Raw genomic sequence first — 144179 nt, forward strand, 5'->3', positions numbered from 1 at the left:
AGTTTTGGGTCAGGACAGAATTGATTCCGGCCGTTAGATAAATCATACGGCTTAGAGTTAATCATAGGATGGGGTAACACAAACTATCAGATTCAGATCAAAAGGACAAGGGAGCGTGGGTGCACGCCGATGTGGTGCACCACCACATACAGGAATGGAGCGATATATATATAGGGGTTATGGACAGAATTCATTCATTCCTCTCATTGTTTTCTCTCTCTTCAATCCTTTCCTTCTCTCGGTTCTCTGTCTATTCTCTACAATCTTCATCTTCTCCCTCAAGAACATTCATCCCAACCTAGTTTCCGGTGACAGGTGAGAGGGTTTCCGGCGGCTGCTGGCCGGCTGATGCGGCGGCGCCACCGCGTCGGAACCCTAAATCAAATTTTTTTTTTTAGAATTTTCTTCTTCTAATCTCTTCTACTCCTTCTTCTTATTCTATTTCTATTATCAAAAGTTTCAAAGTCTTAATCAACAGTCTTAAATCTACGTTTTAAGTAAGAAGAAACTACCTTTTGATGAAACTGATGGATTGATTCGGCTTTGGATGAATCTGTGTTGTTCCTTTACTACGTTCACTTTGCTCGGTACAGTCTTGGATTCGCCTTTTTTGAATTCGTGATCTGATTCGCCTTTGCTGTGTGTGATCGGTTTGGATGTTGAACTTCTGGATGTCTCCGTCTCTGCAGGTCCTTTTTGCGTATCTCTCTGCAATTTTCTTTGTGTGTTTTTTTTGTTGTGTGCAGGTGTATTTATAGTGCAGGAATCCTGGGTTAAGGTTGGTTGGAGAAGTGCAGAAAGCCAGTAACTTGGGGAGGAAAGAAAGGAAACGCGTTTGCTGGATTGGGATGAAAGTATTCAATGCGTCCTTGATGTGCAACAGGCTGGGTGGATTGACAACGTTTTGGATCAGGACCATTTGGAATTTCTGGACTTGGACGGTTTTTTGGACTCAATACTTAAAAAATAAATAAAATAATAAAAATAATAAAAAATAAAAGATAAACCAAGGATAAACACATACATATATTTTTTGACTTTATCTTCTATTTAATAAGTAAATAAAAAAACGGATTTATCTAAAAAGGAAAATGACAAATGAATTTAAAGAAATAATGACTAAATTAAAAACTAAAACTAAAATTAATTAATTAATAAATAAAAAAAAAGAAATTAAAAGATGGAAATAAAGACGAAAAAAGAATAAAAATGATAGAGAGAAGAGGGCCCGACTCAGAACCAACATATGAGGTATTTTAAAATACCTCTCTGCCGAAATTTTCGCTGAAAATCAGAGATTGATCAGGATCGAAGGACACGTGTCGGTGTATGAACGTAGGATCCTTAGGTCAAAAATTGGGGTATGACAGATGCCCCTATTTAAGCTTCTTTGTCCGAAGATTTGAAGATGAAATCTTTGATTCGATCGGACTGAAGAGCCTTAAATACAAAGTACGCCAATTTTGGACCTAAGATGCTTTGAATGCTCGTGATGCAAGTATGAATGCAGGATGATAAAGATGACGTGACTGGAATGAGAAACAACAATGGGATACCCAAATTTGTTGAAAAATGGGATCCGACTCCGCTAGGGGGAATGTAGTTTCACTGGGGAAAATGACCGTCTACTATCGTATTGATTGAGAGCGGTAGCTTTAATGAAGACGAAACTTTTTAGTGACAACTCTTGACCAAACGCACTGGGGATGACACTGGAGGAAGTAAAATGTGATTTCAAATTGTTCATTGGTCGGGACTAACCGTTTGAAACATGACAAAATGTAAACTCAAGCGGTCCGTTGTTTAGTACTACAGCTTGGAACAAGATAAAAAGTAGACTTAAGCGGTCCGTTGTTTAGGACTGACAGCTTGGAACAAGATAAAAAGTAGACTCAAGCGGTCCGTTGTTTAGGACTGGCAGCTCGAAATAAGATAAAAGTAGACTCAAGCGGTCCGTTGTTTAGGACTGGCAGCTTGGAACAAGATAAAAAGTAGACTCAAGCGGTCCGTTGGTTAGGATTGGCAGCTCGAAATAAGATAAAAGGTAAAGTCAAGCGGTCTGTTGTTTAGGACTGGCAGCTCGAAACAAGATAAAAGGTAAACTCAAGCGGTCCGTTGTTTGGTACTGGCAGCTTGAAACAAGATAAAAATGTAAACTCAAGCGGTTCGTTGTTTAGGAATGACAACTTGAAACAAGACAAAAAGGAAACTCAAACGGTCCGTTGTTTAGGACTAACAGCTTGAAACATGATACAAGGTAAAGTCAAGCGGTCCGTTGTTTGGGACTGGCAGCTTGAAACAAGATAAAAGGTAAACTCAAGCGGTCCGTTGTTTAGGACTGGCAGCTTGGAACAAGACAAAAAGGAAACTCAAGCGGTCCGTTGTTTAGGACTGGCAGCTTGAAACAATTGAAGACTGAAACGAAAAGATACGACCAAACACTGGGTGACTGATGCAACCATGTATGAATTGATATTATGTATATGTTGTGTATGAATATGTGAAAGTATTAATGTATGTATGTATGAATGCATGAATGTAAGTCGTATGACGGTATGAATCGTATATGACAGATAACTCGATGAAACGAGACAAAATAGGTAAGATGGGAGATGGACTGACATCGCAGCACAAACACTCGACAAAATTCCTTGGAGATGATATTATTGTGAAAAAAATTGAGCCATTGACGGGGTGAAGCCTGGCTCAAGGTGGCAATTGATGCTTCCTTAGGATAGAGCCTATTGTTAACCAAAAGTCTGGAAGAAATCGCCATTTGTAAACCGACGCAGAAATCTCTTCCATTGACACACTTTAGTTGTCGTGCCCCTTTTTTTGAATTTTTTTTTTGAATCCCTAACTTTTGCATGGATTGCCCTTTCGGGTTTTCAATCCACCGGGAGTATATTCCTTTTTTATGCCCCTAATTTTTGCCTGGACCGCCCTTTCGGGTTTTCAATCCACCGGGACGCTCTCTATTGCCTAAGACGCCTTTTAAGGTTTTAGCGAGCTCAATTTTTTTTTTTGTGAAGGCTTCCCACAGTGTCTAGCCATGCTTGTTTAGTAGGATTTAACCACCCTTGAGGAGAATGTGGATGCGCACTTCTTTTACTCTTGAGCCCTACAATGCACTTATTCGTTTATGCTTTCTTTAAGAGATGTGAAAAAAGTTTTAAGAATTTTGCTTCAAAATATTATCATCAAGGAAATAGAAGAAATTTTGGAAAAACGAAATAAATGAGAATTCCAAGTAAAAGGGTGAAGGCTCAAATTTTATTGATTGAATGGTGGCCTTCCAATGGCGCGACTCCATAGATCTTTACAAAATTTTGAAAAATGGTAATTTAAAATGGAGAGGTACTTTGATCTTCATAACCCTATCCTCCCTAACAACTTTGAATTCTGCTGCTTTTGACGCTTCAGATTGGAGATTCTTTGATAGCAGGTATGTCCCAAGTGGGTGTGCCAGATCGGATGCAGTTACTTTGTCTTTCTTTTAATCCTTAACTTTTGCATAGACCGCCCTTTCGGGTTTTCAGCCTATCAGGATAATGATTTTCTGTTTATTGTCTCTAATTTTTGCCTGGACCGCCCTTTCGGGTTTTCAGTCCACCGAGACACTCATTTTTTCCTAAGCCGCCCTTTTCGGGTTTTCGACTTACCGAGCTGTTCTTATAATTTTTAGACAAAGTATTTCTTGACTGCATCCGTGTTTATAGTACGTGGAAGTTCTTCACCATCCATGGTTTGAAGAGTCATGACACCACCGGAGAAGGCTCTTTTGACAACATACGGACCTTCATAGTTAGGCGTCCACTTGCCCCTGGAGTCTGGTTGGAACGTAAAAATCTTTTTGAGCACGAGATCACCTTCTTTGAATTCACGGGGATGAACTTTCTTGTCAAAATCCTGCTTCATCCTCTTTTGATATAGTTGACCATGACATAGGGCAGTTATGCGCTTTTCCTCAATCAGACTCAATTGATCATATCTACTTTGAACCCATTCAGCTCCTGCCAACTCAGCTTCCATCAGAACCCTCATTGAAGGAATCTCAACTTCTACGGGGAGTACATCCTCCATACCATATACCAAAGAGAAAGGAGTTGCCCCTGTTGACGTGCGTACAGAAGTACGATATCCGTGTAATGCAAAGGGAAGCATCTCATGCCAATCTTTATAAGTCACCACCATCTTCTGGACGATCTTCTTTATGTTCTTATTTGCAGCTTCGACAGCACCATTCATCTGAGGTCTGTAAGGCGAAGAATTATGATGTTCAATCTTGAAATCGTCACATAACTCTTTCATCATCTTGTTGTTCAGATTCGTCCCATTGTCTGAAATGATCCGGTTAGGGACACCGTAGCGGCAGATAATATGATTCTTGATAAACTTGACCACTACTTGCTTAGTCACATTAGCATAGGATGCAGCTTCAACCCACTTGGTGAAATAGTCAATAGCCACTAGAATGAAGCGGTGCCCGTTTGACGCTTTTGGTTCAATCCTTCCAATCTTGTCAATGCCCCACATAGAGAAAGGCCACGAGGACGAAAGAACATTGAGCGCAGTTGGTGGCACATGAATCTTATTGGCATAGATATGACACTTATGACATTTTTTAGCGTGCTTGTAACAATCAGCTTCCATCGTCATCCAGTAATAACCCGCTCTCAATAACTTCTTAGCCATTGCATGCCCTCTTGAATGAGTTCCGAAGGAGCCTTCATGTATTTCATGCATTAATAAATCAGCTTCGTGCTTGTCCACACATCTGAGCAACACCATGTCAAAGTTTCTTTTATACAAAACGTCCCCGTTCAGGAAGAAATTGCCAGACAGTCTTCTTAGAGTCTTCTTTTCTTTATTGGAAGCTCCGAGTGGATACTCTTGACTTTAAAGGAAACACTTGATATCATGGAACCATGGTTTGTCATCAACAACTTCTTCAGTATCAAATACATGAGCAGGTCTCTCAAGACGTCTGATACGGATCAATGGCACTTCCTTCCAACGATTTACTTGGTACATTGAAGACAAGGTAGCTAGAGCATCTTCCATCTGGTTCTCATCACGAGGAATGTGATGTAACTCGACTTTGTTGAAGAAGGTCAGTAATTGTCTTGCATAGTCTTTGTAGGGAACCAAGCCGGGGTGACGAGTTTCCCATTCTCCTGCGATTTGATTGTTACGAGAGCTGAGTCACCATAAATGTCGAGGATCTTGATTCTCAGATCAATGGCTTCTTCGAGACCCATAATACATGCTTTGTACTCTGCCATGTTGTTTGTACAGTCAAATGTCAGCCTGGCAGTGAAGGGGATATGAGCACCCTTAGGAGTAATGATGATTGCCCCAATTCCACTACCGTACACATTAACAGCTCCATCGAATATGAGACCCCATCTTAATTCAGGATCTGGGCCTTCATCTTCAGATACATAATCTCTTCATCAGGAAAGTCGAACTTGATGGGTTGATAATCCTCAACTGGTTGGTGAGCCAAATGATCTGCAATGATACTCCCTTTGATTGCTTTCTGGGTACGGTACTCGATGTCATATTCAGATAGCAACATCTGCCACCAGGAGATCCTTCCTGTTACTGCGGCCTTCTCAAAGATGTACTTGATCGGATCCATTTTAGAAATCAACCAAGTATTATGATTAATCATATAGTAACGAAGGCATTTGGCAGCCCAAGCTAGAGCACAACAAGTCTTTTCAAGCATGGAATATCGACTCACAATCAGTAAACTTCTTGCTCAAGTAATAAATAGCATGCTCCTTTCTTCCAGTTTCATCTTGTTGCCCGAGCACACAACCCATAGAATCTTCTAACACAGTCAGGTACATGATCAGTGGTCTTCCTTCAACTGGAGGGATAAGAATTGGAGGTTCTAGCAAATACTCTTTGATGTTGTCAAAGGCTTTCTGGCACTCTTCTGTCCACACAATACCTTGCTCATTGTGGAGTAGCTTGAATATCGGCCCACATGTTGCAGTCATATGAGAAATAAAACGGGAGATGTAGTTCAGTCGTCCGAGAAACCCTCTTACTTGTTTTTCTGTTTGTGGAGCGGACATCTCTCTGATATCTCTGACCTTGTCGGGATCTACTTCAATACCTTTCTGGTTGACAATGAAGCCTAAAAGCTTTCCGGATCTGACACCAAAGGTGCACTTGTTAGGATTCAGACGGAGTTGGTACTTTCTCAGTTGTTGGAACATCTTCAGCAAATACTCGACATGCTCATCTTTAGTACCTGACTTGAAAATCATATCATCCACATAAACCTCGATCTCTTTGTGCATCATATCGTGGAAAAGAGTAGTCATACCTCTCTGATAAGTAGCGCCTGCATTTATTAACCCGAACGGCATTACTCTGTAACAGAAAGTGCCCCAAGGTGTAATGAAAGATGTCTTCTCTCTATCTTCGGGTGCCATCTTGATCTGATTGTAACCGGAGAAACCATCGATGAAGGAGAAAACTTTGGACTTTGTCGTGTTGTCAACTAATACATCAATGTGAGGCAGTGGAAAATCATCTTTGTGACTAGCTTTGTTCAAATCACGGTAATCAACACACATTCTGACTTTACCATCCTTCTTCGGGACAGGCACAATGTTGGCAAGCCACTGCGGGTATTCTGATGTGACAAGGAAACCTGCATCAATCTGTTTCTGTACTTCTTCTTTAATCTTGAGGGCCATATCAGGACGGGCTCTTCTCAACTTCTGCTTGACTGGCGGGCATTCAGGCTTTAGCGGCAAACGGTGCACCACAATATCCGTATCCAGACCCGACATATCGGTGTACGACCAAGCAAATATATCAACATATTCTTTGAGAAGTTCTATTACTCGCTTCTCGACACTTGCTTCAAGTGATGCCCCAATCTTGATCTCCTTCTTGTCTTCTTCAGTACCCAAGTTGATCACCTCTATTGCTTCCCCATAAGGCTGAATGGCCTTTCTCTCTCGTTCAAGTAGCCGAGAGATTTCGTCGGGAATCTCTTCATTCTCTTCTTCTTCCGCCTCATACACAGGGGATTCAAAGTTGGGAGAGATCATAGGGGTATGTTGTTCAAAGGGTTCATTGATGTTTAATCTGCACATATGATTGATGATTTTAGAAAATAAGTAAATGCAGATTTTTCGAAGGTGATTATATTTTTGGTTTTTTGTATTACCATTTTTCAGAAAAAAAACACAAAAGAAAAATAAAACAAAAGTCGGGAACAAAACCACATTTTTATTTGATTGATGATAATTCCTTGAAGCAAAGGGCCCTAGATAGATTCACTTTCGCTTGGGGCGGGGCGAAAGGATTTTTTTGAAAAAAAGCATAAAAACAAACAAATGCATTACTTGGACAAGTGAGCAACAAAAGGAACATCTACAGCAACCCAATTGTGGCTAGTCCCTCCGTGATTCACGAAGCTTTGTGGTATCCCCTCAGGATTGTCTTCAATGACAGCATTGGCTTCTGATAGGGCATTAATAAAGCTCGCACTGTGGAAAGTACCTTTTGTTGGCACGACGATGTTCCAGGGCAAATCAGCTGACGGGGAGAAACCCAGTCCTTCTCGATGCTTATTCTCTGGCAATTCTATCAACTTTCCCCAGCTTGTAGACCCTTCAGCTTGTATCACATTCTGAGCATCTTTTAGAGAGGAAATAGATGCCCCACTTTTCTTGGTATTCTCTTCTTCCACAGCAAGTCCTTGGAATGATGTCCCCTCAACACTGTCAGCCCCGATGAAAGAAAAAGACGATAAATGGCTCACTAACAAAGCTTCCTCGTCGTTCAGCATTACCAGCTTCCCATTCTGCGCAAATTTTAACTTCTGATGCAATGTAGAGGTTACTGCCCCAACTTCATGAATCCAAGGTCGGCCCAGTAGACAACTGTACGATGCCTGGATGTCCATCACTTGAAAGGTAATTTGGAAAACATGCGGCCCAATTGTAATAGGCAAATCCACCACCCCATGAACAGTCTTCCTTGAACCATCAAAAGCTTTCACCATTACATCACTTCGTCTCAAAGGTGTACCCTTGTAAGAAAGTTGATCATAAGTTGTTTTGGCCATTACATTTAAGGACGACCCAGTATCTACTAGCACATTTGACAAAGCATCGGTCTTGCAGTTCACAGATATATGGAGAGCCAGATTATGGTTTCTTACTTCTTTTGAGAGCTCTTCATCACTGAAACTCAGATTGTTGCATGTGGTGATATTCCCTACTATTCCTCCGAATTGATCAACAATTACATCATAGTCTACGAAAGCTTGTTCCAAGACCTTCATCAAAGCTTCCTTATGAGCATCAAAATTCACCAGTAAAGACATTATGGATATTTTCGACGGAGTCTGCATCAGTTGATCAACCACCTTGTACTTGCTCTTCCTTATTAGCTTGAGAATCTCATCAATATCAGAATTTGCGCTGGTCCCACCAGACTGACCCGCATCTTTGACTGTACTGGAATCTTTGGCCCGAGTCTCCTCAATTGTCGGAGTACTCGCTTTCTTCGGGAACACTATAGGAATAACACGCCCGTTTCTCAGCACTCTACTGTCTCCAGCAATATTTCCCACAGAAGGCAAAGGTGGTATTTGAACTTCACGATCACCTTCCATCATAGTGGCATTGTACTTGTAAGGAATGGCCTTCTCAGAAGCATAAGGTATCGGACCAGGTAAACAGATTACTAAAGGAGCAGCAGCTGACTTCCGACTGTCGTAGAATATCTCCAAAGGCCCCTCAGGAGTTATAACACATACATCATCACACTTTTTTCAACAATAAGTTCTCCTCGGTCTAAAAGTCCTTGGATATCATCCTTTACTTTCTGACAACCCCAGGGATTTAGAAAGCACACCTCGCAGACATCATGATCATGTTTGAAGAGGTTCACTTCGCATAACTTTGCATGTAATGGGACCAAAGGCGTCCGGATACACTGAACATCGAGGATAAGGTGAGTCTTTTGGCAACCTTCGACCATGTTGACAGCAGCAGCACCATGATTTGGGAATGGATTGGTTTGGACATTCGGTGCTGAGTCTGTGAAGGTTATCTTTTGGCTTAATTGCATGTTTGGTCCCTTATGTTTATTTTAGTTTTCAAGTTGGTCCGTTACGTTTTGAAAGTTTCAAGTTGGTGCCTTACGTTTTAAAAGTTTTCAAGTTGGTCCCTTACGTTTTGAAAGTTTCAAGTTGGTCCCTTATGTTTATTTTAGTTTTCAAGTTGGTCCCTTATGTTTATTTTAGTTTTCAAGTCGGTCCAAAACATAAGGGACCAACTTGAAAACTAAAATAAACACAAGGGACCAACTTGAAAACTAAAATAAACATAAGGGACCAACTTGAAAACTAAAATAAACATAAGGGACTAACTTGAAACTTTCAAAACGTAAGGGACCAACTTGAAAACTAAAATAAACGTATGGGACCAACTTGAAACTTTCAAAACATAAGGGACCAACTTGAAAACCAAAATAAACATAAGGGACCAAACATGCAATTAAGCCTTATCTTTTTGTCATTGATCAGCTTCTGGACTGCATTCTTCAAGGCATAATAGTTTTTCGTATCATGACCTGGGGACCCTTGATGAAAAGCACAAGTCTGGTCAGGTTTATACCATGCTGGCGGTTTCTCTGGCACTGGAAGATGTGCTCTAAGTTGAACCAAATTCTTTCTGAGCAATCCTGGGAGTAACTCTGCATACGTCACTAGAATTTGGTCAATTTGCTATCTGGTATTTTGTGGTCGAGGCTGTTGTTGATATGGTTATTGAGGGTATTGTTGGTATGGTCGTTGAGGATATTGTTGGTATGATGGTTGGGGATATTGTTGTGGAGGATATTGTGGGAATTGAGGTTGTTGTGGGAATTGAGGATGGTGAGGATGTTGTGGGAATTGAGGTTGTTGTGGATATTGTGGGAATTGAGGTTGGCCATTTGGTGGTTGGATGTTATTGGCAGCAGGTGTGATGGTAGCAACGTGTTGATAGGCTGAATAATTTTGTTGAGGCCTCCCATGAGCCACCATACTGACCTCTTGTTCTTTCTTTTTCGGGAGGTGGTTCCCAGATTTCTTGGTTCCACTTGCAGATGTTCCTTCTTTTACTAAACGTCCTTCTCGGACTCCTTCTTCCAACCATACACCTATAACAACCATCTCAGCAAAGTTCTTGGGCGTACTTCCGACCATATTCACGTAATAGAACTAATTGAGAGTTTTTAAGAAGAGCTTGGTCATCTCATTCTCTTCTATGCGCGGGCTGACTTGGGCAGCGGTATCTCTCCACCGCTGGGCATACTCTTTGAATATTTCTTTGTCTCCCTGAGTCATAGCCTGAAAATCACTTCGGTCTGGGGCCATATCCACATTGTAACTGTATCGTTCTACAAAAGCATCACACAGATCACGGAAAGTTTGAATCTTTGTTTTGTCCAGATTCATGTACCACTTTGAGGCAGGACTAGCCAAACTTTCTTGAAAGAAATAGATAAGGACCTTGTCGTCCTTGGCATATGCCGACATCCTTCTTACATACATTGTCAGATGCTCCTCAGGGCATGAGTTCCCTTTATACTTCTCGAAATCTGGGACCTTGAATTTCTGGGGAACTTGGACGTCCGGCACCAAACAGAGATCGTAAGCGGTTTTCCCAAACATTTTCTTTCCATGGAGGGCTCTCATATCTCGCTGAATTTCATCATATTTTTGTTGTAAGTCATTAACTCTATCATAGGTGATAGACCAAACCGCAAGTGCACGGTCTATCGAAGTAATAGTAGTAAGAGAGTATCGTTCCGCTAGGGAGTTATGAATTTAATTAGCTTTAAATAACGATTAGATGACAGTTTTGAAAATAAAGTTTGGATTTTTATGTATAAGAAAATAACAATAATGAAATAAAAGAGTCTTGGAATTATTGGTTCGTCATAATAACAAACCCTTCACTAGCCAAGACTTTAACTTTTAATTTCATGGTTTACACCTTAATTTCTAAAGACCGGTTTCCCTTTAGCCCCTCACCTTTCCGATAAAAGTTCGATGAGAGTTTACTCGTAGTAACCAAGCCTATTTCGCTGACTTGATTACTAGAAGAAGCTTATAAGGATTGAAACTACACATGTCTCAATAATTGCAAAGACTATTTCGCTGCCTTTGCAATTATTGTCTAGATTCACTTGTTCCAATATCAAAGCTCCGCTTTCGCATTATGAATTGATATTTGGGTTGATGGATTAACAATTATCAAACCCTCCACTTTCGCTTCTACAGTTTGATAATGGTTAATTCATGTTAAAACGGTGAATCTAAATTAGAAATTACGGTTACATGAAATTAGGGTTAAAGCTTGGTTCGATTAGGATTATGTCATTAGACTTATCCAACAATCCCAAGACAAGAAGAAGTCTACTCACTAACGTTCATTGTAGACATAGAGAAGAAGGAGAAGAAGAAGAATATAAAATAAAGTAAAAGTGAACTTTTATTCCAAGAACAAAAGATGATTGTTTATGATGGAGTGCTACTCTATTTATAGCTTACAATTGACTTAAAATCTAAGCAACTATAAGGGCTAATCAGTAAAACTACAACAGAGTAACTTGGGCCCGAAGAAAAAGCAGCAAAAGGGGCTCTGGAGGGTGGCACGGCCGTGCCACATGTTGGCACGGGCCGTGCCAAGCTTCTGACTTGTGGGAGACATATTTTTGTCTCCATATCTTTGTATTTTTGCACTGTATTTGCTCCAGTCCTCTTTCTTTTGCTCCAAGACACCTTCCACCATATATTCGTTTCTTAAATAAAATAAAATGCAATTTAAAGTAAAAGATTCAAAAAGGAAATAAATTTGCAAATAAAATAAAATCAAATCTAAATAAAACTAAACTAAATAATGCATTAAAATAGACTAAATTATGACTCATCAAACTCCCCCACACTTGAATCTTTGCTTGTCCTCAAGCAAAAGGCAATAGACATAGTAGCAATAAGAAAGATTAATTATGGCAATGCAATTGAAAACAACATGTCTCTTTGAAGGTTTTGTTTCAAGTACACTAATCACAATTTCAAACATTCCTCGTGAACCTATTCAACCCAACATCAAGTCTTAAGTGAGTGAGTGTGTGTGTGCAGTCCAACCTTTTTTCTTGCTCCTGTATAAGACAGATATTATGAGGAACGGGTTCTATCCTTAATGCTAAAGTAACCGAGAAAAGTCCTTTCTTTATTTCATATAAGAGTGATGGGAATTTAGTTAAAATTAAATTAAATTAACAATTTAAGCACAAAGGGGCTGCAGGTGTTTAGGGGCTATCTATCCTCATAGGAAGTCTTTTTGGATGTAATTGTCCTTTCCCCCTAGATTCAAAATCACCCTAAGCAGTGCTGCAAAATTTTTATCTCATCTCCGCGTAGGAAGTCTTTTTGGATGTAATTGTCCTTTCCTCCTAGCATTGATGGATTTATTTTCCTCATTTGAGGGATATAGAACTTAAGTTCAAATTAGGGAGTCACCACCACAATTAGGAATTTAGGGATTGTTCTTTCCCCAACATGTTGATGCCATTCTCCCGCCCCATTTTAATTTTAACAATTAAGAGAATATAATAAGGCACAATTGATTATTTTCCCACACAAACTTATACTACTTTTACTATAAAGACTTTTAAGGGTCTAAGTTAACACTAAAGATAGAACGTGCTCCTTAAAATACCTACTCATACATTTACTCAAAGATTGCAACCGGGTGCTTTTCTCATTGGAGAATTTTCACAATAAAACATGATGTGGGTATAACAAGAACACTAAAAACACAAGAAATCACTTTCATGTACAAGAAACAACCTTTTAAGAAGAGACAAAACAAAAAAATTTATGTCATGATTTTACATTAAAAACAAGCTACTTAATCATGCCTTTCGCTATAAAAACAAAACAAAAGAATAAAGTTCAAGGGAGTTTGGAACACTACAACTCTAGACACTTTATTTGGCCCCCCCACACTTAGGGGAAGAATTGTCCTCAATGATTCAAAGAAAAGGAAATTAAAAGAGAAGAAGAAGTAGAGGAAGAAGAAGAAGAAGAAGAAGGAGTAGAAGAAAGAGTAGGAGAAGGAGAAAAGAGAGAAGGGAAGACAGGAAGAGGAAAGCTCACAATTGTGCATTGAGGTCCATAAGGAGGACCTTAGAGGTGAAGGTGTTGCATCATCCGTCGGAGCATTTCATTATTTTCTTCATTGATGCGGTTGCCCCTTTGGACTTCATTTCTAAGTCCGGAGATTTCAACACCTTGCCTTTGTTGCTCGGTGCTCATCCTTTCAACTTCATTGTGTATTCATGCCCATCTTTGACCCTCATTTAGATTATCGGTGTCATGGCCATGGTGCTCCTCTTGGTGCAAGTTAGCACTTCCCCCCTCATGGTGTAAGTTAGCACCTTCTCCTTCATCATAATCTTGCTCACCAAGAACCTGCACATCATACAACAAATTTGCTTCCACCTCGGTGGTAGTCCGAGATGGGTTAGGAAGTAAAAACATGATTGGCACAATTAGCTTGAGTTTGTGATGGAGGGGTGGACGAGGTTTAATGAAATTCATAGCGATGAGGGTGTCTATGTTAACCCTATTGTTTCCCTCAATTTGTTTGATTCCTTCATCCTCACTCACTCTAAAACACCTAGCTATGTATCGGTTCTAGTGTTTCCTAGCTCGGTTCTACCCCAACTAGTGCAAGCCATTACCCTTTGAAGGTACCTAAGTATGGGGTTGTGAATGTTGCTAGCTTTATTGGCTCTAGTGACAAAGGAGCTAAGGCCGGTGATACGTTCCCAAAAGACAGCTGGTTGATAGTTAACCGGCTTAAGGCTAGGATCCCAAGAATCATGGATATACCCCTCGTTTGCAAAACCTAAGGCATCACAAAAGTGCTGAAGAGACATGTCATAATTAGTATTCATTAGCCTAAAGGAAACTTAATGGTTAAGGTTATCAAAATTCAACTTATCTTTGGTAAAAACAATTGAGCTCAAAAATTCATAAGTGAAATTCTCATAACCCCTCATAGGTTCTAACATATCAGTTCAACCTAGCCTTCCTATCAGCCTATAAACATAATCTCTAAGCTCTAGCATATTCAAAGTATGAGAATCAGGATATCTAGAAGGATGCAAGGGTTTAGAGATTAGAATTTTATACCTATCCCTTTGCTTGTTGTCTTTGAACTGGATTCCATGATTCTTGACTTGTGCTTGCCTCTTTGGAGGAGGTCCTCCGGAAGATCTTACTGGTTCCTTATCACTTCTTCTTGAAGCCATTGACCTTAGGTTGAATTTTGTGTGGATTGGTTGAAGGTTTAGGGTTTGGGAAGAATTTTGGTGAAGAAGATTGGTTTAGGGTTGGGGTTGATTTTTGAGTAAGGTTTATGAGTTTGGTGGTGGAGATTGGTGATGAATTTGTTGGTTTTTTGGGTTATGTTTATGAGAATAGGGTTTTGGTGAATTATGGGTTTGGGTGGATGAAAGTTGTTTTTGATTGGTGGTATGTGTTTGGAATGAAGTTTGTGATTGATTTGTGGAAAGAATTGAGTGGATTGGTTAAGTTTTGAGGGAGATATGAAGGTTTGAAGTTTTGATAGTTATGGAGGCTTTAGAGAGATGGTGGAAGGTAGAGAGAGGTTTGTGTTTGGGAATGAATGAAGAAGAAGAGAAAAATTGAGGTTATACCACACTAGAGGTCGGGCACGGCCGTGCCAACCTTGGCACGGGCCGTGCCAACATTCTGGACTTTGGCATGGTTTTTGGCTTCAAACTCTGGCACGGCCGTGCCAACCTTAGCACGGGCCTTGCCAACCTTCTGGTCACAGGGCTTCAAAATTTTTCAGTTTTTCCTGAATCACGCTCGGACAATTACCTACAAAACACTTAAAACAAAGAAAAATAAACAAAACAAAAGCAATTAAATGCGTGGGTTGCCTCCCACGAAGCGCTCATTTAAAGTCATTAGCTTGACGGTTAGAAAGTGGTTTAGCTATCCTATACCCAATCTCTCACTAAGGGATAATGGCAACAAACTAACGTTCTCTCCCAAATCACACATGACTTTCTCAAATGTTTTAGATCCTATGACACAAGGTATGGAAAATCTCTCTGGATCCTTAAGTTTAGGTGGCAATTTATTTGGAAGTATTTCAATAAAATTTCTAAACTGCTCATCTAACTTGGATTTAGCAAACTCTTGTGTTAAAGGAATTTTAGGCTCATGAGATGGTGAAACAAATGGCTTGTCATTCTCTCCTATAGCTTTCTCACTTTGAGGCTCATCACTTCCTATCTTTCCTTCATTGTTCTTAATTTTCACAACGGTGTCCTTTAATTGGTTACCATCCCTAAAAATAATAACACTTATATGGTCTTTGGGGTTGGTTTCGGTTTGCCCTAAAAGGACTTCGGAGGTTTGAGAGGGAGTAGCCACCTGTTGGGGCACTTGAGAAGTCTGAGTCTCTATCATCTTACTGTGAGTAACTATGGAGTCTACGTTCGATGTACGTTTGGCAAGAGAGTCTTTCAAAAATTCAGTTTGGTTTTTAAGCTCTTGGAGCAGCTCAGATTGATTTATAAGAAAATTTTCTAAAAAAAGTTCCAAGCTGAATTTTTGAGGGACTCTTTGGTTGTTTGCATAACTGGGTGGTGTTGTTTGTTGTCCAAAAAGATTTTGAGGGTTTTGAAAAAAAATTTGGTTGTTTTTAAACCCTTGATTATATTGAGCATAGTTTACTTGCTCAGGACTTCTAACAACACTACCTAGTTGGCAATCAATGCCAATATGGCCAAATACACCACAAACTTCACAAAGAGGTGATACAGGGGCAGGTGTGACAGCACTAGTATTTATTTTATCAAATTTTTGTGTGAGTGCGTCAACCTTAGCAGCTAGATGATCAAGGGAAGAATTTTCATACATACCCACCTCTTTTTTAGAGGGTGAAGGAGCAACATTAGTGGTGTCCCTTCCGTAGGTCCACTGATAGTGGTTTTGTGTCATGTCCTCGATCAAAGCATATGCTTCTGTGTATGTTTTGTTCATCAAAGCTCCACCTGCAGCTGCATCAACATAAATTTTTGTGGGATACAAAAGACCATTATAAAAAGAGTGAAAAATAAGCCAGTTCTCTAACCATGATGGGGACAAAGACTAAGCATTTCTTTGAAACGTTCCCACGCATCGTAAAGAGATTCTCCATCTTTTTGATTGAATTGTATGATTTGATTCCTTAATTGAACAGTTTTAGAATATGGAAAGAATCGAGCAAGAAAAGCTTGTTTTAATTGATTCCATGAAGTGATAGAACCAAATTCCAATGAATGAAACCAAGCACTAGCTTTACCCCCTAAGGAAAAAGGAAAGATGTGCAGCCTTACGGCCTCTTAGTTTGCATTCAAGGTTCCACTGAGTCTTAAAAAGGTTGGAATATGAAAATTCGGATCCTCAGTGGGTGATCCGAAAAATTGATTTTGCTGCACTAAGTGAATAAGTGCAGGTTCTATTTCAAAATTGTCCTCAACCATTGGGTACACAATAACATCGTATGACTCATTTGAAGATGGGATTGCATACTCTTTGAGAGTGCGTTCCTTAGCCATATCGTTATTATCTTCCCAAGAAGTTAAAGGCAAAAGAAGAAATAGAAAAGGAAAGAAATAAATAAAATAAAATAAAATAAAGAAAAAGATTTTTTTTTATATAAAATAAAATAGAATAAGGAAAAAGATTTTTTTTTCAGTCTAATCCTAAAAAAAATTAATCAAACTGCAATAACTCCCCGGCAACGGCGCAAAAAACTTGATAGACCAAACCACAAGTGCACGGTCTATCGAAGTAATAGTAGTAAGAGAGTATCGTTCCCCTAGGGAGTTATGAATTTAATTAGCTTTAAATAACGATTAGATGACAGTTTTAAAAATAAAGTTTGGATTTTTATGTATAAGAAAATAACAATAATGAAATAAAAGAGTCTTGGAATTATTGGTTCGTCATAATAACAAACCCTTCACTAGCCAAGACTTTAACTTTTAATTTCATGGTTTACACCTTAATTTATAAAGACCGGTTTCCCTTTAGCCCCTCACCTTTCCGATAAAAGTCCGGTGAGAGTTTACTCCTAGTAACCAAGCCTATTTCGCTGACTTGATTACTAGAAGAAGCTTATAAGGATTGAAACTACACATGTCTCAATAATTGCAAAGACTATTTCGCTGCCTTTGCAATTATTGTCTAGATTCACTTGTTCCAATATCAAAGCTCCGCTTTCGCATTATGAATTGATATTTGGGATGATGGATTAACAATTATCAAACCCTCCACTTTCGCTTCTACAGTTTGATAATGGTTAATTCATGTTAAAACGGTGAATCTAAATTAGAAATTACGGTTACATGAAATTAGGGTTAAAGCTTGGTTCGATTAGGATTATGTCATTAGACTTATCCAACAATCCCAAGACAAGAAGAAGTCTACTCACTAACGTTCATTGTAGACATAGAGAAGAAGGAGAAGAAGAAGAATATAAAATAAAGTAAAAGTGAACTTTTATTCCAAGAACAAAAGATGATTGTTTATGATGGAGTGCTACTCTATTTATAGCTTACAATTGACTTAAAATCTAAGCAACTATAAGGGATAATCAGTAAAACTACAACAGAGTAACTTGGGCCCGAAGAAAAAGCAGCAAAAGGGGCTCTGGAGGGTGGCACGGCCGTGCCACATGTTGGCACGGGCCGTGCCAAGCTTCTGACTTGTGGGAGACATATTTTTGTCTCCATATCTTTGTATTTTTGCACTGTATTTGCTCCAGTCCTCTTTCTTTTGCTCCAAGATACCTTCCACCATATATTCGTTTCTGAAATAAAATAAAATGCAATTTAAAGTAAAAGATTCAAAAAGGAAATAAATTTGCAAATAAAATAAAATCAAATCTAAATAAAAATAAACTAAATAATGCATTAAAATAGACTAAATTATGACTCATCAATAGGCTTCCATATCCCATGAATGGTAGATGGGTTCTTCATCTTGTGGAATGGTATGCATCACTGGTGCTGAATAGGTCATAGCGGCTGGAGGAGCTCTTACATGAGCTGCATTTTGAGGAGTCGGCATCGGAGCTTCGAAAATGATAGGGCAGAATACTTCACTGAGACAAACGGGCACACCCCAAGGACGACCTTCTGGCATAGAATTTGAAGCTTCACAAACAATGGGACGAAGTATTTCGCCAGCAGTAAAAGGCGAGAACCGAGGTGCGGAACGTTGCGGAGCAGAGTGTATTGGAGTATCGGCACATATTGACCATTCAGGGGCAGCAGAAGCGGCAGCAGAGGCGGATGTTTCGGCCTGTGTTCTGACAGGAGGAGGAGGCGATGGTGCTTCCGCCATTGTCTTCATTACTTCAGGCATTTCGTCCATCTTAGTCTGCATGGCTGTCATTTCTTCACGGAGCACTCGGTTTTCTTGTTCGAGATAACCCATCTTCTTCTTCACGTTTGCTCGAGTGTAGATAGTGCGGGTAGGCTTGTAGAGGATACATGGGGCCACCTTTTGAAACGAGTTGACCTTTTTCTGGAAAAGAAAATTTGTGTGAGACTCTAAATTTGAGACTATGAAATGCAAAATGATGCATGATGTTATGCAAAAATAGACACATTTTCATTTATCGAAGGACTTATAAAAAGCAAATTTGTAAACATTATAATGGAAAATTTCATTGAATAATTAAAGTACGAGATAATTCCCTTTTAACAAAACTGAGCCAAGGGATAGACTCCAAAGTACATCACAAAAAGCTAGGAAATAACATAAAGTGGTGAAACAACTAGGAAACTCTTGAACTCCTATAGTAGACTACTCTTCGAAATCTGGATGGGCGCCAGCGAACATGTCCATGTATTCCTTTTTCCTTTTAGAATCCCGCCTGAGTATATCATCTTTCTGACGGAGGAGATCATTCTTCTTAACAATTAGTTGGCCTAGCTTGAGGATCTCACAATCTTTTTGTTCTATCTGTCCATCATTTGTCTCCATCTGGGCCATAGCTACCTCGTACTTCCTCTTCCAATTGTTCCTTTCACGTGTCATCTCGGCCAACTGGTACTGGAATTCTTCCACATTGTCAGGGAGTATGGGCGGTAAGGGTGCCGGAGTAGTTGAAGATGGGACTCTGGATAAAGTGTAAGGCATCATGTATGTTGTAGCTCTATCAATAACCCATTCTGTGTAGGAACTATGGACAAAGCTTGATCTCCTTTCCATTTGGTCCCTCTTTTTTCTATGGATGGCATGCCAAGCTTGTATGAAATTTTCCCTCTCATTTGTGTAATCATCATGTTTGTAATAGAATACGCCGGACAAGTCGAGGTATAAAGGTTTGGTTTTGACCGGGTATCCGAGCTGTTGTTGGGCAAGGATAGGGTTGTAGCTAATTCCTCCCCGTATACCGATAAGAGGTACATTAGGGAAGTCACCACAGTGGATAATGATGGTTTTGGTATCACTGGCTGGGTTGTACCAAACTATGTCCGCGGGGGTAAGGGACATGATTCTTTGGGACCACGGGAGCTTTTCAGGGTTTTTGATGAAGGGCTGAGTTCGAGGTAGATGGGAGGTAAACCATTTGTAAAGTAAGGATGCACAACAAAGGATAACCCCACGACCGGCTAGATTACGATCATGGATGGAATGGTAAGTGTCTGCAAGTAATGTAGGGACAGGGTTTTTGGCGAGGAAGATTTTGATGGCGTTGATATCAACAAAATTGTCAATATTTGGGAAAAGTAGGAGCCCATATATGAGTAAGGCTAAGATGGAGTGAAAGGCTTTATTGTTGGGTAGTCCGACGAAAAGGGAGGCTTTTTGGAAAAGGAAATATGTAGGCAAGCATTGGAGTTAGAGTTTTCTTTTGATGGTAAGTTGAGCTTTCAATTGAGAGGCTTCAGGATTGGGTTCAAGGCCATGGAAGGGTACTTCATCGGACACAGGTAAGCCAACCAAGTCAGAATATTCTTCAAGAGTGGGAACCAATATGAAGTCAGGGAATAAGAAGCAATGATAGAGTGGGTTATAGAATTGGACCAAGGTATTGATGACCCCTTCTTCAACTTATGTTTGGAGGATGCTAAGTAGTCTTCCATGATGAGCTTGAAAGTCCTCCGGACTGGTTACTCTCGATCCTAGCTCCCTTAGCTTCAATAAATCGGGTTTCTTGAAAGTGTAATTCCTAGTGCTCCTTATTATAGGATTCATATCTACAACATTTACAAAAAGCTTGTTTTAAGTCCTTCGATGTTTGATGAGAAAAAAAATTCATGAATAAATGCATGCATGATTATGCTACACAAACGGTGAAAACATGGTGAGGTTTAAGGTCCATGATGATGGAGTCAAGGGTAACAACACCATTTGGTAAGGACTATGGTTTTATTTGCACTTGTAACAAGGGTTCTACCAAGTTCCCAGAGTTGTCAACCACTTCCGAACATTATCGGGTTGCGGAACTACTTCCGGTCCAACAACGTTCGTAAGAAAGTCTCGTCTGAGTGTAGTATCGCGTATCAACCAACTCAAGACTACTCTTGATTAGCCACCGCACTACGTCCTAAAAGGCCAAGATGGGTTAAAGGTAACTAAAGGTCCTCAACATTAACAGTCACTTGAAAATAGCAATGTCAATCACGACTACTCATGTCGACATAAATTACTTCCAAGAGACCTCCGTTGAGTGGGGTTATCACATGTGCCATATCCCGAAACTTACTCTCGATATGGGACTTTGATTATACCACCATCCTATCTTATGTTTCCCTCAAGTCCGAATGTAGGACTTATCTCACCACTCACGTTTAAGAAAGGAGAAAGAAGAAGGAAGAACAAATATATACACGAATTTCCATCTTTTATTTTTTGGTTTTATTTTTAAGCAAGTCGTAGCAAAAAAGTTAAATAAAGTCAAGTTAGGCTCAACCCTCTTAGGGGGGTCCCCAGTGAAGTCGTCATTTCTGTCGCGTCATTTTTCCGGAGATCAAAGCTATTTGATTAGCTTTTGACTCACTAATTTATTTCAGGACAGAACATTTTTTTTTAAAGAAAAAGGGAAAAAAGTTCAAACCACCCCATTTTGAAAAGATCTTGGGTTCGGGGGTTAGTTACATAAGGGGAAGGTATTAGCACCCTTTATGTTCGCAGTACTCTACGGGAACCTCTTGGTTTTATTTAAATAATGTGCTATAACTTGCTTATTTTGGAAAAAAGGAATTTTAAATGATTAAAAAAGGGAAGACCTAATTATCTACATTTTATTGATTTGGAAGGACAAGTCCTTTGCCTACGTACCCGTGAGGGATCAAAATCACGTAGTTCGTGGTTAAAAAACTGACGTTTGATTGGTTGTGTGTTTTTTATTAGTTTGAAAAAGGTTTTAAAATGGAAAAGCCAAATGGAAAAATGAATTTGTTTGTATTTTTTATATTAAAGAAAAATGATTTGAAATATGATTAAATTGATTGAAGTTTGATTAAGTAAAGAAAATAAAAAAAAAGACGTCACTTGATTTAAGATCAAGGTTTATTTAAAAAAAATATTTTTGTGTTTTGTTTTTGTTGTTTTTGAATGATAAACTAACGGAGCATAAAAAAATAAAAGCGTAGGGACCTTATGGCGGCGTTGAACCACCACAAGGACCGTTAACCTAAACTAGCAAGAGAGATAAAGGCATACACACACGCACGCACACATGCACCTAAGCTATTACAAAAAAAACCTATTATACATGCTATGGTCTGCGATGAAGAATAAATAAATTACATCAAGGCCTATTTTACATTCTAAATTATGTGCAAGGAACGAAAATAGATAGATTACATTAAAGCCTAATTACATTCTAAACGGTTAATAAAATAAATGATGATAATTAAAGATGCTAAAAGTAAAATAAAAATGTAACATGAATTAAAATGAGATGCAATGGAATAAATACAATGAAACTAAAATGCATGAACAATGGACAAAACTAGAACGAAATAAATGAGAAAGTGCATGCAGGGGGTGCAGGCAGTAAGAAGGGGGTATGCAGTAAGTAAAATGGAAATTGAAACTGGGCTTAGTGCAAAAGGGACCGAACCGGGTTGGTTCGAAAGTTGGGTTGATTGGGTTAGAGAAACGGGTTTTCGGTCAGGACAGAATTGATTCCGGTCGTTAGATAAATCATACGGCTTAGAGTTAATCATAGGATGGGGTAACACAAACTATCAGATTCAGATCAAAAGGACAAGGGAGTGTGGGTGCACACCGATGTGGTGCACCACCACATACAGGAATGGAGCGGTCTATATATAGGGGTTGTGGACAGAATTTATTCATTCCTCTCTTTGTTTTCTCTCTCTTCATTCCTTTCCTTCTCTTGGTTCTCTCTCTATTCTCTACAATCTTCATCTTCTCCCTCAAGAACATTCATCCCAACCCAGTTTTCGGTGACAGGTGAGAGGGTTTCCGGCGGCGGCTGGCTGGCCGATGCGGCGGCGCCACCGCGTCGGAACCCTAAATCATTTTTTTTTAAATTTTCTTCTTCTAATCTCTTCTACTCCGTCTTCTTATTCTATGTCTACTATCAAAAGTTTCAAAGTCCGAATCAACAGTCTTAAATCTACGTTTTAAGTAAGAAGAAACTACCTTTTGATGAAACTGATGGATTGATTCGGCTTTGGATGAATCTGTGTTGTTCCTTTACTGCGTTCACTTTGCTCGGTACAGTCTCGGATTCGCCTTTTTTGAATTCGTGATCTGATTAGCCTTTGTTGTGTGTCACCAGTTTGGATGTTGAACTTCTGGATGTCTTCGTCTTTGCAGGTCCTTTTTGCGTATGTCTCTGCAATTTTCTCTGTGTGTTTTTTTTGCTGTGTGCAGGTGTATTTATATTGCAGGAATCCTGGGTTAGGGTTTGTTGGTGAGGTGCAGAAAGCCAGTAACTTGGGAAGGAAAGAAAGGAAACGCGTTTGCTGGATTGGGATGAAAGTATTCAACGCGTCCTTGATGTGCAACAGGCTGGGTGGATTGACAACGTTTTGGATCAGGACCATTTGGAATTTCTGGACTTGGACGGTTTTTTGGACTCAATACTTAAAAAATAAATAAAATAATAAAAATAATAAAAAATAAAAGATTAACAAAGGATAAACACGTACATATATTTTTCGACTTTATCTTCTAGTTAATAAGTAAATAAAAAAACGGATTTATCTAAAAAGGAAAATAACAAATGAATTTAAAGAAATAATGACTAAATTAAAAACTAAAACTAAAATTAATTAATTAATAAATAAAAAAGAAATTAAAAGATGGAAATAAAGACGAAAAAAGAATAAAAATGATAGAGAGAAGAGGGCCCGACTCGGAACCAACATATGAGGTATTTTAAAATACCTCTCTGCCGAAATTTTCGATGAAAATTAGAGATTGATCAGGATCGAAGGACACGTGTCGGTGTATGAACGTAGGATCCTTAGGTCAAAAATTGGGGTATGACAAGAATAGAAGATCGCAAGGTGAAGAAGTTGAGAGGCGAGGAGATACCTCTAGTGAAAGTTGTTTGGGGAGGAGTAACTGGTGAAAGTTTAACTTGGGAACTGGAGAGTAAGATGATGGAGTCTTATCCTGATTTGTTTACTTGAGGTAATATTTCGAGGACGAAATTCTTTAAGTTGTGGAGAGTTGTAACGCCCTAGTTGTTATTTATTTATTTGTTGGTTAATTTTAAGTATTTTATTTTATTTTATTTATGTGAGTTGTGGTGTGGTGTATTCATTTATATGATAATTGTTATTATTTATTAAAATAGGAAGAATAAGAATTATTTGGAGTTAAGTGGGTTTTAATTAGAATTAAGTGAGTTAAGAGGAGTTAAGGGAAATTAGAAGAGGGAGTTACACTTTTGGAAGGAGAATAGAAAAGTCAGTAATAGAAGTCAGACAAAACATTTTTTTTCACGTTGAAACTTTGGCTTTTGGAGAGAAAGAGGAGAAAACTTAGATGAGGCTAGGAGAAGAGGGAGAACCCATTTTTGCTGTAGAATCTTCAATTAAGGTAAGGGTGGGATGATCTTTCTCTAATAATATTGTATGATTTCTGAAATTTAATTGAAAATGGTGATGTTCTTGATTTAGGGTTAGAAAGTTAGGTTAGGTTGCTATAATGAAATGAATTATGTTGAGAATGCATGTTTTCTATGTTGTTTTGACTGATATGTTACCCATAGAACGTATAAACATTGTTGCAAATCATTTGGGTGTTTGGGTGATCAAAAATTGGGTTTTTGGAGTGAAAACTGGTCTTTCCCGTAAGCTGTGAAGTCCAAAATCGGGCCCCGAACTGCCGAAATCGGGCCGCGAATTCTGAGCTGATTTTCCAGCTTTAGTTCGATAAAAATCGGGCCCCGAATGGTCAAATTCGGCCACCGATTTTCTGTCAGCAAAAACTGGAAAACACTCACTTTTTCACCCGTTTCTGTTTTGAATTAGCTTTCGGTGTAAACATGAAAGTTGAAAATAATTAAGTTACCTTTTTAATGGCCTTGGTTTGGCGTGGAAAAGATTTGTAGATTTTGAGTTATGATAAAAATAGTCCAAGTGGGTCTTTAGAAAACTTTAAGAAAACTTAGCATAACTAATCCCAAGTTAGTCCAAAAACTTATGGTTGGTTTCCCAACTTCAAACTTAAGTATTAGGGATTTAGTTGAGGTGTTTTATGAGTATTTGGCTTATGTTCTATCGATCAAACTTGATTGCCTTTGGAGGATGTTTTGGACTTTGAGATGAATGTAATTGATTTATATATATGATATGTTGTTGATTTCCGTTGTTTGGTGTTGTTGAGTTGTTGTTGACTAAGTTGAGGAGTGTGTCATAAATGATTAGGCACAATTGATGTTGTCGTAGTGGTTGTTAAGTTGTATGTTGTTATACACAAAGTGAGTCCATTTGCATACTCATTACCTGTTGAGGGCTTATGCCCTGGAATGTTTATCACTCACCTGTTGAGGGCTTATGCCCTGGGATGCTTTAACCATCCAAATTGTCGAGGGCTCATGCCCTGGAATGCTTGTAATTCAACGCGCGTAAAATGGTACCATATGCATATTGCATTAGTTGTTGTAGTCGTTGCATTGTCGAAGTTGTCGGTGTCGGTTGAGTTGCTGGTGTCATTGTGGATAATGAAATGTTGTTGTTTGTTTCAGACATGTTGATATTGATGTTTTCATTAAATTGATGAATTATATATATATATTATTATTTGATTGTGATTCTCACCCCTTCTGTTTGAAAATGTTGCTCTTCGTATGGGTAACTTGCAGGTACTGATGATTAGTAGGATTGTCTGGCTCAAGTGTCGTAGGCTCTGATACGTAACGAGATGGGAGCTTTAATAGATAGTGGTGCAGATCTTAATTGCATCCAAGAAGGAATTATCCCAACCAAATATTTTGAAAAAACCACTCAATCCATTACTCGTGTCGGAGGTAATAAACTCCAAGTTAAGTATAAATTAACTAACACCTATGTTTGTAATCAAAATATTTGTTTACCAACTCACTTTATTTTAATAAAAAATTTAACTCATAGAATAATTTTAGGTACCCCTTTTTTAAATAATATTATGCCTATTGTCAATATTGACCAAAGAGGAATTACTACTTTTATAAAAGATAAAAAAGTAATTTTTGAATTTATCACCGATCCCCAAACTAAAATGCTAAATGTGGTTAAATACATTTTACTTAAAAAGGAAAAACAATTATGCTTTCTTAAAGAAGAAGTTAATTTCTTTAACATTAACGATCAACTCAATAAAGATGAAGTTAAAAAACAAATTAAGTCTATTGAAAAACAATTTCATAATGAAGTTTGTAATGATCTTCCTAATGCTTTTTGGGAAAGAAAAAAGCATGTAATATCTTTACCTTATGTAGATAATTTTAATGAAAATCAAATTCCAACTAAAGCTAGACCAGCTCAAATGAATCAAGAATATCTTGATCTCTGTAGAAAAGAAATTCAATCCCTTTTAGATAAAGGACTTATTAGAAAATCTAAGTTTCCCTGGAGCTGTACAGCTTTCTATGTTAATAATGCAGCAGAGAAGGAACGAGGAGTTCCTAGATTAGTAATAAATTATAAACCTCTTAACAAAGTGTAAAAATGGATTAGATGTCCTATACCCAATAAAAAGGATTTATTAGACAGATTAAGTAATGCTTTAATCTTTTCTAAATTTGATATGAAGTCCGGATATTGGCAGATTCAAATTGCTGAATCTGATAGATATAAAATTGCCTTTACAGTTCCTTTCGGACAATATGAATGGATTGTCCTTCCTTTTGAACTTAAAAAAGCCCCTTCTGAATTTCAAAAATTTATGAATGACATTTTCAATGCTTATTCTGAATTTATAATTGTTTATATTGATGATGTTTTGATATTTTCCAAAAACATTGACCAACATATTAAGCATTTGAAAATATTCAAAGATATTATAAGAAGAAATGGGTTAGTTATATCTGCCCCAAAAATGAAAATTTTTCAAACAAGAGTCAGATTTTTAGGACATGAAATTCATAATGGAACAATTATTCCAATTCAAAGGAGTATAGAATTTGCCTCCAAATTCCCATATATCATTAATGATAAGAAACAATTACAAAGGTTTCTTGGAAGCCTGAATTATATTTCAGATTACTATAATGTAATATCCCGCTTAATAGGTTACGACGTATCATCTTTTAACGATGAATTATGCACGTTTAAGTGTAAGGGCATTATGGACTTTTGAGTTTGAGGAGTATATAAGTGAATTGGACCCAAAATCTTCATTATTACTTTGTCTTTCTCTCCCTAGGTTAGAACAACAAATTTTATTCTCTCTTCTCTCTAGGAACTCGGTTCCCAACTTCTCCCTTTGCATAAACTTTGTTCAAATCCTTCAAGCAAGTTTTGTAAACTTAGGAACAAGTCTCACCATCTTGTTTTTCCTTCCTATCAAGAGTAGTGGTTCTAGGGTTTTGAGGTTAAAGACTTGTAAGCAACTTCATACTTTTAAGGTGAGTTTTAGATAGAAAACCTAACCTTTGGATGATGTTCTTGATGGCCATACTTTCTATTGAGTAAAAGGTGCTTTATGTATATTTTTCTATGGTTGAATCTAAGAAAATAATAGTTGCTTAACATGTTATAACTGTCATGCTTTGTATGTTCCTTGAGAAATAAGAATACTGGATGTTTAGGGTTTGTGAACAGGTTCAAGACTGTGCCAGAACTGTGATTTTCGAAAATTCTGCATAAGAGCTCAAGAAACTCGCTAATGGCGACTTTTTCATGCCATTAGCATGATTTTCCCAGCAGCACCAGAGAGCTATGCCATTAGCGAAACTCAATCCGGGTGCTTCAACATTTTCGCTATTAGCGAAAGTCTCTGGATTTCCAGGGACATTTCGCTAATGGTACTGCATTCACCACTCTTCGCTAATGCCGTATCATTTACATACTTTAAGCTTCATTAAAACACTTGAGCTCATTCTCAAAATCCTTTTATTGTAAGGGCAAACCCACAATTCTTGAATGTAAGTTTTATAAACCTAGACATCATATGTTTAAAAACCATTTGTTGTAAGAGGGAACGCAAGGCATGATTATCGTGTTTCTAAGCATAGTAAAGCATTTTAAGAGAATTCTAACGAATCGTGGGAAAGGTAGGAATTCAATAAGTATGAGATGTTAGAGCCTCGATCTAGAGGTCGAGAAATATGTAGATTATAGACATTTTCTTTGATGTTACATGTATATGAACAATTGCTTGCATAAGAAAGAATGTTGTAGGTGTCGTGGCTTTCGTTATCCACATAGTGGGATGCGAGGTATTTTCTTCCTGAAAATGGGATAAGCTCCGCAAGGGGGGCCCCACGGCATTGAGGGAGTCCGATTACCTTAGCTAGGTACTTTCAGATATGTATGGGATTTGTTTTTGGGGTTACTCCACTCGGAACAATCCGTAAAACGAACTCAGATAAATGCTTGTTACACACTATTACAATATGTATGAAATGATATTGCAAGCAAAAGCATGCTAAGACATGATATGAATGTAGATGTAAAGAAGCGACCTAGTTCCCCAGACGGTCGTTTCAGAATGAAATAAGCTCACACACGTATAATCAACCAATCGGTTGTAAAATAGGCACGTGGTAACCGTAGGTCTTCCCCCAAAGGTATCACTAGCCTAGGAAGTAGGGAGAACTCACTGAGACATTATGTCTCACCCCTCTCACTATTTGTTCAAGTTCATAGGTTTCTCACGGAAAAGGTAAAGAAAAAGCTTTGGATTGATTGCTCTTGCATGGAACCCCTTGGTGTTGAATTAAGTGATGCATATGTTATATTATAAGCTGTACTTTTGTGAACTTTGTACTAGACTTCATATGGCAACTTTGGGTGTAATAAGGTAACATAGAAGCTTTGGATGATGATGTACCTAATTATCGACTTTAAGTCGTTTTCTGTATAGTAAAAATTAATGTATCCAATACCAGTTTAACGCACTTTTGAATATTATAGACGTTTTCAAAATGGGCGTTACATATAAAGACCTTGCTAAAGATACATCTATTTTATATAATAGACTTAGAACCAATTCGGGTCCTTGGACAGACAATCATACTAAAGTTGTCCAAAGAAATAAATCAAAAGTTAAATGTCTTCCTTGTCTTTCCTTGGCCAATCCCAACTATATCAAAATTGTTAAAACTGATGCTTCCGATAATGGGTACAGCGACATATTGAAGCAAGTTATTTCTGAAAAATCAAAAGAAGTTTTAGTTAGATTTTATTCGGGTAAATGGAACCCAACTCAAGCTAAATATTCAACTATTAAGAAGGAAATGCTTGCAATTATTAAATGCATTTCTAAATTTCAAAGTGATTTATTAAATCAAAATTTTTTGTTAAGAATTGATTGTAGCTCTGCTAAATCAATAATAGAAAAAGATGTAAAAAATCTTGTTTCAAAGCAAATATTTGCTGGCTGGCAAGCTCAATTAGCTGTCTTTGAATTTGACATTCAATTTATTAAAGGAGAAAATAATTCTCTTGCTGACTATTTGACACGTGAATTCTTACAGGGAAATGACAACCCCTAATAGGGGAAGAGGTAGAGGTCGTGGTCCTGGAAGCTATGGCAGAGGTAGAGGTAATAATATATTACCATACCAAGAATCAAACATTCCCCTAATAGGGGATTGGACAACAATATCATACAACAAGGGTAAACTGTATTTTACTACCCAGAAAAAAGAAGAAGCATCTTCTTCAAAGACTTCTAATAAGATAATATCTTATAAAGAAGTAGCTAGTAATGATCCTCTTCATGAACAGATTTCAGAATATTTCGAAAATCCTGTTACTGAAAATATTTTTCATATCGAAGAAGAAGATGTCGAATTGGCAAATAATGATGGTTGGTTCATAAAACCAGATACCTTGAAGAGGTTATCCTGGTTTGTCTGGAAAATCTAGACCTCATTTAGAAATTCTTTTAAAAATCACAAAATCTGTAACTATCACTCATTATTACCATAATAATGATCCAATTTTTTTTTATAAATTTTAGCAAATGCCATATTACCAAAATCTTGTCTCTCAAAGAATGGGGGTTAGATCCTAATGGAGAAAAGGCTATTAAAAAAGCCGAGGACAAAATTATTTATTTTAATTATTGGGACTACGTCCAAGCTTTCACACAAGCTTTCTATTATCAAAACATTCTTGGTTTTTCTCAATTAATCCTCAAATTATTAATAGACCTATACCAAATTGGTTTCTTAATTGGTGGACTAAATATGGTCCCATTACAAATGAAATTCTGCCAAAAAATCTCGAAGAATTATATAAAAAATGGAGTTATAATAGTCCTCTGATTTCTAAAATTAGAACAGATAAATTAGTTACTGGACAAAGTCCAATGTTGTTCTTTATAAAATTCCAAATACCTTGGATATGGAGTTGGTCACTTATAGTGGCCAGAGATAAATTTAATATTCCAATCCTTCAGAGAATATTCTTTTATAAATGGTGGTAAAAAATGAGCACTGAAGATATTCAAACAATAATTAAGAATGTTGAAAGTGTTATTCAAGAAGATCAAAGTAATAAAGACAAAGAACAAAGTTCTCATCCAAATCCTTATATTCAAATGAAGAATTATTTTCAGAGGAAATATCCCACTGAAACTGAAGACCAAATCATGCTCAGGACATTAGAATATATGAAGCAGCAATTATGCTCTACTTTTTCAACCAAGACTCCTAAAGATGATACTATGTCAACCTCATCACAAGGATCTTTTGATTCTAATCTAGCAGGAGAATCACAGCCTGACGATGAACCTACTCCAGAAGATATCTGGGATGCCATGATCTACACGGCTGGTTCAAAAGGTATCAAAGATAAAAAAACCACAAGGATAAATTCGGAAATTCCAAATCAATAATTGAGTAGATAAATTTCAAAGATTTCATCATAATGGACAATAATTCAGTGGCCGACATCAACCACTTTAATTATTTAGTGTTTGGTTGGTTTTTCTGCTTTTGTCTTTGTCGATGTGATCGATGAGGCCCACAAAGAGCACCCGGCATCAATAATTGACTCTTTTATTATGTTGTTTTGTCGTTTGTTTTTACTAGTCACCGGTTGTAATAGTTTTGTTTTACTGGTTCATATAGTGAACCATTTCCCTCTATAAATAGAGGTTTTTTGTTCTTCATCAGAGCACGCTTTTCTGCTCCCACTCAGTCACCGGTTGTAACAGTTTTGTTTTACTGGTTCATATAGTGAACCATTTCCCTCTATAAATAGAGGTTTTTTGTGCTTCATCAGAGCACGCTTTTCTGTTCCCACTAATTGTAAATTACTTCCATCATAAATAAAACTTCTGTTCTCATAACTTTGCATCTAAATACTTTTCTTCCGCTCAATAAGTTCTATTAAGGTTAGTTTGTATCTTTATCTTCTTGAATAACACTTTCAACATTCTTAATTATTGTTTGAATAACTTCAGTGCTCATTTTTGACCACCATTTATAAAAGAATATTCTCTGAAGGATTGGAATATTAAATTTATCTCTGGCCACTATAAGTGACCACCTCTATATCCAAGGTATTTGGAATTTTATAAAGAACAACATTGGACTTTGTCCAGTAACTAATTTATCTGGTCTAATTTTAGAAATCAGAGGACTATTATCACTCCATTTTTTATATAATTCTTCGAGATTTTCTGGCAGAATTTCATTTGTAGTGGGACCAAATTTAGTCCACCAATTAAGAAACCAATTTGGTATAGGTCTATTAATAATTTGAGGATTAATTGAGAAAAACCAAGAATGTTTATTCTTTGGATTTTGATAATAGAAAGCTTGTGTGAAAGCTTGGACATAGTCCCAATAATTAAAATAAATAATTTTGTCCTCGGCTATTTTAATAGCCTTTTCTCCATTAGGATCTAACCCCCATTCTTTGGGAGACAAGATTTTGGTAATATGGCATTTGCTAAAATTTATAAAAAAAAATTGGATCATTATTATGATAATAATGAGTGATAGTTACAGATTCTGTGATTTTTAAAAGAATTTCTAAATGAGGTCTAGATTTTTCAGACAAACCAGGATAACCTCTTGATTCAAGGTATCTGGTTTTTATGAACCAACCATCATTATTTGGCAATTCGACATCTTCTTCGATATGAAAAATATTTTCAGTAACAGAATTTTCGAAATATTCCGAAATCTGTTCATGAAGAGGATCATTACTAGCTACTTCTTTATAAGATATTATCTTATCAGAAGTCTTTGAAGAAGATGCTTCTTCTTTTTTCTGGGTAGTAAAAGACTGTTTACCCTTGTTGTATGATATTGTTGTCCAATCCCCTATTAGGGGAATGTTTGATTCTTGGTAAGGTAATATATTATTACCTCTACCTCTGCCATAGCTACCATGACCACGACCTCTACCTCTTCCCCTATTAGGGGTTGTCATTTCCCTGTAAGAATTCACGAGTCAAATAGTCAGCAAGAGAATTATTTTCTCCTTTAATAAATTGAATGTAAAATTCAAAGACAGCTAATTAAGCTTGCCAGCCAGCAAATATTTGCTTTGAAACAAGATTTTTTACATCTTTTTCTATTATTGATTTAGTAGAGCTACACTCAATTCTTAACAAAAAAAAATTATTTAATAAATCACTTTGAAATTTAGAAATGCATTTAATAATTGCAAGAATTTCCTTCTTAATAGTTGAATATTTAGCTTGTGTTGGGTTCCATTTACCCGAATAAAATCTAACTAAAACTTCTTTTGAGTTTTCAGGAATAACTTGCTTCAATATGCCGCCGTACCCAATATCGGAAGCATCAGTTTCAACAATTTTGAAATAGTAGGGATTGGCCAAGGAAAGACAAGGAAGACATTTAACTTTTGATTTAATTCTTTGGACAGCTTTAGTATGATTGTCTGTCCAAGGACCTGGATTGGTTCTAAGTCTATTATATAAAATAGATGTATCTTTAGCAAGGTCTTTATAGTAATCTGAAATATAATTCAGGCTTCCACGAAACCTTTTTATTTGTTTCTTATCATTAATGATATCTGGGAATTTGGAGGCAAATTCTATACTCCTTTGAATTGGAATAATTGTTCCATTATGAATTTCATGTCCTAAAAATCTGACTCTTGTTTGAAAAATTTTCATTTTTGGGGCAGATATAACTAACCCGTTTCTTTTTATAATATCTTTGAATATTTTCAAATGCTTAATATGTCGGTCAATGTTTTTGGAAAATATCAAAACATCATCAATATAAACAATTATAAATTCAGAATAAGCATTGAAATGTCATTCATAATTTTTTGAAATTCAGAAGGGGCGTTTTTAAGCCCAAAAGGAAGGACAATCCATTCATATTGTCCGAAAGGAATTGTAAAGGCAGTTTTATATCTATCAGATTCAGCAATTTGAATCTGCCAATATCCGGATTTCATATCAAATTTAGAAAAGATTAAAGCATTCATTAATATGTCTAATAAATCCTTTTTATTGGGTATAGGATATCTAATCCATTTTAACACTTTGTTATGAGGTTTATAATTTATTACTAATCTAGGAACTCCTCGTTCCTTCTCTGCTGCATTATTAACATAGAAAGTTGTACAGCTCCAGGGAGACTTAGATTTTCTAATAAGTCCTTTATCTAAAAGGGATTGAATTTCTTTTTTACAGAGATCAAGATATTCTTGATTCATTTGAGCTGGTCTACCTTTAGTTGGAATTTGATTTTCATTAAAATTATCTACATAAGGTAAAGATATTACATGCTTTTTTCTTTCCCAAAAAGCATTAGGAAGATCATTACAAACTTCATTATGAAATTGTTTTTCAATAGACTTAATTTTGTTTTTTAACTTCATCTCTATTGAGTTGATCGTTAATGTTAAAGAAATTAACTTCTTCTTTAAGAAAGCATAATTGTTTTTCCTTTTTAAGTAAAATGTCTTTAACCTCATTTAGCATTTTAGTTTGGGGATCGGTGATAAATTCAAAAATTATTTTTTTATCTTTTATAAAAGTAGTAATTCCTTTTTGGTCAATATTGACAATAGGCATAATATTATTTAAAAAAGGGGTACCTAAAATTATTCTATGAGTTAAATTTTTTATTAAAATAAAGTGAGTTGGTAAACAAATATTTTGATTACAAACATAGGTGTTAATTAATTTATACTTAACTTGGAGTTTATTACCTCCGGCATGAGTAATGGATTGAGTGGTTTTTTCAAAATATTTGGTTGGGATAATTCCTTCTTGGATGCAATTAAGATCTGCACCACTATCTATTAAAGCTATTTGATCTTTATGAATAAATTCTTTATTAATAACAAGAGTAATTTTAACAAACCATTTTTGAGAAGTTACTCTTTCTAAAAGGTTTAAATAACCCTTTTCAGGATTATCATCAGAAGCAATCTCTTCTTTAGAGCGATTAATATTTTTAATATTCTCTAAAGCAGTAATTCTTTGAGATAACATATCATTATCTCTTTTAATTTGAACAATTTCAGTTTTCAAGAGACTTATCTCTCTTTTTAAGTCATTAGTTGAGACAGGAATTTCCTTAATATTAGACTGATGAAATCTTGATAAGATTTCACTAAATTGATAAGGCACTTCTATAATTAGAGGCGTTTCCTTCTTAGAATTTTCTTTTATAAGGAATTCTATCATCTTTCGTCTCAGAGTACTATCTGAAATTGATTCTAAAACTTTTAAAGCTTCATCCTGTTCTTTAGTAAGAACATTTAATCCAATCATTTCAACAATAGCTTTCCGATAATCACATTGGCAATCATTATTGTCAATAGAATTTTCAGATTCTGAAGAGGATTCATTGATAACCTCGATCTCATTATCTGAGGAGTTATTGTTCCTATTTTTACTATCAGTATTGATAAGAAGAACCTTTTCTAATTGAATACGAAGGTTTTCATCTTCGATTTTATTAAGAGCCTTTTTTGTCCAACATTGATTGGCATAGTGGCCAATTTTACCAAATTTATGACATGTTACATCCATATTCTTGGCTTTTCTTTTTCTAGTATCCTTTTTAGGACTACTTTCTTTGAATCTATTTTTAGAAAAAAAAAATTCTATGTTTGTGTCTCTTCTTATGAGAAGATTTATAAACTCCTTTACTATCTCTATGAGATTTCTTACTAGAAATTTTTTCTTTTCTCTTATTCTTATCAATAGGAGGTTTTCCTAAGTCAAAGGCAAATTGTTCACAGAATTCTCCTAATTGATGTTTTTCTGTTAATTTTTGCTTTTTTAATTCATTTTTTTAACTTTATATCATTACATAAAGCTAATCCTTCATTTATACATGTACCAATAATTTGGCCATAGGTTAAGTCTGGGTAATTAATATTTATACCGTCATTTTTATTTCTTAACGACTGCCTAATTCTTTCGGCAAATAAGTAGGGAGACCATCTACAAACTTAGATTTCCAATGGTCAGCATTAGGATTTTTTAATTGAAAAACTCTGGATAAAAAAGTATCTTTATACCATCTAAAATGAGTTAAAGATGGACATCTCAAATTTTGAAGAAGAGTACTTAGTTTTTCAGCTATTGGAACATTAGATCCTACAAAATGATGAAGTATAGAAAGACACAAAGTATAAACTGCATCTTCTTCTTCAGTATTAATAGTAGTAGGATTATTACTAGGTACTTCGACCTTAACAATAATTTTTTTATGTTTGAGAACTTCAAGTCTCTGATCTTCATTAAGATAATGGTCCCACCATCCTCTTAATTGACCTACAAACCCGGTCACAATAAATTGGGCTATGGAACTAACAAAGTTTCCTTGCTGTTTACAAACAGTGGAATACATAATCATTCTATGTATAACATCAATAATTTGCTTTTCATTTAAGCCATCAATATTCCATTCATAAATGGATTTTCCGGAATAAGAATTTTGATAAAATTCATTTTCTTCAATAAGAAGATCTTGAGGGGTAGGCCTCTTGTAATAATATTTCTCTAAGTATTTAGAAGTATAAATTGGATTTATTTCTGCTTCGTTTATATCTTGATTATTGAAAATAGCAGTAAGTTGGTCAACATCACCAATTTCGCTATTATTACTACTTTCAGTATTACTGGAAGTATCAGAAATATCAGAAGTATCCTTTTGAGATACCATGTTTATTTTTAATTGACTAAGTTTCTGTTCTAGGATTTTAACAAATTCATCACTTTCTTTTTCCATTTTAAAATCCTTTATATTGATAGGTGGTTGAATTATAGGGGCATCACTAATGGATGTAGAAGAATTAGAAGGATCATAAGGTTTATTTTCTGTTTGAGTTAGGTGTTTTTCAAAAAGATTGTATAAATTAATTAACTCTTTCTCTAAAGAAATAAGTTGGTCTCCTATGCGAGTAATAAAAGCATTAGCATAATTCTGAGCTCTAATTATAGGATTTAGCTCTTGAAGGGTAACTTGATTATTACCAATTTTTTGACAAATATAGGCAGTAGCTTCAACATTTTTTCCCAAACTTATACATTGTTCAGGAGGAAAGGGGGATTCAACAATTTCTCCACTAGATAAAGTCCAAGATCTTGATTTCAAAACTAAAACTTCATTTTCAATTTTTTTCTAAAAAATATTTTAGAAACCATTTAACAAATGGAATATAACCCATCTTCTTACTAAGATCATTATAATAATCTTGCTTTATCTCAGCTAATTCCCAAGGTTTAAAAGTCTTGAAATACCATTTTCTAAATTCAGAATATCTTTCCATTTCAAACTCGTCATTGATAAGATTTCTAAAATTACTTCCTGGTGTAAAATCCATAAAAAATCATTGGATTGGGAGATAAAAACTCATCTCAGATTGAGTAGGTGATTTCCCACTTGTGGTATGTTGATTATAAATTACTTGAGGAATTTTATTCTCGCTAATTATTATATTTTCTACCGATTCTAATTCTTCTCTTAATTGAGAGGTAGATGCCCTTGACAAATTACTAGGTGTCGTATGGAAATCACTATTCTTGTATCTAGAAGACAAACTTCTAGGAATCTTTAAACTTCTTCTAGGAGTAAATTTAACTTCTATATCTCCTTCAGTAGTTTGAATTATTTGATCAATATCCTTATTAAGGACAGGTTCGGGTTCTACTTCCTGTTGTAGATCCCAAGTTTCAGGGAAGTTTATTTCGTCCCATCTAATCATTCTGTAACAGCCTAGGTGGGTCCCGGCTAGGCACTGTACCCCCCCGGCACTGTTACTCACAAGCTTAATCACTACCCCCCTATAGTAGTGTTTTTGCCTTCCGTGGGAATCGAACATTGTACCTGGGGTTAAGTACCTGGGGTTAAGTAGTACTTAACCCCAGGTACAATGTTCGATTCCCACGGAAGGCAAAAACACTACTATAGGGGGGTAGTGATTAAGCTTGTGAGTAACAGTGCCGGGGGGTACAGTGCCTAGCCGGGACCCACCTGGGCAGTTACACATTCTATTAGTTGCAACATTTGAAGTCAAAAGATTAGTTTGAACTAATGTTGTTTTTCCCGGAAAACTCATTTGTTTTACCTTAGGATTTAAAGTATTGAGGACTTTATAATAAATTCTATAACTGATAGCCATAATTTCACTACCTGGTTTAAAATTATATCCACTAGTATGAATTTTTAATTGCATAGCATCGTATAAATGCTTGTCTGTTAAAGTTAGAGTTATATTTGGAAAAATATCAAAATAAACTGGTCCATGGCATAGACTAGTTTCTAGTAAAGCTGCTAGAGAAGAATTAAAGTCTTTGCTTCTTCCATCCCTAACATAAGCCATTAAACTAGCATTTAAACCTAACAAAGTTAAAGGTTTAAAGGCTACTTGTATTAATCCAATATGTATGAATTTATAATTCTTAAAAGGTTTTAAATCCTCTTTTCTGATTAAATTAATAATCTGACTATTATCAGATACTTGAATAGTTTGCTCAATAGTTTTAACAGCAAATCGAGATAATATATCAAATTTTACAAAGCTATAAATTTGCTTCGTTGAAACGGAAGGTATAGTCCATTTATTTAATTTATCCATATTTGTTGAATATTCAATCAAATCTTTATTTTTTATCAAATTATCTTGATCATAATTATGATCTCCAGAATCAGACATTAAAATGATAAATATAAGTTATAGTTTGTTAAACACCATGATTAAGGTTCAAAGGAATCTGCAATTTCTTAAAATAATAACGCCATAAAGCCATTTTTCTAGAAAGTTTAAAGTCTTCTTTGTAAACACAAAGTGTTTAACCTATCAACCCGCAGGGACAGTAAGGATTTCTCCTAAACCAAAGAAGTAAGAATAATTTTAACAAAAAATTCTCAAGCTTTTATTCACCTTTAGAACTCCCTCCTCTGGGAAAATGTGGTGAATTTTGCGAGAATCATTAAAATTATTCTTTGGATCTACAAAATCGATAATAAAGATGGAACTTGCAGGCGAAAGAATAAGTTATGGTGAGTTAAACACTATGAGTAAGGTTCCATCTAATCTGCAAGTTCAAAGAGAATAATGGTATCAGAGCCTAATTCTTTCGCCTGCAAGTTCCATCTTTAATATCGATTTTGTAGATCCAAAGAATAATTTTAATGATTCTCGCAAAATTCATCACATTTTCCCAGAGGAGGGAGTTCTAAAGATGAATAAAAGCTTGAGAATTTTTTGTTAAAATTATTCTTACTTCTTTGGTTTAGGAGAAATCCTTACTGTCCCTGCGGGTTGATAGTTTAAACACTTTGTGTTTACAAAGAAGACTTTAAACTTTCTAGAAAAAGGGCTTTATGGTGTTATTATTTTAAGAAATTGCAGATTCCTTTGAACCTTAATCATGGTGTTTAACAAACTATAACTTATATTTATCATTTTAATGTCTGATTCTGAATATCATAATTATGATCAAGATAATTTGATAAAAAATAAAGATTTGATTGAATATCCAACAAATATGGATAAATTAAATAAATGGACTATACCTTCCGTTTCAACGAAGCAAATTTATAGCTTTGGAAAATTTGATATATTATCTCGATTTGTTGTTAAAACTATTGAGCAAACTATTCAAGTATCTGATAATAGTTAGGTTATTAATTTAATCAGAAAAGAGGATTTAAAACCTTTTAAGAATTATAAATTCATACATATTGGATTAATACAAGTAGCCTTTAAACCTTTAACTTTGTTAGGTTTAAATGCTAGTTTAATGGCTTATGTTAGGGATGGAAGAAGCAAAGACTTTAAATCTTCTCTAGCAGCTTTAATAGAAACTAGTCTATGCCATGTACCAGTTTATTTTGATATTTTTCCAAATATAACTCTATCTTTAACAGACAAGCATTTATAAGATGCTATGCAATTAAAAATTGATACTAGTGGATATAATTTTAAACCAGGTAGTGAAATTATGGCTATCTGTTATAGAATTTATTATATAGTCCTCAATACTTTAAATCCTAAGGTAAAACAAATGAGTTTTTCGGGAAAAACAACATTAGTTCAAACTAATCTTTTGACTTCAAATGTTACAACTAATAGAATGATTAGATGGGACAAAATAAACTTCCCTGAAACTTGGGATCTACAACAGGAAGTAGAACCCGAACCTGTCCTTAATAAGGATATTGATCAAATAATTCAAACTACTGAAGGAGATATAGAAGTTAAATTTACTCCTAGAAGAAGTTTAAAGATTCCTAGAAGTTTGTCTTCTAGATACGAGAATAGTGATTTCCATACGACACCTAGTAATTTGTCAAGGGCATCTTGTAACAGCCCAGGTGGGTCCCGGCTAGGCATTGTACCCCCCGACACTGTTACTCACAAGCTTAATCACTACCCCCCTATAGTAGTGTTTTTGCATCCCGTGGGAATCGAACCTTGTACCTAGGGATAAGTACTAGTTCAATGCATTCCCACTACCAATTGAGCTAAATGTAATATCTCGCCTGTCAGTATCAGAATATTACCAGTCAAACGTGCAAGGGGACGAAGTTCATGGAAAGTAAGGGTAATGGAATGTTTATTAATGGCATAAGTTAGGTGCGTGTTAAGTACGACGGAAGATATTTTTATGAAATATCAGTCAAGCAAGGGTTTATGTATCAGTGTCAGGCTAAATGCGACTAAGACGAAGGGCAATTAAGTAATCTCACACAAGTGAGTATTTAAGTGATTTTGGGGGTGAAAACCTCATATTTCCTTCTTCTTTCTCTCTCTAGGTTTTGAGAGAAAGAATTTCTCTCTTCTTTCTCTCTAGCCACGCCACACACTCTCTCTCTCTCTCTCTCTCTCTCTACCATAACCTTTCAAAGCTTCCAAACACATGGGATTAGTGATCAAGCATGAATCAAAGAAGCTTTGTGAGTAAGAAACATCAAGAAGGAGAAGTTAGCATGATTAGAGGAACTTGGAAGTTAGGGTTTGGGCTTAAGCATGATGGATCTAAGCTTTTTAGATGCTGCAAATATTATGTGAGTTCTTAGATAGAACCTACCTATGGGTTTATGTGCTTAATTTTGCAAGGAAAACATGATTTGAGATAAATTTAGGAAAATAAGATTTTCTTACCCTAGCCTCTGATCTTGCTTTGTACATGTTAAAATTGCTATAAAAGATGTTTTATAATGATATATAAGTTGCTGGATGTTCATAGTGCGTTGCAGGATCGATTTGGACGAGTTTTGGGTCAAAACTGTAAAATCTGCACCACAGACCCGAAGAAACTCACTATTAGCAAAATTTTTGCTAATAGCGAATTTCTTCAGACAGCAGCCCAAAATATTTCGCTATTAGCGAACCTTACTGTCCCAGCCAACATGTTTTTCGCTTGTTGGCTCATTTTAGGGCCGGTGGTGCATTCCGAAGCCTTTCTATCAACATATTACAACTTTATAACCCCAAAACAACATCTAGGCAATGCACATAACATCAAATGATCCTTGAATCAAGAATCATGGTAATATTAACATGTACATCAAGAAGGCACAAGAGAGTTTAAACCGACTTATTTGGGTAGAGATGAACTAAGAAAGGGAATAAATGTAGAGCCTCGACATAGCTTGTCGAGAACTAGAATGGTAACAAGAATCCCTAAGTATGACTAGTATATGTACTAGGATGTTAAGTATATAAAGAGCGAAGTGTAATCTCTTCGCACATGAACAAGAACGATTAGCAAGTATGTTAAGCCGTGGTTGAATAGTTAATCTCTCCACCATGATTAAGTATGAACAAGTATGAGTTACCGCTAATCGGATCGATCAAGGTTCTGAGGTAAAGATGTAAGCATGAATAGGTTTAATCTTTCACGATGTCAAGACTAAGATTATAACCGCATGTCAGTGCTCGTGTCTCTTGTTATCCACGTCAGGGGATACGAGAGGTTCTCGAACCAAGGGGAACGATTCAAGCCGTAAGGGACCCGCACGACACCGAGGGAGTCCGATGTACGTACATCGGTCATTTATGGGATTGTTCTTGGGGTTACTCCACCCGGGACTCTCCGTAAAATGAATCAAGATAATGACTGTTTGTTCAACGCTAACCTAATGAATGAACTTATGCACGATCATGTATGTTATGTTATGCTTATGATTTCATGTATGATTAAGTTAAGAGCAAGAGCATGAGATGTTATAAGACAAGTACAAGGCATGTATAGAACAAGTAAAGAACATGATACCGATGACGATCTTAGGTTTCCCCTAATCGTCCGGTTTAGGTTCGTGTCATGATTATGTTATTTTAGGGCCTCGATACGTAGAGCGTATTCTTGGCAATGCGGTTTTAGATTCCCCCTTGACCGCCATGACATGTATAGGAAGTGAAGCCTATAACAAGTAAGATGAACCTATGATGGGTCTAGCATGCACTACCGTCTAGGATAGCATGACCACACACGTATAATCAACCGGCAGGTTGTATTGTAGACACGTGGTGACCGTAGGTTTCCCCTGAGGTTACCTATAGCCTAGGATTTAGGGGAACTCACTGAGACATTATGTCTCATCCCAATCCTTATTTGTTTCAGATAAACAGGTTGGATGACAAGGTAGTAGCCGGATGGATATTTCAGCAATGGCTCGTTCGTACTCGAGGCAAGAAGATCATGGGATTCAAGGATGTATTTATCTTAGCTTAGATAAGATATGTTGTATTGATAATGTACGAACGCGTTTTGTTGTATAATATATTCCTTCGAAGCTTTTATGTTGTATATTTTAATGTATCCAGTACTAAAAATAACGCATGTGCTAAACTTTCTAGATACGTTTAGTATGGGTGTTACATTTGGTATCAGAGCAGGTCTATTCAGATCGTGCCTTGGGTCATTAAGTTACAACTAAGGTAGTGGGACCATTAGGTTCCGGGTAAATGTTCTAGTTGTTGATGTTAGTTGAGCCTGATCAACTCAATTTAACATTCGACGATTAGAACGGATGCCTGAGAGCTGAATAGGACCCAGGAGGAACGAAGTATGTGATGAAGAAGCACTGGAAAGTGTGAACTCAGAAGTAAGAACTCAGAATGAGTAATAGTAAGAAGTTGATCGTGCCAGTTGGTGGCCGGTGAACTAAGCAAGTAGAAGTATGAATCCTCCGGGAATGTAAGGCAATGTTAAGAAGGGACTTTTTGACAGAGTTTCGTAGGATGTTAGTAATACTTCGTATACCCTTAAGTAAAGAGTTTGGAAATATCTGAGCATGTCATGAAGTCTCGGTAAGAGTCGTAGTTGGAACGGGTTTATGGTATAGAAAAGAATCTTATTCTGGAACGTAAGCGCAAGGCTACAAGATAAGGAGAAGTCGACATATGTTGATGGAATTAGTAGATTCTCAGGAATAGCATTAAGTGATTGAAGTTATGGACTTGTATGCTCAGAGTGGACAAGGTTCTAGTATTCGGGAAGTTGCGTTAAACGGCAACGTAAAGAGGTAAGCTACTTGTAGTGGAAGGAGTTAAGGATTTAAATGAAAGTTTTATGTTATCAGGATTAAGGCATTAATTTCTGATGTGCCGAGAATTGTATCGGATGATGTTGATGCTTGCCATGCATATGTTATAGAATGTTTTTATGAAATTTAGAATGACTGGTGTGCATTGGGTTACTTGAAAAGTAATAATTCCATGCAAAAGATGTTTTTTGAAAATTCAGTTGAAGAAACTCGCCAATAGAGAAATTTTCCCTATGAGCGAAATTACTCCAGACGATTTCGCTGATAGCGAACCTGGGGCGAGATTTCAGTTTTTTTTGAAAACTGTCAGTTCGTCTCTAGGGCCTGCAGTGACTATTGGGGAGTTGTCTTTGCAATCTTTTATGCAACAAAAACTTTTTATGATATCAAGTGACGATTGCATATCACACCCTAAGGTTTCCAAGAGAAAAGGCATGAGCAATCATTAACAGAATCGATTCGGTTCAAGGTAACTTTGGAAGTTAATGTGACAAGAGTTAAGAATGAACTTAGATCAAGAGTTTAGAAGTTCCGGTATTCAGAATGGAAGTCACGGATATGAAGACATGAAGAAAAGAAGTTATAGTTGTGAAGACTTACGTAAAATCACAAGGTTCTCGGATTATGTGGAGCTATGAGTATCTCTCGAATCTATGTTTTGCTTAATTGACTTTCTAAGACTCATTATGATGTTGAATAATAAAACTTACCTGAGTTTAGAAAGATGCACGCATATGGGTGATTGAAGTTGGCAAGTTCTTTTAAAATAAAGTATTATAGATACCGGTTGTTACGACTCGCGTTGTGAGGGCTAAACTCATTAGAACCAAGATTTGATGAAACGTATGTGTTATCAACTCGTTCTATGATTTTAGAGTAACAATTGGGGCCTAGATTCAGTATTTATACATATATTCATAGTAGAAAATCATCAACGTCAATGACCCGTGCGCTAGTTTATGAAGTTTTCTTAGAAAGAAAAATTAAAGAGCAAGCATAGGAATGATTAAGCAAGATATAATAGGCAAGAATACTGAGATACAAGGTTAGATGTTTGAGGAATGTATATTCAAGTGCACGATGAGTTTACTATGGGAATTTGAGATTTCTAGGAAAAAAGTTCAAGTATGATATGTATATATCAAGAGGTGAACCCAACTAGAAAGAACGTAAGATCTATCCCCAAATAAAGTAATATAAGTAAACGATAAGTTTATCGTGAGTTTTGATCTTACAAGCAGTGGTTAGTGTAAAGTTGTGGCGTGATTGCAATATGGAAGATCTTGAGAATAGTTCACGAAGATGGTAAACAAGAGGTGGACAGGAATGTGGAAATTCCCTCGCGCTAACGGATTAGAGCATTGGTTTAAGCCAACCGGTGGGAATCAGATTAGCGTCACGAAAGTTAAACGGTAATTACGGAATATGGGATTTATGTATGAAGGAATCTTCGTGAAGAATGTTCAGTTGGTAACACGAATTTAGCAAGAAGCATCATAAGACTAGAGTCGCTACATGTGAATTAATCAGGTTACTTAAATTGGTGATAATGAATACATGTGAGAATCAGAAGGTTTTCTCGTGTGACTCAAAGTAAAGATCGAAGCATCAAGAACGAAGACTGGTATTCAGAATAGGTAGTAACACTCGAGCAATATTCGAGTAAGATATTTTGAAGATTCAAGTTTAGTGTTCCTGAAAGGAGGAACAAGTTAACGTCAAGTGGGCTAAGGATTTTCTATGGCTTATGTTAGGCAATAATTCGATTATGTATATCGGTTAAGAAGAGAAGAATCCATTTTTGAAGTTTAAGCATGTTATCAAGAAATGAGATGTAATTCTTGGGATTCATACCTTCGTATGCCATACTTGTTACACGATAACGATACTTGCTAGAACAAAGTCAAATCATGATTTTTACAACTATTAAAGATGAAATTGGTATTAAGGAACTTGAGAACGATATCGTTTTAAAAACATGAAATTTTACATTGTTGAAACTAATGAGGTACGTCCTAAGCGAGTAAGCTCAATTAAGACGTATAGACTTCAGGACCAACTTGTTATAGGCAAGCTTGGGGCGAGTTGTAAAACCTTTTTTTTTCAAAATATTGAGACTCGTCCTGTGGTTCTGCAGTATCATTACAGACTCAGTTTTAAAATGAATTTGCTTTAGTCATGTATCTACTCGTTCCAAGAACCTATGTACCAAATATTAGAAATATATTGAAGCAGAATACAAGAACAAGTATCGTTACTAACTGACAAGAGTAGCACTTGAAGCTATGCAACGCTATGGATGTTAAAGTTTGATGAAGTGAACAATAGTGTTCGCTTATAGTTAGTGTGAAATGCACAGATTTGTATTAAGAGTGTTCAATGCAAGTACAAATGGACTTAGTAGGAATTTTTAAGACCAAGTGAACCACCGAATTGGTTAATAGATTGTCCGCTGAATTGGAGTAATTGATTTCACTTCTCCATGTCAAGTTAGACAAGTTACCCATATATTTGGGTGCAAGGAGATTGTGAAGAGATTTGTTGAAGTATCAAGATAAGTAACATAAGTAAGAGGTATAAGTCGCAAGGTACGATAAGATAGATTGTGTATGCATACATGATAAGATGTTTAGATACAAGTAAGCACTGCAGGGCAAACCTGGTTTCCGATAGGATTCTAGTTAAAAGGCGAATCCTGAGTGTTTCAGTCAATGAGAGGTTACTTGTATGAATGGTTTATGCTAAGCATAGGAGAAATGGATCCGAGACGACTAATCCACTGGTAGCGAAGGTAAGTGACGACCATGATGTTCTAAAATAGTTCTGCAATTTTGAGTAATATATTAAGATTGAGTAGAGACTATATTCGTTTATGCGGATATAGAAAGAGGAAGAATTACATGTATTGATGAGGAAAGTATGTTTCGAACTCTTCGAATTTAGTTTGATCAGATTTTGTATAATGGAAACCAAAGGAGTCAGGTTTTAGTTGCGATGATTGGTATGTGATTTCTAAATTTCGAGGAATTTTTTTTTAAGGGGGGTAGAACGTAATATCCCGCCTGTCAGTATCGGAATATTACCAGTCAAACGTGCAAGGGGATGAAGTTCATGGAAAGTAAGGGTAATGGAATGTTTATTAATGGCATAAGTCAGGTGCATGTTAAGTACGACGGAAAATATTTTTATGAAATATCAGTCAAGCAAGGGTTTATGTATCAGTGTCAGGCTAAATGCGACTAAGACGAAGGGCAATTAAGTAATCTCGCACAAGTGAGTATTTAAGTGATTTTGGGGGTGAAAACCTCATATTTCCTTCTTCTTTCTCTCTCTAGGTTTTGAGAGAAAGAATTTCTCTCTTCCTTCTCTCTAGCCACGCCACTCTCTCTCTCTCTCTCTCTACCATAACCTTTCAAAGCTTCCAAACACAAAGGATTAGTGATCAAGCATGAATCAAAGAAGCCTTTTGAGCAAGAAACATCAAGAAGGAGAAGTTAGCATGATTAGAGGAACTTGGAAGTTAGGGTTTGGGCTTGAGCAAGATGGATCTAATCTTGTTAGATGCTGCAAATATTATGTGAGTTCTTAGATAGAACCTACCTATGGGTTTATGTGCTTAATTTTGCAAGGAAAACATGATTTGAGATAAATTTAGGAAAATAAGATTTTCATACCCTAGCCTCTGATCTTGCTTTGTACATGTTAAAATTGCTATAAAAGATGTTTTATAATGATATATAAGTTGCTGGATGTTCATAGTGCGTTGCAGGATCAATTTGGACGAGTTTTGGGTCAAAACTGTAAAATCTGCACCATATACCCGAAGAAACTCGCTATTAGCGAAATTTTTGCTAATAGCAAATTTCTTCAGACAGCAGCTCAGAATATTTCGCTATTAGCGAACCTTGCTGTCCCAGGCAACATGTTTTTGGCTTGTTGGCTCATTTTAGGGTCGGTGGTGCATTCCGAAGCCTTTCTATCAACATATTACAACTTTATAACCCCAAAACAACATCTAGGCAATGCACATAACATCAAATGATCCTTGAATCAAGAATCATGGTAATATTAACATGTACATCAAGAAGGCACAAGAGAGTTTAAGCCGATTTATTCGGGTAGAGATGAACTAAGAAAGGGAATAAATGTAGAGCCTCGACATAGCTTGTCGAGAACTAGAATGGTAACAAGAATCCCTAAGTATGACTAGTATATGTACTAGGGTGTTAAGTATATAAAGAGCGAAGTGTAATCTCTTCGCACATGAACAAGAACGATTAGCATGTATGTTAAGCTGTGGTTGAATAGTTAATCTCTCCACCATGATTAAGTATGAACAAGTATAAGTTACCGCTAATCGGATCAATCAAGGTTCCGAGGTAAAGATGTAAGCATGAATAGGTTTAATCTTTTACGATGTCAAGACTAAGATTATAACCGCATGTCGGTGCTCGTGTCTCTTATTATCCACGTCAGGGGATACGAGAGGTTCTCGAACCAAGGGGAACGATTCAAGCCGTAAGGGACCCGCACGACACCGAGGGAGTCCGATGTACGTACATCGGTCATGTATGGGATTGTTCTCGGGGTTACTCCACCCGGGACTCTTCGTAAAATGAATCAAGATAATGACTGTTTGTTCAACGCTAACCTAATGAATGAACTTATGCACGATCATGTATGTTATGTTATGCTTATGATTTCATGTATGATTAAGTTAAGAGCAAGAGCATGAGATGTTATAAGACAAGTACAAGGCATGTATAGAACAAGTAAAGAACATGATACCGATGACGATCTTAGGTTTCCCCTAATCGTCCGGTTTAGGTTCGTGTCATGATTATGTTATTTTAAGGCCTCGATACGTAGAGCGTATTCTTGGCAATGCGGTTTTAGATTCCCCCTTGACCGCCATGACATGTATAGGAAGTGAAGCCTATAACAAGTAAGATGAACCTATGACGGGTCTAGCATGCACTATCGTCTAGGATAGCATGACCACACACGTATAATCAACCGGCAGGTTGTATTGTAGACACGTGGTGACCGTAGGTTTCCCCTAAGGTTACCTATAGCCTAGGATTTAGGGGAACTCACTGAGACATTATGTCTCATCCCAATCCTTATTTGTTTCAGATAAACAGGTTGGACGACAAGGTAGTAGCCGGATGGATATTTCAGCAATGGCTCGTTTGTACTCGAGGCAAGAAGATCATGGGATTCAAGGATGAATTTATCTTAGCTTAGATAAGATATGTTGTATTGATAATGTACGAACGCGTTTTGTTGTATAATATATTCCTTCGAAGCTTTTATGTTGTATATTTTAATGTATCCAGTACTAAAAATAACGCACGTGCTAAACTTTCTAGATACGTTTAGTATGGGTGTTACACATCTACCTCTCAATTAAGAGAAGAATTAGAATCGGTAGAAAATATAATAATTAGCGAGAATAAAATTCCTCAAGGAATTTATAATCAACATACCACAAGTGGGAAATCACCTACTCAATCTGAGATGAGTTTTCATCTCCCAAACCAATGATTTTTTATGGATTTTACACCAGGAAGTGATTTTAGAAAACTTATCAATGATGAGTTTGAAATGCAAAGAAATTCTGAATTTAGAAAATGGTATTTCAAGACTTTTAAACCTTGGGAATTAGCTGAGATAAAGCAAGATTATTATAATGATCTTAGTAAGAAGATGGATCATATTCCATTTGTTAAATGGTTTCTAAAATATTTTTTAGAAAAAATTGAAAATGAAGTTTTAGTTTTGAAATCAAGATCTTGGACTTTATCTAGTGGAGAAATTGTTGAATCCCCCTTTCCTCCTAAACAATGTATAAGTTTGGGAAAAAATGTTGAAGCTACTGCTTATATTTGTCAAAAAATTGGTAATAATTAAGTTACCCTTCAAGAGTTAAATCCTATAATTAGAGCTCAGAATTATGCTAATGCTTTTATTACTCGCATAGGAGACCAACTTATTTCTTTAGAAAAAGAGTTAATTAATTTAAAAAATCTTTTTGAAAAACACCTAACTCAAACAGAAAATAAACCTTATGATCCTTCTAATTCTTCTACATCCATTAGTGATGCCCCTATAATTCAACCACCTATCAATATAAAGGATTTTAAAATGGAAAAAGAAAGTGATGAATTTGTTAAAATCCTAGAACAGAAACTTAGTCAACTAAAAATAAACATGTATAAATGAAGGATTAGCTTTATGTAATGATATAAAGTTAAAAAATGAATTAAAAAAGCAAAAATTAACAGAAAAACATCAATTAGGAGAATTTTGTGAACAATTTGCCTTTGACTTAGGAAAACCTCTTATTGATAAGAATAAGAGAAAAGAAAAAATTTCTAGAAAGAAATCTCATAGAGATAGTAGAGGAGTTTATAAATCTTCTCATAAGAAGAGACACAAACATAGAATTTTTTTTTCTAAAAATAGATTCAAAGATAGTAGTCCTAAAAAGGATAGTAGAAAAAGAAAAGCCAAGAATATGGATGTAACATGTCATAAATGTGGTAAAATTGGCCACTATGCCAATCAATGTTGGACAAAAAAGGCTCTTAATAAAATCGAAGATGAAAACCTTCGTATTCAATTAGAAAAGGTTCTTCTTATCAATAGTGATAGTGAAAATAGCAACAATAACTCCTCAGATAATGAGATCGAGGTTATCAATGAATCCTCTTCAGAATCTAAAAATTCTATTGACAATAATGATTGTCAATGTGATTATTGGAAAGTTATTGTTGAAATGAATGGATTAAATGTTCTTACTAATGAACAGGATGAAGCTTTAAAAGTTTTAGAATCAATTTCAGATAGTACTCTGAGACGAAAGATGATAGAATTCCTTATAAAAGAAAATTCTAAGAAGGAAACGCCTCTAATTATAGAAGCGCCTTATCAATTTAGTGAAATCTTATCAAGATTTCATCAGTCTAATATTAAGGAAATTCCTGTCTCAACTAATGACTTAAAAAGAGAGATAAGTCTCTTGAAAACTGAAATTGTTCAAATTAAAAGAGATAATAATATATTATCTCAAAGAATTACTGCTTTAGAGAATATTAAAAATATTAATCGCTCTAAAGAAGAGATTGCTTCTGATGATAATCCTGAAAAGGGTTATTTAAACCTTTTAGAAAGAGTAACTTCTCAGAAATGGTTTGTTAAAATTACTCTTGTTATTAATAAAGAATTCATTCTTAAAGATGAAATAGCTTTAATAGATAGTGGTGCAGATCTTAATTGTATCCAAGAAGAAATTATCCCAACCAAATATTTTGAAAAAACCACTCAATCCATTACTCATGCCGGAGGTAATAAACTCCAAGTTAAGTATAAATTAATTAACACCTATGTTTCTAATCAAAATATTTGTTTACCAACTCACTTTATTTTAATAAAAAATTTAACTCATAGAATAATTTTAGGTACCCCTTTTTTAAATAATATTATGCCTATTGTCAATATTGACCAAAAAGGAATTACTACTTTTATAAAAGATAAAAAAATAATTTTTGAATTTATCACCGATCCCCAAACTAAAATGCTAAATGAGGTTAAAGACATTTTACTTAAAAAGGAAAAACAATTATGCTTTCTTAAAGAAGAAGTTAATTTCTTTAACATTAACGATCAACTCAATAGAGATGAAGTTAAAAAAAAAATCAAGTCTATTGAAAAACAATTTCATAATGAAGTTTGTAATGATCTTCCTAATGCTTTTTGGGAAAGAAAAAAGCATGTAATATCTTTACCTTATGTAGATAATTTTAATGAAAATCAAATTCCAACTAAAGCTAGACCAGCTCAAATGAATCAAGAATATCTAGATCTCTGTAAAAAAGAAATTCAATCCCTTTTAGATAAAGGACTTATTAGAAAATCTAAGTCTCCCTGGAGCTGTACAGCTTTCTATGTTAATAATGCAGCAGAGAAGGAACGAGGAGTTCCTAGATTAGTAATAAATTACAAACCTCTTAACAAAGTGTTAAAATGGATTAGATATCCTATACCCAATAAAAAGGATTTATTAGACAGATTAAGTAATGCTTTAATCTTTTCTAAATTTGATATGAAATTCGGATATTGGCAGATTCAAATTGCTGAATCTGATAGATATAAAACTGCCTTTACAGTTCCTTTCGGACAATATGAATGGATTGTCCTTCCTTTTGGGCTTAAAAACGCCCCTTCTGAATTTCAAAAAATTATGAATGACATTTTCAATGCTTATTCTGAATTTATAATTGTTTATATTGATGATGTTTTATTATTTTCCAAAAACATTGACCAACATATTAAGCATTTGAAAATATTCAAAGATATTATAAAAAGAGATGGGTTAGTTATATCTGCCCCAAAAATGAAATTTTTTCAAACAAGAGTCAGATTTTTAGGACATGAAATTCATAATGGAACAATTATTCCAATTCAAAGGAGTATAGAATTTGCCTCCAAATTCCCAGATATCATTAATGATAAGAAACAATTACAAAGGTTTCTTGGAAGCCTGAATTATATTTCAGATTACTATAAAGACCTTGCTAAAGATACATCTATTTTATATAATAGACTTAGAACCAATTCGGGTCCTTGGACAGACAATCATACTAAAGCTGTCCAAAGAATTAAATCAAAAGTTAAATGTCTTCCTTGCCTTTCCTTGGCCAATCCCAACTATTTCAAAATTGTTGAAACTGATGCTTCCGATAATGGGTACGGCGGCATATTGAAGCAAGTTATTCCTGAAAACTCAAAAGAAGTTTTAGTTAGATTTTATTCGGGTAAATGGAACCCAACACAAGCTAAATATCCAACTATTAAGAAGGAAATGCTTGCAATTATTAAATGCATTTCTAAATTTCAAAGTGATTTATTAAATAAATTTTTTTTGTTAAGAATTGATTGTAGCTCTGCTAAATCAATAATAGAAAAAGACGTAAAAAATCTTGTTTCAAAGCAAATATTTGCTGGCTGGCAAGCTCAATTAGTTGTCTTTGAATTTGACATTCAATTTATTAAAGATGAAAATAATTCTCTTGCTGACTATTTGACTCGTGAATTCTTACAGGGAAATGACAACCCCTAATAGGGGAAGAGGTAGAGGTCGTGGTCCTGGAAGCTATGGCAGAAGTAGAGGTAATAATATATTACCTTACCAAGAATCAAACATTCCCCTAATAGGGGATTAGACAACAATATCATACAACAAGGGTAAACCGTCTTTTACTACCCAGAAAAAAGAAGAAGCATCTTCTTCAAAGACTTCTGATAAGATAATATCTTATAAAGAAGTAGCTAGTAATGATCCTCTTCATGAACAGATTTCGGAATATTTCGAAAATCCTGTTACTGAAAATATTTTACATATCGAAGAAGAAGATGTCGAATTGGCAAATAATGATGGTTGGTTCATAAAAACCAGATACCTTGAATCAAGAGGTTATCCTAGTTTGTCTGGAAAATCTAGACCTCATATAGAAATTCTTTTAAAAATCACAGAATTTGTAACTATCACTCATTATTATCATAATAATGATCCAAAAAAATTTATAAATTTTAGCAAATGCCATATTACCAAAATCTTGTCTCCCAAAGAATGGGGGTTAGATCCTAATGGAGAAAAGGCTATTAAAATAGTCGGGGACAAAATTATTTATTTTAATTATTGGGACTATGTCCAAGCTTTCACACAAGCTTTCTATTATCAAAATCCAAAGAATAAACATTCTTGGTTTTTCCCAATTAATCCTCAAATTATTAATAGACCTATACCAAATTGGTTTCTTAATTGGTGGACTAAATTTGGTCCCATTACAAATGAAATTCTGCCAGAAAATCTCGAAGAATTATATAAAAAATGGAGTGATAATAGTCCTCTGATTTCTAAAATTAGACCAGATAAATTAGTTACTGGACAAAGTCCAATGTTGTTCTTTATAAAATTCCAAATACCTTGGATATGGAGGTGGTCATTTATAGTGGCCAGAGATAAATTTAATATTTCAATCCTTCAGAGAATATTCTTTTATAAATGGTGGTCAAAAATGAGCACTGAAGATATTCAAACAATAATTAAGAATGTTGAAAGTGTTATTCAAGAAGATCAATGTAATAAAGACAAAAAACAAAGTTCTCAGCCAAATCCTTATATTCAAATGAAGAATTATTTTCAGAGGAAATATCCCACAGAAACTGAAGACCAAATCATGCTCAGGACATTAGAACATATGAAGTAGCAATTCTGCTCTACTTTTTCAACCAAGACTCCTAAAGATGATACTAAGTCAAACTCATCACAAGGATCTTTTGATTCTAATCTAGAAGGAGAATCGCAGCCTGACGATGAACCTACTCCATAAGATATCTGGGATGCCATGATCTACACGGCTGGTTCAAAAGGTATCAAAGATAAAAAACCACAAGGATAAATTCGGAAGTTCCAGATCAATAATTGAGTAGATAAATTTCAAAGATTCCATCATAATGGACAATAATTCAGTGGCCGACATCAACCACTTTAATTATTTAGTATTTTGTTGGTTTTTCTGCTTTTGTCTTTGTTGATGTGATCGATGGGGCCCACAAAGAGCACCCGGCACCCACAAAGAACAACTTAATAGAAGAGTCAATTATTGATGCCAGGTGTTCTTTGTGGGCCCCATCGATCACATCAACAAAGACAAAAGCAGAAAAACCAACAAAACACTAAATAATTAAAGTGGTTGATGTCGGCCACTGAATTATTGTCCATTATGATGAAATGTTTGAAATTTATCTACTCAATTATTGATCTGGAATTTCCGAATTTATCCTTGTGGTTTTTTTATCTTTGATACCTTTTGAACCAGCCATGTAGATCATGGCATCCCAGATATCTTCTGGAGTAGGTTCATCGTTAGGCTGTGATTCTCCTGCTAGATTAGAATCAAAAGATCCTTGATATGAGTTTGACATAGTATCATCTTTAGGAGTCTTGGTTGAAAAAGTAGAGCAGAATTGCTGCTTCATATGTTCTAATGTCCTGAGCATGATTTGGTCTTCAGTTTCAGTGGGATATTTCCTCTGAAAATAATTCTTCATTTGAATATAAGGATTTGGCTGAGAACTTTGTTCTTTGTCTTTATTACTTTGATCTTCTTGAATAACACTTTCAACATTCTTAATTATTGTTTGAATATCTTCAGTGCTCATTTTTTTACCACCATTTATAAAAGAATATTCTCTGAAGGATTGGAATATTAAATTTATCTCTGGCCACTATAAGTGACCACCTCCATATTCAAGGTATTTGGAATTTTATAAAGAACAACATTGGACTTTGTCCAGTAACTAATTTATCTGGTCTAATTTTAGAAATCAGAGGACTATTATCACTCCATTTTTTATATAATTCTTCGAGATTTTCTGGCAGAATTTCATTTGTAATGGGACCAAATTTAGTCCACCAATTAAGAAACCAATTTGGTATAGGTCTATTAATAATTTGAGGATTAATTGAGAAAAACCAAGAATGTTTATTCTTTGGATTTTGATAATAGAAAGCTTGTGTGAATATATATATATATATGGTTTTGTTACAAGCCACCCTTTGGTGGTGTCTTTTAACAAGTCACACCTTAAGGTGTGATTTTCACTTTTTAGTTATAACTTTGCTAAAAGACACCTTCATAAAAGTAAGTTGGTGTCTTTTCGCAAATGCTCATAGAGTAACTTGATAAAAGACACCTTCATAAAATGTGTCTTCTATCATAACCTATATATATATATATATATATATATATATATATATATATAAACGGATTAGTAGAAACACATATTTCACATACATGATTTATACCAGAGACCACTAATGGCTGCATTTCCAAGTTAGAGGTTCCAGCAACAAATCCATCTTGCGATGCCTTACTTCCCTGAGGAAATACAAATACATAGAAGCAGATTCAGAAGAAATGTTCTAAGATGTTAAAACTCATAAAAGTTTATTAGTACCTCAACCTCAAGAATAAGACCATCACGTCTTTCTCGACCACGACGCAACAGTGAAGCAGCTACTTTGAGGAAACCTGAGAGAGCAATGATCCAGCCCAAAAGGATCATCATTGAAACTGTAATTACTATATTCGGATAGAAAAATCCATGGTCAAGTAAAACATATAATCAATTGATAATAATAACATCAATTTTTTCTGACAACCCTTAATCACCATGAGCTAATGCAATTGTACAGGAATGAATCAATGAACCTAAACCAAAGTAAATTAGGATACATATAAGAATATTTATTTTTCATCTAGTTCAAAACAATACTTGATGTCTGAAACAAAATCCTCACATCTTACATACATATATAAAATAAAGGCTAAAGTGCAACTTTGGCCCCCTATCTTTCAAAAAAGTTGCGATTTTGGCCCCCTAACTTTGAAAACTACAATTTTGGCCCCCCATGTTTAGGGAAATATGCTCTTTTAACCCCCTAACATAAGGGAAATATGTCTTTTGACCCCTTATCTTTTCAAAATGTTGCGATTATGACCCCTTATCTTTTCAAAATGACCCCTTTTTTTGGACACGTGTCGCCTTCTCAGCAGTTTTCAAAGTTAGGGGGCCAAAATTGTAGTTTTCAAAGTTAGGGGGCCAAAATCGCAACTTTTTGAAAGATAAGGGGTCAAAGTTGCACTTTAGCCTAAAATAAATGAATTAAACTATATATAAATGTTTTCTCCACTAATTCAAGTGAATATACTCTTGGATTGGAACTTTGAATATGACAATAAAGGAAAGAAATTACTGATCTGAAATTAAAAGTTACGATAGAATCATATTAGAGCAAGCAATTACTGACCTTAAATGCTTTGTTTGCTAGAGATCTGATTCAACTATTTCTCATATATAGAACAAACAATGTCCTTGACCTTAAATACAGTTTAAAGTCTGAACTCATATACTAGTATATATTCACACTCCCACACAACATTGGATTTTAAATACAAATACTAACGTTACTATTAAAATATTGGACTTGCACTTTCCTTTAATAACTTCTTTTTCAATAATGGTGTGTGGATTTCCTTTCCGTGTCTTCTTGTCGGGCACTAGACAATAATCAGTATACCACACTTTTACTTTACAGTCTTATTTGATTTGATGACAAATAGTATCATTGAAATAATTTGATGACAGAATTGTGATATTTGTACAACCATATCTAACAACGATAACTTTTATTTACTCTCTTTCTATTGTTCCAAAACAATAGAGAGGGAGAGAGAAAAAAAGGAAGAGAGAGATTAAGAATATAATGTGAGTATGAGAGAGAAAGATGTCAAAAATTGTCAAAAAATAAATGTACATATATCATTTCTCCAAATAATAATACATGAATGAGTTTTTTTTGCCACAAACACAATTATCACATGAGCATCTTATTTGCCACATCATCCAATTTTAGTCTCAAATTCTCATGTGTTGAAAAACTTTTTCATTAAGAGTTTAATTAGTATAAAATTGTGGTTGGTTATACAATCATCTTACCCATTGATTCAATGATGTGATGCCATTTGAAAGTATGTATAACTATAAGATAACCTTTACAATATCATTGTGATGCCACTTTTTCATTAAGAGTTTAATTAGTATGTATAGCAATTTAACTCTTATATTAATAATCTCGACCAACTCAATCAATGGGTACGTATAAGATTAATTCTTTCTTTTTTTTCTGTATTTTTTATTAGGGCTCCACTTTCAATTTTAGAACAAGGCCTCCAATTTGATTGAGACGATCCTGGATCGAGGACCAAAATAAGGGAGTAAAAAATGTATCTAAGTATACTAAATTTAGTTAATCTGTCAGCCACCTGATTAGTTTCCCTTAAGTAAATCAACATAGAAAAAACTACCATTATTTTAGAAAAAACTATCTAAAATTGACAAGCCTAATTAAAGCATCCGGAATTATAACATGGTTAAGCTAGAAGGACAGTCCAAATCTTGATAGAGATAACCAAAAAGATACCATTATTGTCAAGATCCGGGAAGGGGTCCAACCAATTAGTGTCCGCAGTTTTACCTTGTTTTTTTACACAAGTGGCTGTTTTAAAGACTTTACCATTGGACTGAGGCTTCCCCTTATATTGTGCATATATAATTCAATGAAATCTAATCTTCTGTGATTGTAAACTAGAAGGACAGCTGCACCATGAACTGATTGAAGAATGTGTCGAGTAAAAAAATTGTGTTGCTAGCAATTCTCTTATTTTGAAAATTTATATAGTGTTTATACAATTATTTTAACATTCTTCCGTATAATAATTATTCCAAACATATACTTATACTGCGTGCATGTCAAAAAAAATATGCATCCCAAACAATTCTCTTATTTAGAAAACATATACCGACTATTACTTAGTTGAGTATGAGAGAGGTCATTGTCAGAGAAGACTGTTCCAACTTTGGTAAATTGAGTCCACAACGATAATACAAAGTAAAAAATGAGCCTTCTAATCATGATCTGCTGGTACATATTATCAACAATGTGTGATTGCATTAATAAGAAAACTCAAATGAATTCTAAGAACTACTTAGTTAGTCCTTATACCATGAAGGAATGATGTCAGGCTTACTCTACTCATGTAGTCGAAGACATGAATCTTCTTTCCTTTAGGTCCAAGATAATCAATCAGGCAATCCCATCGTTTGAATGAAACTGTGATATGCCGAGGCATCTATTACGTTAACACCAAACCCTTTTAGCTTCATACACATGCCTGAATAAATTATAGGATGCATGGATGATAAACGTGTTGTTACCTTGATTTCAAACTTTGTCATATCTTTGGCTTCGCTATTTAGGTAGCAAGAACATTGTTTGTCATAGATCATAAAAACATGATCGGATACAATACTTGCATATGGCCTAGATATGTAGAGTTCAAAATGGTCCTCCTCTTTACCTTGATCCTCAAGATCACAGATAGTGATGTTAAATTTTAACGGGGAAACAGTTAACCAGTTCCCACCAAGTACAAAGCAGAAAATGAAGCCGAGCAAAGGGGAACGCGATGTAGAAGAAGAAAGATCAATGACTACATAATCCATTGTTGTCATATACTCAAACCACTCTGGAACATTGTTTCCTGGATACACGTAAAGTGCTTGATAAGAATCATTGAACTTATTATGAAAATCATGTTCTGAAGCTGATACATGTTTGTATGCAAATTTCATAATATTTATTTGTGCATTAAACACAATATTTGCAAGTGAATGTTCATCCAATTTCAAGCAATTCGTGAATACAACCCTATTCCTGTTATCGTTGAATTGTTCAGGAATTGAAGGGAACAACACAGTCTCTAGTGACGTGCACCCTTGCGAAGTAACTCACGTTCCTCGCGAACAGAATACTCGGGCGGACATTCTTTCAAAACTCGCAAGTACACAAACTGCGAACGGAAACAAAACAGTAATACAGGAGGTTCTCAGCGAACCAAGCATCCAGGATAGAGGAACTCTACATCAAGAGATCAATGCGATCGGAATGGAAGACTGGAGGGGACCTATCTCTCGATACATAGAGAACGGGGAACTCCCTTCTGACCCGCAAGAAAAGACAAGGTTGAAGCGAAGGGCCTGCTCATTCACTTTGGTGGAAGGAACCTTATACAAAAGAGCTTCATCATTCCACTAATCAAGTGCTTAGGACCTAACGAGACCCAAGAAGTCCTTGCCGACGTTCATGACGGCATATGCGGACAACACCTTGGCGCCAAAGCTCTCGCAAAAAAGGTCCTACGAGCAGGGTACTATTGGCCCACCATGTTAAAAGGCGCCCAAGATTACGTAAACCTCTGCGATAAATGCCAACGACATGGGGACATGCATCTAGCACCCCCAGCTGAGCTAACATCTTTGGTCTCTCCTTGGCCTTTCGCATGGTGGGGCATCAACCTTTTGGGACCATTCCCTGAAGCCGTCGGGCAGCTGAAATACCCCGTAGTCGCCATCGACTACTCAACAAAGTGGATCGAAGCCGAACCACTGGCTAAAATCACAGCTAAAAACATACTCCGTTTCTTCAAGAGAAACATCCTAGCAAGGTTCGGAGTACCAGCGCTGGTCATATCCGACAATGGTACACAGTTCACGGACCAAAGGTTCCAGGACTACCTAAGGAATATCGGCATCAAACAAAGCTTCACCTCCGTCGAACACCCTCAAGCCAACGGCCTCGCCGAGGTTGCAAACAGGGTCATTTTACGGGGGATACGAAGAAGGCAAGACATGGCCAAAACTCAGTGGGCTGAAGAGTTACACGCGGTCCTTTGGGCCAACAGAACTACTCCCCATTCCACGACTGGCGAGTCACCTTTTCGACTCACATACGGGACAGAGGCAGTCTTACCCATTGAGCTAACCGAGCTCACATGGCGTACCGACGCCAACACTGACTTCCCTGCCAACACGGCAAATCTACGTGAAGAGCTCGAATTTGTTGATGAAGTCAGGATCGGAGCAACCTTGCATGAGGCAGCGCTGAAACAAAAGATAGCCACTCGCCACAGCAAGAAGGTCATAAAAAGAGAATTCGAAGTGGGCGACCTCGTCCTCCGGCGAAACCAGAAGGATTCTGAAGAAGGGAAACTCGCTGCCAACTGGGACGACCCCTACATGATCCGGATGAAGACCGGGACGGGGGCTTACGGACTTGAAGATCTCCACCAAAACACAATTCTAAGGACTTGGAATGCAGAAAAACTCAAAAAGTATTATACTTAGATGGCAGACAACGCCAATTTACTCTAGTGTACATACTCAGTTCTATACAAAGAACTCTTCGCTCTCAAACGAGCAAATAAACTGATGAGGAAAGTCGTGCCACTCCAAATCCAAAAAGAAAAAGGATGAGAGAAATTTACACAACAAATTCTCTTACTTCTCAGTATGTATGCTTACCGCTGCGACATCACTGCTCGGCATGTTAGATAGAACCGCAGCTCGCGTTGGGTGATTCACGCCTCAGTGCATTGAACTTAGAATGGTTTCTTCGTTCATCTGCTTTTACACGTCCATAACTTTGGACACACATTCAGATAAACGATCTCTTGGATGTGCAATACTTCTAACTAATACTCTGCGTAAACAGTTAGAAACCTCCTGCCCCAAACTCTTCCTTGCAAAACAAAGCAAAGGTAAAATGTTTCACTCAAAGTAACGAGCTACCTGGGAAGAAGGGGGCAAAACTTTGATTTCATCGAGTCAAAGCAGCAAAAAGCCAGGCGGGCATGCTAAACTCTCCGGTCATTAAATCAATTCGTCGAAATAATGATTGCGGGGGGTAGTCCATCCTGTCACAACAAAACGAATCTCGGCTTAAAAGCTTCACATTTCAAAAACGAACAACAATACAAGTCGAACAGTTAAGAGCATACTAATTATCGCAGTCTGACACACAAGATAGATAATTCGCTCTGAATAAATGCTTCAAACAGTATCAAAAAGACTCTCTTTACCTTCAAACGGGAAAGGTGCTCGGCAAAAAAATATCCTCCAGCGGTCGGTTACCAATGATCAAACGCCCGCACTTAAGTCATCACTCTTAGTCAAGAGCAACGACTTGGGGGGCTACTGTTCTGGACCGACCCAAAAGATCTTTGGCCCATTAACTTAGGCTCAATATCTTCTACAGCCCAAACTCCATGTTTGGCAACATTTCTTGCAACATACCTCCTCCCCACGAGAGGGGTGCACGAAGCAAACGAGACCGTTTCAAACGAACTCCAATGTCTCCTTGCACATTCTGCACGTTCCCGCAATAAACTCTCCGGCGGTTACACTACCCATAATTTCGTAATCGCCAGAGCCAGGTGTGCCACCACAACGGCTCTGCAGCCCTCCACCTCTATAAATAGGGGACTCAATGCAGTCCCCAAGGTAGAACTCTTTTCTTCTTCTCAAACCCTCACTCTCTGAATCTCTACTGAATTGAGCGTCGGAGTGCCTGTAGGTACACACCCCCCATCCGCTCCAGGAAGCATTCCAACACATTCTACCACCGTAGCAACCTCCATATTCAAAACACCGGTAGTCACCTTCTGTTCAGGTATGATCACCGCGGCTGTTTGGTTTATTTAGAGTATCAGCTTTTATCAGGTTCAGTTCCATTTATTTATTGCTTTTAATATGTATTCATCAAAATTATATTTAGAGAATAGTTTAATCATGTCTGAGTAGTCTAAATTGAGTCCAAAACGGAAGGACCGTCGTACCGACGGACCTCATGTAGCTGCGCGCCCCTTTTTATTGTAACGAGGATTTAAATATTTGTTTTGAAAATTCTGCTTTGCACTCTAAAAAGTCTACTACGAAAGTAGAGACACAGAGATATCGTTTACGCGTCGAAAGAGCGAAAACGATATCCGACTTAGAAAATTTGGATTTTTAATTGAAAAGGTTAAAGCGAAAGCACTTCTTTTCTTTTAATTAAGAAAATATTGAATTAAGAAAGGGAAAATTTTAAGCTTGTAACTATACACTACGAAAGTAGGGAGTTACGCGCTTGAAAATTCCGACAATGTATTGCGAAAGCAAACGATGTCTCTTGTTCAGTATTTTCTGCAAAAGTTTTATTTTTTCTCGTTACTATTAAATTAGCGCAAAGTTACTCGAGTGACGAAGGTCAACGATAACCGTCGTTTTGATCTCTACCCTAATTAATTATCTATAATCAATATTTATTTTACACGCGAAACCAAACTTTTGAATTTTGCCTTAGATAAACATAGAAACGACAAGAAGCGGTACTTGTTAAATTGGTCTCTGTGGATACGATACTTTATATACTAAAACCAACATAGTCGTGCACTTGCGGCCTTGTCGAGTTTTTGGCGCCGTTGTCAGGGACCAATTTTTGGCAATATCTCTACTCCGTTGTTACACCGTTTAGACTAAGGCCCTTTTATTTATTTGAAAAAAAAACGTTGCATGCGAAAAACCCGAAGTGCCGAAAATCTAGTCAGCTATGTTGACGAAATTGAGCGCTACTTTCGAGCTAGGCGCCGATTGTTCATTGATACCCCGTCGCAGTCTTAGACTCAATCAAAAATGGGCGACAACAACAACGATAACCGGCCACTGAAGGATTTCGCTGTGCCCTCTGAGGAGGAGCCTCATACGAGCATTGTTCGCCCTGCCATTGCGGCGAACAACTTCGAGCTCAAACCCTCCTTAGTGCAGATAATTCAGCAAAATCAGTTCTCCGGAAACCCAACGGAGGATCCGAACCTGCACCTTGCTACCTTTGTGCAGTTCACTGAGACGCTGAAAGTGAATGGCGTCGACCCTAAAGCCATTCGTTTACGTTTATTCCCTTTCTCCCTCAGGGACAGAGCCAGTGCATGGCTTAATTCCCTGCCGTCAAATTCCATAACGACATGGAATGAATTGAAAAAGGCGTTCCTCGCTAGGTATTTTCCGCCAAGCAAAACGACACAAATGAGGAACCTAATCACCTGCTTTAGGCATAAAGACGAAGAGTCGCTCTTTGAAGCGTGGGAGAGATACAAGGACCTTTTGAGAGCTTGCCCGCATCATGGGTTGGAAAAGTGGATAATCATTCATACCTTTTACAATGGTCTCTTGTATAACACCAGGATGACTATCGATGCCGTAGCGGGAGGAGCTCTAATAAACAAGCCGTTTGCTGAGGCTTGGGGCCTAATCGAGGATATGGCCCAGAACCATTACCAATGGGGGAGCGAACGCCCTCTAGCCGAAAAGGGCCAGCCCAAGGCAGGGATGTACGAGGTTAGCAGTTTTGATCATCTGAGCGCTAAAGTTGATGCGCTCTATAAAAAAAAAATAGACAACCAAACCATCACTCCACATGTCCCCGTGGCCTTTGTGGCCCCTAACTGTGACATTTGCGGGCACCTGGACACACTCCTACTGAGTGTCATCTGTTAGTCGATACAGACCAGGCAAACTACGCGCATGGGAACCCATATGGGCAAATAAATTCTAATTTCCCATATAAAAATAACAATCCCACCTATACGCAAAATCCTGCACCCATTGCACCCCCTGGTTTCCAAGGTCAAAGAGGAGCCCTTGTTGCTCCTATAAAGTCTAACCTAGAGCTAATGATGGAAAACTTCATCATGGCCCAGTCCCAACAGAACAAGGAGTTCCTAAATCAAAACATTCACACGAATGAAATGATTAAGCAGCTTGCATCTAAGGTCGACACGTTGGCCACCCATATCAAAATGTTGGAAACACAAATTGCACAACTAGCCCAACAACAAGCAGCTGCACCTTCAGGAACTTTCCCTGCGCAATCTCAACCAAACCCGAAAGGGGAGCTTAATGTTGTTACCCTGCGTAATGGAAAAGAGTTAGGGAACCCTAGTGAGAGGGAAGGCGCTGTGAAAGTTTATGTGCCTACAGAGAGTGGGGAAGTTTTAAAGAGAAAAGAGGCGGTGGAGGAAGAAAAAGAGAAACCCTATGTACCCCCACCCCCTATAAACCTCCGATCCCATTCCCTCAGAGACTTGCTAAGTCAAAGAGTGAGGGACAATTTAAGAAATTTATGGAGCTCTTGAAGAAGCTCCATGTAAATATCCCTTTCACAGAGGCTATTACTCAAATGCCCTCTTATGCCAAGTTTCTAAAAGAGATTTTGACAAGTAAGAGGAAAATCAATGACGATGATACTGTAGCCCTCACTGAAGGGTGTAGCGCCATCTTCCAGAATAAGATGCCACCCAAATTGAAGGATCTAGGGAGTTTTTCAATTCCTTGCGTTATTGGCAACTACGCCATCGATAAAGCGCTTTGTGATTTGGGTGCTAGTGTGAGTCTTATGCCCCTTTCCATCTGCAAGAGACTCAACCTAGAAGAGCTAAAACCGACCAGGATGTCTCTACATCTGGCTGATCGATCTATCAAGTACTCGGTAGGAATACTGGAGGATGTACCGTTGAGAATCGGCCAGTTGTACATTCCCACCGACTTTGTGGTAATGGACATCACTTGTTATACCCTAATTTTGGACCTAAAAATACTTGATCAATTCTTCTTTTCTTGCATTACAAGCCATTTGAACTGGCTCTGATCAATTACATCTTTCTCTGCAATGTTATTTGCAAAATTCACATGGAAGGGTATTTTGGTCTTTTCCTATATCAAAATTTCTTTCAATCTTTAAAAATTTGTTTGAGTCCTTTCAAATAGTCTGAATAAGTCCTTGCTTCCATCCTATGACAAAACCCTTTCCAAAAATTGCATTTGAAGTCATTTTAAGTCAGTTCTGCCCCTAGGGGCATTTTGGTCTTTTCACATGTTAAAACCTTGTTTAAATCTTAAAAATTGTCTCTGAGTCCTTCAAATTGGTTTAAATAAACTTTTGTTTCAAATCCCTGTTAAAAATCCATTTTAAAATTGCATCTGAGTCATTTTTAGTCGTTTTAGCCCTAGGGGCATTTTGGTCATTTCACACGAAATTTTGGCAGAGAGAGGTTACTTTAAAGTACCTCATTTAAGCCGTTGGTTCGTTTTAGTCCGTTTTGTCATTTTTAATTGTTTCACTTTACGTTTATTTCAAATTACTTTTTTTAATTCAATTTTATTAATTTTTGCATTTTAATCATTTGTGTCACTTTTCATATTTTTATTTTAGTCCCTATCTTTCAGTATTTTGCAGTTTAGTCCTTTTTGTCCAAGTCACAAGTCAGGGGCCACGTGTCAGATTTTTATTAGTCCGGTTAGTTACAGTCCACAGTCCACATGTCTTTTCCTTATTGGTCCAGATTGCACAAGTGTCAGCTATAAATACAACACATCATCAGTACACGAAAGAAAAAAAGCCATTCATTCAGTGCCAACTCAACAACACCAATCCCATTTTCTCTCTCTTCACCACAGAATCAAACCCTAACTGTTTCAGAAGAACCTCAAGAACACGATGAAGTTCATGAAGAACTTCATCCCCAAATCCTAAACCCTAACTGTCCAGAACCAAAATTCATCCCAATCCATCACCAAATTCGTATCAATTTCATCGCACAGAACTCAAATCAACAATTATTACGTGAATTCAGCATGAAAACATGAATCAAAGCCGTTCAATTTGACAAGTTCCTTTCGAAATTTTCATATCAAGTTCTCAGTGATTTTTTCTGCGAAAAAACCTCATCCTCGAACGTTTTTTCCCTCCTCTTGCAATTCAAGCCCTTAGGCGATCACAAGACGAAGGTCTGAGAAGAAAAGAAGAGGATTGAAGCAAGATTTGAACCGACGAAGGAGGAGAAGAGAGTTTCACCGATTTATTTTCGGTTCAACGCTTACCAGAAAGATCAGAAGCTCATTCAAGGATCTTTTGTTCGAATCTCCAAACAAATCCAGGTAAATTCATGTAAACCTTCTCGTTTAGTTCGTAAATCATCATCGAAGGTTCTAAGTGAAAGATTAAACGGTGAATTGAAGTGGAAATTCGAAAAGATTTGAAAAAGATTGAAGACAGAACCCTAAAAAACGAAAATCATGAAGATTCACCGTTTATTCTTCGAATTAAAGCATAGATTCATCACCAGTATGAAAAATGAGTCAAGATAGGGTTTAATTTCAGAGAAATCAGAAGAAATTTTCGAAACCCTAGGTTGAAGATTCAAGTGTAGATCTGTTCAAATCCAGGCCAGTCTTCAAAAAATTAGTTTCGAAATCATAAAGAGGAGAGAAAGAGCTTCAGGATGATGTGTTTAGATTTTAGATCGGAGTTGGTTGAAGCTCCGACGCGGCGGCGCCACCCTGGGCCACCACGTCGGAGGAAGGAGGCTTCGTCGGAGAAGAGAGAGTCATTTGCAGACTCTCTCTCTCTAGTCTGTGTTTTAGAGAGAGAAGTGGAAAGAGGAAATGAACCTGAACCGGTTCAAGGCCTTATATAGGCCAACGAACCGGTTCAACCCATGGTTCAACCCTGGCCCGTCTCTTAGGGCCCAATTCCATGCCTGTATGCTTGATTCACTATGCGCACCCCCTATCCTGCATGTTTCTTGCTGTTTTTTTGCTATTTGCACCCTTACCAGTCCAAATTTCTTCACAAAAATTTCTGAATTTTTCTAATGTGTTCTTGATATTTTTCTTAACATTTTGGTGACATTTTTGTGCTAAAACTTGAGAAAAGCACTTGAAGCATTTTTTTTCCTTATTTTTGTTAGAATTAGTAATTTTCTTGCACTTTTTAGTCCAAAAAACCTTTTAAAAAAAATTCCTAAAAATTCATATAGGTTTCTTGATGGTTTTGTAGCATTTTGTGATAATTTTTACATATTAAAATTGGTTAAAAAATAAGGTGTTAATTTTCCTACTATTTTGTGATATTTTGTGCTAAAAATGAATGAAAATTTGTTTGATCTTAATCCCAATTGCTTGGTAAATAATTGTGACCTATACCATTTGATTCCATAGAGTTTAGCCACTGTTTGTGTTTGACATTAATGCATGAGTATGAATCTTGATTAGTTACTTAGCTTACAAGTTAGTTGTGTAGTTAAATAATGCAAATATGTTTAAAGTTTGTTTTAAAATGCCAAGTAAATCATGTTGCCTTCATTCCCATTCCAAGATTTGATTCTAAACCTTTAAAGATGTATTGGGATGTGAGAATTATAGGTCACTTGGTTCTTGCATTCTATGAACAAATTTTAAGTCATGTTTGCGCTCATTTTGCCTTTATTTTGGTTTGTTTTCTATCCTTATGTTCTAGTGTTTCTCTTGCTTTATTTCCTTTGATATTGTCATGTGTTACTAATCATTTCATTTCATGTCTCATATTCTTCATAAGCATTCCCACTTCATCTTCCTCTCCATCTAATTTCTTGCACTTTAAGTTTCAATTTCATGCAAAAATTAGAATGTAAAGATTTAGGAGTTCTTGTACATACTTTACTTTTATGCAATTTTAATTTCTTGGCAAAGAGGCCATAGAATGTATCTAGGGCATGATGTAATAAGGACACTGGACTCTAATGATGTACACCGACACAAGCACCGACACATGCACACACACCACTTTAGGTATATAGCTAGAATATGCATGTTTAGATGTATGTTTAGGATTGTATGTTTAGATGAATGACTAGGCTTTATACTTAGAAAAATCATCTTCCTAAAAAAACATGAACAAATTTCACTCAAACCATTTTCCAAATAAACCTTGGGATCCAACATCCCATTGAATTTCTTTTTTTCATTTTCTTAATCAAACTTCAATGAAAAATAATCATGTTTAGACCAAATTTTGTAAATGACTAATTCAACCTCACAATTTCATAATCTCATGCCCTTGAGGCCTCTTTCTCTCATTCTTCAAAATTCCAATTTTCAAACTTAAAATCAACCAACAAAAACAAAAAAACATTTTTGGAAGAGAACTACGGTGGATTTGATCCCTTAATCGGGTACGTAGGCAGGGAACAAAATTCCTTCAATTCAACTAAAATAAAAATCTAAAAACATTCTTCTCCCTCCAATTCTTCACTTAGAAACTTTTAGGTTTAATAAATACTCTTCAAAATAGCATTTAAAAATAAAGCGCGCGCGTAGAAATTAAAGACGGTTCCTATAGGTTACTATAGTCGTTATGGGTGCCTAACACCTTCCCGTAGCGAAAACAACTCCCGAACCTCGATTCTCAAGGGTTTTGCTTACTTTTTCCCTTCCCAAGAAAAAATAAGATATCACCGGTTAAAAAGGTTCAAACGTAATCAATGTTTGACACCCGAAAACCAAGATAAAACATCACTGAAGACTCGTCTATCCCAATCCTCTTAGGCAGACCTTTCCATGCTACGGCTGGCGCTATCATAGATGTAAAGAAGAGGTCGGGGATGAAAAGATCGAGTTCATCTTGTCTAAATTCATGAAACATCCCTCCATTAACAATACGGCTTGCTTGGTTGATATAATTGATGAATGCATTAAGGAGCATGTGTCAGGACCAACTCCCACTGAGGAAATTGACATGTTCTTGACTCATACTAAAGGAGACGAGGCAAGTCCCCATCAAGAATAATTGGATGTAAATCCAATTGATCAAAATGAATGTCTCGCCCTTCTTCCCACTCCGACACAAGAGCAACCGAAAGTCAAAATGAAAGAGCTACCCAAGAACCTTAGGTATGAGTTCCTAGGATCTAACTGACTAGTCATAGATGAGTGCGTTAAGGAGTACTCGTCAGAGTTACTCCCGACTTATAGGTTGGAACCCCCCTGAAAGTTGAGTAAGGCGTCGAGTTACCGACGTTAAATGAATCGTTGTGTGGGAGGCAACCCACATTTTTTATTTATTGACTTTATTTTTATGTTTATTTTTTTTAAGAAATAAAAAATCAGTCAGAGTTTGCAAGGATAGGTGGCATGTCCCAAAGGCAAGAGAAAAAAAATGGCAAGGATATATGGATGATCCAGCATCATGGGATGCCCCCGGCTAACCACGACGATGATTGATCTGCCAGGTAGTGTTTTTCCTTTTATTTTATTTTTTATTTTATTTATTTCCATTGAGGTCAATGTCAGTTTTAAGTGTGGAGGAGGAATTTCCCACCTTAACAGTCTAAGTCTTAATTATCGAGTCAATAAAATGTGTAGTTTTTGCTTTGTTGTCTAACTCTCCCGTTTTATGAACCAATAAAATTTCAAAAAAAAAAATTTAAGGCTGAGTTCAATGATGACTTTATGCATGTAAACACCCTTTCCCTTTTTCAGTTTCACTAAACTCATATCATATTTCAATGTGAAAATTCTCTTTTTGAGAAAAGCACAAAGTTGCAGTCTTTGAGTAATTGTGTAGGTAGGTATTTTAAGGAGCACGTTCTAACTTCAATGGTAAATTAACCCTTAAAAGTTTTTAGAGTAAAAGTAGTATAAGTTAGCGTGGGGGAATTAAAAAAAAAATCAAATCAAGAGGGGTGGAAGCAAATATATTTATAAGGGAACATCATTGACACTGGGGGTCGGGAGTAGGCCTCACTTGCTTCCCACGTGAAGATGGTGTCTCTCTAATCAAAAGTAGCTTCCGAAATTCCTTCTTATAACTGTCAAAAGGGGTCAGAACGAATACATATATAGGGGGCATCATTGACTCTGGGGGGTCGGGAGTAGGCCTCACTTGCTTCCCACGTGAAGATGGTGTCTTTGAGCAATGGTTTCAGGCCATGAGCCATGTTAGGGAGCATAATGTGCCGATTTTGACCCGGAGGCGAGGCCAGAGGCCGAGGAGGAGGCAACAACATCAGCAGGACGAAGAGTAGTAGTATTTTCTGTTTAGGATAGATTTTTAGGACTTGGTGTATATTTTCATGACATTTGTTCGTTCTGCTGTATTTTCTTGATATTTGTTACTTTTTTTGTATTTGGATGACATAATTCTATGACAATTGTTCGTTTTAGTATCATATTTTCAATCACAATTATGTTGGTAATTTTCGCTTATTAACTTCATGATTTGGCATTGAAACAATGTGTAAAAACACATGTAACAGGTTCTGCCTAAACTGGTTCTGCCATTTTATGGCTTCAGGATGCATCGGCAGTTAACTGCCGAGGAAAAAGGGAACCGGCGGTAGTTAACTGCCGAGGTTTTCTTTGGTAGTTAACTGCAGTCGGTTTAACATTCCTCGGTACTTAACTGCCGAAGGGTATTACAGGATTTTACATGTGTTTCTCAGCCTAACAAGATGTGTCAACAACAATTTTCTAAAGATAAAACCTAATTTACAAATTAACTTGGAACTATTTCAAAAAAAAAAATTAACTTGGAACTTTATGGACACATTGATATACAAGCTCCGGATTCAATCTTAAATTTGCTACTTCTCTATATTTATACTACCTTCGGTCCTATTTAAACAAAAGTTAATGTATCTGGTTCAAAATTAAGTCCAGATACATTAACTTTTATTGACCTAACTTTCTCTTATAAATAGGATCGGAGGGAGTATAATTTATTTGATATATATAAGATAATTACTTTATAGGGTCTATTTGGCAAGGCCATCAAACAAGCTTATATAGTTTATAACGGATAGCTTATAAGCTCGTTTGACCAAAAAAGCTCTGTTTGATAATAGTTTTTCACCACGAGCTTATAACATATTTCACGAGCTTATAAACTATTTTTCAGACGCTATTTCATATAAGGTTTGAGCTTATAGCTTTTAACTTATTCCCTAAAAAAAAACCAATTAGCTTATGGTGATGACATCATCATATTATACCTTTGATCAGATGAGAACGGGTTGTTGCAGGTTGTATTCTCGGTATCCCAAGTTCAAATCAAGCATATAGTGGATAACTTGTAAGTTAACATATAACTTAGAGTTAAATAAGTATTTTGTCCCAATAAATATAACGAATTTTGATTTTAGTCCCTAAAAAATTAAACTGGATGTTTTCATTCTCACAAAAAAAAATTTATTTGTTTTTGGTCCTTAATGACCACTTTTATGTTCATGTGAATGTCAAGTTTATAACTCTTTTATGTTCAAATTGTATCCATTTTATGTTTGTTATATATTCATATTATGTTAAAAAAATGTCAAAAAATAAAACAAAAAAATTTTGCGAGGATGAAAACATCTCATTTTATTTTTTAGGGACTAAAATCAAAATCTGATATATTTATAAGGACGAAAAACTTATTTAACCCTATAACTTATAGCAAATAAACTAGTTGATTTAATTCATAAGATTTGATAAAATAAGTGGCTGAAGTAGTTCGTAAATATGAAATGACATAAAAAATGTATTTATTTATTTTCAATTATGGCTGCAGCGGTAAAATTAAAATAAAAAGTGATAAATTATAAGCTACATGAATTAACTTATCAGAAAACGCTATAAGCTCATAAATATAAGCTATAAATTTATGAGAAAATGACAGATACCAACCAAGTACCAACCAAGTAGTTTATAAGTTATAATTTCATATATCTGTCTTACCAAACATAATGAATGCTTATCTTACTTACTAAAGCTTGTCAGGTCAAGCTAACCCTAACCCTAACCCTAAAGCTAGCATTTTCCTGCTCATTCTAAAGCATTTATGTCGACGCTTGACCTCCTCACCTTTAACAGGATGTAGTAACTGTCATTTATAACATGATTGCATATTATTTCAATTTTTGAAATAGAATAACACACGATTGCTGTATTAATTGCCATCCCAAATTAGACCCGTGAATTACGTACAAAATTGTATAATGGAAAGAAAATAAGACACAATCAATTGTATATTGATTAGCATTAAAACCACACGGTTGAAAATTTCTTTTAAAAACAAAAGAGACCACACAGTTGCATATTAAAAAAAACAGCACCTTTTGCATATTAAAAGAAAACCACACGGTTTGCATAATGGAGATTATATAATGGAAATAAAATAAGACACAATCAATTGTATATTGATTAGCATTAAAACCACATGATTGAAAATTTGTTTTAAAAACAAAAGAGGTCACACGGTTACATATAAAAAAAAAAAGCACCTTTTGCATATTAAAAGAAAACCACACGGTTTGCATAATGGAAATAAAATAACACACAATCAATTGTACATTAACTAACATTATTGTATAATGGAAATAAAATAACACACAATCAATTGTATATTAACTAGCATTAAAACCACATGGTTGAAAGTTTCTTTAAAATAAAAAGGGAGGCCACACGGTTGCATATAAAAAAAACAGCACCTTTTGCCTATTAAAAGAAAACCTCACGGTTTGCATAATGGAATTAAAATAACATACAATCAATTGTACATTAACTAGCATTATTGTATAATAGAAATAAAATAGCACACAATCAATTGTATATTAACTAGCATTAAAACCACATGGTTGAAAATTTCTTAAAAAAAAGGAGGTCACACGGTTGCATATAAAAAAAAACAAAATCATTTGCATATTAAAAGAAAACCACACGGTTTGCATAATGGAAATAAAATAACACCCAATCAACTGTACATTAACTACCATTAAAACCACACGGTTGAAATTTTCTTTAAAAAAAGGCCACATGGTTGCATATTTAAAAAAACAGCACCGTTTGCAAGTTAAAAAAAACAACACGGTTTGCATATTAAAATCAATATATAATAAAATCAACCTCCTTTCTCCTTCCATTATTCTATCCTTGATTCCAATGGAGGGTCGTGGTATTGAAACTCTACTGTCCTATCACTGCTTGATAGGTGCTACGGTTATTTTTTCTCACAATTACGACAGGTTTTAATATATTTTCCTATATTTAAACCTTTATGATGTTGCAGGTCCTTTGCTCAAAAATCCAGCTTCATCCTTTGAAAGTGCTGTCAACAAGTATTGTGTGAAGTTTAGGACGTACATAGTCGAGTATGATGTTGAAGAGGTGAAGATGATTTTGTTTGACATGTTTCATTTTTTTTGTTATCTGTAATGGTTCTAATCGTTTTTTTTTGTTGCATCAGGGGGTTGTTATGCTACCGAACATGTTCACGAACGACTTTGAGGACCAAGTTCAACGATTTGCGACTTTGATTGATGCAAAGAGCAATCAGTTCGAGGTGTTGGTTGAAAGAATTGATGGGTCTGTGTTTTTCTCCAAGGGATGGAAATCCTTGCGTGATTTTTATGGAATCAGCTTGGGTGCTTGGGTTTCTCTTATATTTGTGGATCAAATGAAGTTCGTGATTAAACTGAAAGATAGGTTTGGCAAAGTGATTAAGTCTCCTGTATTTGATCCTCCTATGCATTTTATGATTGACAAAACAAATGTCCAGACAAATTTTTATCCTAATCTCCCCCCTTCACTCCTTTGATTTCTTATCATCACGATGTCAACAACTTTCAGATAGTGTGTGAAGAAGTTAACTGAATTTGATGTATCCAAGGGTTTTTGTGTATGGAAAATGTTTGTTGTGAGAATATTTATATTTACCAACGCCTGTCTTTTTTTTGTTAGGTTGTTGACATGTTAATTTATTTTCCATGTTAGGTGCTGATTTATGAAGGAGAAGTTGCACAGATGATGGATATCAGAACTACTTCTATCAAGTTGGTGGATGATTGCGGAAATGGCTGGGATTACATGTTGATTTCTGGATCTACTCCATACCAACATGCCAAAATTGGTGGGCAGTGGAAGCGTTTTGTGGATGCTCGCAGACTTCATGAAGAGGTTCAGATCAGACTTGGTGTGCCAATGGCTGGAGAGAATGATACAATCTATTTAATCGTCATTACTGGTTAGGATTGGAGGGTGCGGATGGTTTATTTTTGATGGAATTTTCCAGTTTATTTTTATGTTTTCCCTTTCTGTTTTTTTCCTTTGCGTTTTCTTTTTATGGAGTGTAGTATGCTTCATCTTTTATGCTTTCTTTTTGTTTTGTCAATCAAAAACTATTATGCTTTAGTTCTTGACTATCATATTGACGAAGTATCATCTTGCCATCTTATATACGCTAATTTAAATTAAAGAGATCTTTTCATATTTTACCTTGCATCCTTCTCTCATTGTTGTTATATATATTACAATAAAAACCTTAGCAAGTAATTTCAGATTCATATGAATTCGGAAATATTTAGGACGTATATCTCTATGGTATGATTATAGAATATTTTTCATTGAAATATATATTAACAGCCATTAAGAACACACGGTCGCAAATTTTCTTAAAGAAAAAAAAACACGGTTGCAAATTAAAATAATATGGTTCAAGTCAAATTGAAATGGCATCATATTTAATGTTCTCCATTAATTTTGCAAGTTCAGTATCTTTCTGATATGATTGTAGAATATTTTTCAATCAATTATATATTAACTGCCATTAATAACACACAGTTGCAAATTCATTTAAAAAAAACGGTTGCAAATTAAAATATTATGGTTCAAGTCAAATTGGGATGTGATCGTACCTGACCAGAAGGTGACTGCCGGTGCTCTGGATGCGGTGGTTGCTACGGTGGTAGAATGTGTTGGAATGCTTGTTGGAGCGGATGGGGGGGTGTGTACCTGCAGGCACTCCGACGCTCAAGTCAGTAGAGATTCAGAGAGTGAGGGTTTGAGAGGAAGAAAGAGTTCTACCTTGGGGACTGCATTGAGTCACCTATTTATAGAGGTGGAGGGCTGCAGAGCCGTTGAGGAGGCACACCTGGCTCTGGCGGTTACAAAATCGTAGGAAGTGTAACCGCCAGAGAGTTTATTGCGGGAACGTGCAGAATATGCAAAGAGACGTTGAGGGTTGTTTGAACCGGTCTCGTTTGCTTCGTGCACCCCCCTCATGGAGAGAGGGTATGTTGCAAGCAATGATGCCAAACGTGGAGTTTGGGCTTTGGATTGTATTGGGCCTAAGTTAATGGGCCAAAGATCTTTTGGGTCGGTCCAGAACAGTAGCCCCCCAAGTCGTCGCTCTTGACTAAGAGTGATGACTTAAGTGCGGGCGTTTGATCATTAGTGACCGACCGCTAGAGGATATTATCTTGTCGAGCATCTTTCCCGTTGAAGGGTAAAGAGAGTCTTGCCTAGAGTCTTTTGATTCAGAGTGTAGTTTGTGCGGGCGGTCCAGAGCGTTAGTAGGGTGAGACGAGCGGATTCGTTCTTCCCTAGCCCTGTTCGCGTTGTGCTTGAATGAGTTTGCCAGTTTTGATGAGTCGTGCTCGACATCCTGATGTTCGGAACGGAGGATCGGATGGAAAGATTCCCTTGCTAGAGAGTTTGGTCGAATGTCATTCCGTAATTAATGCTCCCGTTTCGAGGGAAAAATTGAAGAGACATGACCTTTGGTTTCTGTATGACACGTGTAAAGGCTATTGTAGTACTTGAGTACCTATAGTCTGTAGAGTGTTCTCGGCTTGTGTTTCCGAGGTGTCATCATAACCTTTGATTCAATCCTGATGTTCCATGAACCGCTACCAACAATCAGAGCTCTTGGATGAATGGTTTGATCAGATCTAGACCGTAGGAATGCTACAGGGAAGTAGAGTCGTATGTGAAGGGTTGTATTGGATAGAAAGTCGCGACTTTTGAGTGGTTTTTGAAACGAGTATAAATAGCCCAAACGTTTGTTTGGAATACCACTTCTTTTTCATTCTCACCAAGACTTAGAGATTTCTTTCAGAGTTTCTCAAGGCGACACCTTCTAGTCCTTCAACTTTCTACTTCCAAGTTCAATCCTTTCGTTGTAACAGGTAACATTCTGATTACTCTTTTTGTTTTTTCATTTGTGTTTCCTTTAGTTTCTGCTTCTTTTAGAAACCGTAGGAATGTATGCTCTTAGGGCAGAAGTGTTTCCGACTCGGAGGTTTCCGCCATTGGATATGGCGGTTTCCACCGTGCATCGGGAGTCTTTGCAAGTATCCTGTTTGTTTTCTATTAGCATTTAGAAGAACATTGGCGACAGGCTTAGATTCTAGGGTTAGGGTTAGCCGTAGCGTAGGCTTTTATAGTGCCCATGAACCTTCTATATTTTTCTCTGTGATTGAACCTGTTAGCTTTGGAGGAGACGGTAGTGACTTTCTCCATGTTTTCCTCCTTTCAGGTCTGACCATGGTGGGGAACTTAGGAAAAAATAAAGGTTCAATGTCTACTGACTCTTGGGTAGGCGAGGAAATCTTAGGAACGTCGTCCCATTTTGTTGTAGATAGGGTCGGGATAGTTCCGCGCTGTCCGATAGGGAGGAGAGAAGATTGGGAAATTCTCCTTCCCAAAGCTGCGGACCGAGTATGTTCGCGCTTCCCGAGAGATCGTTTCCCCATGCACGAAGCAACCTTCAAAGAAGTAGGCTTTTAGACTTCCTTTTTCCTCTTTCCAGATCAGCGTCTTAGGATGGTTGGAATTGTGTCCTTCCCAATTGAGGCCGGACTGCTTCGCCTATATGACGACTTTCAAATTGGTGTGCCGTTTCCTTCGAGTTCTTGCCTCAAAAGATCTTTTCTTTGCTATCTTCACTGTCCAGTGAAATTTGGATAAAGGCAGCGGCTGTAACTGGGTGTCGTTCTGCCAACGCTCAGCCCTCTTTGAGGCCTTTGGTAGCTGTAACACCCCGTTTTTCCAACGTAAAATTTTCATAAATAAAATCAGAGTTTTTCATCATAAAACGGAATGTCACATTTCTTAAAAATCATAAATGGAATAAATAATAATTTATCCTTCAAAACGTTCAACAACATAATATTTAAACATTCGCAGCGGAATAGTTTGATAACTTATATAATCTTTGGCACAATGGCCTCAATATAAAATCTCATAAAACTTAGTTCAACATCAATTCTTGAAAGATTCATAAAGTAATACGTACGGAACAGAAAGTAAAGACATAATCTCATCCCGTTACGTATCAGAGCACCTAAGACACACACACTTGTGAGGAGTCCACTCACGACCACAACTAATCTTGGTTACCTGCAAGTTACCCATACGAAGAGCATCTTTTTCAAGCAGAAGGGGTGAGATTTCACAAAACAATAATATTAGGCATATAATTCAACAATTATATCTAACATCTTAAACTTCATTAACTGGCATCATTAATCTTCCTACATTAGTCATAAACTTCATCATACATCATTAAAAATACAATCATAAACATCATCATATATCTTCATAAATATAATCATAAGACATCATCTTATAGCATCGTAAGTACAAACATAAACGTCGTCATATATCATCATAAATATATTCATAAAAGCATCATCATATATCATCAAATACTAATCGCAAACAATCATCTTATATCATCAAATAATAAACATAACATTGTCACATATCATCAATTAATAATCATAACATCGTCACATATCATAATCTAATAGACATAGACATCATATCATAAATCATATAGCATCATATCATAAATCATATAGCATCAACATAACATCATCATCATAAACCACTTCATAATCAATCATCATAAACAACTTCATAATCATTCATCATAAACAACTTCATAATCATTCATCATAAACAACTTCATAATCATTCATCATAAACATCTTCATAATCATTCATCTATAGTCACTTCGTTAAAACATCACAACTTAACATCTTGACTCGACAATGCATCTAAACTCGACTATGCAACTCTTAATGTCTTAAACCATCTCGAATCATCATGAAATGCAAATGCATGTGGTACCATTCTAGGGCATAAGCCCTCATCGTCGTTGAGCCTAGGGCATAAGCCCTCATCGTCGTGGGTTGAGCAAAAGCTCCTAGGGCATAAGCCCTCATCGTCGTGGGTTGAGCAAAATCTCCAGGGCATGAGCCCTCATCTATAAATGAGTATGCATGGACTCAACATCTTACGTCTTAGAAACTTCATGAACATCTATGACATCTTAACAACTTGACGACTTCATAACGACTCGACGACTTAACAACTTCATATCATCTTAACATCTTAACATCTTAGCATCTTAAAACATCATATATAATTCACATTAATACTCATATAGCAATATCATATTGATAATATTAACAGCAACATGACAGCACACAATTAATTCATCATATATCATCGTATTCAAGTATCAACAATTCATCATGCATCTTTGTAAGAACATAAATAATCATGCACAACATATTTTCATGTCAAACCAAGGCTACTAGAAAGATATCACAATTATCAACAACTTTCATGTTTACAACAAAGATCAATTCAAAACAGTAACATTTGAACAAAACGCAAAAACATGAAACAGAGAATGCTGTCACCGTACAATTTCGCTAAGACCTCCTTGGAGTATTTTCATCATACCTCAAAAACTAAAAATCATATTCACGTCAAACCAAAGCCACTGGAAAGCTAACAAAATTATCTAAAACTTTCATGTTTACGCCTAAGACCAATTATGCACCGATCAATACCAGTTTTCATTTTAAATTCGGAAAAGTTGTGCTTAAAGTCCATAAAAATTCACTGTGACCTACGTGCAGTAATTTGACTATAACTCAAGTTCTATAAATCCTTTTGAAGTCAAACCAACGGCATTAGAAAGCTAACATCCATACCTACAACTTTCGTGTTTACACCGAAAGCCAATTCAAAACTTAAATGTATATTATAGCAGGGGCGGATCTCTGTTGAGACCCCCAGGTGCCATGGCAACCCCCAACATTGCTATATATATGATATTAGGCATAATTATATCATGAATTTCCATTGGTTGCAGTGGAAGGGGTGGCGATCTTTCATTGAAATTGCGCAGGTTCGAGTCCTGCATCCGTCTAGTTTTATATATTTCAATTTCAACTGTAATTTTTATATATAAATTCAACTTTAATTTTTATATTTTATTCAAAAAAGTAATTTTTATATTTTATATATTTCATTTATTCAAAAAAGTAATTTTTATATTTTATATATTTCAACTGTAATTTTTATATTTTATTCAAAAAAAAAAAAGGTTCCTGTGGGGAATCGAACAAGCTCCCACATGCCACAATCAAAAGAGACCAACCACTGGACTGTTGGTTGCTCATTGATTTTTCATGAAACTGTTTAATATATACTCCCTCCGTCTCTAAATAATAGTCGTTTAAGGTTTGTGCGCGGTTATTAAGGAAATGATTAATTGTGTTGATTTCAATGGTAAAATTAGTTTCATTTACTAAAACACCCTTATTAATTGTAGTTAATGGAGTAGTTAAGTTGGATGAAATTCAATAAATAAGGGTATAGTAATGGAAAAAAATAATAAATGCTGCATTGGTATTCTAAAGTGACAATTATTTTGAGAAAAAGAAAAAATGGTAAAGAGACAATTATTGTGAGACGGAGGGAGTATTACATACAATTTTGGTACCCCCAAGAAATTTATTCAAGATCCGCCACTGATTGATAGTACTTTATACTGGCAATTTCATCTTGGTAACGTAATTGTTTAGGGTGAAGATCCTCTCGAGTAATGTCACATGAGTATTTGTTTTCTCGAGTAACTTAGGGATGTGTGTGTATTAAAGTAGGATCAATTCTCAAGCTGCATGTAGCCGTTTATCGTACTCCATGCTTTGTCATTCTCAAAAACTGAACAATAAATATTCAAGTGTCGAGTAAAGGACTTTTATTACCAGTAGATTTTGAATTAAACTAGGTAGTATATTAAAGACCTATTTGAGCATTTCACGCATATTAAAAAACATATACTCCCTCCGGTCTCAAATGTAAGAAACTTTTCACTTTTTAGATTTATTCAATAAATGATGTATGTGATCTATAATATAGACCACATACATCATTTATTAAATGAACTTAAAAAATGAAAAGTTTCTTACATTCGAGACCGGAGGGAGTAAATACTCTAAAACATGTAAATGAAATTAAGGTATCATTTGTGTAATCACCATTATCATGAATGTAAAGTAAAATTTTTGAATTGAATGCAAATAATATTAATTAAAGAGTTGTTCAACAAAATATATTAATTTTATTTTGAGAGAGAAAAAAATATTAATTAAAGAGTACAGTCGAAAAAATGTACTCCCTCCATTATGTATTCTTTTCTCCGATTCTTTTTTTTTTTTAAGGGGCTTTTCTCCGATTCTTATTATAAGAAGAAAATAAAACAACATCAAAATTTGTACCAAAAAAAAAAAAAAAACAACATCAAAATCAATGCAACAGTTAATTATCGTAACTTTTTTAATACTTTTTATAACAGTCTTAAATACATTTTCAACAATATTAAATATATTTACAAATATTAAAAAGACAAACAGTAAATGACAATATAAAAGTCTTCTAAAAAGTTGTGACATTTTCTTATAAATAGAACCAATTTTTTTCGAAAATCTTGGAGGGAGTATAAGCAAATTTTCCTACATACTCCCTCCGGTCCTTATTATAAGAAAAAGTTGACTTTTTAGGTTCATTGTGTAAGTGATGTATCTAGTCTATATTTATAACAAGATACGTTAATTATTCTATGAACCAAAAAAGTCAATTGTTTCTTATAATAAGGACCGGAGGGAGTATTAAGAAAATTAGTGAAAGTCAATTACTCACTGGGTCATTTTACATTAATAACCTATCAAATCAATCCAAGCATCGGGTGACGATGAAATTAAAATTAAAACAAAACAAGTTAGATACAAACCTAAGAAAGAGGGTTATTTCCAAAAAGATCAATACTAGTACATGCTTCAATGAGAAAACTGGATCAATTCTAAGAAAATGTTAAGAGAAGCCATTAAATAAAATAGACCTTTGGTTTAAAAAAATTATACTATATCAGTTCCATATAGGTTAGGCATATCTGTGACTCATAACACTAAGCTTGTGATTTGGAGGAATTTTCATTTGGAGGAATTTTTATATGTAAACCTTGGCGAAACATGAAACTACAATTAGTTTGAAACTGAGTCTTGTAAATAGATTATCTTTTCTTTGAACGGCGAACTTGGATTATCATGGTAAAGTAAATGGAAATTCCAGTTTCAAGCGTCATGAAAGAATCGAATGACTTTTATGTGAACACCATAGAACACATTAAAAAAGGATTTAAATCATATACCCCACCATGTCAAACTAATTTGACAATCTTCAGAGGTGGTAGCCAGGGCATACATCGCTGCGGCCGACGGGAGAGCTTCTATCACAACATCTTAAAGATAATGAATGGATATATGGGTAAGACCAAGAGCAGGGACATATGCCCAGTTATTGATGCCAGATTCAAGAGTCCATTCCTTGTAGTCCATGTCAATTTCTTCAAGAGTCTTAATGAGCTCGCTAACAAAGCTGAGATAGAGGCTAGGAAGGGACTATTTTTACTCTAGAAAAGACTTTTAAATCAATAGGCTATCATAGTTAAAGGTCAACCATAATTTAAGGTCCAGGTCGACATTTCTTAATGATTTCTAAACCATCTCTTCTTTTGTTTTTGGATTTTCAGTTGTATCAAAATAAAACCTGTCCATTTTTCTAATGTCAACAAATATTGAGTACTAGCTTTAAATCTTACTAAAGGGGTTGATGGTATCCTCAAAAGAATACGGTTGAGAAAAGCATATCCAACAATTCACCTATATAACAGAATCTATATATTCATCCAATCACACCAAGTCAAATTTAATAATTCTAAAAATATACACCATCATTTTCGGTAATCTGCAGATAAGAGATCATAACACAACAAATTAAAAATGCAATCATCTAGAAACAATTTGCAGCAACTCAAACAAATTTAAAATTAACTTCACATGTTGCTGAGCTCACTGGGAAGAACGATAACTCTTTCTGCATTTCAAGCATCTCCTGGGGATTCATGGATGGTGGACTGCATATTGTTATCCTCCGTAAAGATGTTGAATTCAACATAATATATTGTACAAATTGCAACTCATGATGTTGTCCTCTATAATTTGCAATAGTGCACTCTTTGAAATGTGAAGAGATGCGTTCAGGAAAGATATCTGGGAACCAAGAAAGAGAAGAAACTGACGTTACAAGTTGAGGCATATCAAGAAGAAGTTTTTGAAGCTTAGGACATTTCTCCAACACATCATATATCAAACACCAGTTAACGTTTCTCCTACAAATAAGCTCCAAATGCGTCAAATTGGAAAACTCCGGAACAAATCCATAGATCTACAGGTAACAAAAAGAAACAAACTAAGCAAATTAGCGAAATTGGAAATGAATAACAACTTGAAAAAATATATATTTGTACCTCTTCTAGCCGAAGAAATTCAACATTAGAAAAGGCTTCAAAAGGAACATTGAAAACAGACAGATTGGAAATGTCTGCCTTGACCAACTTGGTTAACCTTTTAAACTCTGCATCATACTCATCTGTCGAGTTTCGGACAAATATATTTTTTGCTTCAAAATCCTCCAGAATTGGACAACCATCAAGAATTTGCAATAGTAACCAATGTCGAGAAAAATAAACTCCATTCAAATGTAAAGTTTTAAGCAAGGGAAGGTCAACTGATAAAGTAGTTGTAATGTGTATCACTTTCAACTTGAGAACGACAAGGTTTTTGAAGCTAAAAACACAATTAAAATTATGTCTATCGGAAATATGAACATCGAGGTGTTCCATTCCGTGTTCTGCAGCGGCAGTTAACCACGTCATGACATCAAGTTCTAGTGGCTCGTAAATAGAATTACCATCACATCTGAGGCAGAACCTTTTGATAGGATTTTGCAGACTTCGTGCGGAAATGGTAGCATATACCATATACAAAAAGCGTGGATAAAGTTCACGGCTCCATCGACGATCATCAAAGTCGAGATTGGGAATTAAAAGTCGTAGAGGTCTCCACCTTTTTGAAAGAATATTAGTTTTAAAAACATCTTCGGTCGGGACAAAAGAGAGAATGTGACAAATGATTTCATCTGGCAATGCACTAATCCGATCATCAACCATCTGCATTCCAAAATCCAAAGGATCAATTAAAAAAATGATAGTCTTGGACTCCACTTGTGCACGGTTAAGGAGGGAATGTCATTGATATTGACCAATCCAATTGTGACACGTACGTCAATTAAACTATTTTCTCTCTTTCTTTCAATCTTTATATGTTTAACAAAATTGTATTATCACATGTCACACTAGAATTGGTCAATGACATGTGACATTATGTCACACAAGTGCAATCCACCAAGACAATAACAATAACAACAACCAAGTCGAGATAGTGCACTTGTATGTGGGGTCGGCTACATGGATCAAGATTTATATCCTATAGATATTGAATAACATAGTGCACTTTGATTAACCAAAAAATTATGCATCTTTATAGATTTATCTTTTTTAACAATTAAAAAAGCAAGGTTATTTAAATTCAATATACTAATAAGAATCAATAAACATATAGCTTATGTACAACATCATCGAGGAGGTCGTCCCTCTGATAGTTGAGAAGTAACAAAAAAAGTGGTAGTGACTATGGCAGAAAAATGTGAATGTGAATTTGATTTAGTAAGCATAGAAGAACTAGCTTGACTCTATTGAAGAATTATATGTGAAGAACATCGAAAAAAAAATATAATCACAGAAGAGGGATGCATGCAAGGGAAAAATATAATCATTGAAAAAATGTTTTCATAATAAATTAGAAAAATGGAGTGAGGAGAAGATAAATAGAGAGAAACTTTAAACTGAATATAATTAGCAATATTTGTTACTCACCTCAAGAGTTTCGGTCAGCCAGAAGAAGAAGAAGAAAGAACAAGAGTTCCTCCTGTGGAGCCAAGTGTTATTAAAAAGGGGCTACCGCCACCCTTGTAAACCTGGGATTAATACTACCTCTACTATATGTTTATATGGCTCGCCACCCCACTTTATTTAATAAATACAAGTATCAAACACCTTTTCATCATTTATAATAAACTACTAATAATCTCTATTTTCTTTAATTTAATACTGATATTTTGTTAAATTGCCTATTCCAATTCCCATGATTCACGGAACAGTTTATTAGAAAATTAATCGGGGCCTCTTTCAGGTAACATAACAAATCACTTGCAAGTCCCTAAAAAAAATCACTTGCAACTTAGTATTAGTTATCCCATTATTCTAAATTTTTTTAACACTCCGAATTTCTAACGAAAGTGACCCTTGGTAATATGAAGTTCGGATATGACGTAAGTATAATTTGACCAACAATAGTTCGATTTAAGAATCAAACTCGAATTCTCTCAAACGATTTATCGTTTGGTGGAGCTCATTAATCATTTGTGTCAAATTGTTTGATTCACACTATTTTAAATTATAAATATAAACCATGCAGCCAATTCACTCAGTAAACTAAATTGTATATAATTAGACCGTAAAAAAATTTTATTTCGCCACCTTTAATGATTTTTTTCTAGCTCCGTCCCTGCCCGTGAAGTACAGTTTGGTAACGGTAGGTGTATTTCTATCTCCAACAAAGAACTTTTAGTATTCCAAATGTTCAATGAATCACATCCATCATTCGATAAAACTTCCTATACTTATTCTAAAATAGCGAATTGACGATGAAGTTTACTAAATTAGTAAAATTAAAATTTAATCGAGGATATTTTAAAGAATTTAGTGGATATTAGTTTCAAGGTTAAATATGTTTTTGTTCCCTATAAATATGTCAACTTTTTATTTTAGTCCCTCTAAAAAATTTCTTCAACTTTTAGTTCCTAAAAATTTTTCGACCTTCACTTTTGGTCATTCTTTTAAAGTTAAATCATATGTAGAAATCATATTTTGGAATAAAATTTTGCAGAAAAATTCAAAATATTATAAGAATCACTTCCAAGAAAAATTAGAATTTTTTAATGAAACATGAATTTAATATGAAATTATATCTTTTTTTAAGGTTAAAAACTCAAATTTAATTTGTGTTTTATTAAAAAAAATTATTTTTTTTGGGAATTTTTTTTAGAATATTTTACACATTTCTGCACAAACAAAAATTAAATTAAAAATAGGGACCAAAAATAGTGATTGAAAATTTTATAGGGACTAAAAGTTGAAGAAATTTTTTAGAAGGACTAAAACGAAAAGTTGATATATTTATAGGGACCAAAAACATATTTTATCCCTTCTCTTGGTGTCAGGTAGGGATGGGAATAAGTTAAGCCGGCCTACAGGGGCCTATGGCCTAGCCTACGACAGGCCAGGCCAGACCAGATTTTTTTCTTAAATAGAGAAGGGCTAGGCTTTTTTAGAAGCATATTTAGCTTAAAAGGCCAGGCCACATGCCATTCGAAAAGCCTCTTAGGCCTATTTAAGTAAATATGAATATTATTTCTTATTATTATATTATATTTTATACTTTGAATTAAAATAAAAATTTGATAACTTTTACAGTAATTTAAGATTATTAGTATACATTAAATTTTTGCATATTTAAATTTATTATTACAAACTAGAATTGTTATATGATACAATATATAATCAAATTCCCTAAAAAATCATGCTAATTAATTAAAAGAGAGTTTAATCTAATTGATATATTGGTTCGCTAGTCTATTTAAACTCAGATCACATTGCTTATTTAAAGATGTTCATATGAAATAGGCTTTTAAACAGGCTAGCAGGTCGTATCAGGCCTTCAGAAGGCCAGACTTAAGCCTAAAAAGTAAGCCTATGATAGGCTTCAGACCAAGCTTAGGCCTTAAAAAAAATTGGCAGGCCAGGCTTAGGCCTTGCAAAGCCTAGCTCGGCCTAGCCTATTCCCACCCCTAGTGTCAGGTTTCAAACCGAGTTCCTCTAGATTGTAGGGCAAACCTTCCAACCAAGTGACTTCTCGGGAGACAGTGAAAAACATATTTAACCCTAGTTTCAAAATATAAGTATTCCTAAATAAAAAAAAAGTTGTTTTTTGTAAAAGGTTTGTTTGTCGACTACTCCAATTTTTTGTGAAACAAAAATAATTGTTATTTTTCTATTATAACTGTTTTTTTTTTCTCATTTTTTTCTATAACTGTTTCTTTACCTCATTTTTCTACTAAGCTGATTTTTTAAGAAGTTTGTTATTGATTTGTTTTTTTAATAATATCTAGTTGCTCAACTTCTTGCTAAACCAAACAAAAAAAATTTCCTTTTTTGATATAATTTTATTTAAGGATTATGTATCGCAAATGATCGAGTAGTCTATTAAATTATAGCCAACAACAAATTGAATGATGGCACACTAGTAAATTTGTTGAACATTTATGATTTTAATAGTAGTAGCAGATGTGATTTTTGTAACGTTTTTAATTAGTTCATCGTGATTTCTTCAAATCCATCATTTTCTCAAAGTTTGTTATGTAAAAAAAAGAAAATGTATTTTTAGCTTTTTTTGGTAGTGTTACAAAGTAACGAGGAAAAAAGAAAAATAAAAAAGAGGGAGAGGCAAAACTAAGTTCCAAGCTTATCTCTCAGAATGAAAGATTCCATGCCAGACGGAGGGCAGTTCCAGCGAGAAGAGCACCTTGCATGTGATCCTTCCTTAACCATAAAATCTGCACACATATTTTGTTCTCTAAGAACATGCACCAATGTTCTATTACCATTTCCATGTAAAACATCTCTAATATGAAGGATGTCACTAGCATAAGTGTGCACGGTATGATCACAACCATCAATAATCAGGTCAATTGCTTCCAAACAATCACTCTCACAAATAATGTTGTCATAGCCTTTTAGACGACAAAAATCAAGACCTATCTGGATAACAAGTAACTCAGCTAGTAACGCATCACCTCCAGCTTCATAATGAAGAAAACCAGCTATCCAATCTCCATCATGGTTGCGAACAACACCACCAGCACCTAAACAACCCAAATCTTCTAGAAAGCTAGCATCAATATTGAGTTTAAGTGTACCTTCCAGAGGGGGGATCCAATGAGCTAAGAGGTGTGATGAGTGTGGGTCCAAACCAAGATTGGGATAGTAAGAAATGCATTCATCATGTAACAAAAAGGTCTTTCGCACCACATCTTGAATACGCCAGTGCTGATCCTCAAAAATAGTATTGTTTCTCCAACACCAAGCATACCATACTCCTGTAATAAACAAAATAGCGGAAGTGCCCTTTGTCATCTCATGAAGCCAAACTTTGACATCAAATTCAGAGAAAAAATTATTATAGCGCCCCATATTCAAGCGGAGCCAAAGCTCTCTAGAGTGCGGGCAATCACGTAAACAGTGAAAAATATCCTCTATGGTTGAAGAGCAACGGGTGCATCTTCGAGAAGCTACCATGTTGCAATGATGCCGACGGGCATTAATAAGGAGAGCATTATGAAAACAAAGCCATAGAAAGTGCTGAAGTTTTGCTGGTACTTTAAGGCGCCAAAGCAAATTCATGTTACAATTCACATTCCAATTTCTATTTTGTTGAAGAAGCCAATAATATCCACTCGAGCAAGTATATTCACATTTCTTTGCATGTCCCCAAGTCCACGCATCTGGAAGTCATACATCCAAGTTATTAGCAGCTGGAAGCTGATGAATATATTGAACAATATCGGTTGGTATCATAGTGGCAAGACCTTGCAAGTTCAACCTACCATCCTCCCACACATCCTTCAAACACATAACTGAATCACTGATGTTAACAAATGGGACCAATTGACAGAGGGGACCGAGTTGTGTCCAGTCAATGTTCCAAATCGATGAGTCTCCGGAGCCTACACGAAAACTATATCCTACAACAAAATTTATAATGGCATGTTGAATACCGCGCCAAGTGATTGATGGTTTATTATGTTTCTTATTCATCCATAAAGACGTGTTGCCCAAGTATTTATGGGAAAGAACTTTCACCCACAATTTATCTTTATTATGAAGCATGTTCCACACTAACTTACCAAGCAGAGCTAAATTAGTAAGTTTAGCTTCACGAATACCTAGGCCACCAAATCGTTTAGGAGTTGTAACCATATTCCAATTAACATGATTCCAAGTTCGAGAGTGTCCATCTCCCCCCCAAAGGAAACTTCTTGCCATCTTATCTAACCTGTTGCATACATAAGTAGGAAGATAGCAAAGTTGCATGGTATAAACGGGAATTGTTGTTGTGACAGACTTCTCTAGGCATGCTCGTCCTGCTTTATTCAATATATTTCCTTTCCAAGTAGCTAGCCTATTTGAAACTTTGTCAACTACGTCATTATATACATTTCGAGAAACTCGACCCTGGACAAGAGGAAAACCAAGGTAATGTCCCAAATCCGCCACAAATTTAATAGTTGAAATATCTTGTATCTCACGTTTTCTTTCCCCTTGAACCATCGTAGAACACATAACTTTGGACTTTAAGGAATTAATCCTTAATCCCGAAGCTGAACAAAACTCCTCCAAGGTATCCATAACCACTTTGACATGTTCAGTACTGACTTCACAAAATAACACAACATCATCAACAAAAAGAATATGAGATAATTGTGGGCCACCCTTAGATACCTGTATAGGTTTCCATATTCCACTTAAGACTTTCTGTAGAATACTAAGAGATAGTTTCTCCATACAAAGAACAAAAAAGTAAGGGGGGTAAAGGATTGCCTTGGCATAGACCTCTAGATGGAGTAAAATGATCAGTTTGGGCACCATTCCAAAGAACAATCAAATTGCTAGATCAGACACAACTCATGATGAGAGATATAGTTGCCAGGGGGAAACCAAATTCATGGAGAGTGAGTTCCAAGAAGTCCCAATTAAGCCTATCATATGCCTTTTCAAGATCAATTTTGAACGCAATAAAGCCCTTTTTTGCACGAGAATGGTGTATGAAATGAACAACCTCTTGAGCCAGGATGGCATTATCAGTAGTACCTCGACCTGGGAGGAAGCTACTTTGAAGAGGGCTTATTAGGTCAACAAGAAACTTGAAGAGGGCTTATTAGGTCAACAAGAAACGGTTGCAAGAGACTAACCAAAACCTTTGTGATTACCTTAAAAATGACATTACAAAGACTGACGGGTCTAAAATTCTTTAACCTTTGGGGATTATTCTCCTTGGGAATTAGGATAATTAATGTCTCTGCAATTGAAGCGTTAATAGTACCAATATTGAAAGCGGTTTGCACAAGATGCCATATGTCATCACCAATTCTTTCCCAAAAATGTTTACAAAATATGGGTTGGAAGCCATCAGGGCCAGACGCTTTATAAGACTTCATACTAAACACAACTCTCCTCACCTCTTCCTTAAGGACTGGTGTTGTAAGAGAATCTCTTTATGTTCACTTAAACGAGGCATATCATTAACAATTAGAGTATTTGGAGTAGTGGAGTGATCTACCTCAAATAACTGTTTAAAGTAATTTATGGCTTCTGTTTGGAGGGTAGCATCATCAATATTTAGTACTCCATTGACCATTTTCAAGAAAGAGACCTTGGATCTTATTTCGCTTTCTCCTCACTAGTGTCTGTGTGTGGAAAGAACTCTGTGTTTCAGTCTCCCAGTTTCACCCAATTCTCCCTCGACTTTTGGTACCAAAGGATTTCTTCCTGTTTCAAAACATCGTTATATTCTTTTTGTAGTGTTGCACCTGCTTCAGTTTCTCCGCAAGGGTACCCTTCCTTTTGTGAATGTCACCAAACACCTCTTTATTGAATGTAGTCGCATCTAACCGAACATGCTCAAGACTCGCGGGTACAATATGTTCACCTTTATCACAAGCTTTATAGACTACCTCTGGAAAATTTTTATGTGTTAGCCAAGCAGCTTGAAAGCGAAAGGGTCGCACACGTTTAGCTGGAACAAAACCGACACTCCTTAAGAGGATAGGGCGGTGGTTAGAATAATTATGTGTCAAGTTCTCTACATAAGCTTCTGGAAAAGTAGTACGCCACACACAATCACCAAGGGCCTTGTCCAACCTTTTAGCAACCTTCAGAGTCCCTCGTTCCTTACGAGTCCAAGTATAAGTACTACCCGTAGTTCCAAGGTCAATAAGATTACATTGATCCATCATATTAGAAAATTTCTCAGCTTGTCTAGCTGTAAAGATGCCTCCCTTTATCTCAGAGGGATGAAGGACTTCGTTGAAATCTTCTATCATAACGCAAGGACTCAAAATATCTTCACGAATAGAAATAAGATAACTCCATAATTTTTCACGGTTGACTAGTTGAGGGCTACCATAGATAGCAGAGAAAAACCACATACAATCGGCCTTTTTAATGCAAATGGTAACCTCTTGAAAGTAGACATCTATCACAGTAATATCATAATTGCAACCTTTACTTTTCAACACCAAATATCTCCTGGATGACCGGATGCTTCAGAGAGAGCACAAATCTCATAACCCAAACGATTCCAAAATAGTGATGCTTCTGAGAAAGGACAATGAGTTTCCATAATAAAAATAAGGCTTAATAGCACTTTTGGCCCCCTATGTTTGCAAAAATTGCGATTAAGGCCCCCTATCTTTGAAAACTACAAAACTGCCCCTTATGTTTCGTTTTCGTTGCAGTTTTGGCCCCCATGGTCATTTTTGACCAGGTCCACGCTAACATGGCACCCACATCACTTATGTGAGGGGCCAAAATCGCAACTTTTGCAAACATAGGGGGCCAAAAGTGCTATTAAGCCTATTTTTTATTTTTTTAATTCATTTTCTTTTTTTTTCCATTTTTTTTTTGTTTTGAAAAAAATTAAAAAAAGAGGGAAAATTAATAAAAATTGAAAATAATGAAAAAAAACTAAAAAAATTTAAAAAAATTTGAAAAATTAATAAGAACGAAAACAAAAATCCGGAAAAAAAAATTTCGCATAATATGTGTGTATATACATACCACATCATTAAATTATTTTAATAATAAAAAAAAACATTAAAAACTGAAAATCTTTTAAAAATAAGAAAAAATCAGATTATTTTTTTAAAAAAATAAAAGATTGATTTTTTTAAATTTTAAAATAACAAAAAATCAGATTATTTTTTTCGAAAAATAAAAGAAAAAAGCAGAAAAGACATTTAGATTTTTTTCGAAATTTAAAAAATTTGAAAAAAGTTTGGATTTTTTTTTGAAATTTAGAAGATATATAAAAATACTGGAATTTAATTTTCAAAATAAATAAAATGTTTGGATTTTTTTGCGAAATAAAAAAACTGGAAAATATTTAAAATTTTAAAAATTTGGATATATATTTTTTTAAAATCCAATTACAATCTAAAAATTAAATTTTAAAAATCATATAATCTGAAGAAAAAAATTGATTTTAGTTTAATTAAAAATTTAGGAAAAAAATCTGAGAAACTTGAATTACATAGGAATATTTTTGTAAAAAGAATTACTAATGCGTGTAAAATTTTAAAAAGTGTCTTATTTAAGAGACATTAAAATTTAAAAAGTGAGTACCTCAAGTTGCTCTTCCAATCCCTTTTGAACTAAAATTGATTTTTTTCTTCAGATTATATGATTTTCAAAATTTAATTTTCATATTGTAATTGGATTTTAAAAAATATATATCTAGATTTTTAAAATTTTAAATATTTTCCAGTTTTTTATTTCGCAAGAAAATCTAAATTTTTTATTTTGAAAATTAAATTCCATTATTTTTAAATATCTCTAAATTTCGAAAAAAATCCAAACTTTTTCTAATTTTTTAAATTTCGAAAAAAATAATCTGATTTTTTCTTTTTTTTTCGAAAAAAATAATCTGATTTTTTGTTATTTTTAAAATTAAAAAAAAATCAATCTTTTATTTTTTTAAAAAAATAATCTGATTTTTTGTTATTTTTAAAAGATTTTCAGTTTTTTTATTATTAAAATGATTTAATGATGTGGTATGTATATACACACATGTCATGCGATTTTTTTTCCTTCAGATTTTTGTTTTCATTCTTATTAATTTTTCCAATTTTTTTAAATTTTTTCAGTATTTTTTTCATTATTTTCAATTTTTATTAATTTTCCCTCTTTTTTTAATTTTTTCAAAACAAAAAAAATGGAAAAAAAAGAAAATGAATTAAAAAAAATAAAAAATAGGCTTAATATTACTTTTGGCCCCCTATGTTTGCCAAAGTTGCGATTTTGGCCCCTCACATAAGTGATGTGGGTGCCATGTCAGCGTGGACCAGGTCAAAAATGACCATGGGGGCCAAAACTGCAACGAAAACGAAACATAAGGGGCGGTTTTGTAGTTTTCAAAGTTAGGGGGCCTTAATCGCAATTTTTGCAAACATAGGGGGCCAAAAGTGCTATTAAGCCTAAAAATAAAGAGAGGATGATGTTTTCTTACCAATTCCTTTGCATGTCGGCGACCCTCAAGGCCAAGAACACCTCTGATGTTCCAGCTCAAAATAGTAAGATCTTCAAAATCTTAATATATAATACGAAGGTTCACAATGCATGCTCCATGTGAAAACCCTAAACCTAATTTAGGTCTCACAATTACCTTTGTGTCCTCCTGCCTTTTTTGAGGGTTTTGAAAAATATTTATGAAAAAAATTCTCTACAAAGATTCGAACCCATGGCATGTTGGTTACTTCAAAGCATTTTGACCACCAAGCCACTTACTGTTTTTGTGATATCATTTGGCTTCCACTACATGATATCCAACATTAAACTCCCTTTTCTAATAATATTGCCGGAATTCTGTTTCTCTAATCCATTTAATGCTAAATTTGAGTGGATAGTTATGATTGTAATGCAGACAGCCACAATATTTTGGACTTCCAATCTGCAATCAATTGCTTGCCGTTCCCCATAACTAGGATGTATCAGATGAAGAGTTTTCATCTTCTATATAAACAACCTCTTTCTTTACGTGACCTGCACCATCTCCAATCACTCCTGCACAAGCATGGCTTTCCACCATAACATCCAGGCGATGCTCTTTTCGTGATTTCTACAAAGTGCAGTTTGGTTCGTGGGTTACAATCGTGTTCATGGGAAACGGAAGGTTTGATATCAGAATCAGGAACAAGTTTGGTAAGAGAATTCGATACCCAACCTGTACTCCACCAATGATTTTTAGGGTGGAACACAAAGTTGTTCCAGTCACTCCTGACCGGTTTGTTCCAAGGCCATTCATGCATGACGAGTTGAACTTTCAACTCACTTATGAGAAGAAATTTGCTGCTGCTGATATAGAAACTGGATTTTTGGTACATGTTTTCCATCATCACGTTAAACTAATTACCCTTATTTGTCATGGTAAGGCTGAAACTGTAGTTTGTTTTTTCAGGAACTTGCTCAGGTTGGTTTTGCTCAGATGGCTTTGGACAGCAAGTTTGGTGGACGAAAATGGCAACATTTGGAACCGCACTCTCCAATTTTCATTGAATCCTAATCCAAACTTCAAGATTGGTGGAGGTTGGGAGCAAATGGTCAAGGCTCGAAGGATCTCGGAGGGAGCACGTGTGGTGGTTGGTGCACCTTCAGTTGGAATGAATTTGACCCTCTACTTCTGTGTGATTCGTCGTTGAAATTAAGTTTTATGTTCGATCTAAGAGATTTAGTAATCAGTTCTGATGTAATTTTCAATGGTTGTTAATTATGTTCTTTCTGTTTTCTATTTTGATGAACAATTAAGTATATCCTTATATGGATAAGTTTATTCCAGTACAACAAGCTGTTTTATTCAGCTCTTTTCCGTTTTCTTTGTACTATGATGCTCTTTATAAATAAAATTATAATCTTTGTTATCAATTCTTATGAGTTTCTTTCCTTAATGATAAAACCATAACTGTATATGAACATGAATTGTAAGCATACAATACAAGTTTCAGGAAAAAATAATCAACTGAGACATTGCAACTTTACGTAGTGCAACTTCGTAAATTTAGTCTCATTTAACTGTTCATGCATGAATGTTAGTAGGTTGCAGCTGGACAAACAAATTTTATATAGTCAGATGTTTACATTATCCCAAGTTATTAAGCCAAATTAAGCACGTGCTGCTAAATTACTTTTGTAACATAAACACTGTTGTGCATCAATCATTTTAATGTTGTTCACGGTAATTAAAAGTTTTATGGATATCCCAATCTTCACTATTAAAATATATAGTTGCAAAGGCCATTGTTGTAGAGAAAAATGATCATATCAAAGATAAATTAATAAAAATATGTCTTATGATCCTTATGGATTCATACGAAAATTGAACTATATATAAAGTAATATATGGAGTGGAAATTATTTGTTTGCTTGACAGCCCCCCATGATTTTTTTTTTTTTTATGAAGGTTTGTAGGAATTCATTTTGCCATGAGGAATTTCTACAGAAATTAAGTATATATAATGATAATAATCGGTTAACAATGAAACATTGAAACATTATTTCTATATAGTATATAATTATTTAACAGTGGTAGCTTAAAAAAAAATACAGATTTTTGAAAGAAAAAAAAATTTGAGCAATTGAAGGAGTTTGTGACTGGTCCCTTACTAACACAGATGCATGCAGCACGTGTGTGAATGTTGGAATTGCTAAAGATCAGTTTCCCATGATCCATTGAAAAGATACATGTTTTAGTGGCAATTATTGTTGGGGAATATAAATTGCACGTTTTTCTTTTAATTCCAATTATTGGGAATGTTCACTCTCAATGTGAAGAGTCTTTCTCATTCAATGGATTTGCGGTTTCAAGTATTAAATAACTTCTAACTTTTTAGTTTATTAGTGGAATTTGAATGAGAACAGATATGGCCTTCTTTGTAGTCTTTTTAGTTAATTGCTTGATGACAAGGTTGGTAAACGATATGGCCTTCTTTGTAGTCTTATACATACCAATTTTATAGTCTTACGTATTACTTTTATTTGTTTTTAAATCAATAGCTTGGGAAGATACAAGCGTCTTCTAAAAAACATCTGGTGCCAAAGATTAGGTCGAATGTAGAAGGGGGATCTACATACGAAATTGAGAATGTTTTGGTAACTAAAAAGGATCCCAATTTTATGGTAGTTATATTCGTTAAGTAGTAACCCAAAATTTTATGTTTATAGGAGTAGGAGGGTTCATTGCACACTGTGGGCTAACTATGCTGAGAGGATCAATTCATTCATGGCTGCTCATGATCCATCATCACATGTCGTTGTTTTGATCCAACAATGCAAACTAAAAAAATACTGTGGAATCATGGGCGTTTCCAATGCCTTTTTCGGGACTAAACTGATGATGGATGGTGACTTTTTAGAGGCCATTGAATTCAAATCTAAGTAATAAAAACGTGTCTAATTTTGTGATTATTCTGTTTTATAACTAATTTCCTGATTTTAGTGTACTAACTTTTATCTGACCACTGCACTTGGTTGCTGACCAGACTTGACGGTGGAGATGTGCAAGCCAGAATACAGCTTCAACTGTACCTCAAACGCTGTTTACAAAGAAGTTTTCCGTAATTTATCATGAGATTTATCTTGATGCCCCAATTGTATTAACCGACTTTTAAACTTTATGTTCAATGTTTGATACCTACTATTAAGTTTTGCTTTTATGATTTACACATATGCTATTTGTATGACCCGTGCGGCAGCACGGGTGCAAGGTCTAGTTAATAGTAAAATCAAAACTCTCACAAGGAGAGAAAAAATCCGAACTCTCACAGTAAGAAGAGAAAACCCGTATTTAATAAAAACAATCCAAGACATTGCAGCAATTGGATTGACGGAAGGGGTAATCAGTGATATTGCTCACCAATCCTCGATCAATTTATCGCTCACAATTATCTAAAGATACTCATCTAATAACGCCAAAAGTCGAAGCATGAATCACTAACATCAACAAAAATTGCCCAATTAAAAGAACATAGCAAATGGGTATCGTGTACGATCACGTATTGCAATAATCAATTGGAACAATGAATTAATCAATTGAAAAACCAATTGATTTCAATTGATAAATCGGTGCTCATAACCTTCATGTATCTATCCACATGGCTTGGTCTAACAATCAGAGAGAAAATAACAAGTTCGGTGAGAAAGAGTAATACAAACCCTACCCTAGCACAGCCATTCACGTTGGTGCGGTTCCAATAGTTTTCGATTTCGTGCGTCAGTCCCTCTATTATTTAATAGAACACTTCTTCAGTGGCATTGATCACACCTTGATTATCTCTTTGATCACAACATGTGAAACCCCGTAAAAACAGAAAAACTACAAAGGTAAAGGAATATTGTTGTTCACACATTAGAGAAGGCTGGGACACACATGTAAAATACGTTTTTGCCCCCTCGGCAGTTAACTGCCGAGGAATTTGAAATCCGGCTGCAGTTAACTGCCGAGGAATTCCTCGGTAGTTAACTGCCGAGGAAAGCATTTATGCAGACAGCAGGTTCTGCATTAATGCTAAGCATTTCCAAGCCATTTTTCGGCCAGTTTTTACCTGTAATTTTACCAGAGCATTTCCATATGCAATTCAAATTATACAACAATGAAACTCGGTCATAAACAAGAAAAATACAATATCTTTTACATATGTCCATAATTAAATCAAACCGACATTTGGTTCAAACCACACAAAAGTTTGAAATTCATCAAAACGGAACATAGTGTCCATAATCAAACAACACATTACAAGTCATTACACATCATTACACATCATTAAATTAAATCCCTACTTACATTCATTACAATTGCATATGGAACGAACATATATATATAATACATTATTTTCCACCATATTCCTAAACATAAATCCGACGTCGCTATCGTCTTTAATAAGCCAAGGCATATAGCTTGCCGTTTTCCATGCGAATTCATCTCTATCTTCTCCTAGGTCTATCATTGGCATTAGAGCAGACAAGTGACGTGTATATTGATTTTCACCAAGATGCTCAAAATAAGTGTTAAGTTGTGTCTTCAAATCATCAATAGAGTCCGTCGGTGTTATCATAACCTTAACCGTCTTTTTAAACGCGCAATACCTAACACGACCTTCAATTCTTGCAACCTCTGACATGTTTCACTTGACAAAAGCTTTAACAAAATAATCATAGATTAGAACAAAATTAAATGGAATGTAATAACGAATAAATCAAATGCGTAAACATTAATAAGCTATAAATAAGTATTGCACTAGTTTCAAGTCAATAAAAGTCATATTATCATATATATCAATATCATTTACATAATGTTACTTATATATTGGCCACAAAAAATTGGCATTACAATTTTGACCCCAAAATATACGTCGGTGTAATTTCTACCAAAAAAAAGGACTAACACCGACAAAAAAATCCCTAGTTAATTGCCAAGTGATTGGAGAAGATCAAGTGACATAAAATCTTCCTCATCTTCCGCAATAACTTCAAATTGTTGCTTTGGTTTTTCGGGAGTGTCCAACAAAATAGGCGCCGCTTTGTTTGATTCCTTTTGTGGTTTCGGCGGTTTGTTTCCACTTTCAATAGCCATGAGCTTTCGGAACAACTCATGTTGATCCAAATACTCATCTTCCCAAGTCACCGCATCTTGTTTCTTGTGATTGTGCCACTCCGTAGATGATGGAGGTAGTGGACAACCATTCCTCAAGTAAATAAGCACAAAGTGATTAGGAATTACCCCAAGGCACATGATGGGAGTTTTTTGCTTACCCGGCGGTGGTGGCCCTCTTAGTGGAAAAAAAGATTCCGAGTTACCAAGTTCAAGATTTGTCAACACAACCACACACCTTTTGTAATAATTGGCAACAATGTGCCCCATGTCCGGAAAAGTAACCACTTATCAACAAGATGTGCACAACTTTTTGTATTTGCGGGAGGATGTAAGCCATTTAAAATGTAGTTATAACGATCCTCACCCGCAAATACTTCAACATAATCATCTCTATGATCTTTTAATTCTTGAATAAGATGTGTACGAATCATGAGATGATTTTGTTCGGTTAAGCCCATGAACTCGGCTATAGCCCGGAATCCACAATGTCCATCGCCAATAACATCCACCACTTTTTCAATAAATGGAAGCATGAAGCGTGGCATATAATCAATAGGCCTCATAACCGGGATAGCCTTAGGCTTTGGATACCGAGAAGGTGGTGGAAGTGGGGAAATTGGTGCTTTACCAAGACGAGCACCTTTTTTCCTTTTATATGATGATGTTGTTGGTGATGGTGACGGTTGACTATCCGGATTTTGGGAATCAACAACCTCCCAAGAAGAAGGGATCCGGCTAGTGGATGTAATTCTTCCTTTAGACCTCGCAATGTCCACTTTTTTCTTGGCTCCCTTGGTTGTTGCTTTTTGTGGTGGTGGAGACATCATGGTGGTTTCAGGAAATGCCAATTGCCGCAAAGCCTCCTTGACTTCAAGCTTCATTTGGAAAGAGAGTTTCTTGAGACGTTCTACAATACCCTTCAACTCATCATCCACCGAAAAACCAAGTTCATTACTTTCTTCTCCCATGCGTAACCTTTGCCAATGGTGGTGTATCTCATCCAATAAAATTGGATTTTCTTCAAGGAGTTTAGTTGCAATTTCGCATGCACATGGTAAGCCATAAGATGTCCTTTGAACACAACCACAAATTTCCTTGTTCATGCACAACGTTTCCCTACAACGTGACTCTTCCATAGCAATGTTGTCCAAAGCATATCTAGACACATGACCACCTAAGCCGGAGTACAAAGTGACATCTTTGAATCTATGTTCCAACACGGTAACGCTCTGACCAAAGGCTGTTTGTATCGCAGTGTGTTGAAGCAACAACATGTTATGTATTTTCTCCCAACAAGTACCCAAATCCCCCACACTATTGTCTAAATATTTCTTCACCAAAGCATGAGCCGATTCTACCCTATTGGTGGATCTACAACCAAGATGCAACACACGGTCTGTCCATACCCTCACTATTTTCTCCTTCACTTCATTCAAGGTGGTCATGGCATAGGCTAGGAAAGGTGGGAAATCACTACAAGCATCTTGGAACTCCACTAATGCATTTGCATATAACTCTTGAGTGGACGATTCAACCATATCTTTCCATGCCCTCATGATCTTCTTGACAACATCGCGATTACTCACATCTTTCCCATCCTTTTTTCCCATAGGATATTTACAATCTAAGACGCACCTTTGTTTAACATTTGCTTGCACATGAAAGTAACAATTCATACCATAACTTTCCGGGAAAACAATTCCAACCGCTTTCATCAAAGACCCATCTCTGTCGGTAACAATCACCTTAGGCATATTCATCTTTGAAGTAAGAGGTTTACGCAACATTTTTAAAACCCAAACAAAGTTTTCCTCTTTCTCATGCATCAAGAATCCAAACCCAACCGAATATGTCAAATCGGTCGAAGTTACCCCAACTACCTCAAACATTGGCATCTTATACAAGTTGGTTTTGTAGGTGGAGTCCATAACCAAAACCGTTGGAAAATTGTTAAACAACTTAACGGATGTTGGATGAGCCCAAAAGATATCTTCGATTGTATTACTTTCACCATGTGTTCTTGAGTAATTAGTATAGTTGTGCTCCTCCAACTTCGAGATTAGATATTGCAACGGCTTCTTGTCACCTCTATTTGCCTTCCATATTTTTTGACGTTCATTGTACACTTGCTTCACATTTGTCATGCAATGTGGTCTTTTGTTCTTCAAGTGTATCAAAATATTTCTTGGAAGCATCTTGCTCTTGGTCAAGTCATGTACAATCTTCTTGTCATCCTCCTTTAATCTACCGGCAAGAATGTGTCCTTCTAAAGCCGGCTCCATCGCACGGTTGTGAACTCCATTAAGAATGTTCAATCCCCATTCCTTTGTTTGCGTACTTTGATATCCACTAATCATGAACAAGCACCCGCATTTTCTTGAGCCCGTTGTCGCATGCTTTGGTTTTTTTTAGGCACTTTGTGAGCTCCACTCCTTTCACACACTAGGCGTAATATTGGATGGATCAAGCTTGATCTTTGTGTAACAATTGTAAATCCCGCCTTATTTGCTTGACACCGTACCCACCCAAGCAATTCTTCTCTATCTTGAAACTTAATGTCGTCAGAAAAAAACCTAGCCGTGTCCACTTCGTGGGCTTGAAGTGGGACGACACCGGGTCTAACATATTTAGAAGCTTGTTCAATGTTTGGTTTGACTTCAACCTTAGGCGGCTTGACATCTCCGGAAATTTGGACAAAATTACGTTTTGTCTCTTCCGAAACATCTTCCGCGTTCTCGGTCATTACTATAATTAAACAACACATAAATATGAATTAACAACTAACTAATGCATAAACATCAATGCCATAATGAACTAAAACAAAAAAAACAAAGAAAAAAACAAAGAAAATTTTTTTTTGAAAAAATGGCAGTAGCTGCCATTTTTTCGCACCAAATTTTTTCCTAAGTGTTCCTCGGTAGTTAACTACCGAGGTTTTCCTCGGTAGTAAGGTACCGAAGTTTTCCTCGGCAGTACACTACCGAGATTCCCCATGCCAGAGTTCTACGTGACTGACGTAGATACCCATACAATAACCAAAAAATAAATCGATTAAAATGCTCAATACCTGTTTTTTTACGTCTAGAGTGTGTTGATAGCTCCTATTCTTGATGCTTGAATCATTTGGATGAAGATTTGATGAAAAAAAAATTATTGGATTTGGGGGGATTGGATGAAATGGTACGGAAGTTGATGAAAATAGTGTGTAGGGGGAGCAGGTTTCCTGTTTCATCTGACGAAACATAATCCTCAGCAGTTAACTACCGAGGAATTCCTCGGCAGTTAACTGCAGCCGCATTTTGAATTCCTCGGCAGTTAACTGCCGAGGGGGCAAAAGCGTATTTTACATGTGTGTCCCAGCCATATGGAATGTGTGAACAACAATTTTCAAGGTAAAGAGGACAAAGTCGAGTTAATTAACGTGACTCTTCCGCCAATCGATGATATTAGGTCTTCTAGCGTATTTTTAGCTATGAATCACATAAAAAAACACATAAGAAAATGCACCTAAGTATTATTCCAAGTAATTTTCTTTAGTTATCCAGTAGTGATTAATCTTTGTTAAGAAATATGTAAGACACACAATATGAGTTCTCTTAACCGACCTTTTCTCTATACGTTATATGACCACTTACTTACAAGGTTCAAATCTTGTATCATTTAAAACAATTCATTGTTGATACGATACAAATAATTAAAGCGTTAAAATGGTAAAAACAAATACCCTTTGATGCAATTGTTAAATAAAGTAATAAACAAATATAAAAAATATGTCTTGAAATTAAAATCCACTAAAAAAATGTTTATACCACCGATGTTCTGGATTTGTCTCATTCCCTCAATTAGATCTGGCCTGTCATCTTTCATCCCCATCCTTTTCTTTCTCTTATTAAGCTAATTATCCTCTTTTTTTTATTGTTAATTTCGGAAACATTGGATGATAGTGCAGTAAATCTGAATAAGGCGAGAAAGTGCGGTATCCTCGCAATCTATGAATCTTGCCCTTTACCCACAAGCTCTTTAAAAAAACTATTTTCGATAAATCAAGTTATACTCATGGACGAACTACTACAATGTTGTTATAAAAAAATAAAAAATATTGAATAAACGATCTGCCTAAAAATATAAAACATAATTTAGAAGGCTTCATATTCATAAAACAAGACCACCAAAATAGCACAAAAAGCTGCGCATATTATTAAGTGTGTTAGTGCCTAAAAATATAAAACATAATTTAGAAGGCTTCATATTCATAAAACAAGACCACCAAAATAGCACAAAAAGCTGCGCATATTATTAAGTGTGTTAGGGAAGAAAAGTAAAACCACAAGCTAAATAAACTGTTTCGGTGAGTTATTTCATTTAAATAATGTGCCCAATAAATATGAATGAAAAGGAAATGTATTTACCCACTCTTGTACCATGAGTGGACCTTAAAAAAAAGAGGTCCATATTAAAGGCTTCCTCTATATATATATATATATATATATATATATATATATATATATATATATATATATATATAAAATAGATTTGATGCGGTATAGTTCGTGGATTAAAAAGAAGTTAAGAACCTCAAATGGTGTTCACTATTGGAGTATCTATAAACTTCTGTGTTGAAACAAAAGAAGTGAGAAATGTAAACTTTAAGAATGACACCTAAGATTAAAACCGTATGCCCTAGTTTTGTGTCCCTTGTGCACTAAATATGGACACTCTGGTGCATTAAAGCTCTTACATAGGTAGAGTTCAGAAAAGAGTCTCACCATTTTAGTGAATTATATGTAGCCTTATCCTGTTGTTTTTTTTTTACGCAAGATGTTTCCAAAATTTGAATATGTGACCTTTGATGCACTTAACAACCACTTTATTGTTGCACCGAAACTCTCCATTCTAATTGAAAAGATGACACAGAAAAAGAACAAATAGTTAAAGAGAGAAAATGTTAATAAAAAAAAAGAATAGAAAAACTTTTTTGATGTGATTTGATTGCATGTTGTGATCATATTTTATGTGACAAAAAATCTTCTCATTTTGTCTAGTAATTTATCTTTGTTGATAATGGGCCCCGTGTTGATAATGCCTTCTACTGAAGATTCACGGTCCAAACACAAACACATTAAAAGAAAACGAAAAATTTAACTTTAGTCCTTACTTTTTAGTTACTTGAAGGTGATGATAGCAAAATCAAGCGCAATTTCGGTGCAAAAGTTAAACACTCTCATCTTAAGTTTTCAAATGTCTAATCTTTCCATTGTTGAGAAACTTATTTCTTATCTCATTAGTTGCTTCACAACATGGAGTTAACCTTGGAAATGAAACGACAATATACTAGAATCTCCCACAGTTTGAGGTACGTAATAATGCTCTTGCAATTTGCAACAAATTGATATTGTTTACCGTTATAATTTTGACGGCATCAGTAGCTTAAAGTTGTTGGATCAAAAATCACACGACTTTAATTTTAAATTTAATAGATCAAACTTAAAATCAAAACCGTTCAATCTTTGATTGAGTAACTTAGAGCTACAAACTGCATTAACGCATGAAAATTGTGAGTCTAAGTTACGTAGCTCGGACCGACCCTCATTTCATGTTTGGTAAACAAAACTTGAAATCAAAACCGTTCGATTTTTTATCAAATGACTTTAAGCTGCAAATTTGCTTGTATGCATAAAAATTGTGACAATATATAAGTAATCAAGATCCGAGTGAAACCCACTTTATGTCAAAGCCAAAACTACAATATGATTTGTTTCAAAAAAAAAAACTACAATATGATATTCCTCCTAAGTAATCAAGATCCGAGTGAAACCTACTTTATGTCAAAGCCAAAAAAACTACAATATGATATTCCTAGTTTTTTTGGCATTATTTGTAGATATTTTCTCATAAACGAAACAATTATTTCTTTCTCCTCCTGTAATGGGATTTTAATTTTATCATGATTAAAAAAACTGATTAGGTAGATTTGGAGGGTCAGTTTGGTCGTCCAAAATCTAATATTATAAACAACATTGCATTAAATGTTGGACCCATGAGTTACGTGTTGGCAATGCATTTGCAAATTGTGGAAGCCAACTACTATCTACAACAAACAATATATTAATGTACAAAACCCAAAAAAATAAAAATAAATAATACTAACAATCACAACCAAACAAATGATCATGTCTCCAAATTTTAACACACACACACACACTGTAATACATCACTCAAAAACACTCCAATTGGTTTCTATATAGTATTACATTTACACCTCCATATTTTACTACTGCACTCACTGCAAGCCCTCATTAACCCTTTAAGATAATAAATTAAAGAGGATAAGGGGCTCTCACATGGTCTAATTTGTCAACAAATGTGATTCAAATTAGATTGAAAAATCTTAAAAGAAGGATCTTTTGGAAGGAGCTCTTCCAACAGCTCTCATAAGGTTGGCAATCTCAAGAACCCTTGCAATTTTAGTTCCTCTTTTAGCCTCTGCAGATGCTCTCCTTTCTTGTGCTTTTCTATGAGCTTTTGCTACATCATTTTGCATTTTCTCCAATGCTTTTGCTCTTTTCTCCTCCAGCTTCCTCTGCACAAAAATGCATTAAACTTTTTGCTTCTTAAAGACAAAATGGACTTTGAAAAGGAAACCAGTATGAAAAATCTAAGCATTTATTAGACCAAATGATAAAGGAGCTTATTGATAAAGGCAGTGGATGCAGACCATATGACTCCTTTCACATATTATTTCATATTTTTAGAATTTGTGTTGGGTCGATGAATTTTCGATGTGCTCCGATATCGTCTTAAAATTTAGGTTAAACCTAACATAACTTTACAAAACGAGATTATAATGTGAGACACCTTCCACTTATAAACTACTCCCTCTATCTCACAATTATTGTATCTTTAGCATTTTTTCTTTTTCTCAAAATAATTGTCACTTTACAATATCAATGCAGCATTTATTATTTTTTTTCCATTATTATACCCTTATTTATTGAATTTCATTCAACGTAACTACTCCATTAACTACAATTAACGAGGGTATTTTAGTAAATGTTACTAATTTTATCATTAAAATCAACACAATTAATCATTTCCTTAATAATCGTGCACAAACCTTAAACGACTAATATTGTGAGACGGAGGGAGTAATTTTAAGGTCTTATCTCATAAAATGTGAAATTTTTAACAGTTATATATCGACCAAAAAAATATACTTTGGTTCATAAAAATAAAATACTTTGTTTGCAGTTGAATAATATTGATGTTTCAAATTAGCTTGGCACCTCCCTTACTCCCAAGCAAGAAAAAACAGAGAAGAAAAAGGAAGATCAAGAATAAGCACATGTCCTAATTCAGCTTTTGATATAACAAATAGGACTTGTGCTGTTTTGGCTAAAAGCAACATTTTTGTGAAGACCAAGAAGAAAACTAATCCTTTAATTAGTTGTTCAAAGATTGATTGAATAAATGATCAATTAATTTCAATAGATTTTTTTTTTTTTAATTCTTGTGAGTAATCATTGCAATCAACCACAATATCTCCAAAAAATTCTGACCAACATCATTAACCGACTAATGATATAACAACACTATAAAAAGTAAAAATTAACCACCAAATAACAAGGTATTCATGCAAAAAATACCTCAACTTTCTTCATCCATGAATTAGCTTTCTGAACCTGCTCATTCTCCCAACCATTGATAACAGCATCTTCTCTTTTAAACCTGTTATTAACCTTAGCAACCTTAGCGTTCTGCCATGCAGCTATCTTGGACTCAACCTCTTCTTTCTTCACCCTCTGAACTGACACTTCACTCTGATGACCATTGATGGTGCTTGAAGAAGATGATGATGATGGATGCAGCTCCAAAGGGTTGTTATCAGCCACAATTGCCAAAGGGTTAGTTTCTTCCATCAATTCATTTTCTCTAATCCTCAACAAGTTGTGAAAGCTTCTACTATTATTGTTGCTTTCTCTTTCATTGCTATTAGTATTACCAGTAGTACTAGTCATCATTGGACTTAAGTTGTTATGGTCAATACTTGAACCTGCTTGAACCAAAGCACTGAATTCTCTACTTATACTTGTGAAATTCTCACTGGAAGCAACTTCTGTATTAGCTATGGAAAATAGAGATGATTGGTGACTGTGTTGTGATTGTCTTGTTTGAGGGTGAGGTGGGGTTAAGGCATGAATATCTCTTATAATTTCTTCATCTTCTTGATCATAATCATCATTATGTTCTCTGACATGGCTTGTTGAAGCTCTTTGATCATTCAACATGACAGGGTTGTTGTTGTGGGATTTGAGAGTGTGTGTTGTGTTTTTATGTCTCTAGTGGAACAGAGAAAGTGAAGGTAAAGTGTAGAATGAGACCGAGTCAAGGGGCAAGAGAATGGTCAGGTGTTTTTTTTGTTTATTTAATAATGTATATGCATTTCTTTTTTTTTTTTGGTAGATAGAAGATAGTAAAGCAATCATAAATTCACACACACAAAGTAGAGGTACCGGAGTTCGAACCTCAATCATGACGTCCGGCCTAACAATTTTGACATTTTTGCCAGTTGAGTTAGGACTTATGAGACAATGTATATGCATTTCTATTTCTATGTTTTATGTTGTCAATGTAATTGGAGGGCCTGATTATAATTGATGTATTTGAATATGTAATGTGTTTGATGTTCTTCCCAAAACACTATCAAAACTATAGGCTAATAACAAGTAAAAACAATGGTGAACGCAAGCAATGCAGAATTACTAGGCTAACAGCAAAATAGAATGAAAGAACAACAACCCTAGAGTGTTTAGATTAGATTTAAAACTCTTAGGGAAAGTTTACCACCTATTGAATCCCACAATGCTCGAGGGATTAGTTTCCGCAATTACGCACGCGGAGGATACTCGGTTTAAAAAAAAAACATATCTAAGCCAAAGCCGTCCCTATTGTTTATTCAAACTACTACTCACATGATTAATTCTTTTTTTCAACATCATTTCGTTTATTTTATTAGCCACCTGTTCGGTTTTACTTGCACAATTTTATCAAGCTATGAAAATGCCCACGTCTCACGTAATCATAAACTAACCCTAAGATATTTTTCGAAGTAAACATCAAGTAAAAACTCATTGTCTAATGAAAAAGTGTCAAATCTGCAAAATAGACAAACATTTGAAGAAAAAAAAACAGAAAAGCACTTTGGTGTTGAAGTCTAGATGTACTGCACAAAAATATTGGACTTTTTGTTGTACAATAGTTTGTAGCTACGACTAGCAACTCTCGGTGGGGTTTAGCATGGGAAAGGAAAATTGTTTCCCACCATGGGAAAGTTTTTTTGGACAGTTGGATTAAAGAGGAACACTTATTTAATCATACCCATACCATATCGTTTTTACATTGTCTTCAACCTCATTAGATTGAATTTCACCGCTCACAGTAATAGAAACAACACAAAATCACAGTAGGTTTTTTTCCTCTCCCAATTGTTCTAAAATAAGACTTATTCAAACTAATTATTTACTTATTTATTAACATCCAATTTAAAAGAAAAACAAGCATGAAAATCAAAACTAATACTGCTTATTTTTCTTCAAATGAATAAGTAGATCGGGGTTCTTTGTAAAATAAGTAGATCAAGGAACCACTATCCCCGCCCTTTGCTCTCTTTCCTCCCTTGCCATCTCTGTCTCAAAAACAAGATCTGTTTGTAAAAAAAAAACTCAGATTTGAAAAACTTTCCTCAAACAACATTCGTCGGAGTGCCACGGCACACCACCATGGGAGAGTTTCCAGTCACTTCCGGTATGGTTGGGGAAGGCAAAGTGATGACGGATTTACATATAGAAATGATGATAATAATAATAATAATAATAATAATAATAATAATAATAATAATAATAATAATAATAATAATAATTGGTTTCTTGATTACAGAAATGATAAAAAAAATATGGTTTCTTGATTACATACAACTCGCGTAGGTGTGTTCGATTCATCTATGTTGCTGATAATTTTGTGGTGATGGTTTCTAAAGCACAACTCAATTGTCCAAATTTGAGTAGTGAATTTGTGTTCTTCTGTGTATTGAAAGATGAATAGTGCGCGGCGGCGGCGGCGGCGGCGGTGGTGGTGGGTGGTGAGTGCATGAGGGGGGGAAGGGAAGAGAGAATGATGATGGATGATATAGTGTGGACATATCATCATAAAATTTGTGTTCCTCTTTAATCTAACTGTCCAAAAAACCTTTCCCATGGTGGGAAACAATTTCCCTTTCCCATGCTAAACCTCACCCTCACATTAACATTCACTTCTTTATCAATTATAAGTTATAACTTATGAGTAACACATTTTAAAAATAGATCTCACGTAAAATAGTGAAACATATAAATTTCATTTAATAAGAGAGTTAGAGAATTTGTACCAAAAAAAAAAAAAAAGAGAGTTAGAGAATGAATGTTAGACTAAGTGTTTAAAAGAGAATGTTCTAACAAGGGGATCAAGATCACCTTTAGATCAAATAGTCTGTATAAAAATATAGTCATTTAAAATAATCCTTTAAATGTCTATAAAAGATAAAGAGAAATGATATTTGTACAACCAATTTTAAACAACTTTTCTGATAAAGAGTATGAGAAAAAAAGTAATCTCAAAAATTGTTTAAAAAAAGCTATTCCAACATGAGTTAACTTATATAGGTTATACTTCAGCTTACCAAATATGAATTAACTCATGCGAGAGTATTTCAGTCAATTTATATGCGAGTGAAAGTTTTTTGTTGGAAGAAGAGCAATTTTCATAAACAAATTGTACTACAAACAAAAGAGCATATAAAGGCTTATCTTTGCAGGCCGACGTAGTTTAGATTTAGTACTTTTTTACGAAAGTGTAAAGACATCCTTGAACTCGAAATGGTTTGTGACTTTTATAACCTTGTGGATGCAACGCGTTTTATTTGTCGTATTGATCTACAATTTAGCTTTACTAATTAAATTAATATGTCCAACAATATGTCTTTTTAATTAAAACACTATATTAGACAAAAAAGATAAAGGTCCAATTGAGCCCTAGTCATTCATATAAAAAGTATCGAGGAAAAGGAGAGGATATCTATAGGAGAATTGCTTTTCACACATGAAAAATACGTTTTTGTCTTCGGTGGTAGTTAACTACCGCTGGCTTCAGCTGCAGTTAACTGCGGTTGGTTTTGCTGCACTTAAGTGCAGTTTCTGGCAGAGAATCAATTGTGATTTTATGTGTTTCAGCCGAAAATTCAAAATAAATCGAAGCTTATTCAGAATGCTACGAAACTTTACAAATCCTTTATATGTATTTTTTATAGAAGTGTCTGCAAAAAAACCAGCTCAAAATTCGATTTCTAGGTCGATGTTTTGATGTTTTTACTTCTTGAGTTTTAGACGCATTAAAAATTCATATTTAATCCGTCTGTTGTCTATTTTTTTTGTCCTTAAAATGTGTGCAAAAAATAATGAAAAAATTCAACCTCTTTGTAACTTTTCTGTACGCGCAGTTGAGAAAACATTTGCGATTTTATGCATTTCGGCAAAAAAATCAAAATAAATTGAGGCTTAGTTGAAATACTACGGAAATTTACAGATCCTCTATATGTATTTTTATAAAGGTTTCTGGAAAAAAAAAAAACAGCTCAAAACTCGTTTTTTAGGTTGATGTTTTGGTGTCTTAAGTTTTAGACGCGTTAAAAATTCATATTTAATCTGTTCTTCGTCGAAAAATTCAAATTTTTTGTGAGAGATGTTTTTATGTCCTAAACATGTGTGCAAACAATCGTGAAAAAATTCAACCTCTAGTTCACTTTTTCGGACTCGCACTTGGAAATAAATTGCGATTTTGCACGGTTTGGTCGAAAAATCAAAATAAATCGAGACTTAGTCGGAATGCTATGAAACTTTACAGACACTTTTATAAAAGTACATATAGAGGATTTCCAAAGTTTCATAGCATTCCAAATAAACCTCGATTTATTTTGATTTTTCGACTGAAACACGTAAAATCACAATTGATGATCTGCCAGGAACCAAACTTAAATGCAGCTAGAAAGACTAAAAGGTAGTTAACTACTGCTGAGGGAAAAAAATATTTTCCATGTTTTTAGGAAGTATTAGTGATTAGAAAAGCAATTTTCCTTCTATAGACACTTCACACGGGGTTAGAAATAACATGTCTAGCTAAAGAGTGGGCTAAGACATTTACTTTTTCTGTGTTTCTGACGCGTCATATTTTTTTCCTTCAAAATACCATTTATTCGGATTATATAATTTAAACTTTTATAGAGGAATTTTCGAATTATACAATCCAAAACATGTCGAAACCCATAAATGATTGTGTATTTGATGTTAAAGGTCTCTGCTTACCATCAAATGATCCCCATAAATGCTGCAAAACAATTGGGGATCATTGATGTAGTGAATCAGATATGGCAAGTGTACCAACTCGTTTACCAAGTAATAACGTGATAAGTAGAGTATCGTATCCACAGGGATTGTCGTTTTGTCTAACCAATTCGCGTTATTTATTTTTGTAAGTTTGACGATATAAAAGTAAGGGTTAGAAAGTCTTGCAATTTTTATTTGTTTGCAACAGAACAAGTTTACCTGTTTTTGGTTGCAGAAAAGTAAGCAGCGGTTAGGATTCTTCGAATCCCCCTTGTTTATATTGTTGGATATTAAATAACATATATGTCGCGTTTATTTTTCTTAGGTAGACTATACAAGTGATAAGGCCGTTGGACTTTCTAACCTAGTCAGTTGTCAAGCTGCACCTATTGATCGCACGGTGATCCTTTCGTGCGGTCTCTATACTATCTCGGTTGATCTAGGTATATCCTTCCAATGTCTAACTGCACCTGCTGATCGCACAGACATCCTTACGTGCGGGGTCTTGTTAATTCAAAGGTAAGTGAAACATAAACTTAAATTGGCATTCCAGTGTTTCCCAAGGCAATGAAGGCCAAGGTTCCCTTAGTTCAGCCCATCTATGAATCTTAGGACACTCATAACACACCCTCTCTACGCTCCTAGTAGTTCTACAAACGGGCAGCCCTATTCTACGTCTACCTTACTAAGAGTTTCAAGAGAATGGTTCGAAAAAGCCGTATTCCCTGGAGACGCTTGTTTCCCTAATTACTAACTAGTTAATTCCTAGGTTCGGTAGGGTACCACCCAGTCTTAATAGTTTCACCTACAAAGTACCTACGTCAATGGTCAACAATCTTTTTGATATCTTTGGCTAGTTAATAATCACTTACTTCCTCAATAGATAGTTACTAGTATAATGTTATAAATATCAAGATATAAGCAACAAGATAGTAGTAGCAATATTAGGCCCTGTCACAACCTAAGTATCTAATCTAGGGTAATACTACTTTGAAATGAATAACTAAATCAGGAACGTAATAGCGAAAAAAGAATTAATAAAATAAACGACATATTAAATTAAATAAAAATCCAACAAAAATAAACATAGATTCCTCTTAGAACTCTAATCTAAAAATAATTAGTTACACATGGTAACTAAAAAAAATTACTAAAGATAAAAACATACCCTAGAAAATCAAGAAGATAGAAACTCTCCCGAAGCTCCAAACTAGCCTTCCTCTTGAACTGCCACAGTTCTGAATGAGGAAGGGTAGTATTTATAGTGAGAGTTTCTACCTGGGTTAGGGCTAAAAGTGCGGGCTTTACCCAACACGGAAGTAGGAAAAGACAGTTGTGTTGGAACAAAATGTGTTTAACATTACCCTTTGAGCTTTGATCATAACAAGGTATTAAAAAATTGTCAATTGGATATGCTAATATTTGTTCAAGTGTGCAGGACCATAGACACAATTTTTAGTGTCTTTTTAAAGCATAGGTTCTGGAAGAACAAATGAGAGAAATGAAATAAACAAGAAGGAAGCTTGAAGCATCTGAAGAAAAGAGGTTCTGAAGACAAGTGCTCCTGAAGTGCTGATGTCATCAGAAGCACCTCATCAGAAGCAAGATCACCAGAAGCAGATTTCATCAGAAGTTCTGAAGATCATCAGAAGCTGAGAGAATTGATGCTTCAAAGGTTGTTTAAATTATTTAATACGTTCATCATTGCAGAAGACTAGAAAAGTGGAGCAACGGCTAATTCAAATGGATTTGAAGGCATTGGATGCTTATTCGTTGGAGAGAGTTGAAAAAGGACAATTGTATGAATTGTACAAGCACTACCTCCACTACTCTATTTTGTCTCTGCAACAAGACAAGAACAACATCTATGCCTGCACCAGTGTTCCTCCAGAGTTGGAATGGATTTGAAATCCTTCATAGGACAATAACCATATCAGGCAAAAGATCATTGGTGATTTGATCAAGTTTCAAACAACTCTTTTTTGATGTGTCGGCAATTCAACAATGTTTCTTTCACACCTCTATATATAAAGGAGTGAAGACTTAGAGAATGGCAAGACTCTTACAACAATTTACTTGTGCCAAAACTCTGCTGAAATTGTTCTGCATCAAAAGTTCACTTAGAATTTCTTAACCACTTTCATATCTTAGAAATTCTAGAGTCTTAAGAGTCTGTATCTGATTTGTATTGTGAACACTACTGATTGTATATCAAGTGTTCAACATCAATGACTGGTAGAGTCATAAAATTTTGGGAGGGTTGTGAGGATATTAGAAAAATTCTTGAGTTAACTGAAATAATGTTTACCTGCCGAAGGAGGAGGATGGGTTAGGTGTTCGGAGGTTGAGGAAATTTAATGTTGCTTTATTAGGGAATTGGTGCTGGCGTATGTTAGTGGACAAGGATGGGTTATGGTATCGAGTCTTAAAGTAAGAGGGCGGTTAAAGGAGGGGGGATAGTTCGGTGTGGTGGAGGATGATGTCCGGTATCTGGAGTGGTGTCAGATTCGGGGAGGGGAGTTGGTTTGAGGAGAATGTCTGTAGAGTGGTTGGTGGAGGGAGCAGCACCTATTTTTGGCTGGATAACTAGGTGGGGGTTGCACCTTTATGTGTGCGTTTTCCTCGCCTGTACGACTTGGCTGAAAATAAGGGGGTGATGGTGAGGGAGATGGCTAGGAGAGGGTGGACGAATGGAGGTGACGCATGGGAGCGGCAGAGGCGTCTCTTGGCGTGGGAAGAGGAGTCAGTTACGGAGTGTTCTTCCTTGCTGTGTAATTTTGTTTTGCAGGACCATGTTCTTGACAGGTGGCGGTGGGTTTCGGATCCTGTTAACGGTTACTCCGTTAAGGGGACTTATCAGTATCTCATGCTATCTGACACCTCTCTGGAGCGAGGAATTTTCGATACAGCATGGCTGAAGCAGGTTCCGTTGTTTGGAGGCTTCTACGCAACAGACTCCCTACCAAAGACAATCTCCTCCATAGGAGAGTTCTTCATCATGACGACATTTTTTTGCATTGGTGGCTGCGGGTGTACAGAAACAACAAGTCATCTTCTCTTCAGATGTGACATTTTTGGCAATGTTTGGCACGGGGTTTACCAGTGGCTTTGCATCTCATTCATCTCTCCAGACTCTGTTCGTGAGCATCTAATTCAGTTTGGTCACTTGATGGGGTTACCGCGATCTACGCAATCATTTTTCAAAGTGACCTGGCACGCATGCGTTTGGATAGTTTGGAAGGAAATAAACAATAGGATCTTCAAAAGCAAAGCACTAGATTTGGGTCAATTAGTAGACAAAGTAAAGTTTGTATCTTTTTCTTGGTTAAGGGCGAATAGGCTAACTTCAGCTTTCAGTTATAATGACTGGTGGCGACACCCTTTAATTTGTATGGGTGTTAGGGAGTAGTCTTTTTGTCATATTTCTGTTTTGTTGTGTTTCCGGTACAGATACCTTTCTTGTATTTTTTAAGGAGTGATTCTTTCTACACACCTTGTGCGAGATGAATTACTCGCGGTGTTTAATCTAATTCCATTTTGGCTTCTTCAAAAACAAAAAAAAATCAAAAAAAATCAATTAAAAGTAAAAGTTTTTTTTGAAGGAAAAAGTAAAAGTTAAATATCTGAAATAAAACTAAGAGATTATTTTTATCCTTTAAAAAAAGTAAAATTTTATTTTTATGTGAAAACTAGTGTATTTACCCGGCGTTGCCCGGGTTATACATATAATTAAGGATGTCGAAAATTTATGTATGGTATTTGCAAAAAAAATTCACCACGAACTCGTATGGGATGAATATCTTAATGGGTACACATGAATAAAATTATATAAATCATATTTTAAGTACTTGTAAATTAATAGATGCACATGCAGATGCAATTAAATAGATTTAGTATAAAAAATTGAAGATTGGATTTAGTAAAATTATTAACCACTTTCAAAAGTTCACTTAGAATTTCTTAACCACTTTCATAATCTTAGAAATGCTAGAGTCTTAAGAGTCTGTATCTGATTTGTATTGTGAACACTACTGATTGTATATCAAGTGTTCAACATCAATGACTGGCAGAGTCATAAAATTTTGGGGGGGTTGTGAGGATATTAGAAAAATTCTTTAACTGAAATAATGTTTACCTGCCGAAGGAGGAGGATGGGTTAGGTGTCCGGAGGTTGAGGAAATTTAATGTTGCTTTATTAGGGAATTGGTGTTGGCGTATGTTAGTGGACAAGGATGGGTTATGGTATCGAGTCTTAAAGTAAGAGGGCGGTTAAAGGAGGGGGGATAGTTCGGTGTGGTGGAGGATGATGTCCGGTATCTGGAGTGGTGTCAGATTCGGGGAGGGGAGTTGGTTTGAGGAGAATATCTGTATAGTGGTTGGTGGAGGGAGCAGCACCTATTTTTGGCTGGATAACTAGGTGGGGGTTGCACCTTTATGTGTGCGTTTTCCTCGCTTGTACGACTTGGCTGAAAATAAGGGGGTGATGGTGAGGGAGATGGCTAGGAGAGGGTGGACGAATGGAGGTGACGCATGGGAGCGGCAGAGGCGTCTCTTGGCGTGGGAAGAGGAGTCAGTTACGGAGTGTTCTTCCTTGCTGTGTAATTTTGTTTTGCAGGACCATGTTCTTGACAGGTGGCGGTGGGTTTCGGATCCTGTTAACGGTTACTCCGTTAAGGGGACTTATCAGTATCTCATGCTATCTGACACCTCTCTGGAGCGAGGACTTTTCGATACAGCATGGCTGAAGCAGGTTCCGCTGTTTGGAGGCTTCTACGCAACAGACTCCCTACCAAAGACAATCTCCTCCATAGGAGAGTTCTTCATCATGACGACATTTTTTTGCATTGGTGGCTGCGGGTGTACAGAAACAACAAGTCATCTTCTCTTCAGATGTGACATTTTTGGCAATGTTTGGCACGGGGTTTACCAGTGGCTTTGCATCTCATTCATCTCTCCAGACTCTGTTCGTGAGCATCTAATTCAGTTTGGTCACTTGATGGGGTTACCGCGATCTACGCAATCATTTTTCAAAGTGACCTGGCACGCATGCGTTTGGATAGTTTGGAAGGAAAGAAACAATAGGATCTTCAAAAGCAAAGCACTAGATTTGGGTCAATTAGTAGACAAAGTAAAGTTTGTATCTTTTTCTTGGTTAAGGGCGAATAGGCTAACTTCAGCTTTCAGTTATAATGACTGGTGGCGACACCCTTTAATTTGTATGGGTGTTAGGGAGTAGTCTTTTTGTCATATTTCTGTTTTGTTGTGTTTCCGGTACAGATACCTTTCTTGTATTTTTTAAGGAGTGATTCTTTCTACACACCTTGTGCGAGATGAATTACTCGCGGTGTTTAATCTAATTCCATTTTGGCTTCTTCAAAAACAAAAAAAAAATCAAAAAAAATCAATTAAAAGTAAAAGTTTTTTTTGAAGGAAAAAGTAAAAGTTAAATATCTGAAATAAAACTAAGAGATTATTTTTATCCTTTAAAAAAAGTAAAAGTTTATTTTTATGTGAAAACTAGTGTATTTACCCGGCGTTGCCCGGGTTATACATATAATTAAGGATGTCGAAAATTTATGTATGGTATTTGCAAAAAAAAATTCACCACGAACTCGTATGGGATGAATATCTTAATGGGTACACATGAATAAAATTATATAAATCATATTTTAAGTACTTGTAAATTAATAGATGCACATGCAGATGCAATTAAATAGATTTAGTATAAAAAATTGAAGAATAGTAAAATTATTAACAAATGTAGAATAAAATAACATTTTTTAAGTACCCGGACTCGCAAAAATCTGCACCGGCTATTAAATTAGTAAATTGTACAATTCTCGTATTAATTAAATAAAAATCTTCTCATCATCCTTCAAAAAAAATCTTCTCATCATGAAATTAAGTATAACTGAATTTCTTAATGAATGTTTTTTGTTTAATTAGTAGTTTGTTGTCATAGTAAAAGTGTGCGAAATAATATTTTTGTCTTATCAAAATAGAAGGAATAATTCTAAGAGGTGTCAACTTAGTGGTAAGAGATTGACTTTGTAACTTCAAGAGACATTGTCCAAATCTCACAAGAAACAGTTGTAAAATAATCATTAGTGTCACAATTATTAATAATAAATTTTAAGGAATAAATTCTACATAAATTTAATTATTTTATAATAATGAATTTTTTGTATAAAAAATCCTTTTACACGTTGATATTTGCAAATACTTATACATACTTTAATATCCACTAATATGTTGCAACAAAATGTGTTTAACATTACCCTTTGAGTTTTGATGATAACAAGGTATTAAAAATTGTCAATTGGATATGCTAATATTTGTTTAAGTGTGCAGGACCATAGACAAAAAATTTAGTGTCTTTTTATAGCATAGGTTCTGGAAGAACAAATGAGAGCAATGAAATCAACAAGAAGGAAGCTTGAAGCATCTGAAGAAAAGAGGTTCTGAAGACAAGTGCTCCTGAAGTGCTGATGTCATCAGAAGCACCTCATCAGAAGCAAGATCACCAGAAGCAGATTTCATCAGAAGTTCTGAAGATCATCAGAAGCTGAGAGAATTGATGCTTCAAAGGTTGTTTAAATTATTTAATACGTTCATCATTGCATAAGACTAGAAAAGTGGAGCAACGGCTAATTCAAATGGATTTGAAGGCATTGGATGCTTATTCGTTGGAGAGAGTTGAAAAAGGACAATTGTATGAATTGTACAAGCACTACCTCCACTACTCTGTTTTGTCTCTGCAACAAGACAAGAACAACAGCTATGCCTGCACCAGTGTTCCTCCAGAGTTGGAATGGATTTGAAATCCTTCATAGGACAATAACCATATCAGGCAAAAGATCATTGGTGATTTGATCAAGTTTCAAACAACTCTTTTTTGATGTGTCGGCAATTCAACAATGTTTCTTTCACACCTCTATATATAAAGGAGTGAAGACTTAGAGAATGGCAAGACTCTTACAACAATTTACTTGTGCCAAAACTCTGCTGAAATTGTTCTGCATCAAAAGTTCACTTAGAATTTCTTAACCACTTTCATATCTTAGAAATGCTAGAGTCTTAAGAGTCTGTATCTGATTTGTATTGTGAACACTACTGATTGTATATCAAGTGTTCAACATCAATGACTGGCAGAGTCATAAAATTTTGGGGGGGTTGTGAGGATATTAGAAAAATTCTTGAGTTAACTGAAATAATGTTTACCTGCCGAAGGAGGAGGATGGGTTAGGTGTCCGGAGGTTGAGGAAATTTAATGTTGCTTTATTAGGGAATTGGTGTTGGCGTATGTTAGTGGACAAGGATGGGTTATGGTATCGAGTCTTAAAGTAAGAGGGCGGTTAAAGGAGGGGGGATAGTTCGGTGTGGTGGAGGATGATGTCCGGTATATGGAGTGGTGTCAGATTCGGGGAGGGGAGTTGGTTTGTGGAGAATGTCTGTATAGTGGTTGGTGGAGGGAGCAGCACCTATTTTTGGCTGGATAACTAGGTGGGGGTTGCACCTTTATGTGTGCGTTTTCCTCGCTTGTACGACTTGGCTGAAAATAAGGGGGTGATGGTGAGGGAGATGGCTAGGAGAGGGTGGACGAATGGAGGTGACGCATGGGAGCGGCAGAGGCGTCTCTTGGCGTGGGAAGAGGAGTCAGTTACGGAGTGTTCTTCCTTGCTGTGTAATTTTGTTTTGCAGGACCATGTTCTTGACAGGTGGCGGTGGGTTTCGGATCCTGTTAACGGTTACTCCGTTAAGGGGACTTATCAGTATCTCATGCTATCTGACACCTCTCTGGAGCGAGGAATTTTCGATACAGCATGGCTGAAGCAGGTTCCGTTGTTTGGAGGCTTCTACGCAACAGACTCCCTACCAAAGACAATCTCCTCCATAGGAGAGTTCTTCATCATGACGACATTTTTTTGCATTGGTGGCTGCGGGTGTACAGAACCAACAAGTCATCTTCTCTTCAGATGTGACATTTTTGGCAATGTTTGGCACGGGGTTTACCAGTGGCTTTGCATCTCATTCATCTCTCCAGACTCTGTTCGTGAGCATCTAATTCAGTTTGGTCACTTGATGGGGTTACCGCGATCTACGCAATCATTTTTCAAAGTGACCTGGCACGCATGCGTTTGGATAGTTTGGAAGGAAAGAAACAATAGGATCTTCAAAAGCAAAGCACTAGATTTGGGTCAATTAGTAGACAAAGTAAAGTTTGTATCTTTTTCTTGGTTAAGGGCGAATAGGCTAACTTCAGCTTTCAGTTATAATGACTGGTGGCGACACCCTTTAATTTGTATGGGTGTTAGGGAGTAGTCTTTTTGTCATATTTCTGTTTTGTTGTGTTTCCGGTACAGATACCTTTCTTGTATTTTTTAAGGAGTGATTCTTTCTACACACCTTGTGCGAGATGAATTACTCGCGGTGTTTAATCTAATTCCATTTTGGCTTCTTCAAAAACAAAAAAAAATCAAAAAAAATCAATTAAAAGTAAAAGTTTTTTTTGAAGGAAAAAGTAAAAGTTAAATATCTGAAATAAAACTAAGAGATTATTTTTATCCTTTAAAAAAAGTAAAATTTTATTTTTATGTGAAAACTAGTGTATTTACCCGGCGTTGCCCGGGTTATACATATAATTAAGGATGTCGAAAATTTATGTATGGTATTTGCAAAAAAAATTCACCACGAACTCGTATGGGATGAATATCTTAATGGGTACACATGAATAAAATTATATAAATCATATTTTAAGTACTTGTAAATTAATAGATGCACATGCAGATGCAATTAAATAGATTTAGTATAAAAAATTGAAGAATGGATTTAGTAAAATTATTAACCACTTTCAAAAGTTCACTTAGAATTTCTTAACCACTTTCATAATCTTAGAAATGCTAGAGTCTTAAGAGTCTGTATCTGATTTGTATTGTGAACACTACTGATTGTATATCAAGTGTTCAACATCAATGACTGGCAGAGTCATAAAATTTTGGGGGGGTTGTGAGGATATTAGAAAAATTCTTTAACTGAAATAATGTTTACCTGCCGAAGGAGGAGGATGGGTTAGGTGTCCGGAGGTTGAGGAAATTTAATGTTGCTTTATTAGGGAATTGGTGTTGGCGTATGTTAGTGGACAAGGATGGGTTATGGTATCGAGTCTTAAAGTAAGAGGGCGGTTAAAGGAGGGGGGATAGTTCGGTGTGGTGGAGGATGATGTCCGGTATCTGGAGTGGTGTCAGATTCGGGGAGGGGAGTTGGTTTGAGGAGAATGTCTGTATAGTGGTTGGTGGAGGGAGCAGCACCTATTTTTGGCTGGATAACTAGGTGGGGGTTGCACCTTTATGTGTGCGTTTTCCTCGCTTGTACGACTTGGCTGAAAATAAGGGGGTGATGGTGAGGGAGATGGCTAGGAGAGGGTGGACGAATGGAGGTGACGCATGGGAGCGGCAGAGGCGTCTCTTGGCGTGGGAAGAGGAGTCAGTTACGGAGTGTTCTTCCTTGCTGTGTAATTTTGTTTTGCAGGACCATGTTCTTGACTGGCGGCGGTGGGTTTCGGATCCTGTTAACGGTTACTCCGTTAAGGGGACTTATCAGTATCTCATGCTATCTGACACCTCTCTGGAGCGAGGACTTTTCGATACAGCATGGCTGAAGCAGGTTCCGTTGTTTGGACGCTTCTACGCAACAGACTCCCTACCAAAGACAATCTCCTCCATAGGAGAGTTCTTCATCATGACGACATTTTTTTGCATTGGTGGCTGCGGGTGTACAGAAACAACAAGTCATCTTCTCTTCAGATGTGACATTTTTGGCAATGTTTGGCACGGGGTTTACCAGTGGCTTTGCATCTCATTCATCTCTCCAGACTCTGTTCGTGAGCATCTAATTCAGTTTGGTCACTTGATGGGGTTACCGCGATCTACGCAATCATTTTTCAAAGTGACCTGGCACGCATGCGTTTGGATAGTTTGGAAGGAAAGAAACAATAGGATCTTCAAAAGCAAAGCACTAGATTTGGGTCAATTAGTAGACAAAGTAAAGTTTGTATCTTTTTCTTGGTTAAGGGCGAATAGGCTAACTTCAGCTTTCAGTTATAATGACTGGTGGCGACACCCTTTAATTTGTATGGGTGTTAGGGAGTAGTCTTTTTGTCATATTTCTGTTTTGTTGTGTTTCCGGTACAGATACCTTTCTTGTATTTTTTAAGGAGTGATTCTTTCTACACACCTTGTGCGAGATGAATTACTCGCGGTGTTTAATCTAATTCCATTTTGGCTTCTTCAAAAACAAAAAAAAATCAAAAAAAATCAATTAAAAGTAAAAGTTTTTTTTGAAGGAAAAAGTAAAAGTTAAATATCTGAAATAAAACTAAGAGATTATTTTTATCCTTTAAAAAAAGTAAAATTTTATTTTTATGTGAAAACTAGTGTATTTACCCGGCGTTGCCCGGGTTATACATATAATTAAGGATGTCGAAAATTTATGTATGGTATTTGCAAAAAAAATTCACCACGAACTCGTATGGGATGAATATCTTAATGGGTACACATGAATAAAATTATATAAATCATATTTTAAGTACTTGTAAATTAATAGATGCACATGCAGATGCAATTAAATAGATTTAGTATAAAAAATTGAAGAATGGATTTAGTAAAATTATTAACAAATGTAGAATAAAATAACATTTTTTAAGTACCCGGACTCGCAAAAATCTGCACCGGCTATTAAATTAGTAAATTGTACAATTCTCGTATTAATTAAATAAAAATCTTCTCATCATCCTTCAAAAAAAATCTTCTCATCATGAAATTAAGTATAACTGAATTTCTTAATGAATGTTTTTTGTTTAATTAGTAGTTTGTTGTCATAGTAAAAGTGTGCGAAATAATATTTTTGTCTTATCAAAATAGAAGGAATAATTCTAAGAGGTGTCAACTTAGTGGTAAGAGATTGACTTTGTAACTTCAAGAGACATTGTCCAAATCTCACAAGAAACAGTTGTAAAATAATCATTAGTGTCACAATTATTAATAATAAATTTTAAGGAATAAATTCTACATAAATTTAATTATTTTATAATAATGAATTTTTTGTATAAAAAATCCTTTTACACGTTGATATTTGCAAATACTTATACATACTTTAATATCCACTAATATGTTGCAACAAAATGTGTTTAACATTACCCTTTGAGTTTTGATGATAACAAGGTATTAAAAATTGTCAATTGGATATGCTAATATTTGTTTAAGTGTGCAGGACCATAGACAAAAAATTTAGTGTCTTTTTATAGCATAGGTTCTGGAAGAACAAATGAGAGCAATGAAATCAACAAGAAGGAAGCTTGAAGCATCTGAAGAAAAGAGGTTCTGAAGACAAGTGCTCCTGAAGTGCTGATGTCATCAGAAGCACCTCATCAGAAGCAAGATCACCAGAAGCAGATTTCATCAGAAGTTCTGAAGATCATCAGAAGCTGAGAGAATTGATGCTTCAAAGGTTGTTTAAATTATTTAATACGTTCATCATTGCATAAGACTAGAAAAGTGGAGCAACGGCTAATTCAAATGGATTTGAAGGCATTGGATGCTTATTCGTTGGAGAGAGTTGAAAAAGGACAGTTGTATGAATTGTACAAGCACTACCTCCACTACTCTGTTTTGTCTCTGCAACAAGACAAGAACAACAGCTATGCCTGCACCAGTGTTCCTCCAGAGTTGGAATGGATTTGAAATCCTTCATAGGACAATAACCATATCAGGCAAAAGATCATTGGTGATTTGATCAAGTTTCAAACAACTCTTTTTTGATGTGTCGGCAATTCAACAATGTTTCTTTCACACCTCTATATATAAAGGAGTGAAGACTTAGAGAATGGCAAGACTCTTACAACAATTTACTTGTGCCAAAACTCTGCTGAAATTGTTCTGCATCAAAAGTTCACTTAGAATTTCTTAACCACTTTCATATCTTAGAAATGCTAGAGTCTTAAGAGTCTGTATCTGATTTGTATTGTGAACACTACTGATTGTATATCAAGTGTTCAACATCAATGACTGGCAGAGTCATAAAATTTTGGGGGGGTTGTGAGGATATTAGAAAAATTCTCGAGTTAACTGAAATAATGTTTACCTGTCGAAGGAGGAGGATGGGTTAGGTGTCCGAAGGTTGAGGAAATTTAATGTTGCTTTATTAGGGAATTGGTGCTGGCGTATGTTAGTGGACAAGGATAGGTTATGGTATCGAGTCTTAAAGTAAGAGGGCGGTTAAAGGAGGGGGATAGTTCGGTGTGGTGGAGGATGATGTCCGGTATCTGGAGTGGTGTCAGATTCGGGGAGGGGAGTTGGTTTGAGGAGAATGTCTGTATAGTGGTTGGTGGAGGGAGCAGCACCTATTTTTGGCTGGATAACTAGGTGGGGGTTGCACCTTTATGTGTGCGTTTTCCTCGCTTGTACGACTTGGCTGAAAATAAGGGGGTGATGGTGAGGGAGATGGCTAGGAGAGGGTGGACGAATGGAGGTGACGCATGGGAGTGGCAGAGGCGTCTCTTGGCGTGGGAAGAGGAGTCAGTTACGGAGTGTTCTTCCTTGCTGTGTAATTTTGTTTTGCAGGACCATGTTCTTGACAGATGGCGGTGGGTTTCGGATCCTGTTAACGGTTACTCCGTTAAGGGGACTTATCAGTATCTCATGCTATCTGACACCTCTCTGGAGCGAGGACTTTTCGATACAGCATGGCTGAAGCAGGTTCCGTTGTTTGGAGGCTTCTACGCAACAGACTCCCTACCAAAGACAATCTCCTCCATAGGAGAGTTCTTCATCATGACGACATTTTTTGCATTGGTGGCTGCGGGTGTACAGAAACAACAAGTCATCTTCTCTTCAGATGTGACATTTTTGCCAATGTTTCGCACGGGGTTTACCAGTGGCTTTGCATCTCATTCATCTCTCCAGACTCTTTTCGTGAGCATCTAATTCAGTTTGGTCACTTGATGGGGTTACCGCGATCTACGCAATCATTCTTCAAAGTGACCTGGCACGCATGCGTTTGGATAGTTTGGAAGGAAAGAAACAATAGGATCTTCAAAAGCAAAGCACTAGATTTGGGTCAATTAGTAGACAAAGTAAAGTTTGTATCTTTTTCTTGGTTAAGGGCGAATAGGCTAACTTCAGCTTTCAGTTATAATGACTGGTGGCGACACCCTTTAATTTGTATGGGTGTTAGGGAGTAGTCTTTTTGTCATATTTCTGTTTTGTTGTGTTTCCGGTACAGATACCTTTCTTGTATTTTTTAAGGAGTGATTCTTTCTGCACACCTTGTGCGAGATGAATTACTCGCGGTGTTTAATCTAATTCCATTTTGGCTTCTTCAAAAACAAAAAAAAATCAAAAAAAAATCAATTAAAAGTAAAAGTTTTTTTTGAAGGAAAAAGTAAAAGTTAAATATCTGAAATAAAACTAAGAGATTATTTTTATCCTTTAAAAAAAGTAAAATTTTATTTTTATGTGAAAACTAGTGTATTTACCCGGCGTTGCCCGGGTTATACATATAATTAAGGATGTCGAAAATTTATGTATGGTATTTGCAAAAAAAATTCACCACGAACTCGTATGGGATGAATATCTTAATGGGTACACATGAATAAAATTATATAAATCATATTTTAAGTACTTGTAAATTAATAGATGCACATGCAGATGCAATTAAATAGATTTAGTATAAAAAATTGAAGAATGGATTTAGTAAAATTATTAACAAATGTAGAATAAAATAACATTTTTTAAGTACCCGGACTCGCAAAAATCTGCACCGGCTATTAAATTAGTAAATTGTACAATTCTCGTATTAATTAAATAAAAATCTTCTCATCATCCTTCAAAAAAAATCTTCTCATCATGAAATTAAGTATAACTGAATTTCTTAATGAATGTTTTTTGTTTAATTAGTAGTTTGTTGTCATAGTAAAAGTGTGCGAAATAATATTTTTGTCTTATCAAAATAGAAGGAATAATTCTAAGAGGTGTCAACTTAGTGGTAAGAGATTGACTTTGTAACTTCAAGAGACATTGTCCAAATCTCACAAGAAACAGTTGTAAAATAATCATTAGTGTCACAATTATTAATAATAAATTTTAAGGAATAAATTCTACATAAATTTAATTATTTTATAATAATGAATTTTTTGTATAAAAAATCCTTTTACACGTTGATATTTGCAAATACTTATACATACTTTAATATCCACTAATATGTTGCAACAAAATGTGTTTAACATTACCCTTTGAGTTTTGATGATAACAAGGTATTAAAAATTGTCAATTGGATATACTAATATTTGTTTAAGTGTGCAGGACCATAGACAAAAAATTTAGTGTCTTTTTATAGCATAGGTTCTGGAAGAACAAATGAGAGCAATGAAATCAACAAGAAGGAAGCTTGAAGCATCTGAAGAAAAGAGGTTCTGAAGACAAGTGCTCTTGAAGTGCTGACGTCATCAGAAGCACCTCATCAGAGGCAAGATCACCAGAAGCAGATTTTGTAACACCCCAAATTTCTATTTAATTAATTTTGTGAGGTTAAATAGGTGGAGTTGTGTTTATTATGATTATAATGTTGATTAGTGACGTACTATGAAGGCTAATAGGATGAAGAGAAGAATTAAGTAAATATAATACAAAGTCGAAGGTGTAGAATATAAGTTTTAAATAAGTGGGGGAGGGGAGGAGTAAAAGTATAGTGAATAAAGGATAAGAAAGTTATAACATGTGATTGACCCAAGTATAAATAGAAACATTAAGAGTTAGAAGAGTCACTTTTGCTGAACGTGAAAAAAAGAAAGAAAAGAGGAGCATAGGAGAGGAAACCCTAGTTGCGACGAGATCAAGCCAAGCTGGAAATTTCAGAAGAAATCGAGGTAAGGGGGAGAATCTCTTCATCTCTAGGGTTTAATATTTTGCTGTAGGATTGTAAAGGGGTTAGAGTATGAGTGTTGTTATGATGGTGATGAGGACGTTGTTGAGGTTAATTAATTCTTAAGTTATGATTGTTGTTATGAGGAAGAGTTCCACTGAAAAATTATGATGAATGAATGTAGAATTGTTGTTGAAAGAAGAATATCAAGGAAACCTAGTTGAGAGATTAGAGTTCAGAACTTGACCTTGAAATAGTGTAAAATTGGATACTTTGAGAGGGAATTAACACTCAAATAGTAGGGAAAACCTAGAGTGATGATTAGGGACAATTTGGGTGTTGGGATTGAGTTAAGTGATCCAAAAGTTATTAATTGGGGAAAAACGCATTTTTGAGTTTTGATTCGACAAAAATCGGGCCCCGATTTTGTCAGCACAACTTAACAAACAAAAACTGTTGTTTTTAACCATTTTCCGTTCCGAACTGGATTTCGGTCGAAACATGAAAGTTTTAGGTATGTGTGTTAGCTTTCCAATGGCTTTGGTTTCATCTCAACCAGACCTCTACAACTTGAGTTATGGTCAAATTGGTATGTGTGTTAGCTTTCCAATGGCTTTGGTTTCATCTCAACCAGACCTCTACAACTTGAGTTATGGTCAAATTACCGTACATGGGTCATGCTGCGTTTTTCGTGAAACTTCAGCATAATCTTTTCAATGAGCCTTAAAACGTCATAGAAAATAATAAAAGAGTTTAAGAAGTTTGTTAAAGAGAAAGGTAAGAGTAAGGGTCCTAAACTATATAACTTAATGAAGGAGTGGGTTTAAGAGTAATTAGAAGTGATTAACTCAGGATAATAACAAGCTTAAATAGGAACCGAGGATAGTAACCTATGAGAATCTAATGGTGTCAAGATGGCTTGAAAATAGAAAGTGAAAGATACTTAAATTAGAATGGATAATGGGGTATACTATTAGGATGAAAGACGTAGTAATGGAGAGAACGAATGACGAGAGTAGATTCTAAAATGCAGCAATGAGTAACGAAGGAATATGATGTGTACATATGCTCGTATAAGATGTTGATTAATGGTGAGAAGTTATTGTCGTGTGATGAGGATCTATGTTGAGATAATAATTGTTGAATGGTGAGGATGAATGATATCATAATTAATGATGTTTTGTGAATGACGAGTAATGACGATGACATGTCTTGTTTAGGGTGACGAGTAAATGATGAAGTGGGTTATGTTATGAGTAGGAGTTAAAGCATTGGGTAAGTTAAGGAATGATAATAACATTGAGAAAAGATATCAAGTTGATAAAGGGTAATAAGATGAGAAATTACTAGAGCAAATAGTGTGGGTATGTGGTGAGCCTAAAAGCACACGATTTAGTAAAAAGGGTATAAGACGATGATCATATGGGATGTGAAGTAGGTTCTTTTCCGAATAACTAATGAGTTGAAATATGATCTTCTTAAATCAATAATGAGTCTAAGAATACCGTTGAGTGAAAGAGAGAATGAACCAAGGTAGTTAAAGAACTTAAGATGAGTGTTAGACAGTAACGTATAAGGTGTAAAAATGAATAAAGAAAATGATCGTAAACTATGAGACGGTCGTTAAGACGAAATGTAAGGGAAGGTAGGGAGTTGTGAATTAGGTAATGAAAGACAATAGGAATGATAATATCAATGAAAAGGACGGGAAACAATTAGAAGGGAGCAAGATGAGTAGCAAAGCGGATAAGCAGTAATAGTTATAATGTTTGACGATAATAATAACAACCGGTATCGAGAGAATAAAATCTTGAATTATAAAGAAGCCTTAGTGAGGAAAGTTTCTGAAGTCAAAAATATTGATAAAGTGAGATAATAAATTTAAGTTAGGATTAAGTTAAGATTAGGAGAATAGTCGATGTATAGATGACGACGAATGTGAGAACAAGGTAATAGGATATAAAGTCGTTTTAAATGAGAAGAATAATTACGAAAGAGTTAATGACGATGGTGGGGAAGAACCTAGGTGTATAGAGGGGAAAGATTATATGTAATGATAACGAATTAGAATACATATGAGACTAAGAATGAGTAATAGGTTATGCTATCAGAAAAACCTATGCTTTCAAAAAAAAGGTTATGTTATAAAGTCATTTATCAAAAAAAAGGTTATGCTATCAAAGTAAAGTATATAGAGAGCCTAGAATAGATGATGGGATAGAGTATGTCTGTAAGATGAATAATAAAATAAAACAAAATAAGAGGGATGTTGATGTAGAAATGAGTCATGTGTGAAGGTTGGATTAATGAAGAGAATAAGTGGTGATATAAATGGTTGATAGAGAGTAATGATGAGGAATCCTATAACTATGAGAAAGAGTGTCGATGATTAATATTCAATATATATATATATATATATATATATAATAAATACGATGAGAGTGATAATGATTAATTTATGATGAAGATGAGGATGATAATGTTTATATTTTAGTGATGATGAGGATGACAATAACTATATCATTATGATGATGAGAGTGATGATGCTTATCTTTGATGATGATGAGGGTAATGTATATAATGATGATGAGAGTGATATATATATCATGATGACGAGAGTAATATATGATGATGATGATGAGTATGTTGATGATTTGCGTGCTTGCATTAGAGTCGTGCATTTTAGTGAGAGTCTTGCATTAATATGTGAATTATTTGAATATGTGTATGCTTGTGTTACTTTTCGAATTGATTTTTATGCATTCATATAGAGTCTAAGACTGATGGAGTGCATGACTGATGGAGAAGTCCAGTAACATATCTCTGGCAAACTATGATGAGAAAAGTTCAGCAACATAACTCTGGCAAAATGATGAGAAGGAGTGGTACCACAATCATATAGGTCATTAGGAGAGTCCATATGCATATATATGATGATGTTGTATTGGGTGTTTGAGTGTGAATATGATGTGCTGCTGTGACATGTAAAATGAAGAGATTATACATAGTAACTGTTGAGAATGATGAGATAGTGGAGACTATATTCTTCTGATATTTATTTAATGTGCATGCTTTTCCCTATTATTATGTTATGGCAGGATTTCTCACCCCTTATTTTGTTGTGTTGTTTTATGTACGGTGATTGTACCTTGAGTACAGATAATCAGGTTGACAAGGAGTAGCTGTGGGACGTTTTAGAGGATGGAGATAATGGGATGCCCTCCGTTTAGTTCTGTTATTTAGTAGTTGAATAAGTTGTAGTTGCTACTAGCTCTGATATTGTAACACTAGGGTGGGGTGGTGATTTAATTTTTAATTGCAGTTTGAGTCGAATCTTGGAAACTTTGTTACTTTCCTTTCATGATGTTAAATGACGTGAATAATTTTACCAATACAATCAGTGAATTGTTTTCCTCTGTTTGACAATCTTTACTATAAAAGAATTGGTAATGCTTTTATATGATTAATGATGAATTTGTAACATCATCTCTATTAAATATATTTTTATTATTTAATAATTATCGTCGGGAATTAGGGTGTTACAGATTTCATCAGAAGTTCTAAAGATCATCAGAAGTTGAGAGAATTGAAGCTTTAAAGGCTATTCAAATGATTTAATCACGCCCATCATTGCAGAAGACTAGAAGAGTGATGCAACGGCTAATTCAAGTGGATTTGAAGGCATTGGATGCTTATTCGTTGGAGAGAGTTGAAAAAGGACAATTGTAGAAATTGTATAACCACTACCTCCACTACTCTGTTTTGTCTCTGCAACAAGACGAGAACAACAGCTATGCCTGGACCAGTGTTCCTCCAGACTTGGAATGGATTTGAAATTGATCCTTCATAGGACAATAACTAAATTAGGCAAGAGATTTTTGATGATTTGATCAGGCTCAAACGACTCTTTTTGATGTGCTGGCAATTCAACAGCGTCTCTTTCATACCTCTATATAAAGGAGTGAAGACATAGAGAATGGCAAGACTCATACAACAATTTTACGTGTGCCAAAGCTCTACTGAAATTGTTCTGCATCAAAAGTTCACTTAGAATTTCTTAACCACTTTCATATCTTAGAAATTCTAGAATCTATATCTGATTTGTATTGTGAACACCATGATGACATGCTGTCATTACGTAATTTTTAGGACTTATTTTGACATTTTGATAGAGTTCTCATGCAATTTATACTGTTCTGGAGTGCAAAAAGCTGAAATATTGAAGTATGTTTTAAGCAAATCGCGCCACGACAATTTCAAGTCGTGCTGCGATTTTGGAAGCAAAAATTCATCTTCCCTGTTTAAATGAAATCGCGGCACGCCAATATATAGGCGCGGCGCGATTTTTACGGGTCAGGCCCATGACTTCTATAATTAAAGCACTCAATCTGAAGAACAAGGGTTACGATTTTGGAGAGCAAAGTGCGATTTTGAGACATCGGAGACGGCTAGAAGGGCGATTTCTTCAACCTTTTACCAATTCATGTATGTTTTATTTCAATCATTAATTATGCTATTTGTAAACTCGATTATGAGTAGCTAAATCTCTTAGAGATTAGATCCGAGATGAATCTTTGTAACCCTAATTGACACATGTTGCTGTGAAACTCTATTTTGTTTATGAATTCAATTCTAGTTTATTCAATTCAATTGTTCTTAATGCTTTTTATATCTTGATCACATATAACCTGATTTTGTGAGAACGAATGACCATTGACCATGGCTTTCGACTTAGACCTAATTGAATTGTTCTAATAAACAGGGTTAGTCTAGGAATAGATAATCGTTTGTTAGTGATAATAGGTTAACGTTCGGTAAAACCTTCAAGAATTATTAGACCACCCAAGGGACTGGGGGCTGTAGTTTGAGAAGAGGGTTCTAATTAAAGGGATTGATTAGAGCTATTTTGTTAATCATCGTAAATTAGAAGAAGATTCATAACAAATAGGTGTGGTATACCAATTAGGGGAACTTAGAGGATTCAAAGGATCTGATCTCATCTCTCTTATTTTCTAACCAAATCTTTATTTTATGTTATTTAATTTTATGCAATCAAATCTACTGCCTAGTGGCAAACCAAAAATAACTTTTACGCATCCTAAATATTTTACTTTATTGCTGAATTGAGATTAACACAGTCCTCGTGGGATCGATATTTTTACTACTTCGATAGCGTTTTGGTACACTTGCCAGAAATCTATCAAGTTTTTGGCGCCGTTGCCGGGGACTATTAAGTCATTTCAATTTGGCAATTTTGTTTTTATTTAGGATTTCTGTCATTTATATTTTTGTATATATATATATAAAAAAAAATATTATGCTCTTTGTTTTCTTCTCATTGTACTGTGCTACTGAAAAGTTTATCCAAGTTTTGCAGCTATGATAGACAGTGTACTCCTCTATGACACAGAAGAGACTGCTAAGTTTCAGTGTGAAAAATATATGCTATCTTTTAAGATCAAAATTTTGGACAACAAAATCTCGAGTTGTGGTCATTATGAGGCGAATCAACCAGGTAGTGATGGTGAAGGGAAGAAAGAGGTGATCAACATCGATTACAATACTCAACTTCAGAATATTTTAGATGACTTCTTGGTGTCAAATCAAGTTTCATTTGAGAAGTTTGATGTTCAGTGTGGTGATCTTGTTGAGAAAGCACATGACTCTCAGAGGAAGTTGGTTCAGATGAAGAGTGAGTGTCACAAGGTTGAGGTGGAAGAAAAACCCAAAGTGAGGAGTGTTGATATTTTCCCGAAGTCTGAACCAACGGAGGTTGAGGAAATCACTCGTGTGCAGATGGATGCACGTCCTTCTCTACGGTGGGAGAGCTTAAACTCTAAAGGTTTAACAGTGAGATCATGGGAGCATCTACTTCTTTGCTACAAATTCATGGAATTCCTACCAAACAAGAGGAAGAAGAAGGATGATGTGTTCTTTCTGACATATTTGCCACCCTAACAGTGGTTGAAGCGTCAAGCTCAATGACGTAAAAGAAAGCGCTTGGTGGGAGGCAACCCACTATTTATTTTTCAGGTATGATTTTATTGCTTTCAAATACAAAAACACAAAAATATTTTTCTTTTCTTTTTAATATGAGGCAGGAAAGTTTTAAAAAAATTGTTCAAGTATACCTCCTGCCAAGAAAATCATGCAAGGTACTGATGTCTTGCGTGATTCTATCCTCAAAAGTTTTTCTGAAATCAAAGGAACTCAGGCATTTTTCAAGAAAACAAAATTTTTGGCCTGAGGAAGCAAAACATGCTCCCTGTTTGACCAAAATCGCGTCGCGCCTGTATATGGCCATAGCGGGATTTTCACAAGCAAAGAACCAAACTCCCTATTTTGAGGAAATCGCGGCACGCCTGATATTAGCCGCGGCGCGATTTTCCTCCTCAGCCTATAAAAACCTCACTGTTCATCATCATTTTTCATTCCATTCTTCCTACTTTTCTCTACCAAAACTATCCCTAGACTTTCCATTCACGAATTTCTTCCATCTTCATCTACTTTATCACTTCCTAAACATCATCAAACCACAATCCAACCACAAATTCATCAATCTTAACCATTATCATTCACAGTCCTTCACAATTTTCCCAAACTTCACAAAACTTTCCTTTCACCATCTTCCTTAACCACAAATGACCTCCAACCCACGAAACACCCGCTCAAAGAAAGCCACCAACCCCAAGCCATCCACAAGCAAAGCCAAACGCCCTCGTGCCGCATCCGAACCACCCGAAAACGCCATTCATTTCATCAATGACCAAGCCCAAAAGTTCCACCAATCCATGAAAAGTTTTGAAGTTGTGGGGGAGAGAAAGTTTGACTTCACAAGGCTTGTTAAGTATCCGTTCTTTGAGGCTGAATTACGAAGGATAGGGTGGACGAAGTTGAATGAGATGATCAGTGAAGCGAACAACAAAACCGTGATCGTCGAATTCTTTGCAAATGCACGGGTTTCCGATACACCCTTTCAATCTTTTGTTCGGGGAAAGATAATTGATTTCAGCCCTGAAGCCCTTAATGAATGGCTGAATGTTCAACCGCCGGAGGAGTGTTGGGTTGAGAAACTGAGGAGGGAGATATTTGGTATGACGGAGACTTCGGACCAGCTGTGGGTGAACCGTCCTAGGTTCTCAGTTGCGTTTGCTGCGGAGGCTCAATTGAATATGGGTCCGATTAGTGGGTCCTATGAGAGGTTTGGAGGCTCCCGTGAGCGCATGGAGCAATATTTTACACATCAGGAGGAGTATGGTATGCGCATGAGGAGGAAAATCACTGATGATTTCAATGCCACCGAGCAAGATCAAGGGGATGGCATCTTTGAGGGATTGAGGACACCAGGGGCTGGACACTCGGATGATGATGTGAACATGGGCTGATCTACTGATGGATTAGCATTTCCTGCTTTGTCTTTTATTTTCGGTTATTTTTCTTTTGATGTATTTTCTTTATTTTCTTTTTATGTCAAAGTCCATTGAACTTATTTCCCTATTGTAATTGCTCCTGCACTTGTTTATTATTAATGAATTTGTTTTGTTTCATGTGACCTATTCCAGTTTAGTAACAATTGTTTGATGAAACGGTATTCCAAAAGTTCTAAAGGAGGGGTGACTTGATTCAAAGGCGAAGTGTACGGCATTGCTAGGTAGTCAGTCACATACTCCCAGAAATCTCAGCCATAAGGTTCATTGCCAAATTTTGTTTTTCAATTTACTTATATTTAGATTAGTTTTCCATGCAACTACATTTCTAGAACTTGCATTGTTTCTCTATTATTGATTGGTCTTTGTTAATTACACACTGAGGCAAAAGTGCTTGGTCCTGTGAGCCTTTTTGAAGCCTACCCTGTTTTCATTTATTGAATTTATCCTTTCTTAACCAATTGTGAGCCGGTAGGAGTAGAACTTTTTGTTCGGTGACAAACTACAAATGAAGCCTAGAGCCTTTTTAGGATGATTACCTTGAAATTTTAATTTGAGTTAGGCTATGTAGGATGTTGCTTGATATTAAGTTTGGGGTTGCCTTTGGAATTTGCAACCTACTAAGTTTGGGGTGGGGGTACTAGAGAACAAGTGATGAAAAATGAAAAAGAATGAAAAACATACACACAAAAATAGGTGTATCAAAAAAAAAAAAAAGAGGAAAGAAATTGAAAAAGGGGCACACAATGTCATATCCGAGTAACTTCAAACTCGATGTGTCCCAAGCTTTTGATAAAGTTATTGAAAATGTTCTCTAGGTACCTAAGTTTTGTTTCAAATAGGGATTGGGGGATTGAATCTTGTTTTACACTTGTAGGAATGCCTAACTCAAATTTTGGGTAGCCTACTTATCCAAATATATCCCACCTTTCACCTAAGCCCCGTTATAATCCTAAAGATCTCAAAAGTGTGTAATGATATTGACTTTGATTGATGTTTAGAAACTTTTCAAGCGTATGGTAATATGTAGACCTGCATGTCGACTGGTAGAACCCTATTTCAATTTGATGCGAGGAGTTGTGAATTGGTGGATGCGAACAAGTCAAACTAGCTCATCTTTAGCTAGAAGGAGAATGAACTTTTGGGTACTATCGTTTTGTCAGGTAACTGTTATTTTACTGTCGTTTGTCACTGTTGCAAGCAAATTCCTTGAGGACAAGGAATGGTTTAAGTTTGGGGTTGTGATGACATGTTGTCATTACGTAATTTTTAGGACTTATTTTGACATTTTGATAGAGTTCCCATGCAATTTATACTGTTCTGGAGTGCAAAAAGCTGAAATATTGAAATCTGTTTTAAGCAAATCGCGCCACGCCAATTTCAAGCTGTGCTGCGATTTTGGAAGCAAAAATTCATCTTCCTTGTTTTAATGAAATCGCGGCACGCCAATATATAGACGCGGCGCGATTTTGACGGGTCAGGCCCATGACTTCTATAAATACTGCACTCAATCTGAAGAACAAGGGTTACGATTTTGGAGAGCAAAGTGCGATTTTGAGACATCGGAGACGGCTAGAAGGGCGATTTCTTCAACCTTTTACCAATTCACGTATGTTTTATTTCAATGATTGATTATGCTATTTGTAAACTCGATTATGAGTAGCTAAATCTCTTAGAGATTAGATCCGAGATGAATCTTTGTAACCCTAATTGACACATGTTGCTGTGAAACTCTATTTTGTTTATGAATTCAATTCTAGTTTATTCAATTCAATTGTTCTTAATGCTTTTTATATCTTGATCACATATAACCTGATTTTGTGAGAACGAATGACCACTGACCATGGCTTTCGACTTAGACCTAATTGAATTGTTCTAATAAACAGGGTTAGTCTAGGAATAGATAATCGTTTGTTAGTGATAATAGGTTAACGTTCGGTAAAACCTTCAAGAATTATTAGACCACCAAAGGGATTGAGGGCTGTAGTTTGAGAAGAGGGTTCTAATTCAAGGGATTGATTAGAGCTATTTTGTTAATCATCGTAAATTAGAAGAAGATTCATAACAAATAGGTGCGGTATACCAATTAGGGGAACTTAGAGGATTCAAAGGATCTGATCTCATCTCTGTTATTTTCTAACCAAATCTTTATTTTATGTTATTTAATTTTATGCAATCAAATCTATTGCCTAGTGGAAAACCAAAAATAACTTTTACGCATCCTAAATATTTTACTTTATTGCTGAATTGAGATTAACACAGTCCTCGTGGGATCGATATTTTTACTACTTCGATAGCGTTTTGGTACACTTGCCAGAAATCTATCACACCACTGATTGTATATCAAGTGTTCAATCTCAAACAAATTTCTTTGTATTTCTGTTTGTATAGAAGTCTCTTGCTTGTGTGCTTGAGCATAGGAAGTCTCTTGATATAGTTCTTGAGCATAGGAAATCTCTTGCAGTTGTGCTTGAGTAATTTTGAAGTTTCTTGCTAGTTGTAGCAGTGAGCAGTTGTAATCAGATATTACATTTTTAGTGAACTCTCCTTGGAAGTGCAAAGGGGACAGGACTACTTCCGGTTTGTGGAAGGAACATGTATAATTGCTTTGTCTCTCTCTCTCTCTCTCTCTCTCTCTCTCTCTCTCTGTGTGTGTGTTTTTATCCGCTGCATTTAGAATCTTAACATCACTTCAAAAGCTGAACTCTATCTGCTTCTGACCAGTGATTTCAGTAGGAGAAAACGAAGAAAAAGCTAACACAATTCAACCCCCCTTATTGTGTTTTTCTCACCTTCAATTGGTATCTAGAGCATTGGTCTGTTGTCTTAACACTTAACAGTGTAACAGAAAAAGATCTGAGAAAAACATGTCTGGTGAAGGTTCCAGTTCTGGTCAGAACAACAACAACAATGTTGTTCCATATGATTATGGTGATAAGAAAGCTGATTATGGAAAAGTTCCAAAGTTTAATGGAGATCCTGAAGAATTTTCTTGGTGGAAAACCAACTTCTGCAGTTATGTCATGGGTTTAGATGAAGAACTTTGGGATATCCTTGAAGAAGGTGTTGGTGACTTGGTCCTTGATGAAGATTGAGCTGTTGTTGATAGAATGAAACATACTCTTGCTCAGAAGAAAATTTACAAGAAACATCACAAGATCAGAGGTTCACTTGTTCTTGCTATACCTCGTGCAGAGTATATGAAGATGAGTGACAAATCCACTGCAAAGGCAATGTTTGCTTCTCTCTGTTCAAATTATGAAGGTAGTAAGAAGGTCAGAGAGGTAAAGGCTCTTATTCTTGTTCATCAGTATGAATTGTTCAAGATGAAGGATGATGAAAGTATTGAGGAAATGTACTCAAGATTTCAGACCCTAGTCTCTGGACTTCAAATACCGAAGAAAAGCTATGTTGCTTCTGATCATGTGAGCAAGATATTAAGAAGCTTGCCTGCTAGATGGAGACCTACGGTTACTGCTATTGAGGAAGCTAAAGATTTAAACACTTTAAGTGTTGAAGATCTTGTCAGCTCTCTCAAAGTTCTTGAGATAAGTCTAAATGAACATGAGCCTGCTAAAAAGAGTAAATCTATTGCTCTTACATCTAAAGGGAAGTCATCAAAAGCTCTTAAAGTTATTGAATTTGAAGAAGAATCACCTGATGGAGATTCTGATGAAGATCCTACTAAGAAGATTGCTATGCTCTCCAACAAACTTGAGTATCTGGCAAGGAAGAACAAGAAGTTTCTGAGTAAAAGAGGTGGTTACAAAAGCTTAAAAAAAGAAGATCAGAAGGGATGCTTCAACTGTAAGAAGCATGGACATTTCATTGCTGATTGCCCTGATCTTCAGAAGGAGAAATCAAAGGACAAGTCAAAGAAATCAAGCTTCAACTCAAGAAAATCCAGGAAGCAGATTAAGAAGAGTTTAATGGCAACCTGGGAAGATTTAGCAGTGAATCTGGGTCTGAATAGGAAGAAGCTGGAGATGAAGCAAATTCAGTTGTGGGGTTAGTAGCTACACTGACATCAGAAGCTGAACCTAACTCAGACTTTGAGGATGAAAATGAAGTATATTCTAAAATTCCAAGAGAAGAACTTATTGAGTCTCTTAAAGAGCTCCTTACACACTTTGAACTTAGAACCAATGAGTTGAAAGATTTAAAAGAAAAATACATTGATTTAATGAAACAACAAGAATCAACTCTATTGGATATAAAAGCTTCTGAAGAGGGACTTAGAGGCTTTGACTTCATTTGTAAAACCTATGAAGAAAAACTCAAATTTCTTTGTTAGAAGCTACAAGAAAAGTGTAATGGAAAACCTTTAAGTAAACATGAAATTGCTCTTGAAGATTTTATTATGTCTGGTATTGACATAAGCAAAGTGGCTTCTATGATTTACAGCATTTACAGAAACAATGGTAAAGGGATTGGATTTTCAGAAGGGAAACCTGATGAAGTCAGTCTTAAAGCATGTTATGAATGCATCAAGGAAGGGTTGGAAACCTTCTTTGTACCTGAAGGTGCTAAGTTTGAAACTGTGGTTCAGTCAGAACCTGAAGCTTCCAGCTCTAAGGATAAGAATACTTCAAAGCCAAAGAACTCTAAGCCTAAGGTAATGACAAACTTTGATTCTAAGACTTCAAAGATCAAGATTCTGAAGAGATCAGAACCTGTTCCTCAGAGTCTGTTGAAATCATAGTCTGATATTTTAAAGTCTCAGTTTCAGGAGAACAAGACAGTTGTTGTTCTTGTGAATCAAAACCAAAAGGTGTTAAACCCAAGTACTGATTAAACAAAAGCTGTCAAACTCACAGCACAAGGTACAAGAAGTGATGAGTAAAACTTCTAGTACTAACCTCAAAGGACCCATAAAACAATGGGTACCTAAATTTTAAATTGTCAATATTGCAGATATGCCTAAGAGCAAAGGAAAAGCAAAAATCATGGTACCTAGACAGCGGTTGCTCAAGACACATGACAGGAGAGAAGTCTAAGTTCCTCACCCTCACAATGAAAGAAGGAGGAAATGTGAAGTTTGGCGGAAACCAATCTGGAAAGATCATTGGTACAGGAATTATTGGTAACTCCTCTATCTCTATTAAAAATGTGTGGTTGGTAGATGGTCTTGAACATAACCTTTTGAGTATTAGTCAGTTTTGTGACAATGGTTATGATGTGATATTTGGTAAGACCAACTGCACAGTAATTAACAAGGATGACAACTCCATAGTGTTCAAGGGAAAGAGGATTGAGAATGTTTATAAAATCAACTTCTCTGAACTGGTTGATCAGAAGGTGATTTGCCTTCTATCAGTGAATGATAAGAAATGGGTAAGGCACAGAAGGTTGAGGCAGGCTAACTGGAGATTAATCTCTAAGCTTAGTAAGTTACAACTTGTTAAAGGCTTACCTAGCATCGACTATCATTCAGATGCACTTTGTGGTGCATGCCAGAAAGGGAAGATTGTGAAATCATCTTTTAAAACTAAAGACATTGTCTCAACCTCCAGACCCTTGGAATTACTTCACATTGATTTGTTTGGACCAGTTAATACTGCATCCTTATATGAAAGTAAATATGGATTAGTCATTGTTGATGATTTCAGCAGATGGACTTGGGTTAAATTCCTGAGAAGTAAGGATAATGTATATGATGTATTCAGTAACTTCTGCACTCAAATACAGTCTGAAAAAGAAATGAAGATTTTAAAATTAAGAAGTGATCATGGTGGAGAATTTCAAAATGAGCCATTTGAAACTTTTTGTGAAAAACATGGAATCATCCATGAATTCTCTTCTCCTAGAACTCCATAGCAAAATGTGGTTGTAGAGAGAAAAAATAGAACTTTACAAGAAATGGCAAGAACCATGCTTCATGAAAACAATCTGGCTAAACATTTCTGGGCAGAAGCAGTGAACACAGCATGTTATGTCCAAAATAGAATCTATATCAAACCTATCTTGGAGAAAACAACATATGAGCTCTTTAAGGGAAGAAGACCCAATATCTCTTACTTTCATCAATTTGGATGTACCTGTTACATTCTAAATAACAAGATCTACCTAAAGAAATTTGATGCCAAGGCCCAAAGAGGAATCGTTTTATGTTACTCTGAAAGGTCAAAGGCATACAAAGTGTATAACTCAGAGACACTCTGTGTTGAAGAATCAATGCACGTTAAATTTGATGACAAAGCCTGGAAATGAAACTCTAGAGCAAGGTGAAAGTTTTGCAGATATGCAGGTGCCTGAAGATTCTTCAGAACCTGATCAGACTCCTGAGTCTGAAGAGAGTCCAGAAGCTGAACCCACTCTAGAAGCTCAAGATGAAGTAGCTTCTGATGAAGCTCAAGGTGGTTCTCAAGAAGCTAATCGATCCAAGAATACTTTCAAGTACAAGTCTTCACATCCTGAGGATCAAATCATTGGAAATAAAGGAAGTCCTAGAAAAACAAGATCATATTTCAGACAAGAAGAGTCTATGATAGGACTGTTATCAGTAATAGAACCTACTATAGTTGATGAAGCACTAGCAGATGATGGATGGATATTAGCAATGCAAGAAGAACTCAATCAATTTCACACAAATGATGTGTGGGATCTGGTACCCAAACCTCAGCAGAAGAACATTATTGGAACAAAATGGGTATTCAAAAACAAGTTGAATGAACAAGGTGAAGTAGTCAGAAACAAAGCTAGACTTGTTGCTCAAGGTTACAGTCAACAAGAAGGCATTGATTATACTGAAACATTTGCTCCAGTTGCAAGATTGGAAGCAATCAGGTTACTTCAATCTTATGCAGTTAATCATCGCATAATATTATATCAAATGGATGTAAAGAGTGCATTTCTCAATGGAGTTATATCAGAAGAAGTGTTTGTTAAGCAACCTCCTGGTTTTGAGGATCTGAAGCATCCTGGCCATGTTTATAAACTTAAGAAATCACTATATGGTCTTAAACAAGCTCCTAGAGCTTAGTATGACAGACTAAGTAATTTCTTGGTTAAAAATGATTTCAAAAGAGATCAGGTTGACACAACACTCTTCAAAAGGACTCCTGAGAAAGACACTCTTATTGTGCAGATATATGTTGATGATATAATATTTGGTTCTACTAATGCATCTCTTTGCAAGGAATTTTCGAAGTTAATGCAGGATGAGTTTGAAATGAGCATGATGGGAGAATTGAAGTTCTTCTTTGGAATTCAAATTAATCAGTGTAAAGATGGAATCTATGTTCATCAAACAAAATATACTAAGGAGCTTCTGAAGAAGTTCAAGCTGGAAGATTGTAAAGTGATGAACACTCCAATGCATCCAACCTGAACCTTAAGCAAAGAAGATATTGGATCAAAGGTAGATCATAAGCTGTATAGAGGTATAATTGGTTCTTTGTTATACCTCACTGCATCTAGGCCAGCTATTTTATTCAGTGTATGCTTGTGTGCAAGATTCCAATCAGATCATAGAGAATCTCATTTAACTGTTGTTAAGATAATCTTCAGGTATCTAAAAGGAACAACAAATCTTAGACTCCTCTATAGGAAATCCTCAGATTATAAGTTGGTTGGATTCTGTGATGCTGACTATGCTGGTGACAGGATTGAAAGGAAATCAAACAGTGGTAATTGCCAGTTTCTGGGTGAGAATCTGATCTCCAGGGCTAGCAAAAGACAAGCAACTATTGCTATGTCTACAGCAGAAGCATCATACATCTCAGCTGCAAGTTGTTGTACACAACTACTTTGGATGAAACATCAGTTGGAAGACTATCAGATTAATGCTAACAGTATACCCATTTATTGTAATAAAATTGCTGTTATTTGTTTGTCAAAGAATCCAATTCTACATTCAAGAGCCAAGCATATTGAAAGCAAACACCACTTTATCAAAGATTATGTTCAAAAACAAATTTTAGATATACAATTCATTGATACTGAACATCAATGGGCTGATATATTTACTAAGCCTTTAACTGTGGAAAGATTTGATTTTATAAAGAAAAATTTGAACATGCACTTTGTGTCTAATTAAATTGCTTGTCTCTGAATAGGAATTCTTCAGAAGCTATAGTCCATCAGAAGCTCTTCACTGAGGTTCTGAGGAAAATGTGCTTCTGAAGATGACATCAACATCTGAACTCCAGAAGCTGGATTTTGTGCTTCTGAATAGCAGAGTTAGTGGAAACATTGGAAGTTACTTTTTGGTAGCACATGTCCCACTAACTTGGCAGTTACTCTGAGAAACTTTGACGTGGCTTAAGTGTGTTGGTGTATAACGTAAGAGGGCAATGATGCTTTCACGCTTTGAATGTACTATCTCGCGGCCCCTATTCCATTAATGCTATGTTTGTTTATCCCCTTCTGAATTGTAATCCTTTTTGCTAAAAACACTTAAACAAAAACACACACTACTCACTTCACATCATACACTTTCTGATTTTAGACTAAATCTCTGCAAATCGTATTTTTCAAAATCAAAACCCTAGAACCCTGTGGATCAAATGACAACTTCAAGTTCAAATCGAGGAACCTCCATGGAAGTAGCTACTGGTGAAGCATATCAGATTAGAGGGAGAACGATGAAGATAGAAGAATGGGAATTAATAGTTCAAGTGGAGAACCCTGTGGATTTCATCTCATTAGCTCATCATAGTTGTGAGCTCAGAAATTTCTTTCACGTACAAGACTTGGAGGGTTACTTCTGCATGCTGATTGGTCAAACGTATGAGAATCTGATCAAGCATTTCTGGGTTAGGGCTGAAGTTTATGATATTCATGCTGCTAGGTTGGAAGAGCATGAAAAGGTTCTGATTGATCCCAGCCTGGAATGGATGACCAGAGAGCAACTTGGTTTGAAACCATTCACCTGTACAGAGATTCGTTCAAGCATCATGGGAATCCCTGTTACTATCACAGAAGAAGTTATTGCAAGGGCATTTAGAAGAGAAGCTGAAGGATCCTATGAAGAGGGTCTGGATAACAAGACAAGTTCTTGGATTGAGGTGGTGAACATGACTATGTTCAACAGTACAAAGAAAGGAAAGTATTGTGATCTGAAGATGGAATACAAACAACTTCAGAAGATCATGACTGAAAATCTTCTACCCAAAAGTGGAGGTGGAGATCAACCTTCATTAGAGCATAAAGTGTTCCTACATTTCTTCATAACTAAGGAGAAAGCAAATGTGCCTAAGTACATTTTCAATCATATGATGTGGGCACTGAAGGAAAGCGAGGACAGTAACAGAAGTTGGATCCCCTATGGAAGATTATTGTCTGAAATTTTCCATCAAGGAGGGATTTTGAAAGCAGTCAAGCAATCTAATATTATATCTGATCATCAACTTGGCACAATGACTGGCAAAGTTATAAATGGTCGCACTTATAGGAAGATGCTCCTGATCAAGAAAGAGGAATACACTCAACTTAGCACTGATCTTAAGGAATCATCTATTGTATCCAACTTAATGGATGATTTTCCTCCAATCTGCAGACAAGATCCTCCTGAAGTGAGAGCTCATTATGTGTGTGAGCACTGGCAAAGAGCTGGAGAAACTATCAAGTATGATGACATTCCAGAAACAATGTATGGTGGTGCTTTGCCTGTTGCTAGAAAGAGGAAATCAAAGAAGAAGGCAACTTCAAAAGCTGATGATGAAGAAGCTTCTGAACCAAAACCAAAACGTGCCAAGAAAGTTAAAAGAGCATCTCAAAACAAGCAATTGGTTCTGATGTACCATCTATTGAAGATGAAGTTCAGGACTTAGTACCTACTAAGATTCTGGATAAAAGAACCAGAAGTGGGAAGTCAGTTGGCACTTCACAATCCCTACCTTCTCAGCCATCAATTCCTAAGAAGAAGATGGAGCATATTGTAAGGAAATTGAAGGAATCTACATATGTGATGGAAGAGGATGATCAGGTGGAAGCTGCAACTGGGTTGGTTACTAGGGAAGTTAAAAGGAAGAAAGTTGCTGATGCTGCTGCTTTGCAAAAAGCACTTGAGATTGCTGAAGATATTGAAGTTCCTATTGAAGATTTGCTGAAGGAATCAATATTTGAAGCTGCTCATCAGGTGATTGAGCTAATAAAGGATCTTCAACAACTAGTGAAGACTGGTGACATATTGAATGCTGCTGAAGAGACTCAGAAGGAGGAAACTACTCTTTTAGAAGCTACTGCTTTGGAAGCTACAAGAGGTAACACTAATTCTCATAACATCTCTAATGCAATAGAAGTAGAATCTAGTTTAACCTCAGCCTCCCACTCAACATATGTTTCAACCTCTTCATACATAGATGATATTCCATTGAATAGTGTCTATGCAAACTTACATAAATCCTTTTCCCCCCTCACCATCTACCAAACACCAGAAACAGCCTGATGATGATACATTTGTGCCTATGTATCCATATGTTTTGGATAGAATAGATGGGATGGCACAAATGAGATTCAATGTTTGTGAAAGACTACCTGCCAATCATCCTTTATAACCACCAATGATTGAGCCACTTTAATCTATACCCACTTTAATCTATACCCGCTGATTGAACCACCAATCATGAGGAATCATCATCATCTCATCCCAAACCAACTACCCAAACTTCTGATCCATCTATTTTGGATGAACTGGCTAATCACTATTCAGGTGAATTACCAGGATTTGAGCCTAATCTAGAAAGAGCCTCTGAAATAGCTTCTGATAAAGTTACTTTAGAAAACCCCCAACAACAAGAACCTAACCTACAAATGGCCTCAAATACCTGTATTGATCTGATTATTCATCTTGAAATTCAACCATATCATCTTAATGCCACACACTCTAATATATCTTTTGGCATTGAATTAAGAAATCTAGCCAACAAGAAATCTACATTTGACAAATCTTGTACTTCTGTGAATTTTTTTCCTTTTCAGAAGATTCTACACTTGTTGTGCAACCTTTAAATATAGCCTTACCTTCAGAAGCTTCTCTTAATTCTCAACCTTCACATGAACACTCCAAAGAACCTAATGTCATGATCACATCAGACTCTGATGAAGATGAACAACCTACTTAATGGTTTAGGCCTGGATTCCTAAACAAACCCTTAAGCTCATCTTCAGCTTTTGTTCTAGAGTCTATTCATGATCCTCCCTATATTCCTGTTACTGAAACCAGCATTTCAACCATCATAGCTGTTGAACCTACCCAACCTGCTAACAACATGTCCATAGACTTACCTACATCTACCACTCAAACTTGTCCACCTGTCCAAACCACAAATGTCTCATTCCCTCATACCCTTTTACTAGATTCTATTATATTGCAAGAGGTGTGTGAGAACATTTTTAAGGATCTGAACAAGTTAGTGAAGACCAGGAACAATTTTGTACATGAAGAAGACTGTGTGAATGAATGGGGTAAACTGAGAGATAGAGTAGACTTTGTCATGTGTGAACTTCAGAAGATATCTCTTGAAGCACATGATGAAACTCAAAACACTCTCAAAGACTGGTTCAAGGATGTTATAAAGAGCATGCAGGAAGTGGAAATCAAGAGGGATTAAGAGAAGAGCAAGCTATACATTTTAGACACTCCTATCTTCTTGGATGCCTCTGGTATCATTTCTTCAAGTGTACATTCTGAGAATCTGGATCTCAAGTGGTTGACTAAGCTGAAAGTCCAAACAGATTCTCCAATACTTGAAAAATTGAAGAATGATTCTGAGCTAGAGAAAGAGAACAAGCTGCTGAAGAAGGAACTCCTAGAGCAAAGATTGTTATTTACTGAATACAAGAGGAAGACAGATGCTTAACTAGAAGAAGCAAGAATCATAGAGGAAAATCTGATCAGAAGCAACAATGAGTTCAAGGAAGAAATGAAGCTACAATCAGAAACCACAAACAGCTTAATCAGAGATCTAATGGATATGGTCCACAGACAAGCCAAGCCTTTAGTTGCAAACTCTTTGGCTTGTTTATTTTTTATGTTTGTGCTTCTGAATATTTTGTGCTTCTGACCTTACCTTCTGTGCTTCTTGTTGGTCTATATGGCTAGATAGTTACCAAGCTAAAGGGGGTGAATAGCGCTTTTGAAAAACTTTTACGGAGATTTGATAAAAACGGATTTATTGAAATTGACTATTTGAAAGTTGCTTGAACAATCACAAACAATGAATTAACAAATATCAAATATATGTTGAATAAGATTTTATCTTAAAATTGAGATATTCACGATACAAATCTTTTGACACAATCAATTATTAACAATCCTTAAACAAGATACAAAATGACATACAATTTCAAACCAAACCTATATGACAATAAACCTAATTATCAATTGGAAATACAAAACACATGAATTTGAATAATTGAATAGGTATTGCAATTAATTGCTCCAAGAGAAATTGTTTTAACCTAAATCAAACAGATTTAGATTAATTTGTTGGAACAAAATGTGTTTAACATTACCCTTTGAGAGTTTTGATGATAACAAGGTATTAAAAATTGTCAATTGGATAAGCTAATATTTGTTCAAGTGTACAGGACCATAGACAAAAATTTGACATCTTAAATAGGTTTTGGAAGAACAATAGAGAGCTAAAGAATCAACAAAAAGGAAGCTTAAAGCATATGAAGAGAAGTTCTCTTGAAGTATAGTGCTCCTGAAGTGATGACGTCATCAGAAGCAAGTTCATCAGAAGCATCTCATCAGAAGCTGAAGATCACCAGAAGCTGAAGTTCATCAGGAGATGCAAGACTTAAAGCTTCAAAGGCTGTTCAATAGATTTAATCTCGTCTAAGCATTGCAGAAGACTGGAATAGTGAAGCAACAACTA

The 144179-nt window shown here is 35.7% G+C and overlaps 6 protein-coding genes, 2 long non-coding RNA genes, 2 other non-coding genes and 4 pseudogenes across 16 annotated transcripts; 5 read left to right on the plus strand and 9 right to left on the minus strand.

The window, feature by feature from the left end:
• Positions 1–5726: 5726 nt before the first annotated feature.
• LOC146955029 (uncharacterized) lies at positions 5727–9111 on the minus strand. Its single transcript, XM_085747352.1, has 3 exons — positions 8896–9111; positions 7377–8776; positions 5727–7116 (listed from the first exon to the last, which is right to left on the minus strand). Exons 1-3 carry the CDS (start codon positions 9109–9111, stop codon positions 5727–5729), a joined length of 3006 nt encoding a protein of 1001 aa, XP_085603478.1.
• Positions 9112–9808: 697 nt separating this feature from the next.
• On the minus strand, positions 9809–14352 carry LOC146955030 (uncharacterized; annotated as a pseudogene).
• A 1855-nt stretch (positions 14353–16207) lies between these two features.
• LOC146955031 (small nucleolar RNA R71) lies at positions 16208–16314 on the plus strand. Its single transcript, XR_015025203.1, has one exon. It is a non-coding gene; the product is annotated as a small nucleolar RNA R71 (small nucleolar RNA).
• A 2620-nt stretch (positions 16315–18934) lies between these two features.
• Positions 18935–19627, minus strand: LOC146955032 (uncharacterized). The gene has a single exon (XM_085747374.1). It carries the CDS (start codon positions 19625–19627, stop codon positions 18935–18937), a length of 693 nt encoding a protein of 230 aa, XP_085603500.1.
• A 9075-nt stretch (positions 19628–28702) lies between these two features.
• Positions 28703–30613, plus strand: LOC146955033 (uncharacterized; annotated as a pseudogene).
• A 452-nt stretch (positions 30614–31065) lies between these two features.
• Positions 31066–32161, minus strand: LOC146955034 (uncharacterized; annotated as a pseudogene).
• Positions 32162–51207: 19046 nt separating this feature from the next.
• Positions 51208–55748, minus strand: LOC146955035 (uncharacterized). 6 transcript variants are annotated; one of them, XR_015015923.1, is made up of 4 exons: positions 55606–55748; positions 54759–54826; positions 54590–54673; positions 51208–51505 (listed from the first exon to the last, which is right to left on the minus strand). It is a non-coding gene; the product is annotated as an uncharacterized LOC146955035 (long non-coding RNA). The 6 variants fall into 6 exon arrangements; XR_015015915.1 differs by having other exon boundaries at positions 54753–54826; XR_015015912.1 differs by having other exon boundaries at positions 54601–54673; positions 54759–54877.
• Positions 51515–54547, plus strand: LOC146955036 (uncharacterized; annotated as a pseudogene).
• Positions 55749–62253: 6505 nt separating the features above from the next.
• Positions 62254–62359, minus strand: LOC146955037 (small nucleolar RNA R71). The gene has a single exon (XR_015025240.1). It is a non-coding gene; the product is annotated as a small nucleolar RNA R71 (small nucleolar RNA).
• Positions 62360–80817: 18458 nt separating this feature from the next.
• On the minus strand, positions 80818–83849 carry LOC146955038 (FBD-associated F-box protein At4g10400-like). 2 transcript variants are annotated; one of them, XM_085719650.1, is made up of 3 exons: positions 82937–83849; positions 81470–82171; positions 80818–81387 (listed from the first exon to the last, which is right to left on the minus strand). In XM_085719650.1, exons 2-3 carry the CDS (start codon positions 82169–82171, stop codon positions 80974–80976), a joined length of 1116 nt encoding a protein of 371 aa, XP_085575776.1. In that variant the 5' UTR covers positions 82937–83849; the 3' UTR covers positions 80818–80973. The 2 variants fall into 2 exon arrangements, with proteins under 2 accessions (XP_085575776.1, XP_085575771.1); XM_085719645.1 differs by lacking the exon at positions 82937–83849 and having other exon boundaries at positions 81470–82177.
• Positions 83850–86689: 2840 nt separating this feature from the next.
• LOC146955039 (uncharacterized) lies at positions 86690–89385 on the minus strand. Its single transcript, XM_085747420.1, has 2 exons — positions 88768–89385; positions 86690–87679 (listed from the first exon to the last, which is right to left on the minus strand). Exons 1-2 carry the CDS (start codon positions 89383–89385, stop codon positions 86690–86692), a joined length of 1608 nt encoding a protein of 535 aa, XP_085603546.1.
• A 2536-nt stretch (positions 89386–91921) lies between these two features.
• On the plus strand, positions 91922–92751 carry LOC146955040 (uncharacterized). The gene is made up of 2 exons (XR_015015935.1): positions 91922–92331; positions 92412–92751. It is a non-coding gene; the product is annotated as an uncharacterized LOC146955040 (long non-coding RNA).
• A 9949-nt stretch (positions 92752–102700) lies between these two features.
• Positions 102701–104901, minus strand: LOC146955041 (remorin 4.2-like). The gene is made up of 2 exons (XM_085719661.1): positions 104243–104901; positions 102701–103179 (listed from the first exon to the last, which is right to left on the minus strand). Exons 1-2 carry the CDS (start codon positions 104882–104884, stop codon positions 102988–102990), a joined length of 834 nt encoding a protein of 277 aa, XP_085575787.1. The 5' UTR covers positions 104885–104901; the 3' UTR covers positions 102701–102987.
• Positions 104902–139892: 34991 nt separating this feature from the next.
• LOC146955042 (uncharacterized) lies at positions 139893–141125 on the plus strand. Its single transcript, XM_085747432.1, has one exon. It carries the CDS (start codon positions 139893–139895, stop codon positions 141123–141125), a length of 1233 nt encoding a protein of 410 aa, XP_085603558.1.
• Positions 141126–144179: the final 3054 nt, after the last annotated feature.

The sequence above is a fragment of the Medicago sativa genome, chromosome 1 (assembly GCF_051527215.1).
Source record: "Medicago sativa cultivar Bolivia chromosome 1, Bolivia_mono, whole genome shotgun sequence".
NCBI classification, from domain to species: domain Eukaryota; kingdom Viridiplantae; phylum Streptophyta; class Magnoliopsida; order Fabales; family Fabaceae; genus Medicago; species Medicago sativa.

Coding starts and splice junctions, on each gene's coding strand:
- LOC146955032 (XM_085747374.1), bottom strand. CDS start 19,627: ATGTCCCTTACCCCCGCGGACATAGTTTGGTACAACCCAGCCAGTGAT.
- LOC146955039 (XM_085747420.1), bottom strand. CDS start 89,385: ATGTGGTTTTTCTCTGCTATCTATGGTAGCCCTCAACTAGTCAACCGT. Junction 87,680..88,767: donor TTGCGGAGAAACTGAAGCAG/GTGCAACACTAC, acceptor AAACCTATACAG/GTATCTAAGGGTGGCCCACA.
- LOC146955041 (XM_085719661.1), bottom strand. CDS start 104,884: ATGTTGAATGATCAAAGAGCTTCAACAAGCCATGTCAGAGAACATAAT. Junction 103,180..104,242: donor CATGGATGAAGAAAGTTGAG/GTATTTTTTGCA, acceptor ATTTTTGTGCAG/AGGAAGCTGGAGGAGAAAAG.
- LOC146955038 (XM_085719645.1), bottom strand. CDS start 82,177: ATGCAGATGGTTGATGATCGGATTAGTGCATTGCCAGATGAAATCATT. Junction 81,388..81,469: donor AATTTCTTCGGCTAGAAGAG/GTACAAATATAT, acceptor TGTTACCTGTAG/ATCTATGGATTTGTTCCGGA.
- LOC146955042 (XM_085747432.1), top strand. CDS start 139,893: ATGGAAGTAGCTACTGGTGAAGCATATCAGATTAGAGGGAGAACGATG.
- LOC146955029 (XM_085747352.1), bottom strand. CDS start 9,111: ATGCAATTAAGCCAAAAGATAACCTTCACAGACTCAGCACCGAATGTC. Junction 8,777..8,895: donor ATGATCATGATGTCTGCGAG/GTGTGCTTTCTA, acceptor ATAACTCCTGAG/GGGCCTTTGGAGATATTCTA. Junction 7,117..7,376: donor TTTGTTGCTCACTTGTCCAA/GTAATGCATTTG, acceptor TCATATGTGCAG/ATTAAACATCAATGAACCCT.